The 129,301-nt window shown below is 39.8% G+C and overlaps 1 protein-coding gene across 5 annotated transcripts; it reads left to right on the forward strand.

Annotated features, from left to right (window-relative positions):
- Positions 1–33,474: 33,474 nt before the first annotated feature.
- On the forward strand, positions 33,475–121,420 carry LOC143037426 (E3 ubiquitin-protein ligase RNF123-like). Of its 5 annotated transcripts, none has more exons than XM_076205610.1 (25): positions 33,475–33,558; positions 46,345–46,469; positions 50,263–50,350; positions 50,845–50,926; positions 53,272–53,425; positions 53,975–54,070; positions 67,842–67,986; positions 68,161–68,404; positions 68,594–68,842; positions 68,998–69,179; positions 70,228–70,382; positions 75,014–75,150; positions 77,450–77,689; positions 77,946–78,030; positions 85,332–85,585; positions 85,796–85,963; positions 88,588–88,705; positions 93,573–93,735; positions 94,319–94,506; positions 100,980–101,119; positions 105,454–105,642; positions 110,737–110,896; positions 112,227–112,520; positions 113,362–113,548; positions 120,014–121,420. In XM_076205610.1, exons 2-25 carry the CDS (start codon positions 46,379–46,381, stop codon positions 120,153–120,155), a joined length of 3,951 nt encoding a protein of 1,316 aa, XP_076061725.1. In that variant the 5' UTR covers positions 33,475–33,558; positions 46,345–46,378; the 3' UTR covers positions 120,156–121,420. The 5 variants fall into 5 exon arrangements, with proteins under 5 accessions (XP_076061725.1, XP_076061724.1, XP_076061723.1 ...); XM_076205609.1 differs by having other exon boundaries at positions 33,481–33,521; XM_076205608.1 differs by having other exon boundaries at positions 33,486–33,698.
- The last annotated feature ends 7,881 nt before the right edge of the window (positions 121,421–129,301 follow it).

Here is a 129,301-nt window from a genome sequence, read left to right on the forward strand (position 1 = left end):
GCTGTGAACGTCGAGGCGTTTCACGCGTAGACTGTGAGCGATTTACACAGAACAATCAGCCATACCCGTTCGGCCCGGAGGCAGTGTGAGGCACGACTACGACTTTGGACCAGTGCTGCCACTCCTTGGGATCCCCCAGATCTTGGGATTCCCCCCAGATCTTGGGATTTCCCCCCAAGATCTTGGGATATTTGGATTTTTTTTCTAAAGGCTAGATATCTTGGGATTTTAAAGCCTTCCCATTGTATCTTTCATTATTTAGGTTTGCAAATAAATATTACATCTGAATGCAAAAGAGAACCACAATGGAAATAAATTTAAATGCATTTTTGAGTTATCCTCAGCAATTGTAATTGTTATTTCGAACTACAGTATGTGTTCTCTTCACTGTCTGCACTTCATGTATATTGATTCATTGCCAAATAAAATTATTATTATTATTATTATACTATCCAGGTACTTTGTTCTATTAAATCTAGCAACACTACACTTGGCCTGGCCTCTATAGCTTCACGGATCACAGCAGTAGTGACTCGAGTGAGCAGTGCTTGTATGATAACTGCGTAAACTTGTGTTGCTATTAACAATGAGTGACTCTGGAGATCCTGAGCTTGGGGTAAGGAAAAAAATGCAAAGGATGGTACCAGCAGTCGTTTAATCCGGAGTGGCTGCAAGACCCTGGACTGAAAGACTGGGTAAAACCAGACCCAAAGGACAAGAATGGTGCATTTTGTTGTGTGTGTGTGACTGGAAACTCAAAAATTGTAATAAGTCTGCCCTGCTGAAGTATAAAGCTTCCTTAAAACACATAAAGTGTTTTGAAGCAAAGAAACGCACTGTTAACATTCAGCAGTATTTTAGGAAGCCCACAGAATCATAAAAGCTTCAAGATAAGAGAGCAAAGGCAGAATTGCTTTTAGAAGGATATAGCAGAACATGGAATTCCTTTTGCACAAGTTGATCATTTATTCAAAGTTATAAAGAAAATGGCCCCTGATTGTGAAATTCTTCAAGGCATGAAAATGAAAAGAAACTAAGGCTTCTTACATATTACAAGACGGAGTTGCATGGGATAAAAGTACGTCAGTTGCGAAAATTTGCAAAGAAAATAAGTTTTCTTTATAGATGAATCTACAGATGTTTCTGTATCACAAGTTCTTGCAATGATGGTCCGGTTTTATGATGAACAAAAGTGTAAAGTTACTGACGCACTTTTAGATGTAGTAGAAGTTGATGATGCGAGTGCTGAAGGATTGTTTAAATCAGTAAAGGAGTTACTGAAAAGTAAGGGTATACCCCTACAAAACATAATAGGGTTTGCTAGTGACAACTGCTCCACAATGTTAGGAGCACATAAAGGATTTCAGGCTTACCTTAAACATGAAATTCCATCTGTTTTTATTTTAGGATGTGTGTGTCATTCATTTGCCTTGTACTAGTCAAGCCAGCAATACCCTGCCTTCATGGCTTGATTTTTATTTCTGAAGGATGCTTGCGGTTATTTTGCTCGTAGCAGCAAACGTCAACACCTTTTTCAGATGATCCAAGATGTTGCCCAGACTCCTAAGCCTAACATGTTAAAGTTGTCGATGGCTGTCTAGAAGTTCCGTTGTCTTTAGAATATTAGAACAATGGGATGCCCTACAGCTGTTTTTTCAGGGAGAATCCAGCACAGATAAAGTAGATGGAGCAGCCAAGATACACAAAACGATGACAACTCCAGGAACAAAGCACATATTGCTTTTCCTCAACTATATTCTTCGGAAAGTAGACAAAATGAACATTGAATTCCAGTCACAGTACTTTCGACTTTCAACTCTGTATTCTACAATATTTAATGAAAATAGAAACATTTTAGCAATATTCAATCACAAGGGCTTAGCAGCATTGACCCCCGTGATCATGCAACACACAAGAAAGTTGATGATATTGAACTTGGTGGCAGATGCAAGTCCATGCTTATTAATGAACCTCTAGGAGAAGCTGAACAATATTTCGTCTTGACTGCCACAAGTTTTTGGTGGAACTTTGTGCTCAAATGCGAAAGAGATTTGCTTTTGAGGAAGACAGTATTCTGGCCATCCTGCGAGTTGTTGACCCCAAAGAAGCACTCTCCGATGAGAGAAGCTTACACTCTATTGTGAAATTGGCGGTCAAATTTCCTATACTGATTAAAGAAGAAGACTTAGACAACCTACAGGATGAATTGAAATATTTGTTGTATTTCAAGGAATCACTGAAAAAATATATAGAATATAGATCGAAATTAATATAGATTAATATAGATAGATATTACTAACCAAAAAGTACATAGAAACTTTACGTTATCATTTGTTATTTATCATTTATTATTTCATTTATTTAAATTAAATAAATGAAATAATAAATGATAACAAATGATAACGTAAAGTTTCTATGTACTTTTTTGTTAGTAATATCTATCTATATTAATCTATATTAATTTCTATCTATATTCTATATATTTTTGTTTTTGATTGATGTACGAGTACATATACTGTATATCTTATGAATGTAATTTGTTTTATTAAGTTTATTTCATTTAATCATTTTATTTATTCATTTACTTATTTACATATTGTTTTATGTGTTTTAATTTTTATTAATTCCTTTATTTTGTCTTTATCAATTATATTTGTATTTTCATGGTTTTTATTATTATTATTATTATTTATATTCTCAAGGGACAAAAACACCTTTACGGGTTTTTGGGGGGAAAATATCGACTGTATTTAAGTCGATGTGAGGAAATTACTACAGTATTTCTTTCCCGTTAAAGGAACTCAATGTGGGATTTTTTTTTTTTTTATTATTATTATTTTTTTTTTATAAGACGCGAATAGAACAAAAAATTAACTATTTTTCTTCCAAATGTGAAGGAGAACATCGACATATAAACCAAAATCGACGGCATTTTGCCTAGTGTGAAGATGGAAATCGACAGCATTTTTGCCGTCGATTTACATGAAAATCGACGGTAATTTTGCTTAGTGTGTAGATGGAAATTAAAGGAGGAAAACGACGGCATTTTTGACGGCTTTTTGCCCTGTGTGAAGGAGGAAATCGACGGCATTTTTTACCTTGTGTGAAGATGGAAATCGACGGTATTTTGGCCTAGTATGAAGATGGAAATCGACGATGTTTTTGCCTAGTTTAAGACGACATGAAAGGTAAAGATGCCATGGCATCAGGGAGCGAAATTTTCAGGTCAGCACGTGGTCTTACGTAACACTGAACGAAACATTCTGAGAAAGCCGTGTAGAGAAAAATGTTTTAGGAAGAAAAGACGATGAATTTTGACAATTGTGTTCTTAATTAAACTGAGCTAAACATTCTGAGAAAATCCTTAGATACATGTAGAGAGAAACGTTTTAAAAATATAGAAGAGACGATGAATTTTGACAATTGTGTTGAACGAAACATTCTGAGAATTTTTTTAAACACGTGGAAAAAAAGATGATGGATTTTGATGCGACGTGACGTCATAACGTCGGCATCAGAACGCGGGAAGATTTTTCGGTCCTAGTGTATGGTCATGGCGAATAAAACAAAAAATAAATGTGAAGCAAGACGTCTATATAGAAAACCAAAATCGACAGCATTCTGCCTAATGTGAAGATAGAAATCGACGGCATTTTTGCCTAGTGTGTACATGAAAATCGACGGTAATTTTGCCCAGTATGAAGATGAAAATCGACGGCATTTTTGCCCTGTATGAAGGAGAAAATCGACGGCAGTTTTGCTTAGTGTGAACATGGAAATCAACGGTATTTTTGCCCAGTGTGTAGATGGAAATCGACGGCATTTCTGTTTAGTGTGAACATGAAAATCAACGGCAGTTTTGCCTAGTGTGAAGATGAAAATCAACGGTATTTTTGCTCAGTGTGAAGATGAAAATCAACGGCAGTTTTGCCTAGTGTGAAGATGAAAATCGACGGTATTTTTGCTTAGTGTGAAGATGAAAATCAACGGCAGTTTTGCCTAGTGTGAAGATGAAAATCAACGGCAGTTTTGCCTAGTGTGAAGCTGAAAATCGACGGCAGTTTTGCCTAGTGTGTACATGGAAATCAAAGGTATTTTTGCCTAGTGTGTAGATGGAAATCGACGTCAGTTTTGCCCTGTGTGAAGGAGGAAATCTACGGCATTTTTGTCTAGTGTGAAGATGGAAATCTACGGTATTTTTGCCTAGTGTGTACATGGAAATCAACGGTATTTTTGCCCTGTGTGAAGGAGGAAATCGACGGTATTTTCGCCTAGTGTGAAGATGGAAATCGACGGTGTTTTTGCCTAGTTTAAGACGACATGAACGGTAAAGATGTCATGGTATTAGGGAGCGAAATTTTCAGGTCAGCACGTGGTCTTACGTAACACTGAACGAAACATTCTGAGAAAGCCGTGTAGAGAAAAATGTTTTAAGAGGAAAAGACGATGAATTTTGACAATTGTGTTCTTAATTAAACTGAGCTAAACATTCTGAGAAAATTCTTAGATACATGTAGAGAGAAACGTTTTAAAAATATAGAAGAGACGATGAATTTTGACAATTGCGTTGAACGAAACATTCTGAGAATTTTTTTAAACACGTGGAAAAAAAGATGATGGATTTTGATGCGACGTGACGTCATAACGTCGGCATCAGAACGCGGGAAGATTTTTCGGTCCTAGTGTATGGTCATGGCGAATAAAACAAAAAATGAATGTGAAGCAAGACGTCGACATAGAAAACCAAAATCGACGGCATTCTGCCTAATGTGAAGATGGAAATCGACGGCATTTTTGCCTAGTGTGTACATAAAAATCGACGGTAATTTTACCTAGTGTGAAGATGAAAATCGACGGCATTTTTGCCCTGTGTGAAGGAGAAAATCGACGGCAGTTTTGCTTAGTGTGAACATGGAAATCAATGGTATTTTTGCCCAGTGTGTAGATGGAAATCGAAGGCATTTCTGTTTAGTGTAAACATGAAAATCAACGGCAGTTTTGCCTAGTGTGAAGATGAAAATCGACGGTATTTTTGCTCAGTGTGAAGATGAAAATCAACGGCAGTTTTGCCTAGTGTGAAGATGAAAATCAACGGTATTTTTGCTTAGTGTGAAGATGAAAATCAACGGCAGTTTTGCCTAGTGTGAAGCTGAAAATCGACGGCAGTTTTGCCTAGTGTGTACATGGAAATCAAAGGTATTTTTGCCTAGTGTGAAGCTGAAAATCGACGGCAGTTTTGCCTAGTGTGTACATGGAAATCAAAGGTATTTTTGCCTAGTGTGAAGCTGAAAATCGACGTCAGTTTTGCCTAGTGTGTACATGGAAATCAAAGGTATTTTTGCCTAGTGTGTAGATGGAAATCGACGTCAATTTTGCCCTGTGTAAAGGAGGAAATCTACGGCATTTTTGTCTAGTGTGAAGATGGAAATCTACGGTATTTTTGCCTGGTGTGTACATAGAAATCGACGGTATTTTTGCCCTGTGTGAAGGAGGAAATCGACGGTATTTTTGCCTAGTGTGAAGATGGAATTCGACGGTGTTTAAGACGACGTGAAAATGAAATCAAGATGTCATGGTATCAGGGAGCGAAATTTTCAGGTCAGCACATGGCCTTAAGTAACACTGAACGAAACATTCTGAGAAGGCCGTGTAGAGAAAAATGTTTAAAAATGTATAAAAAAGAATATAGAAAAGACGATGAATTTTGACAAGTGTGTTCTGAGCGAAACATTCTGAGAAAATCGTTAAATACATGTGGAGAGAAACCTTTTAAAAAAGACGATGAATTTTGACAATTGAGTTGAACGAAACATTCTGAGAAATTTTGAAACACGTGGAGAGAAAGATGATATAGAAAATATAATGGATTTTGATGCGACGTGACGTCATAATGTCGGCATCAGAGCGCGGGAAGATTTTTCGGTCCTTGTGTATGGTCATGGCGAATAAAACAAAAAATAAACGATTTTTCTGCCAAATGTGAAGGAAGACATCGACATAGAAAACCAAAATCGACGGCATTTTGCCTAGTGTGAAGATGGAAATCGACGGCATTTTTGCCTAGAGTGAAGGAGATCGACGGTATTTTGCCTTGTGTGTAGATGGAAATCGACGGCATTTTTGAACTGTGTGAAGGAGAAAATCGACGGTATTTTTGCCTAGTGTGAAGAAGGAAATCGACGGCCGTTTGCCTAGTGGATACATGAAATCCGACGGTATTTTTGCCTAGTGTGTAGATGGGAATCGACGGCATTTTTGCCCTGTGTGAAGAAGGAAATCGACGGCATTTTTGTCTATTGTGAAGATGCAAATCGACGGCAGTTTTGCCTTGTGTAAATATGGAAATCGACGGTATTTTTGCCTAGTGTGTAGATGGAAATCGACTGTATTTTTGCCCTGTGTGAAGGAGGAAATCCACGGCATTTTTGCCTTATGTGAAGAAGGCAATCGACGGTATTTTTGCCCTGTGTGAAGGAGGAAATCGACTGTATTTGTGCCTAGTGTGAAGATGGAAATCGACGGTGCTTTTGCCTAGTTTAAGACGACGTAATAGGGAAATCAAGATGTTGTCATGGTATCAGTGAGCGAATTTTTCAGGTCAGCACGTGGCCTTACGTAACACTGAACGAAACATTCTGAGAAAGCCGTGTAGAGAAAAATGTTTTAAGAATATAGAAAAGACGATAAATTTTGACAATTGTGTTCTTATCAAAACTGAGCGAAACTTTGAGAAAACCCTAAATACATGCAGAGAGAAACGTTTTAAAAGTACAAAAAGACGATGAATTTTGACAATTGTGTTGAACGAAACATTCTGAGAATTTTTTTAAACACGTGGAGAGAAAGATGTTTTAAAAATATATAGAAAATATGATGGATTTTGATGCGACGTGACGTCATAACGTCGGCATCAGAGCGCGGGAAGATTTTTCGGTCCTTGTGTATGGTCATTGCGCGTAGGCAACTTTTTCCTTGACTTTTGGCGATGAAGACATATTTCTGTATTTTGGGGACCAAAAACTCGATGGAGATAATCAGGAAACTTAATATATACATATATATACAAAAATAGCGTTTTCTATCGACGTCACGAAAATAATGACGGCAATGGAGCGCGGTGCGTTGTGTGATTAATGACGTCTTTCCCAATGTGAGAATCTAAAAATTAGTGTTTTTCTTTTTCTTTTTGTCATCTATGCATGAGCACAGTCGTATAATTAAGCAGTTGTTACACATAGATTATATTTCTGATAACAACATATTTCCACCAAAATGTAAATATTTCTTGTTCAAACTCACCCTTTTTAGGCGCATTCCGTGTACTGCAAAGTATATACATTAAATACAATGTCTTCATTTGATTTCTTCTTCCTTAAAGAACCTAATATTGCAAATTAATCGACAAAAGTAATTATAAAGATACCAAGTATCAAGATGATATAATGTTAATCATCAAAATTCGCAAACACAATAGCAAATGTACTTCCAACCTCTATTTGAATAACGACAATATGATTTCCGTTGCAGACATCTAGACGTCTCTAAGGACATATTCAACAGCATATGACGGAAAGATAATTTGTTGTTTGGAGCTTTGAAAAAATTGAAATTTGTAACCATATATCAAAACCCCACGAATCAAAATACCATAGTCAATATTATCCCATTGTTCATAATCACACACATAATATTCCAGGATGTTGATAGTATTAATAAACACTATATGTTAAAGTATAATTTCATTGGATAAATTTATTAATGAATATAGGCATAGGTTAATTGGCGTGGGATTTTTACCAATGGGATTATGACCTTCTGGGACTCTGTCATGAATTCGACACAGGCAAGGTCATCATATCAAGACAACAGGTCAGGACTCGCAGTAATGGATTTAAACTGGACAAATTTAGATTAAGTTGTTTTAAGAAACGGTTAGACAACTTTATGCACGGGGATAACAGGTGGTAATGGACATGGAACTGCCTAGTGTAGGCCACATGGTCTCTTGTAATCTCCTTCGTTCTTATGTTCTTAACCCACTGGGCGCCGACGACCGTTGAGAGTTTGTCCGAGTCAGAAACGACTTCGGTGCCAAAATTCAAAATTTCAAATATTCAAATATTTCCGTTACATCTAGCAAAGATGAAGGATGAACGAAGAGATTTTGTAAATCTAGATACGGATGTTAGACATACTGTTGAATTGTTCTTAGGAATCTCTAGATCTATGTAATAAGCGAAGTCATATTCTAGTTATATTCAAATGTTGGAGGTTGAAGGTAGGATGTCGGAGGAAAAATAGCCCAGTGTGATAACCTTCCTGGAGGTCAACCATATTGGATTTGCAAGTCTGCACCTAGATGCTACGCAAGTTTGACGACAATTATTAAAAGATCAAAATATTTGTAACGAAAATTCCCTTAACGATAAGAAATATAAAATAATGAAAATAATAATATATATTTTGGCATCCGGCGAATTCACCGACAACAATTCATCGACACGCTCAGTTCATCAATATACAGTACACAATTCATCGAAAGATAAAAATAAAAAAATTCTAATTTTAAATATATAACTAGGTCGTGTTTTCATCCTTGATTTAGCAAAATTTTACTTTTGATAATTAAATAATTACTTTCATAACCTTTATTTAGGATAAGAATTTCTTTTCGTAGTATCTATCAAGAATAGTTAAAATTCTTTAATGACAGAACTATTGAAAATGACAAATTAGTTTAAACTAAACTTATAAATTGGTTTGCTTAAAGTGATAAAGCTAGGTTATGGGCTATTGCCCGCAAATAATTAATCAACGACGTTGCTATATGAAGGATATCTCTCTACAATGTTTTTTTATCCGTTCAGAAGTCACGATATTTCTTTCTTTGTGGTTGAGGTGAGGTACCAGCCAAGTATTGATCGACTTTGACTTCATTATAGTTTTGTTCTTTCTTCAAGCAGTCGAAAAAATTCCAAATATTAGGGACGTGGTGTCCAGCAACATGTGTCTCAAATGTCCTATGCAATAGTTTGAAGTACTAATTTGTCATTTTCAAAAGTTCTGTCATTAAAGAATTTTAACTATTCTTAATAAATACGGAAAGAATTTCTACCTTGTTTTTGTAGTGTTCTAAATAAAGGCTATGAAAGTAACTATTTCATTATCAAAGGTAAAGTGTGCTAAATCAACGAACAAAACTATAATGAAGTCAAAGTCGATCAATACTTGGCTGGTACTTCATCTCGACCACAAAGAAAGAAATATCGTGACTCTTCTGAACGGAAAAAAAAAACATTGTAGAAAGATATCCTTCATATAGCAACGTCGTTGATTATTTGCGGGCAAACATGTTTGTCGAACGTGTATGAAGTGATGTTTGACCGTGTGAATGGTTGTCAAACGGTTTTTCAAACGTATTTGAAGTTATGCTTGACCATGGAAATGTTTGACAAACTGTTTGACCGTGTGAATGGTCCTTTATACGTGAATATCTCCCTTCGACATGTCGATTTGTACACAAACATTTCACGTCGATACGTTTAGTCGACACGTTCAGTCAAACGGTTTGTCAAACACGTTCGACAAACGTGTGTGAAGTGACGTTTGACCGTGTGAATGGTTGGCAAACGGTTTGTGCAACGTGTTTCAAGTGACGTTTGACCGTGAGAATGTTGGCAAACGGTTTGTGCAACGTGTTTCAAGTGAGGTTTAACCGTGGGAGTTTGACAAACATGTTTTTCAAACGTGTTTGAAGTGGTGTTTGGCCGTGGGAATGTTTGACAAACATGCTTGTCAAACGTACTTGAAGTGGTGTTTGACCGTGAGAATTTTTGATAAACCATTTGACAAACATTTCACGTCGACACTTTTGTCAAACATTCCCACGGTCAAACATAACTTCCAACAAGTTTGACAAACGTATTTGTCAAACGGTTTGTCAAACATGTTGGTCAAATGGTTTGTCAAACATTTCCACGGTCAAACATCACTTCAAATACGTTTGACAAACATGTTTGACAAACGGTTTGTCAAACATTCCCACGGTCAAACATCACTTCAAACACGTTTGACAAACCGTTTGACAACCATTCACACGGTCAAACGTCACTTCAAACACGTTTGTCAAATGTGTTTGACAAAACGTTTCGCAAACCGTTTGACTAAACGTGTCGACTAAACGTATCGACGTGAAATGTTTGTCTACAAATCGACATGTCGAAGGGAGATATTCATGTATAAAGGACCATTCACACTGCCAAACTGTTTGTCAAATGGTTTGTCAAACATTCCCACGGTCAAACATCACTTAAAACATGTTTGACAAACCGTTTGACAACCATTCACACGGACAATCATCACTTCATATACGTTTGACAAACAGTTTGACAACCATTCACTCGGTCAAACATCACTTCAAATACGTTTGACAAACCGTTTTACATGCGCGTTAGACAACCAAATACTCCATTCACACAGTCAAACATCGCTTCAAACACGTTTGACAAACGTGTGTTTGAGAGCCACTATTCACACCAGTGCTGCACTTGTACAGCATCTTAGGTGTTTATCTAAAGACACGGGAGCGCCATTATTCGTACCAAGTAATCAAGCCTGAACAAATCAGGTACGCGGCTATAGGACATCCATTGTGATCGTTTTCTTCCATGCCCTGAGGCACCCAAACTCCTGCATACATGGTATTCCTTGTCAATTAAATACTGACGCCGTAAGAACTCCTATTATCTTTTTTCGTCAGATATGCAATGCCGAACCTTGTGAGTGGATGTGTGATTCACTACCATTGTCTTGGATCACGTGCTGGACTCGTGATCGACAGCTGTTTCCCTCCCGGAATTGAGCTCAGAGCTCGTATGACCGATCTATGGGTAATGCACGCACACACACACACACACACACACACACACACACACACACACACACACACACACACACACACACACACACACACACACACACACACACACACACACACACACACACACACACACACACACACACACACACACACACAACTCCCTGCCCACGAGAGTTGGAGTAACGACTCGCGACGTAGCGATACTGAAATTATTTCAGCCCTGGGCGGGATTCGACCACCGGACCGCCATAGTGGCGGCTGGGAACTCTATCACTGCGCCACGAGTGTCCTATAGAATTAGTGTGTGTGTGTGTGTGTGTGTGTGTGTGTGTGTGTGTGTGTGTGTGTGTGTGTGTGTGTGTGTGTGTGTGTGTGTGTGTGTGTGTGTGTGTGTGTGTGTGTGTGTGTGTGTGTGTGTATCTACCTAGTTGTATTATATGAGAAGGGAGCTATGCTCGTAAGTGCCCCGTCTTTGTATCTTTCAGCATAATTTTTTTTTCTTAAAATCTTGAATGGTGTTTGCACACACTGCTTCTTTGTCTAATTTGTTCCAAGTATCTATCACTCTGCGTGGAAAGCTATTTTTTCAGATCTCTTCTGTAATTATCTTTTTTGAGTTTCTTTTCGTGTCCTCTTGTTTTTCCATTGTACCATTTCAATAAATCTTTCTTATCTAAGATTTCCATTCCTTTCATAATTCTATAGATAGTTAGTAGGTCTCCTCTTTCCCTTCTTTGTTCCAGAGCTGGTAATTCCAATTTTGACAGTCTTTGTTCATATGTCATTTTGGAAAGAGTTGGTGCCAGTTTTATTGTTCTTTGTGTTCTTTCTATTTTTTCTTTATATTCTTTTTTGGTACTAGGTGTCCACAGTGTTGCTACGTACTCGAGTTTTGGTCTTATTAGTGTAGTTATTATTATTATTATATTTTTTTTTTATCATTTCCTCATCCAAATAGACAGATGCCGCTTTTATTGACCTCAATAAATTGTAGGTTTCTCCGACTATTTTATTAATATGTTTGTCCGGTGTCATGTCTTTGCTGATCATCACTCCAAGGTCTTTTTCCGAGTTTACGTTTTTGACCTCTTCTTCACCAATTTTATAATCTCGATATTCTGTTTTTACTTTTTTCCAAATTCCATTATACTATATTTCTTGATATTGAATTTCATTTCCAACTTTTGAGTACATTTCTAGATCCTGTCCAAGTCTTTTTGTAATGAGTTGCAATCCTCCTCCGTTCTTACTTTCTTTAGTATTTCTGCGTCGTCTGCAAAGAAATTCAAATAACACTACTCCTTCATCCGGTCTCATGTCTTTGCTGATCATCACTCCAAGGTCTTTTTCCGAGTTTACGTTTTTGACCTCTTCTTCACCAATTTTATAATCTCGATATTCTGTTTTTACTTTTTCCAAATTCCATTATACTATATTTCTTGATATTGAATTTCACTTCCCACTTTTGAGTACATTTCTAGATCCCGTCCAAGTCTTTTTGTAATGAGTTGCACTCCTCCTCCGTTCTTACTTTCTTTAGTATCTCTGCGTCGTCTGCAAAGAAATTCAAATAACACTACTCCTTAATCCATGTCATTTATGTATATGGCAAACATGATCGGGGCCAGTAATGATCCCTGCGGGACACCACTTATCATTTCTTTCCAATTTGAGAATTTATCTCTAATTACTACTCTCACTTTCCTCACAGTCAGGAAGTCTTTCATCCATTCCAATAATTTTACTCTGATGCCATTGACTCTATTTTCCTTATTAGTTTCTTGTGTAGTACCTTATCAAATGGCTTTTGTAGGTCCAGAAAGGCACAGTCTGCCCAAACCATCTCTCTCTTGAATTATATCTATCAATATCGAGTAGAAGCAGATCAAGTTTGTTGTACATGATCTTCCTTGTCTGAATCTAAATTTATTTGGATTCAGTATAGTTTTTTCTTCCAAATGTTTAACCCATCTATTTTTAATGACCTTTTCACAAATTTTTGCTACTGTGCTTGTCAGGAGACCGGTCTGTAATTTGATGGATCTTCCTTGTTTCCTCCCTTATAAATCGGTACAATATTTGCATTCTTCCAGTCCGTGGGTTAGGCCTAGGTCTGTGTTTTGTTTTTAAATTCACCAATATCTTCAAATAAGTCTGTATGATACTAAAAGATTGAAAACAATGTAAAAACGTGTAAGCGTACTAAAGAATAAATGCAAAAAAACAAAATCAAACTAAAATGTCTGTAAACGGAAGAAAACAAAGTGATTGTCGTTTGCTAACTGTCCTGCCCACGTCTAAAAAAATGATAAATCGTTCATTTACAAGAATGTCTGTTTATTTATAGACTCCCATGTCGTTTTCTTGAATATATGTATTATAAAAGAAAATGTGGAGATATTACGCCACTCAGTGCTGATCGCACCCATCGTTGTTTACGAAACAAAACCGGTAGAAGATGACCGCAAAGACGTGGAATCTGTTTTGGGGTTCTTCTTTTGTCAAAGCTCCTTTTCAAAATGGTGTTGGTCGGTACGTTCAACAGTTGCAACGAATTGCTTTTAAATTTTGTAAAAACCATGGAGGAAGCAGAGGAATGAGGTAAGTTCACAGCCTATTCGTTTTTATTCTAATTCTTATGCAATTAATACAGGTCGTTTCGCTACATTGCCAGTTCGCTACCAACCAGTTCGATAGATTCTTTGGTCGTTTCGCTACATCCTTTCGGTCGTTTCGCTACATTTCTTCGGTCGTTTCGCTACATTCTTCGGTCATTTCGCTACATCCTTTCGGTCGTTTCGCTACATTCTTCGGTCGTTTCGCTACATTTCGCTACACTGTTTTTTTCGCATTTGAGATACGAATATGATAAAAAATACAATGTGTGTAGGTTTATAAAGTACCTGTAACCCATTGGACGTTTCGCTACATGGCCAGTTCGCTACTAACGATTTGCTACATTCTTCGGTCGTTTCGCTACATTTGGCTACGTTGTTCGGTCGTTTCGCTACATTCTTTCGGTCGTTTCGCTACATTCTTCGGTCGTTTCGCTACATTGCCAGTTCGCTACCAACCATTTCGCTACATTCTTTGGTCGTTTCGCTACATTTGGCTACGTTGTTCGGTCATTTCGCTACATTCTTTCGGTCGTTTCACTACATTCTTTGGTCGTTTCGCTACATTTCGCTACACTGTTTTTTAACGCATTTGAGATATTAATATGATAAAAAAAATACGATGTGTGCATATTCATAAAGTAATTTTGTAGGCTACGGAAGCATAATTTGCAAACTGGCCATGTAGCGAAACGACCTGTAACCGCTACAATCTTCGGTCGTTTCGCTACATTTGGCTACATTGTTCGGTCGTTTCGCTACATTCTTTCGGTCGTTTCGCTACATCATTTGATCGTTTCGCTACATTTCGCTACACTGCTTTTTCTATCGCATTTGAGATACGAATATGATATAAAATACGATGTGTGCAAATTTATAAAGTAATTTTGTAGGCTACGGAGGCAAAATTTGACTAATGAGGCGATTTGGCGATAGATAAAAAAAAATTATCTGCCCTTGTTTTATGGAATCGTCAGGGAGATTATCGGGCAGATAATTATAAAACAGTGACTTATCGTGCACATTACCAGAGCTGGGCGCGTTCCTCGGTGCGTTCCGCTTTAGTTTGGCCGCGGTTAGCGCTCCCAAAATATTAAAGCAATATAGGTGCCGGTATAGTATGTGGCCTACGAAAATTTTCTTTGGTATAGTATGAGGCATACTGGACTTAAATTTCGTTATGAACCTGTCTCTTAAGACGTTAATTGTTTGGGAGCGCTAACCGCGGCCAAACTAAAGCGGAACGCACCCAGCTCTGGTAATGTGCATGATAAGTCACTGTTTTATGATTATCTACCGGATAATCTGCCTGACGATTGCATAAAACAAGGGCCGATAAAAATAATTTTATCTATCGCCAAATCGCCACATTAGGCAAATTCTGCTTCCGTAGCCTACAAAATTACTTTATAAATTTGCACACTTTGCAATTTATATCGTATTCGTATCTCAAATGTGAAAAAACATTGTAGCGAAATGTAGCGAAACGACCAAAGAATGTAGCGAAACGACCGAAAGAATGTAGCGAAACGACCGAAGAATGTAGCCAAATGTAGCGGAACGACCGAAGAATGTAGCAAAACGACCGAAACAATGTAGTGAAACGACCAAAGAATGTAGCGAAACGACCGAAGTAATGTAGCGAAACGACCGAAGAATGTAGCGAACTGGCCATGTAGCGAAAAGGTTGGTAGCGAACTAGCCATGTAGCGAAACGTCCAAAAGGTTACATGTATTTTATAAACCTGCACACATCGTATCTTTTATCATATTCGTATCTCAAATGCGAAAAAAAAGAGTATAGCGAAAAGACTGAACAATGTAGCCAAATGTAGCGAAACGACCGAACAAAGTAGCCAAATGTAGCGAAACGACTGAATAATGTAGCGAACTGGTTATGTAGCAAAACGACCTAGCAATGTAGCGAAATCGTTGGTAGCGAGCTGGCCATGTAGCGAAACGTCCAAAGGGTTACAGGTACTTTATAAACCTGCACAAATCGTATTTTTTATCGTATTCATATCTCAAATGCGATGAAAAAAATGTATAGAGGAATGTAGTGAAATGAAAAACAATGTAGCGAACTGGCCATGTAGCGAAACGACTGAACAATGCAGCGAACTGGCCATGTAGCGAAACGACCGAACAATGTAGCGAAATGGTTGGGAGCGAACTGGTCATGTAGCGAAACGCCCATAGGGTTACAGGTACTTTACAAACCTGCACACAACTTATTTTTATAATATTCATACCTCAAAGGCGAAAAAAAAGTGTAGCGAAATGTACCGAAACGACAAAAAAATGTAGCGAAACGACCGAAGAATGTAGCGAAACGACCGAAGAATGTAGCGAACTGGCCATGTAGCGAAACGACCGAACAATGTAGCGAAATGGTTGGTAGCGAACTGGTCATGTAGCGAAACGCCCAAAGGGTTACAGGTACTTTATAAATCTGCACACATCGTATTTTTTTTATCATATTCGTATTTCAAATTCGAAAAAAGTGTAGCGAAACGACCGAACAAAGTAGCCAAATGTAGCGAAACGACCGAACATTGTAGCGAACTGGCCATGTATCGAAATGGTTGGTAGCGAACTGGCCATGTAGCGAACTGGCCATGTAGCGAAACGACCAGATACGCGGTCGTTTCGCTACATTGTTTCGGTCGTTTAGGCATATTGTTCGGTCGTTTCGCTACATTTCGCTACACTGTTTTATTCTCCTTTGAGATCCGAATATGATAAAAAATACGATGTGTGTAGGTTTATGAAGTAACTTTGTGGGAGACAAGAATTTGCCTTATGATACGATTTGGCGATAGATAAGGTTAACAAATTATCTTAGAAATGAAAGTTGATAGCTTACACTTCAAACGGGGATGAAACAACTTGCATTGCAAAGAAAAGAAATTGGTCTCTTGCAAAGAAAAGAAATTGGTCTGTTGCAAAGAAAAGAAATGTATTTGTCATCGCAAAGAAAAGAAATATTCATGCTTTAGTTTGGACGGACAAGCACCCGTTCAAGTTCAATATGCCTGTTTGGACACTACTACAAAGTTTTTAGGGCCTATACCGGTATGAAAACAAATCCTACGGAATAAAACTAAGATGGGCCTAAGCGAACATAGGCCTAGCGGGCGGACAGCTTGATTGGCCTACCGTGAGTTCAAGCAGGGAAATATGTCACATGTGTTTAATACTCTACGCAGGCACCTGCTGGCCTTTCTAGACAGGCTGAGGCATCTACTTCAGGCTCTCAGTCTCGTTGTCAGCAACGATATAGGAAGGGATGGGAAACAGACCCTGCTTTCAAGTCGTGGCTACAGCAAACACCTGAACAGTATAAAGCTGGGTGTAAAATGTGTAACGTTACTATGACTGCAGAGCTAACAGTGCTAAAAAGTCATGCCAAAGGCAAAAAAACACTCCATATTTCAAGGGTACAACAGACAAGCAGGTACCAGTATCAACCTTCTTTAAGAAAAAACAAACCACAAAAGATCCTGTGGATATGGCAGAAATAAATCTGGCAAGTATTCTAGCTGCACATAATGGGCCTTTTAAGGTAATGGATCACTTGTCAGAGGTCTTGAGAGATAGTTTGAGTGACTCCAAAATACCACAGGAATTTGTTATGAAAAGAACTAAAGCAACTGGAGTTGTAACTAATGTCATAGGAAAGTCCTACAAAGAACAACTTGCTCACAAACTAAAAGAAACAAAATTTAGCGTTCTTACGGACGAGTCTACTGACGTTGGTTCCATAAAAAAATCTTGTGTTGTAGTAAGATTCTTTTATCATGATCCTGAGTGTGTTGAAAGTAAATTCTGGGAGCTGTGTGAAGTTTACAGTACACCCAACCCTGAAAATGTCGGAAAAGGAGCCACTGCTAGTTATCTCTATAAGGGATTGATGAAAAAATTGAGAAACAAGAAATCTCAGTTACACAAATGATAGGTTTTGGGGGTGATGGTTGTAGTGTAATGATGGGAGCTCACAATTCAGTTGCAAGTCGCTTCCGTAATGAATGCATTGGTCTTTTTGTAATCAAATGTGTTTGCCATTCTGCTCACCTCTGTGCCAGCGAGGCTTGTAATGCTTTACCTAGAAGGCGTGAGGATTTAGCAAGAGAAGTGTACAATTTCTGTAAGTGTAGTAGCAAGCGCCAGAGTGAATTTGTACAATTTCAGTCTTTCATTCACTTGAAGCCCCACTTTTAATAAGTACTTTCAGTCAGATAAGCTAGTGATAACAGTGCTCCATGAAAAAATAAGTGTTCTTTTTAAGGATATTCTCCTTTCATTCAGGGAGAGAGAATATGTAATGAAAACAGAGCTTTGTTTGATAGATCCAAATAGAAACAATAAGTATCTCAGTGATCCAGAAATACATCTAGGTGTAAGTATTACGGGAAATTCAAGACTCCCGTGTAACAGCAAGAAAATCTGAGTTGCAGGATTTTTTCCAACGCTGCCGCAACTTTATATCTGTTGCTTGCTATGGAATTAAAAAGAGTTATGATTTCAGCGACAATGTCATCTCAAAACTGAATTGTTTAACTCCAACTAATGCTTTATCATTGAATTTTAGGAAGTCAGTTCCTTCTTTGGTACCCCTAGTAACTGCATTGCCCCTTCTTATACCTCCAGAAGACAATTCATTATTGCAAAGACTGGATGATCGATGGCGAATATTGCCACTGGAGTGTGACAGCTCAGCCTTGAATACAGAGGACAGTGATAAGTTTTGGACTGCATTATTAAAAGATAAACCAAACTTAACAGAACTTTTACAGTGTGCACTCTCTGTTCTTAGCCTACTCCATTCGAATGCAGAATGTGAGAGTTTTTAATAAAATTAACCTTTTCAAAATTAAGGCAAGAAATAGGTTGAAGACAGCAACTGCCGCATGGAGTATTTTTATGTCACCCATAAGAACGGACAACGATGTCGAGGGGTGGCATCATGCCATTAACCGTAGGGCAGGTGACAGGTGTGGCTTGCCTTTTTACCAACTCATTGAATTGCTTCATGACGAGGCAAGAATCGCCAGCCTTCAAGTCCGCCTCGTATCAGATGGTAAACTACGTAGGATTCAGAGGAAAAAATACGTTCAGTTGCAGAAGAAGATCTTCGATATTTGGCAGACCTATAGGGACGGTAGGAAAACGGCGGAACAGCTTCTGAATGCTTGTTCTCACTTGAACGGTCCCGTGATCAGTCACCAGTAGGCCCATCAAGCTGTCCGTCCACTAGGCCTATGTTCGCTTAGGTCCATCTTAGTTATATTCCGGATTTATTTTGATACCGGTATAGGCCCTAAAAACTTTGTAGTGGTGTCCAAACAGGCATATTGTACTTTAACGGGTGTTTGTCCGTCCAAACTAGAGCATGAATATATATATATATATATATATATATATATATATATATATATATATATATATATATATATATATATATATATATATTTTTTTTTGCGATATCAAACCAATTTCTTTTCTTTGCAACTGACCAATTTCTTTTCTTTGCAATGAAAGTTGTTTCATTCCCGTTTGAAGTGTAAGCTATTAATTTTCATTTCTAAGTTAATTTGTTAACCTTATCTTTCGCCAAATCGCCTGATTAGGCAAATACTTCTGTCTCCCACAAAGTTACTTTATAAACCTGCACACATCGTATTTTTTATCATATTCGGATCTCAAATGCGAAAAAATATAGTGTAGCGAAATATAGCGAAACGACCGAACAATATAGCTAAATGACCCAAACAATGTAGGGAAACGACCGTGTAACTGGTCGTTTTGCTACATGGCCAGTTCGCTACATTGTTCGGTCGTTTCGCTACATTGCTCGGTCGTTTCGCTACAATTTTTTTTTCGAATTTGAGATCCGAATATATGTATATATATATATATATATATATATATATATATATACATATATATATATATATCAGTATATAATGTATAATGTGTTATTACTATAGAATACTAGTAGTTACCAATCCGTTTGATGTTCAATTGTACTATATATATATATATATATATTTTTTTTTTTTTTTTTTTTTTTTTTAGGTCTACGGTCTTTTTAATGTGCCCCCACCAGGTGTTGGCTGCATTGCTACTGGTCAATAGCTTTGGTGGGGGAAACACTGATTAGGACCATCTAATGTGCTTACGGCATATACCTATATTTTCTTTGTAGGCCTACACTTTTTTCTGTTTTTCAATCGTGCTACTTTTACGCATAGGCCTATGGTCCTTTTAATGTGACCCACCAACTGTTGGCTGGATTGCTACTGGTCTATATCTTTGGTGGGGAAACATTGATTAGGACCATCCGATATGCTCACGGTATGACATTTTTTTTTCTTACTGGTATGCGTCATTTTCCATAATTACCAATTCTGTGTTTCAAAACAATGAAAATACTGTTCTACTCCATACTAGGGATATGAAAATCCAGCTTATTTGACCTATTTTTGGCCTAGCTTTTGAGAAACAATTTAGGGGGGGGGTGATCAAAAGCTGAACAATCCAACTCCATTTTCTTCTTTTTGTAAAAATAAATAAATAAATTAATAGATAAATAAGTAAATAGATAGGAGGGGGTGTTGATCAAAAGCTGAACAATATAATTCCATTTTATTTATTCATTTGTTTTTTGTGAAAAAAAAAAAATGCACTGCGCTTCCCAGCTGATGAGGCCCTGAGCACAGTTTATATATATATATATATATATATATATATATATATATATATATATATATATATATATATATATATATATATATATATATATATATATATATATATGAAAAAAAGACCGAAACTGATGAACGGTATCTTCCGGCCTTTTTAGGCAATCGAAGATACGCACACAGATACGACCGACCAATATCACAAATATTTTTTATAGGTCTGAAAATGCCTAAACCATGGAGGTAGTGTTACCTGGTCATGGGGCATCAACCTCATAAGAACATAAGAATGAAGGAGACTGCATGAGGCCATAAAGCCTACACTAGGCAGCTCCGTATCCATCACCACCTGTCATCCCCATCCATAAAGTTGTCTAATAGTTTCTTAAAACAATTGATAGTTTCAGTGCTTACTACATGGTTACTAAGTTTATTCCATTCGTCGACCACCCTATTAATAAACCAATGCTTGCCTATTTCCTTAAATCTAAATTTGTCCAGTTTATAACCATTACTGCGAGTCCTGCCCTGTTGTTTTGATATGATGACCTTGTTTGCATTACCCTTGATAAAGCCTTTGATCCACTTGAACACCTCTATTAGGTCACCCCGCACTCTGCGTCTTTCCAGAGAGTGTAAGTTAAGGTACCTAAGCCTTTCTTTGTAAGACAAATTTCTGAGTACATGTATCATTTTGGTCATTCTTCTCTGTACTGATTCTAATGAATTGATGTCCATTCTGTAGGACAGAGACCAAAACTGTACCGCATAGTCAAGGATGGGTCTAACTATCGCTAGATAGTTTAATAATTACCTCTGCACTTCTATTTGTTACCGTCCTAGCAATGAAACCTAATTCTCTGTACCCAGGGTCTTCCTCCAATCTCGGGTCGCGTCGTCAGACCCTGGAGACACAATCGGTTGAACTGCAAGATTCTTGCAATATAAACTTTAGAAAATATTCCGTTTAAATCTCGAACCAATCAGGTTGCAGGATTCGACTTATGTTGCCAGGGCTAACATTTAGCGCAAACAGTAAGCCTATGGCATAGTCGCGGCCTATCAAATTACAATTACGTTTATTGAAACTGAACAAAACACATTATTTTGTAAGAAGCACATTTCGAATAAAAGAAAGAGAAATTAATTTAAGAATAAGAATCATTTATCCCAGTTTTAAATAATTTAGGTCCCCCCAAATTCCAACTGAATTTTAGAACGCCCGTTCATTTCACGCACATGACATATATAGTAGTATGTCATGTGCGTAATAGTAATTTGCAGAACTGGGCGCGTTCTTCGGTGCGTTCCGAGATAAAAGTCCGGTGGGCCACATAATATACCAAAGAAAATTTTCGTAGGTCACATACTATACCGACACCTACATTGCTTTAATAGCTTAGGAGCGCTAACCGCAGCCAAACTAAAGCGGAACGCACCGAGGAACGCGCCCAGCTCTGGTAATGTGCATGATAAGTCATTGTTTTATAATTATCTGCCCGATAATCTGCCTGACGATTGCATAAAACAAGGCCTGATAAAAACAACTTTATCTGTCGCCCATTAGGTAAATTCTACTTCCGTAGCCTACAAAATTACTTTATAAATTTGTACACGTCGTATTTTTATCATATTCGTATCTCAAATGCGATAAAAAAAAAAAAAAAACAATGTAGCGAAACGACCAAAGAATGTAGCGAAAACGACCGAAGAAATGTAGCGAAACGGCCGAGCAATGTAGCGAAACGACCGAGACAATGTAGCGAAAACGACCGAAAGAATGTAGCAAAACGACCGAAGAATGTAGCGAAACGACCGAACAATACAGCGAAACGACCGAAACAGTGTAGCGAAACGACCGAAGAATGTAGCGAAACGACCGAGAGGATGTAGCGAATCAACCGAGCAATGTAGCGAAATGGTTGGTAGTCGACTGGCCATGTAGTGAAACGAAAATGACTTTATAAACCTCCACACATTGTATTCCTTATCATATTCGTATCTCAAATGCGAAAAAACAACAACAATGTAACGAAACGACCGAAGAAATGTAGCAAAACGACTGACAAACGATCCCAGCTCTGGTAATGTGCATGATAAGTCATTGTTTTATAATTATCTGCCCGATAATCTGCCCAACGATTGCATAAAACAAGGCCTAATGAAAACAACTTTATCTATCGCCCATTAGGTAAATTCTACTTCCGTAGCCTACAAAATTACTTTATAAATTTGTACACGTCGTATTTTTATCATATTCGTATCTCAAATGCGATAAAAAAAAAAGTGTAGCGAATTGTAGCGATACGACCAAAGAATATAGCAAAACGACCGAAAGAATGTAGCGAAACGACCGAACAATGTAGCCAAATGTAGCGAAACGACAGAAAGAATGTAGTGAAACGACCGAAGAATGTAGCGAAACGACCAAAGAATGTAGCGGAAAGACCGAAAGGATGTAGCGAAACGACCAAGCAATGTATCGAAATGGTTGGTAGCGAACTGGCCATTTAGAGAAATGAAAATGACTTTATAAACCTACACACATTGTATTTTTTATCATATTCGTATCTGAAATGCACACATCGTATTTTTTATTATATTCGTATCTCAGATGCGATGAAAAAAAACTGCGTACCGAAATGTAGCGAAACAACCAAAGAATGTAGCGAAACGACGGAAAGAATGTAGCGAAACGACCGAACAATGTAGCTAAATGTAGCGAAACGACCGAAGAATGTAGCGAAACGACCGAAGAATGTAGCGAAACGACCGAAGAATGTAGCGAAACGACCGAGAGGAAGTAGCGAAACGGCCAAGCAATGTATCGAGATAGTTGGTAGTGAACTGGCCATGTAGTGAAAAGAAAATTACTTTATAAAACTGCACACATTGTATTTTCTATCATATTCGTATCTCAAATGCGAAAAAAAACAATGTAGCGAAACGACCGAAGAATGTAGCGAAACTACCGAAGAAATGTAGCGAAACGACCGAAGAATGTAGCGAAACGACCGAAGAAATGTAGCGAAACGACCAAGCAATGTAGCGAAATGGTTGGTAGCGAACTGGCCATGTAGCGAAACGACCAGATACCATCACACCTATCATCATGCCCTGAAGTAATTTTGAATCATCCTTTTGCGTTATTTATAATAAAGCAGTATTTTTTGCACACACATTTGATTGCATATTAGAAGAAACTTGAATTACACATTAGTATTACAAATTCTGTAATCAAATAGATGCTAATTCATTAATTATAATACATCAGGTTGTAAGACCTCTTCTTGAATTCAATCGGGCAAAAATTCGCGCTTGTAACTCTTTCTCTTGTAAGTCTTCCCTGGCTGATCTCTTCTAATCGTCTAGCAGTTGTCCGCCATCATGTGTCTATCCCAGTGACCTTGGTAACACTCTTCCATCGTCATCAAATCCTGATGTTCGTCACTCACGGTTCCCAGTTTCTCTGGGAATCTGTCGAATGACTATTTAGGAAATGCAGCTTCACACTCATGTTGCATCCCAGATCACATGCTAAAACCATATTAGTAACCAGATCCTTGTAGTTATGCACTTTTGTTTTCCAATAGGTTACAAACAACGGCAGAAAATGAGAGCCAGGCTGTCTTCTCTTTTTCATGCATGGCGTTGACGAATCTAGAATCACTCAAAAGTCTTCGGATTCGTGAACCATCAAATACTCCTGCTTTTATTTTTCCATATGACAAAACAGGAAACGACGATACTATGTGCTGGAAACAATGATTGTCAGAGCCCAACGCTTTGACATACTGCTTCATCAACCCCAGTCTGAGATGAATTGGAGGGAAAACGATCTTCTCTCGACTTACGATTGGCTCATTAACGATGTTTGGCGGATCTCGGAAAAAAAGAAAATACCCCACGGAAAAAAAGCCCCGGAAGAAAAACCCTGGCGGAAAAATGCCGCGGTGGAAAAAAAAAACCGGATTTTTTTTTTTTTTTTTATAAAAAAGCTCCAATTTACAAAAAATACCCAATTAAGAAAATAAGAAGACTATCTTTAATAAAACTATATGTTTATTGAGTAAGAGATAAGTTTACATAGTACAAAAATTATGTTATAAAATCGTACATTTAATTAACCCTAAGTTCAAAGGTTTAAATGAGTGAGTTGGTTTCAAAGAGAAGTTTTAAAATCTAAAATAGCTTCACGCTCTTTGAAAGCAACTCATATCACGTGAGTTGCATTCATAGGGTAGGCCCAATTATCTTAGGGGTGAGGTGGAGATTGAATAGTATGAGTTTCAATCAATCAATCAATCAATCAATCAATCAAATCAGTCATCCTGAGTCCACTGCAGAACAAAGGCCTCTTTCATAGCATTTCATGATTCATATGACCGCGCCAAATTGTGCCACGTCACTCTTGCAAAGTTCTCTATATCGTCTCTCCATCTTGTGTCTGGTCTCCCTCTCCCACGCTTCCCATCTCGCGGAGTCCATTCAGTAACACTTGTTCCATCACTCATCTATAGTTCGTACTTTCGCACTAACTTACCTGCCCAATTCCACTTCCTCTATTTTACCGCCTCCACAATATCTTTCACTCAAGTCTGTTCTCTCACCCAACTTGCTCTCTTTCGGTCTCTCAGCATTATCCCCATCATAGATCTCTCCTTTCTCCTCTGTGCAGTCCTTAGCTTTGTTTCCATCGCCTTCGTCAGTTTCCAAGTCTCACGCCTGTAGATTATTGCTGGTAAAATGCATTGATTGTAAACTTTACGTTTCAAACATAAATGTAGAGAGCCTCTTAGGATTTTATTATACTTACCAAACACTTTCCAACCAAATATAATACGTCTTTTTATTTCATTATCATGATCTTTCGTCAGTTTCACTATCTGGTCTAAATAATTATACTCTTCAACTTTTTCAAGACTTTCACCATCGATTATAATATTTTTTTCTTTGAACTTTCGTGTTGAATATTACTTTGGTTTTACTCTTATTCATTTTTAAACCAACTTTGAGACTTTCCTTGTTCAGATCACTCAGCATATCTTACAAGTCTTTTGCTCTTTCTGAAATAAAAGTAATGTTATCCGCAAATCTTAGATGGTTCAAATATTCGCTATTTATTTATCTTCAAACCTTTCTCTTCCCAACTCAACCTTCTGAAAATCTCTTCCAAACAGGTGTAAATAATTTGGGTGAAATGGTATCGCTCTCCCGTACTCCTCTCGTGATCTTGATATTTTCTGTATCTATGTGATACCTTTCGCATATATCTTTTCTAAAACCCTTACGATATGTTCCTTTGTACACTGTTTGCGTAGCGAGTTTAGTATTGTTAATTGCTCTACCGAGTCAAAGGCCTTCTCGTAATCTACAAAAGCTAAACAGAGAGGTATATTGTATTTTGTCGTTTTCTTGGTTATTTGGTTCATCGCCTGCAAATGGTCTCGAGTTGAATATCCGCTCCCAAAGCCTGCTTGTTCTCTCGTTTGGTTTCCATCTAAAACTTGATTTAGTTTATTTGTAAAGATCTTGGAGAATACTTTATATAAATTTGATAGCATGCTAATCAGTCGATAGTTACTAATGTCATACTGGTCTCCTTTTTTATGAAGCAAAATCACTATACATTGGACTACGATTCAGGTACGCTTTCTTGCCGTAAGCACTGGGTGTACAACTTAGTTAACTGGATATGAACTTCTTTCCCTGCGTCTTTCAAGAGATCTATCAATGTAAGAGGCTGGTAAATAAAGGTAGGCAAGGGGCCGTATTCATAAAAAAAAAAGGATATGCTTATACTTGCAAAATATGAAGGAAATCCTTCTACTTGTATTCATAAAAAAATCAAGCAAAACCTTTTATTTGTCGAGCAAAAGCATAACCTTATAATCGCATAAAAGTAAATGGTTATACATAAACAAGACCCTTTACTTCAAATAAAAAGCATATGCTTCAAGAAGGCTGAGTCTGGTCAGTAGCAGACTACAGTTAGAAGTGAAAGGTTGTTTTGTCCAACTCTCAGCACGATGGCAGAGTTTGTAGATGTGAGGCATGTTAAACATTACATGCCCCATTTACCTACACCTGATCGTGATTTTAAGATGTTATTCCGTTTTGAAGAACAAAATGTACAGTGGCTTGCGGACAGATTTTTAGGTACCAATGAAGAAACTCGGGGAGGCGCCTTGTCATCTATCCATAGAATGAAGATATGTTTGCGTTATCTCAGTGATCCTGGCTATCAGAAAGGTATCGGTCAAGACTTTGGTGTTAGTCAAGCTACGGTATCACGGACTGTGAATGCAGTAGTTGATAGCATAATTGCTCATGCGAATGAATGGATAAATGTTGAGACATTGTGACAAGTTGAAAAAGGTGGAAAAAGAAAGTCACGAGTCTCGTTCCGAGTTTATTCCTGACCGAAGAAACTACAAGCGAAACCGGTCAGGAATAAACTCGGAACGAGAATGGATAAAGTTTTTTTTTCTTATTATTTATATTGTATTTAGTAATTTTGCCATGCTTATAATGTTACCTGAAATAATGTAGGAGAGCAATCACCACATCCCTCCACTCAGCAACCACCAACGCAATAGTAAACTCGTGTACATCAGAAATCTTACGAGTTACGAGAAGTTCAAACACGTAACTATGTAACCCGGCGCTCCCGAAACACGAGTCATTCTTTTACTTCTGCGTGGAGGATATCCTCCCAAGTATAAGGTAATCATTATGAATATGGAAAGAAGGATATGCTTATACTTCTACCTTTTGCTTGAGAGCATTACCTTATACTTCTACCTTATGCTTGCAAGGATATCCTTCATTTTTATGAATACGGCCCAAGGTAGATAGAGGGGTAGGTGGCAAGAATTTAATTTTCATGAGTTGGATGTTTGATAAACAACAGTCGTAGGCGAAGAAGTTGCATAATCTTGTTCCTCGCTGTATTATGCTGATGTAACAGTATGTAAACTAAGCCAATGATGCGTTGTTTCAAGATTGCTTGAGCAGTGGCGGCGCCAGGGGGTGGGGGGGCTTGGAGGGGCTTTAGCCCCCTAAAAAAGTGGCCAGCCCCCCCATTAGCCCCCCCCAACTGAAATGAGCAAATTGAAAATTTAAAACACTCATTGAAATAATTTTATTAAGTGGAATTTTTAATTGCCAGGGCTAAAGATTTGTCAGCCATCAGTGCTAGCCCAACCATTAACCCCCTCCCCTTCTGAAATGAGGATAATATATGTGTATTATCATATTACTATTAGCCCCCCAAAAAATTTGCTCAGCCCCCCCCTTAGCCTCCCCAACTAAAAATTCCTGGCGCCGCCGCTGTGCTTGAGCAAGCAGTATTTCTTAAGATGTTTGTAACAGCCTTTTTAATTGGAGAAAGGGTGGAGGAGGAGAAAATTAAACTAGTTCATGTGAGTAAAGTCACGCCCTTAGGGGAGGTATCTAGATGTAAAAGTAAAAAGCATTGGACTAAAGAAATCATGACGTCAATGCGAACGGAGCTAGTAATCAAATTGAGGATTTCAGTTGGGAGTCCCTTGGTGTAATTCGGGAAGAAAAGAAGGAAAATTTAATCAGTTTAATTCCCCTTTTGGACAGAGTAAGACTATTGAAAACAGAAAGTGAATAATTATTACTAACAAGACAGTGTTGAAAGTTGAAAGTGAAAGTAGAAATACAAAACTACAGAAGGAAACAGTTAACAGTGTTAGTAACGACGGAGGTAACTGGTGAGCACCTAGGGACGAAGCGAGTGAAAAGAAAACGCCTCCGAAGAGACGGGACGGGTGTATCAAACTACATAACTTAGTGGAAGATACGGCTACGAGTGTACAGGTACACCAATCTACAGTGCATAACCACTCCGGGTACTCAAGCAATCACAACCACGCAGTGCACGCAACCACAACCACGCAGTGCACGCATCCACAGCCAAGCAGTGCACGCAATCACAAACACGCAGTGAACGTAACCACAAACACGCAGCCATGCACATGCTGAGTACGAGGGGACGAGCTATTACTACGAGTGAATAAGGGGACGAGCTACTACTACGAGTAAACAAGGGGACGAGCTGTTACTACGTATGAACAAGGGGATGAGCTATTACTACGAGTGAATGAGGGACGGCGAGGTAGTGAACCAAGGAAGACGAGGTTGACGTACGTGGAGACAGTCGATTCAAATCGACTTTTGAAATTTAAAGGTATGACTATATACAATTTTGATAAAATAACGGCAGAAAAGCTGTATACAGATCTTAAACATTGGACTTAGAGGAGATAGATTACCTTCTTCAAGATTATAGTGAATCCAAAGCAGTTAATCCATATGTGGGAGTGCAACAACAGAAAGAAACTAGAAACTCTAGAAGTGATTATAGAAACAGAGGTTCTGAATATAAAGTTAAAAGCACACCAAGGAATGCTAGAATTGAATGTTACAATTGTAATACCTGGAGGCATAAAGCACAAGAGTGTTATTATGAAACTATTTGTAGAAATTACAAATATGAGGGTCATTATGAATATCATTGTAGAAACCCATCTTTCTGTTTGTATCATCAGAGGATTGGACATAAAGCACAGGAGTGTAGAACAAAACCAAATTTTCGTATTCACCCAGAAACAAGAGGAAAAATCCCAGACACAAAATAAAACAACACACCAAAGCTACCTATAGAAATACACATAGAGAGTATTGTGTTAGGGACAAGAGTGGTAGAAGGGTGAAAGAAAACCCCAACATCAAAGATAGTTGTAAACTGACTATAACAATTGAAAGGACTTCTGTAGGACCTCTCATTGCGGATAGGGTGTTCAATAAACCGGATCACATGAAGAATCGTCACCCCAGACTTTGACAGGGTGATAATTCTTCATGTGAGCTACTCTAGGGTGACAATTGTTCATGTGGACCATCCTGGGTTTACGATTCTTCGGTTGTATAAGTTGATGACAATATGCATAACCCTCATTCAACCTAACCTACCCTAACCTAACTAACCTACCCTAATATCGCTTGTTTGCGAAAACGTCGTCATAACTCAAAATATCGAATTTTTCAGGAGAGGCATTTTAAAGTTTCAAAACGCTCTCAATATTATAAAAAGTCCTCAAACACCATAGGTGGAAAAAAAATTTGGAGCATCAAATACGCCTCTAAAGTTTATAGAAGTTGAAACGATCATAATCTTTACTAAGTCTAAAATATTTGTTGGAACAAGTTGGAACATGTAAGGTTATGTCGTTGGGACATTTAGCACTCCCTAGCGGTCAATTTTTGAGCTACAGATATGAAACTGTTACCCAAAAAATCCGTGTTTGAAGATGAATATGTCTGTATAGATAACTCAAAAATTCAGTTTTTTGAGTTATGACGACGTTTTCGCAAACCAGCGATATGTATTCCACTGTTGATATTCGGCGTACTGGGGTGACAATTCTTCAGGTGGGATCTCATGGGGTGACGGTTCTTTGTGTGGGCGTTCTGGGATGACAATTCTTCATGTGTCTCAATAAACCTATTCAAATATTCATTGATACAGGATCTGTAGTTAATGATATAACTAGTAGAGCTTTAACCAATTGGAACCAGGAGTGACAATCTTGGAACCAATCCATTACTCATTGCATGGAGTAACTGGAAGTCAGTTAAAAACATTGGGTAAGGTTGAATTAGAGGTCATCATATATAAACATGAGCATTTGCACATTCCAGTGATAGTTTTAGAAGAATCTGTTTTCCCAGGAGATTTACTGATAGATGCTTGAGTTCTTGATCAGTAGCTGAGGTTTCAATGGTGTGAGATACTGGATTAGTAGGAGTGTTCTTGATGCGGTAGATATCTTAGTGATGTCAAGGTGTGGTGTCGTAGGCCAAGAGAGTATTTTCTTTTAGCATTTGGAGAGCCCGAGGTGTAGCACAGTAGACTGTAGATAAATTTGTTCTGTACGAGAGCTTGGTGTAAGTTCCATATTGATTGTTTCAGATCACAGTTTAGTGGAATGATACTTTTAGCTATTCGATATGAAGGGTACGGTTATGTTGTCGAAAATGTAGCCTAGAAATCTGTTGTATCACTGGGAAGGGAGCATTTCCTAGTTGTAATGATGGCGTTTCTTTGTAGCAACGTCGTCTACAGAAATGCAACATTACAACTAGGAAATACATAATTACAACTAGGAAATGCTACCTTTCCACTGATACAACAGATTTCTAGGCTACATTTTAGACAACATACTCGTACCCTTCACATCGAATAGCTAAAAGTATCATTCCACTGAGCTGTGATCTGAAACAATCAATATGGAACTTACACCAAGCTCTCGTACAGAACAAATTTATCTACTTTCTACTGTGCTACACCTTGGGCTGTCCAAATGCTAAAAGAAAATACTCTCTTGGCCTACGACACCACATCTTGACATCACTAAGATATCTCTACCTCATCAAGAACACTCCTACTAATCCACTACCCCACACCATTGAAACCTCAGCTACTGATCAAGAACTCAACAAGCATCTATATAATGCTCATCTATATGACAAAAGAATGGCAGACATACTATCTACATTGGAAACTGAAAAAACTATTACACTTAACCAAGCCTCATTTTTTTTCTAATACACCCCTGTCTCACCTTAGCCACCTTAACAAAATATAAAATGCCAGTTTATGTGCTAGAAAATTCTCTCGCACCAATCTACTCATTCAACAAATATGAACATTCACACCGAAGGTTTCGAAACATGGAGCGGGTTTTGTAGATCTTGACTACCTTCGCCCTTTTTCACCTCAACCTCCACTACTGGACTCTTCACCATCCTCACTACTTTACATATATTATCCACAGCTCATTCACCTTGCATTCTACGCAGTCGTATCAGATTCACAAAGTACTGTACATTCTCATCTTTTACTTCTTTTAACTGTCTTTTTAATTCTGCTATTTCTTTAGTTAGGTTTTGATTCTCCTTCTTTAGTTCCTCCAGTTTATCAACTCTTTGGGTAACTAGTATTAAATGGTTAAACCTAACCTCCCATGCTTCGTTAATTTTTTTAGTTTCTCCTCTATATTTACTAGTCGGAGGAGGTTGTCACCTCCTCCCTCATTAGATCCATAAAAGCAATTATCTTCTCTAACCATTGAGCTGCTATTATCTATATTTCTGCTTTTGACACCTCTGCTTCCTTGTTCTTCCTCGTCTGTGTGTTCTGCACCCCTTTTGTTTACACTCCTTCTAACATCCGGGGCCCGTTCGTCCCCTTCCACATTTCCTTCCATTTTCCTCGGTAATCCCTCTCATTCTCCTTTTTCGTCATCTTCCCACTACACCACGAGTTTTCCCCTTCCCTACTAATACAACAAAGGTACTCCCTCGTTGAGATCGATGAAACTTAAAGTTTTCCTGGAGTTCCAAACTTCGTTGTCACTTCGACCGACGTGTATTCAGCTTGGTCTTTGGATCACGTATTGGACTCGTGATCGACAGCTATTATCCTCCCGGAAGAGAGCTCAGAGCTCATATGACCGATCTATGGGTAACGCTATGACCTTTCACACACACACACACACAGCCAACTCCCCGCCCACGAGAGTCAGAGTAACGACCCGAAGCGCAGCGATACCGAAATAATTTCGGCCCTGGGGAGGATTCGAACCAGGTACTGCGAGCACCCCCGTACTTCGCAGTCCAGTGCTCTACCAACCGCGCCACCGAGTGATAGTGTGTGTGTGTGTGTGTGTGTGTGTGTGTGTGTGTGTGTGTGTGTGTGTGTGTGTGTGTGATACACCGTGGACTTGGATCACGTGTTGGACTCGTGATCGTCAGCTCTTGCCTTTCCATCTAAACTCAGAGCTCACATATGCCTGATCTATGGGTAATGATGTGACTTTTCACACACCCACACACATTCAACTTTCCGCCCACGAGAATGAGTGTCAGCTCGCAGTGCGGCTATACTGACATCATTTCAGCTTTGGGCGGGATTTAAATTCGGACTGCTAGGAAAGAGGTAGCGAAGGCTCACTGCGCCGTCGAACATAGTATGAGATGTTTGTGTGTTTTATTTATTCTTTTATACTATAGTACTTATCCATTCTATTTTACATTACTGCAGTATTCCAGAGATTAAAAGTAGAATAGCATACTAAAATGTACCGACTATAGTACTGATCATCAACACTGTTATAGATCCATTCTTTATTACCTGAAAATTTCAGGTTGAAAGTGGAAACATTAAAATTAGAGGGCTTTTCTTTGCTCTAACTCAACCGGAAAAAAAAAATCCAACGTAATTGTACATTTCACGTACCTAATAAATTCAGTATTTAGAATTAATCGATACGCATATCCATACATACATACATATACCAAGGCTTTTTCCCCCTTCCAAGGGAGGTAGCCAAAAAGGGAAAGGCATAAAACACTCCCACCCATTTCATCCCTAAATACCCTCCACACCCCTCCCACCCTTCCTCTCATCTGAGCACCTCCTGGATGACGGGTCATCCCTGCACCCTGCCCACCGCCCTGGGTCAGAAGCAGTGTCGCAAGACACAGCACATCCACAGCAAGGCCGCTTCATTTAATCGGCGACCCCCCCTCTCCGTCCCCCTTTGCATATAAGGCGAGGACGGGGAGAAATCCCTTCGGGCTGCGTCAAAATTTACTCACACATACTACCCCCCCCCCGCCCATTCCTCCTCATGCAGTCACAACATCATCCATATACAACCATTCTCCACTCACCTCTGTCTTCCGTCCTCTCCCTTCCTTCCTCAACAGACATTCCCCTCTTCCCCAAAGCATATCCAAGACGCATATAATTAATCGAGTCCTTACTACAGCACTTATCATTAGACATATATTTGCTGTATTTTCAAGGAGTCACAAGTTTTTATATCTACCAAGAAATTACTGTAGCAATGACAGTGAATGTTTCAGATATATCCATCCACTCGCAAAACGGGAAATTGTTAAAACGTTCATTTAAATCAAGCGCCTGTGTCCTTTCGTTGAAGCCAATAGGTGGCCTGGCCAGCTGATGGCTGTGAGTGAATGTTCGTCCGACAACCTTAGTCAATGGCTTAATTCAACTTCCTAAGTTGGATTCAATATATCACATTAAGAAAAAAGTACTGTAATTATGTACTGGGAACTTAAAATCTTACATATTCTTAATCTATGTTGGCTTTGCATCTCGAATAAGCGTATGAAATCCTACCCTCTTATGAATTTATTGATAGTACATTGTATCGAACAAGTAGGATGTCAAAGAATCAAAACAACCACACTATCACAGAGGTACATAACGTTACTTAAATTAGCGTCGTTCTGGCAGGTATTACAGTTCTGCAATTGGTTTCACTATATAAGGGATGTTCTTGAACACTGATGTGGCTAGATCGTAGAAGTTATTGTATTTCCCTATGGCCACGAAATGAGAGACTATTAGAGAAGCAAACGTTTCGGCAGCTAAAAGTAAGAACAAGTATACTAGTCGTATTACGTCACTCTAGCATTTAGTATTTGCATTATAGTGTTCCTAACTCAGTGTATAATAATCGGGGAGTAACTTATAAGAGAATTTAATGAGAATGGGAATGACAAATTTTGAAATGGGTGGATATTCTCAAGGTCATTCTCGGAGGTAATTGAAGTCGAGAAAAACGATTTGTTATAATGTTTCATCATTATAATGAAATATGACGAAAAAATGAAATGTGATATATATAGGGGTCAAGTGAGAAAACTTTTCCATTAATTAAACCACCATCAGAGAAGGTAGGGTTACAGCACATCTATTTTTGGTATATTTGTGTTCTTGTTATATTATTAAATTGTGTTGATTCATGTGCTTGATAAACCTGTACAATTTACACCAATGATATATCTGAATTACTGGAATAACATTTATGCACATATTCTATGTATGCCAGATCATGATTGTTATATGGGAGGTTGTATGGAACAGCATATAGCTTTTCTGCCTTGGATGCAGAAGTTCCAAGTTCATTCTGTAGTAAGTGTGAGGCATTTGTACAGGATGCTCTCTCATGGACTCCAAACCCCTTCTCTACAGTGGTGGACATGAGGAGGACAATAGGCCAGTGTCTAATTTCATTGATTATATTGATTTTAGACTACATCCACTACCATAACCATTCCAGTGATTTGCAAGCACATTTTTTAATTTTTTCTTTTTTAAATTGGAAAGATTTATTTTTTCTATGGAATGGTAAGGTCAGGTTAAGTTAGGTTAGGAGCTGTTGGACAATGTAAGTGTCATTCATGTTTGTGTGCTTCTGGAATTTTACCCATTCCAGTACGTCTAATGCACCTCAAGCACTCTGTGCTATACATACCATCATACCAAGCTATATTTACCTACCAAGGTATGATATATAAGCTATATTATCCTCCGGGGGTTAGACAAGTCCTGTATTGAACCATTAAGACTGAAATCTAACAATTATCTTAGTATTATAACTTGGAATTGCTATTCTTATCATGATAATAATGACAATCATAGATGATAATAATAATCATAGAAAAAGTATAATGGTTATCCACAAAACTGATTCCAAATATAAAAAATAAATCATATGAAAATTAAATATTTGAATATATTTTCCCTAAAAATGTGTTGACTCAAAGGGGTATTATTTTAGTTATGCACGCCTGTGCAATATAGCATTAGAAAATTAAATATTAGTTTTGCAAATTATAATACATGAATGTAGTATGTGATTTTCTTAATGGAATAAAAAAAAAAACTTGCTACAAGCAAATCTACTAACGAATGAAGCCGCTTGGATATGGTCCAGATGCCAAGATGTCATCAGTCCAGTCCAATCACTGTCAATTCGACAGTGGCTTTCACATTGTGGACTGGGTGTTGTCAAACTCCAGGTGAGGTTAATAAGTGCTGTTACAAAGACAATAGGGCTTCCTTGGACTTTATGAAAGAATGCAGCATTCTGCTGTTGTCTGTTAACTGCCCGAGGTACAATAATAATCGGGCCGTCAGGATCTGTGATGACGACTCGGATGATCTTTAGAATTTGAGGTACTGAATTACTAAATATAGCTTAGGTTAAGTAGGTTAGTTAGATTAGAATAGAAATTAGAATCCTTTCATTTCTTTGACCTCAGCATCTATAAAAACAAACATGGCTTATCCTTCAACCACCGCGACTTTATTCGTTAGTAAATAGGTTTTAGCAACTTTTTTGTTATTGATTTCCACTAAGAAAATCACATATTACATTGATGTATTATAATTTACAAAATTAATAATTAATTTTCTATTGCTATATTGTGTAGGTGTGCACAACTAAAAATTTACTCTCAGATATGACGATACAGTTTTTTTTTTAAATTTCTAAAGGGAATGGACAACAGCAAAAGTGATCAATTTTTCACACTGAACGTTAGTCAGACAAGAAATAATGGTGTCAAACTGTCAGGAAATTAATTTGGAAGTGGGTAGAAATAACTCCGCCAACCTTGTAGTTAATGAATGTAATAAACTTCGTGCAGAAGTAGTGCAATGTAGCTAAATTTGAAGCTTTAGGGATTCGTTTAGATAAACACCTAAGTAAGATGCTGTAATGCCTGCCATTTATTTTATATTATTTATTTGTTTGTTATTATTTGTCTGTTTGTTTATTATTATTTATTTGATTATTATTTATTATTATTTATCTGTCCATTTATTATTATTTACTATTTACCTGTTTATTATTTAACTTTACCTATTTATTTATTTATTTATTGTATTCATTATCATTTATATTATTATAATTTTTATTCATTTAACATTATTATTATTTTTTTGCATCCAACCTAGTTATGGACCAAAAAGTATCCTGTTGGCATGCTCCTCCTTTGTAAATGAAACACGTGATGATAGATAATAATTGGTTAATTGGTATTTTAGAAAGCTGCAACAGAAGGTTAATGTGTATCTTTTTATGATACACAGCAATTGCAAAGAATATAAGAGCAACCGGTGAATAAGATACATAAGGTTTTTTGTGTGTTCACTAAAAGAAGGGTAATTGTCAGATGATTGGGAAGTGGCTAATATGGTGCCAATTTATTAAGGAGGTATCAGAGAGATACCTCTAGATTGTTGATGCATGTCTGACCAGCATGCTGGCTAAAATGTTAGAGAACTGTGAAATATTGGTAGATGAAGTAATGTACCTCAAGAGAGGTATGGTTGGGTAGGTTGTTTATTTAGATCTAGAGGAAACCTTTGATGAGGTGTCGCTAAAGATTATTATGGAAATTAGAACATATAAGTGGACTTGAAGTTTGTTTGAATGGATAAGGGACTTTCTGAGTAATAGATTAATAAAGGACAGGATATCTGGTTGGGGTAGGCATACTAGTGGGGTTAGTGTTAAAATCAGTAATGATCTGGATATATGTTATGGTGGTTAGAACAAGCATAGTTCTATATGTCAGCAATAATCAACATTTATGTCTTTGGAGACAGTGTAATTCCAAATGGTAAAAAAGAGATTTAAGGATGGTAGTACTTGAATCATAGCCACCCCAGGCTTTATACCCCAACACCACAACTGTATTCACATAAATGTAATACTGCACTTCCCTGTTTGATTATAAGAAATATGCCTCAGGCCCATGTAACATACACAATATAATGCCACCTACACCTACAGTGATCACAATATTTTTTTCATATGGACTGAAAGTACCATCTCAACTGCCTGGAAAGAAGCTATCATCAAACCAGGAGACAAAATCCCTTCAAACAACAATCGCCCAATTGCACTTAACCATTTCAGTACGACTCAAATTCTCACGTGCAACATCAACTGCCATATGTAATTTGCATCACACTACTTGCATTATAAGATATAAAGTCACTGCTGTATCACTTGTTCTCCTTTACTCAGAGTAATAATGAACACAGAAAATGTGATCAAACCAGTTCACAGAATTCAGGGGTAACTCATATACAACTAAAAAAATATATATATATACACTCAGTATCCGAGTTACGACCTAGATCGGTTCCAACCAACCGGTCGTAAGTCGAAACGGTCGTAACTCGGACCGTATACATTCGAGGTGTATACTCAAGGACATATGATGCAGAGCGTAAAGCCAGCTCAAATGTCTCGTTTGTGGCCTCATTGTAGAACATTCTCAGTGCAAAATGTCCAATACTCTGATTGTTATACTAAATAATAAATTAATAATAGATTAATAGGATAGGGTGAAGAAAGAAAATATATTACACAGAATTCTTATTAGAGACCGAAAATACAAATTAACACAAAGATACAAAATATAAAAAATATAAAATAGGCATGTAAAAAACAAAAAAATTAAAATCCACTTTTTGGTTGCACGTCATCTACACTTTCTTTTTGCGTACGGTCGAGGGAAAGATCAGGCAGTAGGTCTGGTGAGGCACCATGGGGGATCCGTTGGTATCCGCTGGTCGAGGCATAATTAATAAAAAGAGGTTGAAGTAATAAAGGCTTAATAACATTTAAAATAATTCCCTCAAATATACATGAAAACAAGTACAAGATTCGCTTCTATGCACTGGGCTCAATCGTCGCCTCCCATGCGAAAACGTTTGGTCTCTCTTCATAAGAAAAGAATGATAATCATAGCATAACGTTATTTCATCAAATAAATATTTTATGCATGGAATAGTACAGTGAGATATATTGTCTTATTGAATATAAGATATTATACTTCAGAACTCCAGGAATATCATAGACTTGGGTTAAAGCTATTTGTATCCATGTTCGTACACTACAGCTTTCAACTTTCGACCAATAGAGAACTTGAATCAGAATGAAAAATACGAATGCAGGACTACTGTAAACCGACTCTCTGTCTTGCCTTTCGGGGAAGCGTGTATCACCGATCTGGCAAAACTGCTCTTTCTGACCATTCCCACCTGCCCTGATTATCGGTGGAAACTGGGAATCAAAATACGGTATAATATCAATTCCAGTAAAATTATGGTATATGGTAGACATCGTATGGTAGATGGTAGACACACACTAAATTATGGTAGAAATACCATAATTATGGCAGACAGCGCAACCTTGGTGAGATGCTGTGCTGCCGTAACTGTCGTACGGGATGTTGGACGCCACGTGCAAACATACAGTAAACCAGTAAACTCATAATATGTGCATGTAGGCATCTGCTGAATGTGGTCGTAAGTACGGGTGGACATAAGTCGCACAGGTCGTAACTCGGATAGTGAGTGTATATATAATATACATACACGCTGATGCCTGCATCCTCGTGTATCCACTTGCCCCTCATGATGTTTATGTAGGTGTCATCATACCAAAGTGGTTAATAACTATGTAAATTCTTAGGAAAAAATGTCTTATTCCAACTCTCATGGGAACTGGTACACTGTTTTTTGTGCCACCCTTTCAAATAGGTTTTTAAAGTGACCACAGCATTACAGACAACTTAGTGCAGGCTGGATGACTGTATTGTGAACAGCTGCCCAGGATGTAACACTTCACCCCATACCATACAACACATAATGGAAGACTGTATACACAGTCATGCACGCAAACAACACAACATACACTCTATAAAGGATTTGTGGGAAAACCCAGTTTCGGCTGTGGCATTCCTTGGGGAGATGGGACTGCTCGGACAGACAGTCTAGGGAACGACAACAACAAGAACTTAGTGCAAATGAAACAATAATCCACACTGCATTTGCCAATAAATAACGTGCTTGTAGTACTTGACAAAACCACTGGTGAGAAATGTAGCAACATGTTTGTAAATCATAACTAACACCACAGTCAGACAAAAGAAAGAGCTGAGTAAGCAAAACTATATATTTCGATTGCTAACTGCAATCCTCTTCAGTAGTGAAGAGGATTGCAGTTAGCACTCGAAATACAAAGTTTCACTTACTCAACTCTTTCTTTCGTCTGACTGTGGTGTTATTTGGTACTTGACAAAAGTTTGGACCAGGGGACTTAGGGTGGAACAAATTTATATAAAAAGATTAATGATAATGGGGAGGTTTGATTTTTGCCATAAATTTGGGCAGACTACTTGACATCACAGCATCCCTCTGTTTCTTGCCATTGGGAACACAATGCTCAGTTCTTGGTTGGATATGGTAGTGACAGGTTGTGCATATGCTTACTCAAGAACTGCACCATAATTTCCTTCGTGTTTTTCATACACTTGTGTTTGTAACATTACTGTGGTAAAGTGCACTTATCGTCAGAAACTATTGCCCAGGTTATTGCGCCAAAGGAGATTGGGGAGCAAACTAAGGAAATTGCTGATCAAATTAAAGTTAGTGGCTTTGATATGAGATGCTATGCTGCAAAATGGTGGGAGGGAAGGTGTGACATCACACCATACTTGAAAAAGCAGTCAATACTCAATAGACCTTGTAAGACCTCTAGGTGTTGTTAGCAACATTATTAAGAAAGAAATAGAAATTTTTATTTGTATAAGCCTGTAAAATTAAAGAAAGCAATAGTGCTGTGTTTAATGAAGTGTCTGTACATACTGTTAGTTGATATGTATGTTAACTTGGGTACTCTATCCATGGCCTTTTGTGAAGAAACAGATTCTTACCTGTGTGTAGAGGGGTCATAGAGCTTATTGTTGTGGAATGAGACTGACTGGCTAGATGTAAAGCCCTCACAATGACTGAGGGGAAAAGTTGCCTTGTTTACCAGAGGCAAGGTAGTGAAAAAATGGACCCATGCAATGTGATAATTTTTTAGGTTGAGTTCTGGGGAAGCTAGTTGTGTTGCTTGCCAACATTAAAGTGGATAAGTGTGTGTATTACAAGCTGCTGAATGATCATCTCCTGAGTCATTCGAGTTCACAGGTGCACGTGTATTTCAATAAAATAATTCCCACTGCCACACTGCCCAATTTCTTATAAATTGGCTCAAGGATTGTGAATTGTCTCATAAAGTATTGGCCTGATAATGGATCAGATTCAAATCCCATAGAGAACCTCTGGGAGGTGGTTAAATACAGTTTACAGGGAAGGATTTCAGCTGTGCTGAAGCTCGGGAAGGAAGTCAAGGATTCTTGGAGTAGAATATCCACAGAAAAATGACATCTGGCTATTTCCTCAAATACCCCAGCTTCACCTTAACAAAAGATCAAATGCCAACTTATCTGACAGGAGTCTCTCTCCCTCGTATCTGCTCATTTAACAAATATCAGCATATACACTGATGCCTCACAGACCATGGAGTGGGTTATGCAGAAATCTCCCCAACTAAAACAAGATCGCAATCTCTACACCCCATTACCTCAGGTTGTACTGCAAAAATCTTTGCTATTCTCTCTATTTTGTATATTATCCACAACTCCCTTCTCTCTTCTGCATCCTATATAACCATATCAGATTCATGATATGCCCTGCAAGCAATCTCTAGCTTCAAGTCCTCCCATCACCCACTAATATTCATGGATCATCCAGATATATATATATCATATATATATATATATATACATATATACACATACATATATATATATACATATATACACACACATATATATATATACACACACACACACACACACTTTCAACGAATGGACGGCTTGAAGAACGTTCTGAAGAAAAGTGCAGATTGTGGATCCCAACGCAAAGAGAAGTGCCTTTTTGTATTTGCAGGGTGGGGGGAAATTGCTCGTGGGGTAGTGGGAAAGTAAGGAAAGAGGAGAGGGGGAGGGATTGCTGGGGAAATGGAAGGTAATGAGGAGGTGGAGGAATTGGCCCTGACGGGCCGCCGAAAGGTGGACAAACGACCGCAAGACGAGCTGGATGATGACGACATGTCTAATAGGAATGTGAAGATTAGAGGTATAGATAGGAGCAATATAGTAGAAAGTGATGAGAATATTTTCAAGGGATTTAAAGAGGGTGGGGGGGACACAACCCCCCCCCCGACTGACAAGACTAGAAGAGAAGGTCGATAAGATGAACGAGGACTTGGAGCGTAGGTTCGGTAATGTTGACAGTATAATACGAAGAATTGAAAAATTGGAAGAACTAGAGAGGGCGAACAAAAACTTAACTAAGGAAATTGAAGAATTAAAACAACAGTTAAAAGAAGTAAAAGATGAGAATAAAGTCTTAAAGGAGAATAATATGGAGAACAAGGAGGGTTGGAAAAAAATTCAAGAAAATAGCAAGGTTGCATTCACTGACATAATCAGACAGCAAATGAATGAACAAACTGAAAACTCAGTTATTAAAGTGATGAGACAGAAGGAGAATATAGTAAGAGACTTAGCAGACAAAAAGAAATGTATAATTATATTAGGAATGGAAGAGAAACATAACCCAGATAGAACCACAAGAATCAAAGAGGAAAATGAAAAAGTAAGCCAATTACTAGAATCAGTTCAGGAAGATGAACCAGAAATTATGAAACAAATCGAAGAGAAATTTAGACTCGGAAAGTATAGCACAGACAAGACCAGACCAATTAAGATTAAATTCAAGTCACAAACAACGGCAGAGAATATCTTATCCAAAACAGGGAAACTAGCAACAAGTGAACAATACAAAAAGATATGGATAAAAAGAGAAATGAATAAAGAGGAAAGAGAGGAAGAAAAGCAGAAAAGACTGGAAGCTAAGGCAAAAAACGAGAACAGAACGGAGTCAGAGAAAGAGAGATTCTATTGGAGAGTAGTGAACATGAAACTAAGGAAGTTCGACATACAAAAGAAAAACATAAGGGAAACAGAGAACACAATGGAAGTGGCAGAAAACTAAGAGTGTCTTACACAAATATAGATGGATTAATAACAGGATTGAATGAACTGAATGATTATTTGAAAGAAAAAGAACCAGACATAATGGGAATTGTAGAAACAAAATTAAAAGGCCCACTACCACCCAACAGTGTAGGACATGATACATACAATTATTGGATTAGAAACAGAGAGAAAAAACAAGGGGGTGGAGTTATGTTCCTGACTAAGAAGGATATAAACGTGAAAGGTGTCATATATGGAAAGAATACAGTAGAGATGATTATGATAGAAGTGGAAGACAGAGATAAGAAGAGCAGAAAATTTGTGATAAATTATGTGCCTCCAAAAACAGCCTCATGGGAGGAGAGTGAACATAAAAGTATGTTAGAGGACACAAAGATAACATTAAATAAAATAATGGAAGATGGAGGAAGAATAGTTATGATGGGCGACTTTAATTGCAAAGAAATCTGCTGGGAAGAAATGACAGTAAAGGGTGGAGATGACTCATGGGGAAACGCTCTACTTGAGATGATTATTGACCACACAATGACACAATGGATACAGGAGAACACTAGGTATAGAAATGAAGAAGAACCATCGAAACTAGACTTATTAATTACATCTGAACCTAGAATAGTGGACAAGATTGAATATAAAACACCAATAGGTAAAAGTGACCACATATTGATTGAACTGGAACTTAATGAAGAAAAATATATCAAAAGAAATGAACAATATAGAAAAGGAAGAATGATGTATGAAAAAACAAACTTTGATAAAATAAGAGAATTCTTTCAACAAGAAAACTGGGAAGAAATATACAAAGAAGAAACATCAGTGGAAAAGAAATGGAATATTTTGACAAAAATTTACAAAAAAGGAGTGGAAAAGTATGTCCCAAGACAAAAACAAGAAAATGAATATGTAAAATGCTGGTACAACAAAAGTTGTAGGGAGTTAAAAGACAAAAGAGACAAAGCCTGGACCAGATGGAAAAAAGACAGAAAACCTGAAAAATGGAAAATATATACCAGTTATAGAAATGAATATGTACAAACATGCAGAGAGGAAAAGAGAAAATATGAAAAAGATGTCATAGAAAAATGTAAAGATCAACCAAAACTATTCTACAGATTTGTAAACAATAAACTGAAAAACAAACAGGACTTGGAGAAATTAAGACAAGGGGGAGTTGAATACACTGAGGAAATGGAAATGGCGGAAATTATGAACAAACATTTTAAATCAGTGTTTACAAGGGAGAACATACAACCTGAAGAGATTGAATGGAAAGAGAAAGTCCCCCCTATAGAAAAAATAGAAGTATCAAAGAATGAAATATTGATACAATTGAGTAATCTTGATGTCAGAAAATCACATGGACCAGATGAAATAGCAAACTGGATTCTGAAAGAATGCAGGAATGAACTGGCAGACAAAATACATAGCATAATAAGCAGTTCCTTGAAAGAAGGAAAAGTTCCAGAAGATTGGAAAAAAGCAAATATAGTACCTATATATAAAGGAGGAAATAAAGAAGAACCTACCAACTATAGACCAGTCTCTCTAACAAGTACAATAGCAAAAATTTGTGAAAGAATGATCAAAAATAGATGGGTAAAATACTTGGAAAAAAACAACGTACTAAATCCAAGGCAATTTGGATTCAGACAAGGACGATCATGCGTCACCAATTTAATATGTTTCTATTCAAGGCTAATAGATATAATACAAGAAAGAGATGGATGGGCTGATTGTGCATTTCTAGACCTAAAAAAAGCTTTTGACAAAGTACCACATAAGAAGTTGCTTAAGAAACTAGAATCTGAAGGAGGAATACAAGGTAAATTACTAAATTGGATGGAAGACTTTTTGCAAGAAAGAAAAATGAGAGTAGTGATAAGAAACCAGCACTCAAAATGGAATGAAGTAATAAGCGGTGTCCCGCAGGGAACAGTCCTGGCCCCAATAATGTTTGCTATATATATTAATGATATGGATGAAGGAATTGAAAGCTATATGAGCTTCTTTGCAGACGATGCAAAACTACTGAAAAGAGTGAAAACTGAAGAAGATTGTGAATCACTACAGAGAGATCTAAATAAAGTACAGGAATGGAGTAAGAAGTGGGAGATGGAGTTCAATACAAAAAAGTGCAGTATAATGGAATTTGGGAGAAGAGGGAATAAAAAAAGTAGAAAATGAAAAGGACCTGGGAGTCATTGTTATGAATAATATGTCACCTGAAAAACATATAAATAAGATTTTTGGAGAAACTTATAATTTAATAAGAACAATCAAAGTGGCATTTACATACCTGGATGAAGAAATGGTGAGGAAAATCCTAATCACCCTGATAAGACCAAGATTAGAATATGCAGCAACAATATGGTCACCAAGTACAAAAAAATGTATAAAAAAACTTGAAAGAATACAAAGAGCAATTACAAAACTGGCACCAACACTCTCAAAACTATCATATGAAGAGAGACTACAAAAACTTAAACTACAGACACTAGAGCAAAGAAGAGAGAGAGGAGATTTGATAGCTATTTACAGAATCATGAAAGGCATAGAAATTACTGATAGAGAGAATCTGATAAAATGGGATGACAGAAATACAAGAGGACACGGAAAGAAAATAAAAAAAGACAGCTATAGAAGAGATTTGAAAAAGAACAGCTTTCCTCACAGAGTAATAGACAGTTGGAACAAGTTAGATGAGAAAGTGGTGTGTGCAAAAACAATACATGAATTTAAAAATTGTTTAGATAAAATGAGAAATGAAGACGGGACCCCACGAGCATAGCTCCCCTTCCCGTAAAATACAACTAGGTAAATACACACACTTTCGTCGGATGGACGGCGAGAATTGGAATTCCAAAGAAAAAGGAAAATCTACGTGGATCTCAACGTCAAGGAAGTACCTTATTGTATTTATAGGGAAGGGGAAAGCTCGTGGTGTAGTGGGAAAGTGATAAAAAAAAAAAAAAGGAGAAGGGGAAGGAAATGAGGAAGAGGGGGACATGGTCCAGGAGGCCACGCGTCTTGTAAACAAAAGACGGACCGATGACGATGATTTCGGTGATGACGGGATCAACAAAAATGTAAAGATTAGAAATATAAGAGCAGCACAGTGGAAGGTGATGATAATAGTTTCCAGGGATTTAAAGAGGGTGGGGGGGATATCAACCTCCCCCGATTAGCAAGACTAGGGGAAAAACTTGATAAAATGACCGAGCATTGGGAAAATAAGTTTGGTAACATAGCCAAGATTGCGCAGAGTTGAAAGATAAGAAGAACTAGAGAAGGCGAACAAAAACTTAACTTTAGAAATAGAATAAAAAGCTTTCCTCACAGAGTAATAGACATTTGGAACAAGTTAGATGAGAAAGTAGTGTGTGCAAAAACAATACATGAATTTAAAAATAGTTTAGATAAAATGAGATATAAAGACGGGACACCACGAGCATAGCTCCCCTTCCTGTAAAATACAACTAGGTAAATACACACACACCAAGAGCTTTTTCTCCCTCATATTGTAAAAGAGGTAGCAAAGTCAAAGCCATGTACCCACTCTCACCCATTCCACTCCCCTCCACCACCCCCTCCTCTCTCTCATATTTGGTCCTCATGGATAATGAGTCATTCCTGTATCCAGCCCACTGCCCTTGGTCAGAAGCAATGTAGCAAGACACAGTACATCCCCAGCAAGGCCACTTCACTTAATTGGCAACCTCCCCCTCAGTGCCCTCATGTAAAACAAAAGATACCTAGATATCTACTGTCTTTAAATCTATGTCCTCTATAGCAGGGGTGACCAAACTATGGGCTGCAGGCTGGATCTGACCCACAAGGTCAGTTCATCTAGCCCAGCTGCACTGTACTTTTTTTTTCCAAAAACTTTTTTATAGAATATTTAATGTATAAAAAACAGTTATGTGGCCCACATCTCAGTTTGGGCACTGTGAAAAAAGTTTGGTGACCTTTGCACTATAGGGTGCCATCTCATTTATGCACCCCTGAATATAGTATATCACTTTAAATTGGTGGTAGAATAATCCTTGAGGATCTAAGCAGGGATTGGGGGCTAAGGGGAGAGACAAGAGTAGTGCTGATCTTGGACTTGAAGAAAGGATGTCAGGGAGTGTAAATGGTTTTCCTATTACCCAGGGTACAGGATAATATGATATTGATGAGTTAAATTAAAGATACTGTTTGCATTCCAGGCCTGAGCTTGGGACCAGTCATGCACAATTTGCATGTTGCAATGTCAGTTGTTTGGCCAAATTGCTGTACTGATGCAGGAATTTGTATTTATGTAATTTTGTGTTTCTTCCAGATTGGTAATCCGGATGAAAAGGTAGCCTTGGTGAATGTTGACAATGTCTGGTGCAGGTGGTAGTGAGGCAAGCAGCTCATTTGCTGCTCAAACGTATGCCCAGTACAGCACAGCAAGCTCAAAAGGTACTTTTGATATGTAAATATTTGCTATTCTCTAGGATTTATTTATTGTTACATTTGGTAAAAGCACAGGATAGTTTTGCCATAAATGACCTGTACATGTGTAAGTTGTACATATTTTTATCAATTCCTGACAGACAGTGAAAGCAAGAGTATTACAGAACAGTCTCATCTCAAAGAACACAATGATATATATGTTGGTGTCCCATAATGTGAAATAAAATCACCAACACTAGCTGAACCCATCACATCTTTTGAATAAGATAGTATTTTGAACCTATATCTTTTGAGTACAAATAGTAAATACATGTTCATGTTGGCAGTAATGAGTGCTTCTAATCTTGGGGACAATATTGCACTGAAGAGGTAATCATAGATTAAAGGAGGGTAGTACTGTAGCAGAACAGGGAAGTGTGTGTGGGAGAGGGTGGGGGAATATCAGATCATTTTTTGGTGGAAGGTAAGTTGAGAGTGGAGGGTAGATGGAGAAGGAGGAAAGGGACAAAAGGTAGGGAGGTTCTTAGAGTGAACTCCTTGAATGAAAAGGAAAAGGAGAAGGAGTACGAAAAGAAGCTGAAGGAGGAGTGGGAGGGAGTTAAGGATAGAGCAGAGATGGGTGTGGAGGAGGAATGGGGATGGTTCAAGGAGGGAGTCTTAAAGTGTGCAAGGATGGTGTGTGGAACAAGAAGGACAGGGGGAAATAGAAGAAAGGGTAGTGAATGGTGGGATGAGGAAACAAAGAAGGTTGTAGAAGAGAAGAAGCGAGCATTCACAGATTGGTTACAAAAGAGGACAGGGGAGTCATATGAGACGTACAAAGAAAAGAAAAGAGAAGTAAAGCAAAAGGTAAAGGAGGCAAAGAGGAGAGCAGATGTGAAATGGGGTAGGAGTATGACAGAAAACTTTGAAAGTAATAAAAAGATGTTTTGGAAAGAAATTAAGAGAGGAAGAGGAGGCGAATCAAGTAGGGAAGAAAAGGTAAAAGGTACAGATGGAGAGTTGATAATGGAAGAGACGGCAGTGAGGGGAAGATGGGCAGAATATTTTAGGGAGTTGCTGAATGTGAAGGAGGATAGGGAGGGAAAGATAGCTGCAGTGGGAAATACGAAGAAAATGAGAGTGATGAGTGAGGAGAATGGAGGAGAAATAAGGAAGGATGAGGTGAAGGCAGTTGTAAAGATGATGAAAGCAGGTAAGGCACCTGGTCTGGATGGATGTCATGCAGAATGTCTGAAAAAGGGAGGTTCAGTGATGGTGGACTGGTTGGTGAGATTATTTAATGTTTGCTGGAGAGAGGGTAGAGTACCGGAGGACTGGAGTAGTGCCTGTATAGTTCCTCTGTACAAGGGAAAAGGGGACAAGTGTGAATGTAGTAATTTCATAGGGATTAGCCTGTTGAGTGTAGTAGGGAAGGCTTATGGGAGAATCTTAATTGAGAGGATTAGGAGAGGAACAGAAGGAGTAATTGGTGAGGAACAGTGTGGATTTAGGACGGGTAGAGGTTGTGTAGATCAGATCTTTGTGGTAAGACAGATATGTGAGAAAGCTATAGGAAAGGGGAAGGATGTTTTTTGGGCTTTTATGGATCTGGAAAAGGCTTATGATAGGGTAGACAGAAAGGCACTGTGGGAGGTTATGCAGATTTATGGGATAGGAGGAAAGCTTTTGGGAGCTGTCAAGAGTTTTTATGTGAGTAGTAGAGCATGTGTTAGGATTGGAAATGGAGAGAGTGAGTGGTTTGAAGTAAAGGTGGGACTTCGTCAAGGATGCGTTATGTCGCCCTGGCTGTTCAACTTATACATGGATGGGGTGGTGCGAGAGGTGAATGCTAGGGTAGTGAGTCAGGGATTGGAGATGGTTAAAGAAAATGGAGAAAAGTGGGAGGTGAGCCAGCTGTTGTTTGCAGACGACACTGCGCTTGTGGCAGGGTCAGAGGAGGGATTGAGGAAGCTGGTGGCAGAGTTTGGGAGAGTATGTGATAGAAGAAAGCTAAAGATAAATGTGGGTAAAAGTAAGGTGATGAGATGTACAAGGGGTGAAAGTGGCAGTAGACTGGAAGTGAACATTAAGGGAGAGCGACTGGAGGAAGTGGATAGTTTTAGATACTTGGGTGCAAGTGTAGCAGGAAAAGGTGGAGTGAAGGTGGAGGTAGAATGTAGATTGAGAGAAGCGAGTAAATGCCTTGGTGGTTTGAAGAGTGTAATGAGGAATAGACATTTGGGAATGGATGCGAAGAGGAGACTGTATGAAGGAGTGATTGTGCCAACAGCACTGTATGGGGCAGAAACGTGGAACATAAGAGAAGAAGAGAGAAGGAGTTTGAATGTGTTTGAGATGAGGTGTCTGAGAAGTATGGTGGGGGTTACTAGGCTAGATAGAGTGAGAAATGAGGAAGTGAGGAGGAGAACAGGGGTGAAAAAGGATTTGGGAGATAGGGTTGATGAAAGAATATTAGGATGGTTTGGACACATGGAAAGAATGAGTGAAGAAAGACTAGTAAAAGAGGTATGGAAGGCAGATGTGGAGGGAGTGAACATGAGGGGACGTCCTAGGATGAGGTGGATGGATGGGGTGAAGGGGGCTTTGGGGAAGAGGGGAATGTCTGTTGAGGAAGGAAGGGAGAGGACGGAAGACAGAGGTGAGTGGAGAATGGTTGTATATGGATGATGTTGTGACTGCATGAGGAGGAATGGGCGGGGGGGTGGGGGGTGGGGTAGTATGTGTGAGTAATTTTTTACGCAGCCCGAAGGGATTTCTCCCCGTCCTCTCCTTATATGCAAAGGGGGATGGAGAGGGGGGGTCGCCGATTAAATGAAGCGGCCTTGCTGTGGATGTACTGTGTCTTGCGACACTGCTTCTGACCCAGGGCGGTGGACAGGGTGCAGGGATGACCCGTCATCCAGGAGGTGCTCAGATGAGAGGAAGGGTGGGAGGGGTGTGGAGTGTATTTAGGGATGAAATGGGTGGGAGTGTTTTTATGCCTTTCCCTTTTTGGCTACCTCCCTTGGAAGGGGGAAAAAGCCTTGGTATATGTATGTATATATATATATATATATATATATATATATATATATATATATATATATATATGAATATGCACACACACACATCTGTATTCACTTGTATGCCAAGAAAGTTCTTTTCATGACCTCTTTAATACAAGTCAAATACTTGCGCACAGTGTTTGGCTACTTGATGTACAATGATTCGATGATGCATCACAATGTGCATATTATAAAATATAAAGTTACAGCTGTAATACTTATTCTTTTTCACCCTGAATGTTGATAATTAAGAAAACATGATCAAGCCTATTCACAGAATACAGGGTCTCTCAGCTACAACTACAAAATAAATATAATCAGGACGCTGATGCTGTCATCCTTGTATAACCACTCATGACTCCAATGTTGGCATCATCATGTGCTAAGGGTTAAAGCCATCCTGTCACTAATCAAATGGTCTCTTCTGTCAATATAATGTACTCCCTTTATAGACCTGAATGCTATAATGAAGTCATCTCTTTCTTATATTTCTTTCACTGTCTCTCCTTGTATGACTTGTGTGACAAGCTAGGATATTGTTTGGTTGATGTGCCTCATATCCTCTCCTGTGTGTATATATCTAGTTGAATTGCTTGTTGGTAGAGTGGGTTAGTGTGTCACTACTTGAACAGAGACCAAGAGTGGAGGCAGTTTGAATCCTGCCAACAGAAAGCAAGTTTGTAGTAAGGGCATACTGTATAGATGTGTCATTGAATGCTGTTTGTATTTCAATGAATATTATTTAATTACAGATAAGTTGTTGGATGCCATGATTCGGTATATCTTTGGAGATGATATATGTGTCATTCAGGCTCAAGATCGGCGAGGAATGTGCCTTGAGTAAGTCATAAAATATACTTTGAAGTAATTAACAGTAAGGAATAGGTGGTGTCATAGAAGTGTCAGGCATCAGATAATATACAACCACAATCTTATAATCACAATATAAGTTAGATGAGTTTTTAAGGTAGTTATTAAATATCAGTTAGTTTGGTCTTTGATTATGACTATAGTTACATTTACAATTACAAAACTAGAGTTGATACTAAATATTGACATTTTTATAAGTGAGTATATGTTCTTGATTTCCATGATGGAAGGAATGATTAGCTATACTAAGTTGTTTGTAGACAGGGCAAAGGGTCTGAGACAAAAAAAATCTAGACAGACTATGAGCATAGCCAAATGTAGAGAAAAATGCAAAGTATTGGATGATGATAATTATTGCCTTAAGTTTTACTGGTTGGAAATCTATTACAGTCAATTAAACATTAGATTCTGTGCAAGTTTATACATTTCAGAGAATGAATGATGCATTATTTTATTCATTTTAGTGGGCAGTGGAATGAACTATTGAATGGTAATAGCATACAGTACATAATTCGTCAAAGACTGGACCATTTGTGTTCTACCCAGGTAAGTTCTTTAATGTGTGTGTGCTGAGATAAGCAAGTTGCAGATTAGTTGTTATATTGAAAATACATTCCATTTTGATAATGAATATTTTCTGTTGTACATTTTATCTATATCTAAATACCAAGGGCTTCTTCCCTCTAATAAAGGAGGTAGCCAAGTCAAAGATACGCACCCACTCCTACCCATTCCACTCCCATCCATCATGCCTTGTTTTTCTCTCATCTTAGCTTCTCATGGATGACAAGTCATCCCTGTCTCCTGTCCACTGCCTGGGTCAGAAGCAATGCAGCAAGGCACAGCACAGCATTGTTGTACATACACATACCAGAAGGCCTATATTCATCCTATACTCACAAAAAAAAAAAAAAAAAATCATTGTTCCTTTCATATTAGAACCTTATGGATAAATGGGCATCCCTGACATCAATCACACTGGTCTTTATCAACTTCACCATTCAACATGGCCTTGGATCATGTGTTGGATTTGTGATTGACAGTTATTAACCTCCGGGATGAGAGTTCAGAGCTCATATGACCGATCTATGGGTAATACTGTGACCTTACATGCATACACACCCCCAACTCCCTGCCCACGAAAGTCGGAGTAACACCCTGCAGCACAGCAATACTGAAATTATTTCAGCTCTGGGCGGGAGTTGAACCCAGACTGGCGTAGTGGCAGGCAAGAACTCGAACCACAGTGCCACGAGTGTGTGTAGTTGTATTCCTTATGCCTCATCACACATGGAGTGCTGATAGCTGGTAACAGCTCCCTTCTACTATTTTCAGCCTATGACAGAAACAGTCCTAACTGTACTTTGGAGATAGTCCCTTCCTCTTTAGATATAATATATACATACATACATATACCAAGGCTTTTTCCCCCTTACAAGGGAGGTAGCCAAAAAGGAAAAGGCATAAAATCATTCCCACCCATTCCATCCCTGAATACACTCCACACCCCTCCACCCTCCCTCTTATCTTAGCATCTCCTGGATGACGGGTCATCCCTGCACCTTGTCCACTGCCCTGGGTCAGAAGCAGTGTCGCAAGACACAGCACATCCACAGCAAGGCCGCTTCATTAAATCGGCAACCCCCCCTCTGTCCTCCCATGCATAAAAGGAGAAGACGGGGAGAAATCCCTTCGGGCTGCATTAGATTTTGCTCACACATACTACCTCACCCCCATCCCCCCACCCATTCCACCTCATGCATCACAACATCATCCATATACAGTACAACTATTCTCCATTCACCCCTGTCTTCTGTCCTCTCCCGTCCTTCTTCAACAGACATTCCCCTCTTCCCCAAAGCCCCCTTCACCCCATCCATCCACCTCATCTCCCAACTCCCTTTCCACCCCCATTCTTCTCCTCACCTCCTCATTTCTCACTCTATCTAGCCTAGTAACCCCCATCATACTTCTCAGACACCTCATCTCAAACACATTCAAACTCCTTCTCTCTTCCTCTCTTATGTTCCATGTTTCTGCCCCATACAGTGCTGTTGGCACAATCACTCCTTCATACAGTCTCCTCTTAGCATCCATTCCCAAATGTCTATTCCTCATTACACTCTTCAATCCACCAAGGCATTTACTCGCTTCTCTCAATCTACATTCTACCTCCACCTTCACTCCACCTTTTCCTGCCACATTTGCACCCAAGTATCTAAAACTATCCACTTCCTCCAGTCGCTCTCCCTTAATGCTCACTTCCAGTCTACTGCCACTTTCACCCCTTGTACATCTCATCACCTTACTTTTACCCACATTTATCTTTAGCTTTCTTCTATCACATACTCTCCAAAAGAACATCTACACTCAGAAACCAAGATCATTCCCAGTGAAAATGAAAGGCATACAGTTCAATGCAAGAGCCCTCAAACCTAGCTATCCTTCCCACTTGACTTGTAGCTACCTTGTCTTGCTACTGTCAAATGACCGTTTGGTTGAGAGAAAGCATTCACATAGTCAAAAGATTGGCTTTATTTGTTACCACCTGAAAAAGTTCTTGCCAATATTCTTATATAGCTAATTTTCTTTTTCTTGGCTTTCTCTTTTTTCAATTATCTATTATTTTATTTGTTTATTCATTGGGTGAAATGCAGGGATGACCCATCATCCAGGAGGAGCCAAGAAAAAAGAGAAGGATGGAGGGGTGGTGAGTAGGAGTGGAGTGAGAGTGGGGATGAAATGTGTGGTAGTGGAATTATGCCTTTTGACTTTGGCTACCTCCCTAATAGGAAGGAAAAGCCCTTGGTATATGTTCACTTCCATTCTCTGTATTTTATTATTATTATTGTTATTATTATTATTTACTTATTTCTTTTTTTGTCTTCCAGATGCCACCTGCAGGCCCATTACGTGGTCGGTTAGGTCCTCCAAAGGTTCAGTTTGATGAATTTTGTAAAGTAGGAAAATTTAAATTTGATGTTCTCATACTTACTTCAGAAGACAACTTTGCTACAATTAAATCCAACACATGTGTTTTTAAAGGTAAAATAATTATCTCTTTCTCTCTTCCCTTTCTCTTGTTTATTTTTCTTTTTTCTCCTCTTCCCCCCTCTCTCTCTCTCTCTCTCTCTCTCTCTCTCTCTCTCTCTCTCTCTCTCTCTCCCTCCCCCCCTCTCCCTCCCCCTTTTCCCTCTCCCCTCTCCCTCCCCCTCTCCCCTCTCCCTCCCCCTCTCCCCTCTCCCTCCCCTCTTCCCTCTCCCCTCTCCCCTCTCTCCTCCCCACTCCCCTCACTCCCTTATCCCCCTCTACCCTCTCCCTCCCTCTCTCCCCTCTCTCTCCCCTCTCTCTCTCTCCTCTCTCTCTCTCTCTCTCTCTCTCTCTCTCTCCTCTCTCTCTCCTCTCTCTCTCTCTCTCTCTCTCTCTCTCTCTCTCTCTCTCTCTCTGTCTCTCTCTCTCCCTGTCTTTTTCTCTCTCTCTTTTAAAATATACTGTTAAAATGGTTATGATTTGTCTTATGTCAGATGAAATATTTTGATGATTTTAAACCAGTAAGACCAATTATTTATTATTTATTTTTTATTTTTGTTACAGGCAAATGGCAGTATGAATTAATGCTTGGTACCAAAGGTGTTATGCAGGTTGGATGGGCAACACTGGGTTGTCAGTTCTCAGCAGAAAAGGGAGTTGGTGAGTATGCTCCCTCTACCCATTTTAAGGCAAATGACACTTCACATGAAGTGTAAAGTGTATGGTCAGATGAAACTGGTAGCATTTCCACACCCTCTGGTGATGAAATTAAGTTATTTATTAGAAGTAGAATCATCTATTAGCATGGATTTCCATGCATACCAGTGGTTGTGGGTACTCACTGTCCACTCCTGGATAGATGTGTTAGTAATAGTGCAAGCTTACCTACTCATGCATACATATACCAAAGGCTTTTTCACCCACAAAAGGGAGGTAGCCAAAGTCAAAAGGCACAAATCCACTCCCATTTCATCCCCAAATACTTCACTTCCATTCACCACCCCTCCCTCCCTCTTTTTTTGGCTCCTCATGGATGCTGGGTCATCCCTGGATCTTGCTCATCACCCTGGATCAGAAACAGTGCAGCAAGATACAGCACATCCTTAGCAAGGCTGCTTCATTTAATCAGGGGCCCCCCTCTCTGTCTCTTCATGTATAAAAAAGAGAAGATGGGGAGAAATTCCTATGGGCTGCATCAAAATACCAATCACTTGTACTCCCTAAACCCTCCACCTCCACCCCAGACTGACTCCCTTCCATGCATCACAGCATCACCCATACACAACCATTCTCCACTCACTCCTATCTTCTGTCTTATACCTTACCTCCTCAACAGACATTGGGTGAGGAGTTTAAAAGATATTTTCTCTCATGTTTACTAATTTTCTCTGGGTGTTTTGAAAGTAATAAAAAAATGTTTTGGTAAGAAATGAAAAGAGGAAGAGGAGGCAAATCAAGTAGAGAAGGTAAAAGGTGCAGATGGAGAGATGATAATGGAAGAAAAGGCAGTGAGAGGAAGGTGGGCAGAGTATTTTAGGGAGTTGCTAATTGTGAAGGAGGATAGGGAGGGAAAGGTTGGTGCAGTGGAAAGCGCTAAGAAAATGAGAGTGATGAGTGAGGAAAATGAAGGAGAAATAGGAAAAGGTGAAGTGAAAGAGCTGTTAAGATGATGAGAGCAGGTAAGGCACCTGGGTTGGATGGATGCCATGTAGAATGTCTGAAGAAAGGAGGTACAGTTATGGTGGACTGGCTGGTGAGGTTATTTAATGTTTGTTTAAGAGAGAGTAGAGTGCTGAAGGACTGGAGGAGTGCCTGTATAGTTAAACTTTACAAGGGAAAAGGGGACAAGTATGAGTATAGTAGTTTCAGAGGGATCAGCTTGTTGAGTGTAGTTGGGAAGGCTTATGGGAAGGTCTTGATTGAGAGGATTAGGAGAGGAAAAGAGGGAGTAATTGGTGAGGAACAGTGTGGTTTTAGGACAGGGTTGTGTAGATCAGATTTTGTGGTAAGACAGATATGTGAGAAAGCTATAGGAAAAGGTAAGAATGTTTTTTGGGCTTTTATGGATCTGGAAAAGGCTGGTGTTAAGAGCAGTCAAGAGTTTTACGAGAGTAGTAGAGCTTGTGTTAGGATTAGAAATGGAGAGAGTGAATGGTTTGAGGTAAAGGTGGGACTTCATCATGGATGTGTTATGTCACCCCGGCTGTTCAATCTATACATGGATGGGTTGGTGTGAGAGGTGAATGCAAGGGTAGTGAGTCAGGGATTGGAGATGGTTAGAGAAAATAGAGAAAAGTGGGAGGTGAGCCAGTTGTTGTTTGCTGACGACACCGTGCTTGTAGCAGGATCAGAGGAAGGATTGGGGAAGTTAGTGACTGAGTTTGAGAAGGTGTGTGACAGAAGGAAGCTGAAGATAAATGTGGGCAAAAGTAAGGTGATAAGATGTACAAGGGGAGAGAGTGACAGCAGGCTGGAAGTGAGCACTAAGGGAGAGAGACTGGAGGAAGTGAATAGTTTTAGATACTTGGGTGTGAATGTGGCAGGAAAGGGAGGAGTGATGGTGGAGGTAGAATGTAGATTGAGAGAAGCGAGTAAATGCTTTGGTGGATTAAAAAGTGTAATGAGAAATAGACATCTGGAGTCGGGGTGGAGGTAGAATGTAGATTGAAAGAAGTAAGTGCCTCGGTGGATTAAAAAGTGTAATGTTTATACAGGTAAACGTTGACTTACGATGGCTGCGACTTACGATTTTTCGACTTTACGATGACGACGACGACGATATCATATATTTAACCCCTTCCATACGGTGCGCACACGTAGGCGTCATGAGGAGCAAGTGGATTCGCGACGCTGCCATATCGGCGTCTTGATTATATTTATTGTAGTCGCCCCAGTGTTTTTACATTCTCTCAAATGTGCCCTGAATCCCATTCTCTGTGGTTTTTCAAAATTCGCGGGTGAAAGAGAGAACGATCGATATAAGCGGTGACTATATTTTATGATGCGAGTATTATTACGTCACGTCGTACGGCTGGCATTGGCTGCTGCCCGCGAGATTTAAGTTCCGTACTGAAAATACATACTATAGTGATTGAATAGGGTAAAAATGATAAGAATAATTAAATAAACTACTGTACATGTTTAATATGATATATTCAGTATCTCTGGTGGTTAATATACAGGTAGGCTAGGTACAGTGACCACGGAACAGAGTGATACACAAATTGGGGATCGACTTACGATGAAATCGTCTTACGATGGCTCTATCGAAACCTAATGCCATCGTAAGTCGACGTTTACCTGTATCTGGGAATGGATGCTAAGAGGAGGTTATATATTTACCTAGTTGTATTATACAGGAAGAGAGCTATGCTTGTGGTGATCCGTCTTTGTATCTCTCAGCATCAAGTTTTTTCTTAAAATCTTGTATAGTGTTTGCATACACTGTTTCATTGTCTAATTTATTGTGGGAAGCTGTTCCTTTTTAAATTTCTTCTGTAACTATCTTTTTTTAGTTTCTTTTTGTGTCCTCTCGTTTTACTGTTGTCCCATATTAACAAGTCATCCCTATCTAAAACTTCCATTCCTTTCATTATTCTATAGATAGTCAGCAGGTCACCTCTTTCTCTTCTCTGTTCCAAAGTTGGTAGTTCTAATTTGGACAGTCTTTGCTCATATGTTAGTTCGGAAAGAGTTGGTGCTAGTTTGGTTGTTGCTCTATGTAACCTTTCTAGTTTTTAATGTTCTTTTTGGCACTGGGTGTCCAGAGTGCTGCTGCTTACTCAAGTTTTGGTCTTATTAGTGTAGTTAGGATTTTCTTTATCATTTCTTTGTCCAAATAGGCAAACACCACTTTGATTGATCTCAATATATTGTAGGTTTCTCTGAATATTTTGTTAATATGCTTATCTGGTGTCATGTCCTTGCCAATCATCACTACAAGATCTTTCTCTGAGTTTACTTTTTTCACCTTTTCTTCACCAATTTTGTAATCTTTTGATATTCTGTTTTTACTCTTTCCAAACTCCATTATACTACATTTCTTTATATTGAATTTTACTTCCCACTTTTGGGTCCAATTCCAGATCTTGTCATAATCTTGTTGCAATGAGTTGCATTCTTCCTCTGTTTTTACCTTTAGTATCTTTGCATCATCTGCAAAGAAATTCATATAACACTCTACACCTTCATGTCATTAATGTATATGGCAAACATACATACATATACCAAGGCTTTTTTCCCCCTTACCAGGGGGGTAGCCAAAAAGGACAAGGCACAAAAACATTCCCACCCGTTTCATCCCCGAAAACACTCCACACCCCTCCACCCTCCCTCCCATCTTAGCACCTCCTAGATGATGGGTCATCCCTGCACCCTGTCCACTGCCCTGGGTCAGAAGCAGTGTCGCAGGACACAGCACATCCACAGCAAGGCCGCTTCATTAAATTGGCGACCCCCCCTCTCCGTCCCCCCATATAAAGGAGAGGACAGGGAGAAATCCCTTCGGGCTGCGTCAAAAATTTTTGCTCACACACACTACCTCACCCCCATTCCCCGTCCAATCCACCTCATGCATCACAACATTTTCCATATACAACCATTCTCCATTCACCCCTGTCTTCTGTCCTCTCCCGTCCTTCCTCAACCGACATTCCCCTCTTCCCCAAAGCCCCCTTCACCCCATCCATCCATCTCATCCTAGGACGTCCCCTCATGTTCACTCCCTCCACATCTGCCTTCCATACCTCCTTTACTAGTCTTTCTTCACTCATTCTTTCCATGTGTCCAAACCATCCTAATACTCTTTCATCCACCCTATCTCCCAGCTCCCTTTCCACCCCTGTTCTCCTCACCTCCTCATTTCTCACTCTATCTAGCCTAGTAACCCCCATCATACTTCTCAGACACTTCATCTCAAACACATTCAAGTTCCTTCTCTCTTCCTCTCTCATGTTCCATGTTTCTGCTCCATACAGTGCTGTTGGCACAATCACTCCTTCATACAGTCTCCTCTTAGCATCCATTCCCAGCTTCCTATTCCTCATTACACTTTTTAAACCACCAAGGCATTTACTCGCTTCTCTCAATCTACATTCTACCTCCACCTTCACTCCACCCTTTCCTGCCACATTTGCACCCAAATATCTAAAACTATCCACTTCCTCCAGTTGCTCTCCCTTAATGCTCACTTCCAGATTACTGCCACTTTCACCTCTTGTACATCTCATCACCTTACTTTTACCCACATTTATCTTCAGCTTTCTTCTATCACACACTCTCCCAAACTCTGTCACCAGCTTCCTCAATCCCTCCTCCGATCCTGCCACAAGTGCAGTGTCGTCCGCAAACAACAGCTGGCTCACCTCCCTTTTTTCTCCATTTCCCTTAACCATCTCCAATCCCTGACCCACTACCCTTGCATTCACCTCTCGCACCACCCCATCCATGTATAAGTTGAACAGCCAGGGTGACATAACGCATCCCTGACGAAGTCCCACCTTTACCTCAAACCACTCACTCTCTCCATTTCTAATCCTGACACAAGCTCTACTACTCTCATAAAAACTCTTGACAGCTCCCAGAAGCTTTCCTCCTATCCCGTATATCCGCATAACCTCCCACAATGCCTTTCTGTCTACCCTGTCGTAAGCCTTTTCCAGATCCATAAAGGCCCAGAAAATATCCTTCCCCTTACCTATAGCTTTCTCACATATCTGTCTTACCACAAAAATCTGATCTACACAACCTCTACCTGTCCTAAACCCACACTGTTCCTCACCAATTACTCCCTCTGTTCCTCTCCTAATCCTCTCAATCAATATCCTCCCATAAGCCTTCCCAACTACACTTAACAAGCTAATCCCTCTGAAACTACTACATTCACACTTGTCCCCCTTTCCCTTGTAAAGTGGAACTATACACGCACTCCTCCAGTCCTCTGGCACTCTACCTTCTCTCCAGCAAACATTAAATAACCTCACCAACCAGTCCACCATCACTATACCTCCTTTTTTAAGACATTCTGCATGGCATCCATCCAGACCAGGTGCCTTACCTGCTTTCATCATCTTAACTGCTGCCTTCACTTTATCCTTCCTTATTTCTCCTCCATTTTCCTCACTCATCACGGTCATTTTCTTAGCATTTCCCACTGCAGCTATCTTTCCCTCCCTATCCTCCTTCACATTAAGCAACTCCCTAAAATATTCTGCCCATCTTCCCCTTACTGCCTTCTCCTCCATTATCATCTCTCCATCTGCACCTCTTACCCTTTCTTCCCCACTTGATTTGCCTCCTCTTCCTCTCTTAATTTCTTTCCAAAATATCTTTTTATTACTTTCAAAATTTTCTGTCATACTCTTACCCCATTTCACATCTGCTCTCCTCTTTGCCTCCTTTACCTTTTTCTTTACTTCTCTTTTCTTTTCCCTGTACGTCTCATATGACTCCCTCGTCCTACTTTGTAACCAATCTGTGAAAGCTCGCTTCTTCTCTTCTACAACCTTCTTCATTTCCTCATCCCACCATTTACTACCCTTCCTTCTATTTCCTCCTGACCTTCTTGTTCCACACACCATCCTTGCACACTTTGTGACTCCCTCCTTGAACCATCCCCATTCCTCCTCCACACCTACCTCCACTCTATCCTTCACTCCCTCCCACTCCTCCTTCAGCTTCCTCTTGTACTCCTTCTCCTTTTCCTCTTCGTTTAGAGAGTTCACTCTAAGCACCTCCCTACCTTTTGTCCCTTTCCTCTTCCTCCATCTGTCCTCCACTCTCAACTTACCTTCCAGAAAATGATCTGATATTTCCCCACCCTCTCCCAACCCTCTCCCCTTAGCACATGTACATCCCTAACTCTTCCTATCATAATCCTATTTACCACTACATAGTCCATTAAAGCTCTATCTACCACCTTTCCCTCCACCACCCTGTCCCATGTGTACTTATGCTTGACTTTCTTCCAAAACACTGTATTTGCTATCATCAACTCTCTAGACACATTTCCACCATCAACTCTCCACTACGATTCTTTCCTGGAACTCCACATTTCCCAACCACTCCATCAATTGGCTCCTTTCCTACCCTAGCATTAAGGTCTCCCAGTACTATTACATTTACACTTCTCCTTAAACCCTCTATGCACTCATTTAAATCTATCCATAAGGCCTCCCTATCTTCTACATTCTTCTCACTGCCAGGCCCATATGCACTTACAAAAACCCACATCTCCTTTCCCAGTTTCACCTTCATCCACATTATCCTAGAGGAAACCTCCTTCCACTCCACTACACGTTTACCTATCTCTTCACTTACTAGTATAGCCACCCCTTCCCTCCCTCGCCCTCTCTTCACTCCTGATAACCTCCCACTTACACTCCCAAACTTACAATCGCCCTTCCCTTTCAGCTTAGTTTCACTCAAAGCCAACACATCCATCTTTCTTCTCACAAACATACTACCTATCTCTTCCCTTTTACACCTCGTCTGTACCACATCCACGCACATTAAAAGACCCAAACCTTAGGGTGCTGGACCGAGGCCCTCCAGCCCCTCTTATGCCTCTGCCTTTTTTTCTAGGAATGTGCCCTGTAGGGCTACAAGGAGAGGGATGTCTAGTCCCAATCCCCGTCCCTTTTTTTTCTCGCAGTCTTTCAGTATTTCAGTTAATTCGTATTTAGTATCCTCTAATAATTTGGAATGATCATTTTCTGACCAGGCCTGTGTTTTGGGGGGCATGTACACCACTGCAAATTTTCTGCTCTTCATATGTTTACTTTCTACTTGTATCATTATTTTTTCCTTCAGTTATTTTGTTCACATTCAAATCTTTCTTGGTCAAAATTAGAACTCCTCTACCCAGTTTGTCCCTTCTATTCTTTGTTCAACAGTTGTATAAACAGTTTCCCACAGTATAGGGAGTTAGGTTACGCTTTAATTTAGTTTCCACTATTCCCATTATGTCTGGTTTTTCTAAGGCCAGGTAATCATTTAATTTGTTCATTCCTGAGATTATTCCATCTATATTAGTATAACTTATTTTTAATTTCCTTTCTCCTCTTCTCTTTCTGTCTTCTTTGTTTCCATTTTCTTTATATACCATTTTCTCAGTCTCGGATCTATCACTCTCCACCGTTTCAGTTCTTTTTTAATTCTTTTCGTTCGCTTCATTCTTAAGTTCTTTTTCTTTCTCTTTTTCTTCCTCAGTCATTTCTTTTTTTGTCCAGATATTTTTGTAATTTTCACTATTTGCTAACTTCATTGTTCTGGATAGTATATCTTCTGCGCTTGTTTGAGATTTAAGTTTAACTTTCAGTGGCCTGTATTTTTTTTCTTTAAAATATATCTTCCCATCCTATGGGTTTCCTCAATTTCTCCGATCCCAGCTTTGTTCATCTGTTTGTAATTCTTTTAGAATTTCCTTGGCAAGCTCTTTCTCTTCCTTTGCCCTCTGATATCTAGGTATATCGTGTTTTTCTTTGATGCCATAGATTATACATCTTTTTCTATCCACTGTGTCCCTAACTAGGTTCCCTTTCTCTTTGATCACCTGAATCACTGTTTCCTTGGTATTATCTTTGACTTGTTGTTCCATTATTTTCTTTAGGGATATTTCTTGACTTTCCTGTTCAATTTTCTACTGTTTCTTTATTTCTTGTATGTCATTTTCTTTGATTTTTTCTTCCACCTTTTCAGTCATTTCTTTCATTTGGCTTTTAATTTCTTGTTTCAAATTCTCATTCCTTTTTGTGTCCTCATTTTTTAGTCTTTCATTTTCTCCCTTAAGTTGCTTTAATTCCTTTTTTAATTCATCGGTCTCCCTATTGTTCTCTTCATTGGCTTTCCTTAGCATCGATATTTCTCGGTACATTATCTTGTACTCACTTTAAGTTCTAATAATTCATCTACAATGTCTTTAGTATCTGTTTCTCATTGTATTGTATATGAAGGAGTGATTGTGCTGACAGCACTTTACGGGGCAGAAACATGGAACATAAGAGAGGAAGAGAGAAGGAGTTTGAATGTGTTTGAAATGAAATGTCTGAGAAGTATGATAGGGATTACTAGGCTAGATAGTGTGAGAAATGAGGAGGTGAGGAGGAGAACAGGGGTGGAAAGGGAGTTGGGAGATAGGGTTGATGAAAGAGTATTAGGATGGTTTGGACACATGGAAAGAATGAGTGAAGAAAAATTAGTAAAAGAGGTGTGGAAGCCAGTAGTGGAAGGAGTGAATATGAGGGGGTGTCCTAGGATGAGATGGATGGATGGGGTAAAAGGGGCATTATGAAAGAGAGGAATGTCTGTTGAGGAAGGATGGGAGAGGACAGAAGATAGGGGTGATCTATGAGGGGGAGTGGGTGGGGGATGGGGGATGAGGAAGTATGTATGAGAAATATTTTGACGCAGCCCGAAGGGATTTCTCCCAGTCTTCTCCTTTTTTTTATGAGGGGACGGAGAGGGGGGGTCATTGATTTAATGAAGTAGCTTTGCTGTGGATGTGCTGTGTCTTGCGACACTGCTTCTGACCCAGGGCAGTGGACAGGATGCAGGGATGACCCATCATCCAGGAGGTGCCAAGATGAGAGGGAGGGTGGAGGGGAGTGGAGTATATAGGGGATGGAATGAGTGGGAGTGGTATCTATGCCTTTTTCTTTTTGGCTACCTCCTGTGTAAGGGGAAAAAAGCCTTTGGTATATGTATGATGTATATGTTTACTAATGAAAGGTTAGATAAGGTACCTGAGTGCAATCTGATTTTCAGTGGGGATGAGGAAAGTAGACTATCTAATATCAGCATTAGTAAAGAAGAAATAGTCAAATGGATTGAAAGACTTAAAGCTACAAGATCCCTGGGTCCAGAAGGAATTTTTCCAAGAGTGCTTAGGGAGTGTAAATTTGAAATTGCGACCAGTTAACTGAAATATTTAATAGATTGGTAGACACTGGTTTTGTACCTACTGCTTGGGGGCAGGCAAACATTGTTCCTGTTTTTAAGGAGATAAATTGTCTATATGCAACTACAAGCCAATCAGTTTGACATTGGTTATAGGTAAAATGCTTGAATCAATAATAATAAATAGACAGAACATATCAAGAGACATAATTTGATTCATGACACACAGCATGGTTTCTCCAAGGATAAGTCATGTGTGACTAATCTTCTATCTTTTTACTTTAAAGTATACAAGGCATCAGATAACAATGATAGTTATGATGTTATTTACCTTGGCTTAGCAAAGCATTCGACAAGGTGCCACACCAGAGACTACTAAATAAAATCAAAGCCCATGGCATAGGAGGAAAAGTGTTAGAATGGATTAGAGCTTGGATCAGTAACAGAAAACAGTGGGTCACCATAAATGGAGTAAAATCCAGGTGGGGCAGTGTTACTAGTGGGGTTCCCCAGGGCTCGGTTTTGGGTCCCTTGTTGTTCATTATGTACATAAACGACTTAGATGATGGGATGAATAGTGATGCTAGTAAGTTTGCAGATGACACTAAAATAGGACGCCTAATTAGGTCAGGAGATGACACAGAGGTTCTGCAGGATGATCTTATCAAATTGTTCACATGGTCAGTGAAATGGCAAATGACCTTCAATATCTCTAAGTGTAGCATGTTAAACATAGGGCTACACAATCCCAAAAATAGATACGGCTTAGATATGACATTTTTAGAGAAAACTGAGTGCAAGAGGGACTTGGGAGTTCTAGTGAGTCCAGACCTTAAAACCAGGAAAGTGTATTGGCGCCATAAATAGAGCTAACAGAGCATTAGGTTTTATTGCTAGGATCGTTATTAATATAAGTGCAGAAGTAGTTATCAAACTCTATCTGGCGTTATTCAGACCCATCCTTCACTATATGGTATAGTTTTGGTTTCCGTCCAAAAAAATGGACATAAGTTCACTAGAATCAGTACAGACGAGAATGGTCAAACTGATACCTGGGCTCAGAAATTTGCCTTACGAAGAGAGGCTTAGGCACCTTAACTTACACTCTCTGGAAAGACACAGAGTGCAGGGTGATCTAATAGAGGTGTTCAAGTGGATCAAAGGCCTTAACAAGGGTGATACAAACAAGGTCATCATATTAAAACAACAGGGCAGGACTCACAGTAATGGATTTAAACTGGAGAAATTTAGATTTAAGAAGGAAATAGGCAAGAATTGGTTTACTAATAGGGTGGTCAATGAATGGAATAGACTTAGTAACCATGTAGTGAGCACTGAAACTATAAGTTGTTTTAAGAAATGGTTAGACAACTTTATGGATGGGGATGACAGGTGGTAATGGATATGGAGCTACCTAGTGTAGGCCTTATGGTCTCTTGCAGTCTCCTTCATTCTTATGTTATGGTCTTATGTTCTCTTTCCCAATGCCTCTTTCACCTCACCCATCCATCTCATCCTTGGTCATCCCCTCATGATCACTCCATTCACCTTTGCTTTCCACACTTGAGAGAGGAAGAGAGAAGGAACTTGAATGTGTTTGAGATGAAGTGTCTGAGAAGTATGATGGGGGTTACTAGGCTAGATAGAGTGAGAAATGAGGAAGTGAGGAGGAGAACAGGGGTGGAAAGGGAGCTGGGAGATAGGGTGGATGAAAGAGTATTAGGATGGTTTGGACACATGGAAAGAATGAGTGAAGAAAGACTAGTAAAGGAGGTATGGAAGGCAGATGTGGAGGGAGTGAACATGAGGGGACGTCCTAGGATGAGATGGATGGATGGGGTGAAAGGGGCTTTGGGGAAGAGGGGAATGTTGGTTGAGGAAGGACGGGAGAGGACAGAAGACAGGGGTGAATGGAGAATGGTTGTATATGGAAAATGTTGTGATGCATGAGGTGGATTGGACGGGGGAATGGGGGTGAGGTAGTGTGTGTGAGCAAAAATTTTTGACGCAGCCCGAAGGGATTTCTCCCCGTCCTCTCCTTTATATGGGGGGACGTAGAGGGGGGGGTCGCCGATTTAATGAAGCAGCCTTGCTGTGGATGTGCTGTGTCCTGCAACACTGCTTCTGACCCAGGCAGTGGACAGGGTGGAGGGATGACCCGTCATCTAGGAGGTGCTAAGATGGGATGGAGGGTGGAAGGGGTGTGGAGTGTTTTCGGGGATGAAATGGGTGGGAATGTTTTTGTGCCTTGCCCTTTTTTGCTACCCCCCTGGTAAGGGGGAAAAAAGCCTTGGTATATGTATGTATATGTTTTTTTCTTTCTTCACTCATTCTTTCCATGTGTCCGAACCATCCCAATACTCTTTCATCAACCCTATCTCCCAACTCCTTTTCCACCCCCACTATCCCCCTCACCTCAGTTTTCACGCTATCCAGCCTAGTAACCCCTATCATACATCTTGGAGATTTCACCTCAAGTACATTTAAACTCTTCCTTTCTTCTTTTCTTCCTTATATTCCATGTTTCTGCTCCATACACTGTTAGCACAATCACCCCTTCATAAAATCTCCTCTAACCATCCATTCCCCAATGTCTATTTCTTGTTACACTTTTTAATCCCCCTGGGCATTTCTCTCAATCTACATTCTACCTCCACATCCACTCCTCCCTTCCCCACCACATTCACACCCAGGTATCTAAAACTATCCACATCCTCTTGTCTCTCTTCCTAATACTCACATCCAATTTGCTGCCATTCTCTCCCCTTGTACATTTCATCACCTTACTTTGACCACATTTATTTTCAACTTACTTCTTTTCCATACCTTCCCAAACTTCATCACTAACTTCCTTAATCCCTCCTCTGATCCTGCTACCAGCACAGTGTTATCAGCAAACAACAACTGCCATATCTTTCACTTTTCTCCATGTTCTTTAACCATTTCCAATCCCCAACCCATTACCCTTGCATTACCTCACTCACCACCCCATTCTTCTATACATTGAACAGCCATGGTGACATGACACATCTGTAGTGAAGTCCCACCTTTACCTCTCCATTTCTAATTCTAACACAAGCTCTACTACTCTCGTAAAAACTCTTGACTGCTCTTTATAGCTTTCCTCCTATTCCATATATGCAGTACCTCCCACAGTGCCTTCCTGTCTACCCTGTCATAAGCTTTTTCCAAATCTGTGAAGACCCGTTACATTTTCCTAAAGCTCCTCACATATCAGCTTTATCACAAAAATCTTATCTATTCAACCCCTACCTTTCCTAAACCCACACTTTTTCTCACCTTTTCCTCACCTCTGTTCCTCTCCTAATCATCTCAATTAAAACCCTCCCATAATTGTCCCCTTTTCCCTTGTAAAGTGGAGCAATACAAGCACTCCACCAGTCCTCCAGTACTCTACTCTCTTTTAGACAAACAGAAAACAACCTCACCAGCCAATACATCACTCTACCTCCCTTTTTTAGACACTGCATGACACCCATCTAACCCAGTTGCTGTACCTGCTCTTATGATTTTAATAACTCCTTTCACCTCATCTTCTCTTATTTCTCCTCCATTTTTCTTATTCACTGTCATTTTCATAGCACCTCCCACTACAACTACCTTTCCCTCCCTATCCTCCTTCACATTTAGCATACATACATACATACATATACCAAGGCTTTTTCCCCCTTTCAAGGGAGGTAGCCAAAAAGGGAAAGGCATAAAAACACTCCCACCCATTTCATCCCTAAATACACTTCACACCCCTCCCACCCTCCCTCTCATCTGAGCACCTCCTGGATGACGGGTCATCCCTGCACCTTGCCCACCGCCCTGGGTCAGAAGCAGTGTCGCAAGACACAGCACATCCACAGCAAGGCCGCTGTGGATGTGCTGTGTCACTAAAACACTGCCCATCTTCCTCTTACTGTCTCTTCCATTATCATCTCTCCATCTGCACTTTTTACTTTTTCTTCTCTACTTGATTCACCTCCCCTTCTCTTAATTTCCTTCCAAAACATCTTTTTGGCATCTTTTTATTACTTTCAAAATTTTCTGTCATCCACTTTCTCATTTCACATCTGCATTCCTTTTTGTCTCCTTTATCTTCTTCTTTACTTCTCTTCTTTTTTCTTTGTATCTCTCACATGATTCTCTCGTCGTACTCATAGCTGAAGTAAAAGCTCTGAAAATTTAAGTATATACAGTATTTTCATTCTCCAGTGTATACGAAGTAGTTTTATTATATGATGGCGGTTTGAACCCTGCCACCACTGAAGTTGAACCAAAGGCATGGTTCATTAAATTCCATGCTACAAAGTCCTCTGTAATGGGGCACCATCCTAGCCTCCCGACAGGGGAAAGTTTGTGACATTAAACTAAGTCACTATAAGAATGAACCTGGCATATTATTATTATTATTATTTTATTTATTTTATTTTTTCCCTCTCTCTCTGTGACAAGATATATGTTCACCAAGATCATTAGTCAGTTAAGTTTATCTGCAGTACTATATAGAGAACATTTGGTATTTCAGGGGATACTCAAGACTCTTATAGCTATGATGGCAACAGGCAGAGGAAATGGAATGTTGCAACCTACAAATATGGAGAGATGTGGCAATGTGGAGACATCATATCATGTACGATAGACTTAGATGAAGGCATAGTACAATTCTACAGGTAATTATTCTTATTTTGTAAAATATTAGGTGTTGAAGATCCAGGAATGATTATGTTGGCAGGTTGAATGTGAGTGTGAAGGGCAAAAAGCGTGTTGTAGAGTGTTATTGCATGTTAACTTGAATACTTCACAAGTGCCAAACATCCATTTCATTGGTTATAATTTGTTTACAGAAATGGACGATCGTTGGGTCCTGCTTTCACCAATGTTAAGACAGGACCAGAAATTGCCTATTTTCCTGCAGTATCCCTAGCACTTGGGGAAAATTTAGTTGCAAATTTTGGGGCCACACCATTCAGATATCCACAGGAAGGCTTCTCTCCATTAGAGGATCCTCCCACAAAAGATTTCATGCAGGCGCAACGGTGCTTTGATTGGCTAAAATGTCTTGAATACCTTGACAGGAACTGGTTTTCTGTAAGAACAGAGCAAGGTTTCATTGCTTTGAGATATGATTAATTAGATTACTAATTGTTATTGTTTAGGAATTCATTTTATTCATGTTATATTTGTTTCATATTATGTGATGAGTATTGGATATTTTCTTGTTGAAGTGATATACAAGGAATTACATTTTAAGTGAAACTAACTGATGACACTCAACAGTTTATGGAGATGGTGCGTCTTGAAAAGACTTGTAGAGGTGGGCATAGTGCAAGGATTCTACAAGTGGCATGTAATATTGTCAGCTATTTGGGTCCCTTGCTCACCACACCTTATGTGGTTGAAGCGTGCCTTGTGCCCACTCTGGCTCAACTAGCCAATATCAGTCATAGTAGTTATGCAAAAGGCATTATTGGCATAAATCTAACCTCGGCACATCGCTTAATAGACTTCCTTCTTGCATCCTTAGAGGTAAGTGAGCATAATATTAATATATATCCTGTCTGTTGGAACTTTTTAGTTGAAAAGATAATGATGTTGCATAATGGAAAAAAAAAATACATTGCTCAATTTTTGCATAGCTTGAAATTGCTATTTAGTAATAATGATATTCTTTTAATTTTCAGACCCATGAACAGCTTAAATGTATAGAAAACCTCATCATATGCCTCCTGACAGGTCTCAAGCAAACATCAGAGAGCATAGAATTTAAATCACAAAAGTTCAACTTAAGGTTACTATATGTCATGCTGTCACATGGGCGCCTCAGGAAATACTGCCTCAATAATATCCTCTTTGATAAAGTAAAGTAAGTTGCTGGTGAATTAATTCTATCTATATACCAAGAAGCCTTTTGGATACAGATAAATAAACAAGTTGTAGAGAGAGCAGATGTATTAGTGGAAGATACTGCTTATCTTTAATTTTGATTGCATTGACTTAGAAGAACTAGATGAAAAATAAGAAATAGTGCTGCTAGTCATCATCAAATGCCCTGTACTTTATAAGTATTATTTAGATTAAGAATGAATGGGTTATGCAGTGGTGCCCAGGAGGAGGATTGAAAGAGTTCTAGATGTGGATGTGTACAGAGGAGTGCAATTAATTGTTTGATCATAATGTAGTAGAAGACTGGTTTTCAGCAAGATAGACCAGGGGTAATGGATTAATTGATATCTAGTAGAAGGGAAATTGAGGCCAAAGGCGAAGTAGGTGAAGTAAGAAAAGGGAAGGTGACAGAGATGCTTATAATGAGTAAGTTGAATGAGAAAAGGAGAAATAGAACTAGAGGAGGAAGGTGCATGGTTCAAGGAGCAAGTTCTAAAGTGCACAGAGACAGTATGTGGAATAAGGATGGGTGTGTGTGTCTATGGGTTCATTCATTCATTCTTTTCTTTTTCCATCTAGCCTGGATTCAGCTTTAAAATGTCTAACTTTGTTGTAAATTGTTTGAAGTTTTGAAAACTATCGAGTACACCCAAATACTAATATATTTTTTTCTTACCCTATGAACATTGACTATATTTCTTAAAAAAAATTGCTTTATTTCTGTAATATATTGTCACCCTTATAAATTTTCTAAGTAATTTTTTGTTAATGTCTGGATTTTTTGCTAAATCAATTCTTCATTGTGTGGTGCTCCTGGTGGTACAATTGCCAATATCATATCTAGTGTCTGAGTAAGTTAAAACTATGTAAGGTGTAAAGTTATATACATTTATAAAACAGAAAAATGAGGATTTTTTTTCAATTTCTCAAAAATTTGGAAAAATGACTTGGGCACTTTCTTTATAAGGTTGGCAATATCTTTCAGAAGATGTATTGCATTACTAAATTGATCTTTATTATTGGCACAGATTTCCCAGCTTTGTCAACATGAAAGTTGTAGATGAAAAGGGATTGAATGCTGTAGTGCCACATGTTTGGTGGAGTTCCAAGGACTCCAATCTGACAAATGGAGTATGTGAAGCTTACCAAGCATCATGTGACACCATTCAACAGGCAGTTCAAGGTATTCTTTCGCACAAATATACATATATATACCAACATCTTTTTCCCCCTTACAAGGGAAATATAATCATAGATATATTCCGAGATTTGCCAACAGAACTCTAAAGTAAATTAGAATTTTGTTATTATAGTATAAGGTATTCTTATCCACAAATATACCGTATTTTTCGGACCATAAGGGGCAGGCAAAATCCTTAAAGTCGGCCAAAATCGGGTGGTGCGCCTTATCGTGAGGTGCACCTTATGTGTGGCCTCAATGCAAAAAAATGCCTCTGACATTGATGTACTATTTAGACACATTTCGTAGCTAGTTGGCTGACGGCGACAGTGCATAGGCCTAGCAAAAGTTACAACCAAGATATAACCAAGATGCATGTATCTTGACAGGAAAATTGCGAAAACTTCGACAGTTTTCGAGTCCATTCCACCGCATTCATTCACACTATCATGGCTATGACATGATAGTGTTCACAACACAAACAGCTATTTTGCATTGGTCTAGTCTCGCTCCACTCAGACTGTAGCCATATGTTAATATATCTTGTGTTTTTAAGTGAATCGAGAATTCTGGGAATAAAACTGCTAATGTTGGTTTTATTCCCCACAATTCCTATAACGTGTTCGTGTTGTTTTTTAGGGGTATTGGCAGGACAGGCCGTCCATGGAGGTGGTCTGATTTCACTGACCAAAATAAAAAAAATATATCATTTATTTTTGTAATTTTGCTAAATCCCAACTGATTTTTCTTATTCAACAACGAAAATGTTTAGTTCTGAATGCACTCACATATGGAATATAAGTTTTGATGACATGATGAATAGTTTTTGAGATATCGGATATTATACATTTTTCATGAAAATAGGCACCTTTCCAAGTGTATGCAAATGAGCATAGGTTAATTACCACCAATATTAAGAAGTCTACCAACCGTAGTGCAGATATTCGGGAGCCAATTAAAACAATGGACCCAGCTTGGAATCTCAGGGAAGTCTGCCAATGGTAATGCATATATTCAGGGGCCAATCAAAACAAAAGGCCCAGCCTATGGGGTATTATATAAGGGGCAGAGGGATCATCACTACTGAAACAAACATAAGGTGGTTACCGTAATCTATTATTGAAAGATACAATATCATCACTCTATTGCCATCCCCAAAAACGAAACGGCCCATGTGGAATCGCAAACGACGACGACAACGGATGCTGTGCATCATACATGTCATACATGCTGTAAATATGGTAAACCGTATGAGATGCATGATGCAGTCAGTGTGGATGGGGGGACATGATGGATGAAAAGTTTTAAGTAAGGCTATGCAATACTAAGTGCTAAATAATTGTTGGGATAGCCTAAAATCTAGAGTACTTTATTGTGCCGTTTGGTCATGCCAGGCAGACAGCTCCGTCGTCCGCGGCCTGCCTCATGTGGACGCGGGATCGATCGACCTTGTGTCGTCGGTTGTCATGCATGATTATCCGATGACAAGACCAGGCACGCCTTATGTAAGGATGGGGAATGGCAAATTACAGGTGCACCTTATGGTACAAAGCGCCTTATGGTCCAAAAAATATGGTAATCATGAATATATTCTTTGAGATTTACCAACAGAAGTCTTAAGTAAATTAGAATTGTGTAATTATGTTACTTGACATAGCCTTTGTATGCTCTCCCTATTTTTAAGTTAATTTGTAAAAAGCCTTATTTATGTTTGGTGCCACCATTGATGACAAAACAGCAGTAGTGGCAGTAGACATAAACAAGGCTTTTGATAGTCCCCAGACACCTTCCCCTAAAAATATAATGGAAACTTGTACACAACAAGGACAAGAAATAGTATCCTGGTTGGCAGAGTGTAGCAAGTTACAGAACATTCATCTATCAGGCTTCAATAGATTGTACAGTGGCATTTCTCAGGGAGAAATACAATTAGCAATGATACAACAGACAATAGTCCGGTGTTTCTATACAGATGTATGGGAGGGTTGGAGGACCATTGCTAGCAACTAGGCTGTGGGTTTCCGGTTAATGAAAATCAAGGCAACAGTTGTTATTGATAATACAGTACAGTTCTGATTATCTGGCTATAATGGGATTTTTCCATTGCTGCTAAATCAAATATGCTGTTGTTTTGGGTCTTACCCTTTAAAATAAGCATAAAACCCCCTAAATCTAATTAGTTTCCTACCTAAACCTTGCAAATAATATAAATAAGCATGATAACAAACTACATTTGTATAAGATAGTGTTAATCAAGAAATGAACCTAACTTGGAACCTATCTTATTTTTCCAAATGAGCCCACAAACAAATAAACACACTTCTAACAAAAAAAAAAAAAAAAAAAAAAAATCTTTCACACACAACTTATATATATATATATATATATGTGTGTGTGTGTGTGTGTGTGCATTTTTATTTTTAACATACCCTACAAACAAATGAAAACAATGAAAGAGAAATCACTCGCACAACTTTTTATTTTACATTTTATGTTTTATAATATTTTGCATTTTCTTTATTTCTCTTATCCTAAACTGAACATACTTATTCTGAGTCAGAAGAGTAAAGCAAGGGCCTGCCTCAACAGCTGATCTAAGCTGTTCTAAGCTACCAGAAGAGGCTGGATGACCACATTGTGAACAGCTGCCCAGGATGTAACGCTTCACCCCATACCATACAACACATAATGGAAGACTGCATTATACACAATCATGCATGCAAACAACACAACATACACTCTATAAAGGATTTGTGGGAAAACCCAGTTTCAGCAGTAGCATTCCTTGGGGAGACGGGACTGCTCGGACAGACAGTCTAGGGAACGACAGCAACAACAGCTGATCTTGAAGTGCTGGTTCCAGGGGCATTGTCGTCTTCCATTGCTTGTTGGGGGGCAAGGGGCAGGGGTAGGAGCCAAGCTCTTCTTGTGTGCTGTGCACTCAAACAACTTCCTGGTATCTATCTGTCTGCAGGATTTGGCCTTTTTTGGTAAGAAAAGTGTTCATCAAAATGTGAACAGCCATCACATCAGAGGCATTGTAGTGATCACTGCTCTCCACAAAGGAAACAAATTTAGCTAGACCTTCATGATCCTCCTTCCATGTCTCTCCATTTCCTTCTCCTCTATGTCAGACTCGTGCTCAGGTGGGGTGTTGTGGATAGGGGTACAAAGACTGTTGAGTATGGCCTCATCTCTCATCTCTTCCACAATAATCTCATAGATGATTGCTTGTAACCACTCTTCAGTTTCCTCTGTCCATACTTGGCTAATAGGATGCAATGCAGGGGCATGATGAGCCAGCTGTCTCAGTTGTTCTGCTGGAAGCCCTGAAGCTGTAGCTGTATCAAATCCTAAAAAGGCCTCTTCATCATCATCGTCTTCTTCCTTGAATACCATTTCTGGCCAAAGCTTATGCCAACACCCTGAATGGTAGACTGCTTCACATTCTTCCAAGCAAGTGCAGCAGCAAATACAGCATCCTTGATGTTGAAGTCCTTCTGAAGCTGGGGTACATCAACATCAATATTCACAAGCTTGTGAATAAAGTTGCCCCTGTAGAAATGCTTACAAGGTAAGCTTGTGGGTTCTAGTCACATTAGGACATGGAAGAATAGTAATCTGGTTCTTGTTGTGCTTGAATCTGATGGCCTCCCCTTCCCTTGAATCCAACTAGAGTTGAGCTAAGCAAACACTGCCAAAAAAGTGCTGTTTCATCAGCATTATGAACCTGGTCTGGGTTCACATTATGCTCATGTATGAGGTTAGAGAAAATTTCAGCATAATTTTCAGCTGTCTCATGATCTGCTGAATGATGTTCACCACTGATTTCCAGTTTCCTAATGCCATGATGATTCTTAAAGTCGCACAACCATCTGATGGAGAAGTTACACTCTGTTTCAATCTCCAAATCTGCTCGTAGCTTCTTGGACTTCTCAATGAGCAGAGACCCAATGACAGGTTTACCTTTAGAATATTGAGTGGTAAACCGAATGTAGAGAGCCTGATCCAATTTGTCAAGCTTATGTAGTGGCTTCTGGGTTAGTCTTTCAGTTTCTTGAGGTCATACAGTATTGATGAACTCACACTAAATTCTGCCATCAACTTGTTGAAAACTCTCTCTCCCTTCTTCATCTGTTTTACAAGCTCAATCTTCTTTGGGAGCATCAGAACAAAGTGCTTCCTCTTCTCCATGGTCTTTTTCTGTGGTGGGGCCATGGTGAGATACAGTAGTTAGCACAAACACACCAGTATAAACAGATGAAGAGGATACTGTAATGCGGTAGATGCAACGGGTAATATGGCGGCAAAGCAGAAGGCTGTTCCCAGTAGTTCGGACAACTGCTGCTAGAGCATTGTTGCTCTACCCACGTAGTTGGGCTGCCAAGAGTGTGCACAAAATTCGAATGTTGTCATTGCTGTGTATTAATATTTATATTTAATTTTGTTAATAGAGTTTGTCAAAAGGTGCTTTTATATCGGGATTACCATTATATTGGACACTGGATAATCGGAACTTCACTGTACATATGTTGTGTTGAGAGAGTTTGAATTTTTTCTTGTTGCTGATATTGTTAATTGTTACAGCTATTTCTTGGTTACAAATTTGTTTAATACAAAACTAAATTTTACAGAGGTAGAAGATATACAGCTTGCCATATTGAACTTGTTACTAAAAGCGGATGATAGTGTGAAATATGAAGACTCGAGCCGGGCATTATTTCTTTCCAAGTTTAGAATATTCCTCAAGGAACATTCTTCAGGATCAAGGGTAAGCATATTTTCCTACATACATATACCAAAGGCTTTTTTCCTCCTTACAAGGGAGGTAGCCAAAAAACAAAGGCATAAAAGCTACTCCCACCCATTCCATCCCCACATACTACACTCCCATCCACCCCCTTCCCTCCCTCTTATCTTGGCTCCTCCAGAATGATGGGTTATCCCTGCATCTTGCCCACTACCCTGGGTCAGAAGCAGTATTGCAAGACCCAGCATATCCACAGCAAGGCTGCTTCATTAAATCAGTGACCCCCCCTCTCTGTCCCCTCATGCAGAAATGGAAAGGACGGGGAGAAATCCCTTTGGGCTGTGTCAATTTATTTTCACACATACTCCCTCACCCCCATCCCCCACCCAGTCCCTTTCATATATCACAGCATCATCCATACACAACCATTCTCCATTCACTCTTATCATCTGTCTTCTCCTGTCCTTCCTCACAGACATTCCCTTCTTTCCCACTACCCCTTTTACCCTATCCATCCATCTCATTCTTGGTCATCCCCTTATGTTCACTCTCTCTACCTCTGCCTTCCACACCTCTTTTACTAATCTTTCTTCACTCATTCTTTCCATGTGTCCAAACCATCCTAATACTCTTTCGTCAACCCTATCTCCCAATTCCTTTTCCACCCCCGTTCTCCTCCTCACCTCCTTGTTTCTCACTCTATCTAACCTAGTAACCCCTATCATACTTCTCAGGCACCTCATCTCAAACACATTCAAACTTCTCTCTTCCTATCTTATGTTCCTTGTTTCTGCCCCATACAGTGCTGTTGGCACAATCGCTCTTTCATACAATCTCCTTTTAGCATTCATTTACAGATGTCTATTTCTCATTACAATCTTTAATCCCCCAAGGCATATTTTCCTATTAATTTTGATATGTGTGTGGGTCTATTTACCCAAGTGTAATAAAACAGGAAATAAGGTACAGTTATAGGGTCCCGTCTCTTTCTTCATCTATTGTACATTCATGCATACATATATACACATGCCAAAAAGCCCTTTCCCCCATATAAGTCAGGTGGCTAAGTCAAAGCATACACCTACTCTACACCCATCATACACCCATTCAAACAGACATTTATTGTCATGGACCTACCCAAAGGCCATTGCCAGGAATCTGGGGTCTACAAGTCTCCAGGTCTCCTGCAACAGAGACCAGGGCCTTTGGACTGACTGACTCTCAGCTCCAGACATGCTTGCATTCAGGTCACCATCCAGCACTAAGACAGTACCAACACAGAATAGGCCTAACTACAAAATGAAACTACCCTAGATACAACCACCACACAGAAGACACTGAGCACCTCATTCTACACTGCCCCACACTAACAAACCTTGGTTAAATATTTATGTATGCAATTAGAAATTGCTGATTTGTTTTGTTAAAAACACAATATTCTTCCCTGAGTAACTTCTAGGCCCACCAAAAGGCTTCTTCTTCTATATAAGGGAGGTAGCCAGCATAGACATGCATCCATCCCACACCTATGCGACAACCACCAGCCCCCTCCCCCCAATCTCAGCTCCCTGTGGATGAAGGGCCACCCCTGACCACACCCACTGTATGGGAAACAATGCAGCAAGTGTGAAGACATCCTGACAGGTTGTAAGAGAGGTAGAGGGAAAACATACAGAAGAAGCACCATTGTGCAAAACTAGTCAAAGAATAAACTTGTTCTACTTGTATTTATGTGTTTCCCTCTGCCTCTCTTACAATGCAGCAAGACACAGCACCTCTACAGCAGGGCCTGACAGCCAAAGCTGATTAACCCCCACCACCCCACCACATAGTGAAACATTCCCCCACCCCCATCTTCACCCACCCATAAGCAACTAGGGAAGACAAGAAGAGACCTTGGGGTGTTTTAGCACCTCCCTTCCAGTCTTCAGTCTTTCCCTCCCCAATTGAACCCCCCACTCCATCCTTCACACTCCCTCGCCAGTCCCTGTCACCCACTTCCCTCCACATGCCCAAATCATCCCAGTACTTTCTGATCAACTACATCTGCCACTTCTCACCCCCATCCTTGCTCTCTGCCCCACCTCCCCACATTTATTTGATTCAGTTTAACATCTCAAACTCTCTTTATCAGGAGGTTGGATGGTGCCCCTTACAGAGAACTCTGTAGTGTGGAATTTAATGAGCCATGTTCTTGATCCAACTTGCTTGCAGCAGGGTTCAAACTGCCGTAAACCTTGACCTCCATCGAAAGTAGTGGTGCCCTAACCTGCTCATCCAGCGAGCATCCTATTTGTAACATTTTCATTTTCTTTAACAGATCTCTGTGATGACATTCACACCCCATCCTGTCATCTTGTGCCTCTTCCATCGCCTTTTGTCCATATTCCAAAGATTATGGAAAGTTGAAATTGGAACAAACTTTACTTCCATACCGTCAAGAATGTTTTATGATGGATCTGTTAATTACTTTGACACCCGCCTTGGGGGTCTTGAGTCCCATCTCATGAAGACTCTCAGAGAAGAGATTGCAAAAGCCAAGCTAACGGAGTCTCCAACGGTTAGAAACAATGTCACTTTTTCCGTTAGTGTTAAGTCATTTCACTGTAGTAGGTGATCAGTTGTAGCTGCTTATTGAATGTGTGAAGTTTGTATGAATACTAAAAACTTCATTTATATATATGTATATATATATATATATATATATATATATATATATATATATATATATATATATATATATATATATATATATATATATATATATATAAATATATAATCGGAATGTTGATCACTTGTAATTTTGTTTATGCTAGGTAATCAACAGTATTGACTCTGCAGCAGCAGGCCCAAGCACAGGAGTAGAGGATTTGTACAAACACAGTGAGCCTTCAACTTCAGGTAATTATATTACAGTCTAGAAAAAAATGTCAGTTATGATTAGAGATCCTACTCTCTGTAGCCCCAAATGGGACATCCCTTAAAAAAAAAAAAAAAAGCATAAGAGAGTCTGGGAGTTTCCCAATCAAGAGCCCTAAGGTTTGGGTCTTCTAATGTCCTTGGATGTGGTACAGATGAGAGTAAAAGGGAAGAGATAGACATTATGTTTGTGAGAAGAAAGTTGGATGTGTTGGCATTGAGTGAAGCTTAACCCCTTCCATACGGTGCCGCACACGTAGGCGTCATGGGGAGCGAGTGTATTCGCGAGGCTGCCAAATCGGCGTCTTGATTATATTTATTGTAGTCGCCCCTCCATAATGACATTCTTTCTAATTCTTATGTAATCGCATTTTCTATGGTTATCAAAATTCACGGGTGAAGAGAGAACGATCGATATAAGCGGTGACTATATTTTATGATGCGAGTATTATTACGACACGTCGTACGGCTGGCATTGGCTGCTGCCACTGAGATCTAAGTCCATGACGCCTACGTGTGCGGCACCGTATGGAAGGGGTTAAGTTGAAAGTGAGGGGCGAGTTTGATTTTGGAAATTTAGTTGGGAGGGTGTCAGGAGTGAAGAGAGGATGAGGGAGAGAAGGGGTGGCTATACTAGTAAGTGAAGAGATAGGTAAGCATGTGGCGGAGTGGAAGGACGTTTCTTCAAGGTTAATGTGGATGAAGGTGAAACTGGGAAGGGAGATGTGGGTTTTTGTAAGTGCATATGGGCCTGGTTGTGAGAAGGGTAGAGGAAAGGGAGGCTTTTTGGATAGATTTAAATGAGTGCATAGAGGGTTTAGGGATAAATGTCAGAGTAGTGGTATTTGGAGATCTTAATGCTAGGGTAGATGAACCAATAGATGGAGTGATTGGGAAGTGTGGAGTCCCAAGAAAATATCATAGTGGAGAGTTGATGGTGAAGATGCATCTAGAAAGGTGATGATAGCAAGTACAGTGTTTAGGAAGAAAGTTGAGCATAAGTACACATGGGAGAGGGTGGTGGATGGAAGGGTGGTAGATAAGGCTTTAGTGGACTACATAGTAGTAACCAGGAGAAGAATAGGAAGAGTTTTGGATGTAGAAGTTCTAAGGGGAGAGAGTAGGGGAATATAAGATAATTTTTTGGTGGAAGGTAAGTTGAGAGTGGAGGATAGATGGAGAAAGAGGAAAAAGACAGAAGGTAGGGAGGTGCATAGAGTAAACTGCTTAAATGAGAAAGAAAAGGAGAAGGAGCACAAGAAGCTGAGAGAGGAGTGGGAGGGAGTGAAGGATAGAGTAGAACTTGGAGTGGAGGAGGAATGGGGATGTTTCAAGGAGGGAGTCACAAGGTGTGCAATGTTGGTGTGTGGTACAAGGAGGATAGGAGGAAATAGATGGAAGGGTAGTGAGTGGTGGGATGAGGTAACAAAGAAGGTTGTAGAAAAGAAGTGAGCATTCACAGATTGGTTACAAAATAGGATGAGAGAATCATACGAGAGGTACAAAGAAAAGAGAAAAGAAGTAAAGCATTAGATAAAGGAGGCAAAGAGGAGAGCAGATGTGAAATGGGGTAAGAGTATGACAGAATTTTTTTAAAGTAATAAAAGATATTTTAGAAGGAAATTAAGAGAGGGAGAGGAGGCGAATCAAGTATAAAAGGTAAAAGGTGCAGATGGAGAGATGATAATGGAAGAGAAGGCAGAAAGACGAAGATGGGCAGAGTATTTTAAGGAGTTGCTAAATGTGAAGGAGGATAGGGAGGGAAAGGTAGTTGAATTGGGAAGTGCTAAGAAAATGATTTATGAATGAGGAAAATGGAGGAGAGCAGGTAAGGCACCTGGGTTTGGTGAGTGTCATACACTGTCTAAAAAAGGAATGTATAGTGATGGTGGACTGGCTGGTGAAGTTGTCTGATGTTTGTCTAAAAGAGGGTAGAGTGCTGGAGGACTAGAGGAGTACCTGTATAGTTCCACTGTACAGTGGAAAAAGGGACAAGTGTGAGTGTAGTAGTTTCAGAGGGATCAGTTTGTGGAGTGTAGTTGGGAAGGCTTATGAGAGGGTTTTGATTGAGAGGATTAGGAGAAGAACAGAGGTAGTAATTGGTGAGGAATAGTGTGGGTTTAGGACAGGTAGGGGTTGCATGGATCAGATTTTTGTAGTAAGGCAGGTATGTGAGAAAGCTTTAGCAAAAGTTAAGGATTTTTTGGGGGCCTTTATGGATATGGAAAAGGGTTATGGCAGGGTAGACAGGAAGGCACTGTGGAAGGTATTGCAGATATATGGGATAGGAGGAAAGCTGTTAAAAACAGTCAAGAGTTTTTGTGAGAGTAGTAGAGCCTGTATTAGAATTAGAAATAGAGAGAGTGAGTGGTTTGAGGTAAAGGTGGGACTTTGCCAGGGATGCATTTTGTCGCCTTGGTTGTTCAATTTATACATGGATAGGATGGTGTGAGAGGTAAATGCAAGGGTAATGGGCTGGGGATTGGGGATGATTAAAGAAAATGGAGAAAAATGGGAGATAAGCCAGTTGTCACTGCGCTTGTAGCAGGATCAGAGGAGGGTTTATGGAGGTTAGTGACAGAGTTTGGGAAGGTGTGTGAAAGAAGGAATTTGAAGACAAATGTGGGTAAAAGTAAGGTGATGAGATGTACAAGGGGAGAATGTGAAAGCAAATTGGAAGTGAGTATTAAGGGAGAGAGATTGGAGGAAATGGATAGCTTTAGACACTTGGGTGCGAATGTGGAGAGAAAGAGAGGAGTGGAGATGGAGGTAGAATGTAGATTGAGGGAAGCAAGTAAATGCCTTAGGGGATTAAAAAGTATAATGAGAAATAGACCTTTGGGAATGGATGCTAAGAGATTGTATAAAGGAATGATTGTGCCGGTAGCACTGTATGGGGCAGAAACATGGAACATAAGAGAGGAGGAGTTTGAATGTGTTTGAGATGAAATGCCTGAGAAGTATAGTTGGGGTTACTAGGTTAGGTAGAGTGAGAAATGAAGAGGTGAGAAGGAGAGCAGGGGTGGAAAAGGAGTTGGGAGATAGGGTTGATGAAAGAGTATTGGGATGGTTTGAACACATGGAAAGAATGAGTGAAGAAAGATTAGTAAATGAAGTGTGAAAGGTAGAGGTGGAAGGAGTGAACATGAGGGTGTGATCAAGGATGAGATGGATGGATGTGGTAAAAGGGGCATAAAGAAGGGAATGTCTGTTGAGGAAGGAAGGGATAAGACAAGATAGGGGTGAGTAGAAAATGGTTGTGTATAGATGATGCTGTGATGCATAGGAGGGAGTGGGTGGGGGATAGGGGGGATAAGGGAGTATGTGTGAGTGATATTTTGATGCAGCCTGAAGGGATTTCTCCCCGTCTTTTCTTTTTCTGCATGAGGGGACAGAGAGGAGGGGTTGCCAATTAAATGAAGTGGCCTTGCTGTGAATGTGCTGTGTCTTGCTACATTGCTTCTGACCCAGTGCAGTGGACAAGATGCAGGGATAACCTGTCATCCAGGAGGAGCTAAGAAAAGAGGGAGGGCGGGAGGAAGGGAGGTGGTGGTGAATTGGAATGGAGTATGTGTGGATGGAGTGGGTGGGAGTGGATTTTATGCATCTGTGTTTTGACTATCTCCCTTGTAAGGGGAAAAACCATTGCTATATGTATGTATGATTGAGATGAATTCATTTTACAAAGGATTACAAAGGCGGAGCATGCCGACAAGAGACCTTTTGTAGTATTGAATATATGGATATATTGACTATGTATTGATTATATTTGCTGCATTGCTTCTGACTTGGGTAGTAGATAGGGAACAGGGATGACCCTTTATCCCTAAGGAGCTAAGATAAAAGGGAAATTGGTGAAGGGAGAGAGTAGGATGGGTGGGGATAAGTGAATGACTTGGCTGGCTATCTCCCTTCTAAAAGGGAAGAAGCCTATTGGTATATTGATACATTTATCTATATACTCCTTATAACAGAAGTTGTCAGTCACGGCATACACCCACTCCCAATCTGGGTCATTAAATGTACATAGATACAGACAGTATGTGAAAAGGAAATACATTTACCTAGGGACCTCTTCCTCTTATAGGGGCTGGCCATGTAAAAGTATGCCCATTTTATATACCAATATAATCACATGGAAGGCAGAGGTGGAGGGAGTGAACTTGAGGGGGCAACTGAGGATGAGATGGATGGATGAGGTGAAAGGGGCATTGAGTAAGAGGGGAAAGTCTATTGAGCAAGGAAGTGAGAAGACAGGAGGTAGGAATAAGTGGAGAGTGTGTATAAATGATACTGTTATGCAAGGAAGGGAGGGGCAGGGGATGGCATGTAGGGGGTACTTAAATGGAATAATGTTTTGATGCAGCCCAAAGGGATTTCTTCCCATCTTCTCTTTTTCTGTATGAGAGGACAGAGAGGGGGAGTTCACCAATTAAGGAAACAGCCTTGCTGTGGATGTACTGTGTCTTGCTACATTGCTTCCAACCCAGGGCATTGGGTGGGATACAGGGATGACCCATCATCCATGAGGAGCTAAGATTAGAAGGGGGAGAGGATGGTGGAATGGGTGGGAGTGGATCTTTGCTTTTGACTTGGCTACCTCCTTTATAAGAGGTATATAGATAATCAATGTAACACCATCTTGGATGAAGGGTCATCCCTAGCTCCTGCCACACTGCTTATGTGAAGGGCAATGCAGCAAGGCACAGCTTTTCCACAGCAGGGCTTGACAGCTGCTGTTTAGTCTTGCTGCTCTATTTTATAGTTACCTCCTCCTCCTTCACTATCCTTTCACCCTATTACAATCTTTACATTCACTACCTTTTGCACTCTCTTTCCTGCTTCACAGACAGAAACTGGGAATTAAAGGAAGGCAGAAATGAGGAATTTAATTGTGTTTGAGATAAACTGTATAAGAAATATGATAGGATGTTACAAAGCTGGATAGAGTGAGAAATGAGATGATGAGGTGGGGTGTGAGGATGAAATGAGTGTTGGCAGATAGTTAATGCTTTAGGTACATGGAAAGAGTGATGAAGAAAGGCTAGCTAAAAGAATGTGGAAGGCAGAGATGGATAGAAAGAACTTGAGGGGAAGACTAAGAATGGGATGGATGGATGGGGTGAAGGGGCCCTTAGGTAAATGTGAAATGTCTGTTAAGGATGTCAGGTTGACTGATGTATGATGATACCTCACAATATTATTGCTGTTGTACTCATTCTTGTTCACTGTGAATGAATATAATGTCACAGAAAAAGTGGGTGCTGTTTTGGTATGTAATCTCATTTATGGCGTGATCTCAAAAATTAGGATTTTGCTTTGGTATGCGATCCTAACCTAACCAACCTAAACCTAAACCTAACCTAACCTAACCTTACCTACCTAACCTAACCTAACCTAACACAACATGCATTTCTTGCTTATTTGTTAGGTTAGGTTTAGGTTAGGTTACGTTACAGTAGGTTATTTTTTTTATTTATTTATTTATTTATTTATTTTTTATTTATTTCTACCTATTTTAAAGGAGTGATTGGAGTGAAGGAGTGATTGTGTCAACTGCACTGTATGGGGCAGAAACGTGGAACAAAAGAGAAGAAGAGAGAAGGAGTTTGAATGTGTTTGAGATGAGGTGTCTGAGAAGTATGATGGGGGTTACTAGGCTGGATAGAGTGAGAAATGAGGAGGTGAGGAGGAGAACAGGGTGGAAAGGGGGTTGGGAGATAGGGTTGATGAAAGAGTATTAGGATGGTTTGGACACATGGAAAGAATGAGTGAGGAAAGACTAGTAAAAGAGGTATGGAAGGCAGATGTGGAGGGAGTGAACATGAAGGGACGTCCCAGGATGAGGTGGATGGATGGGGTGAAGGGGGCTTTGGGGAAGAGAGGAATATCTGTTGAGGAAGGACGGGAGAGGACAGAAGACAGGGGTGAATACAGAATGGTTGTATATGGATGATGTTGTGATGCATGAGGTGGAATGGGTGGGGGGATGGGGGTGAGGTAGTGTGTGTGAGCAAATTTTGACACAGCCCGAAGGGATTTCTCCCCGTCTTCTCCTTTATGCATGGGGGGACGGAGAGGGGGGTCGCCGATTTAATGAAGCAGGCTTGCTGTGGATGTGCTGTGTCTTGCGACACTGGTTCTGACCCAGGGCAGTGGACAAGGTGCAGGGATGACCCATCATCCAGGAGGTGCAAAGATGAGAGGGAGGATGGAGGGGTGTGGAGTGTATTCAGGGATGGAATGGGTGGGAATGATTTTATGCCTTTTCCTTTTTGGCTACCTCCTTTGTAAAGGGGAAAAAGCCTTGGTATATGTATGTATGTGTGTACCTATTTTAAAAATATTGAGAGCGCATACCTAAGTAAAATCCTAATTTTTGAGATCAAGCCATAAATGAGATCACATACCAAAACATCAAAAAAGATATGATGAACATAGATTGCTACTATCAGGTGAGATCGCATACCAAAACAAAAGCAAGACTTTGAGATCGCATACCAAAACAGCACCGAAAAGTGATTAAGCCTGTTCACAGAATATGGGGGTCACTCAGCTACAGCTACAAAATAAATATAATCAGGAAGCTGATGCTGGCATCTTCATATAGCCCACTCATGGCTCATGATGCATACATGGGCGTCATCGTATTCAAGAGGTTAAATAAGGACATCACCTGCTCTAGATACTTTTTTAAGAAATTAATTGCATAAATACGTATACCATGGGCTTTTTTCCCTTTACAAGTGAAGCTAAAAATAGTAAATTATGCCTTATGTCACTTCACCAGTATGTTATGCATGCTTCAAATCATTTTCCACAAGTTTTTGCAAAATTGTTAAAAAATTAAATTTTTAGTGTACCAATGTCCTTAAGCAGGGAAGCAGAGATAAGTGTGAGTGGAGAATGGTTGTGAAGGGATGATAAGTTCACACTCTCCAAAGGGTGCTTGTCTTTTTTGTATTTCTCATGAGTGGAAGAGGGGGAGGGAGGTCAGCATATAAAGAAGCAGTGGAGGTAAGCCAGCTTTAGCTGTTTGGCCCTGTTCTGGAGGTGCTGTGTCTTGCTACAGTGCTTCTGCCCCAGGCAGTGGGCAGGGGACAGGGATAGCCCTTCCACAAGAAGCTAAGATGAAAAGGGTAACAAATGGGTGTGGGATGGGTAAGGGTGAGTGCATGTCTTAAGTGGCCACCTCCCTTACAAGGGGGAAATGGCATTTTGGTGTATGAATGCATGTTTATATATATATATGTATATAATCTTTTTCATATTTTTCTTCACAGGGGCATTATTAGGCAATGCACAGTGTGAAGGTGAAGAAGTGCAGCGGGTAAATGTCACCATGTGTGACAACAGTGGTACCAAAGACAGTGAACATTATGATTCCCTGTTGCAACTCCTCGATGGTGTCATTCTGTTATACCACATAGGTGCACATAAGCAACTGGGTAAAGTAGCTGCACAGAGAGACTCCATGAATGAGTACATTAGTCATGTTCAGGAAATTCATAAGAAACGTGACTATTGTAAGGAGAAGGTAATCTAATCAAATAGTGGAAAGCTCCTGGACTGGAACATATAATGCAATGATTCACAGTATCTTATTTTTGTTTGAATATTGATTACAAAGTGGTTAAATGGTACTTGGAATCAACTTCACTTTTATATTTATTGTATTCATTCTATAAAATTCATTCTATGAAATGCCACTTAACTGTTGGTAAGGTGTAAAAAATTTATATTGCAGGAGTTACAGGGGAATGTTATGGAAGAACTTAATAGTTCTGAAAAAGTGTTTTTAGCCAAACTTGAAGAACAGGCTCGACAGCAAGCCTGGGTGTTGGCTGCTGTGCACTCAAAGCAAAAACAAAAACAGCTTGTTTGGCTGTTAAGAGTTGTGCTCAATACATTAAAGGTAAATAAGATATTGAATTTTATACGTGCTGTGTATTAGTTTGTATTAAGTAGTTGCTAAATGTGAAGGAGGGTAGGGAGAGAAAGGTAGTTGCAGTGGGAAGTGATAAGAAAATGATTGATGAATGAGAAAAATGGAAGAGAAATAAGGAAAGATGAGGTGAAAGCAATTATTAAAATGATGAGAGCAGGTAAGGCACCTTGGGTTAGATAAATATTATGTGGAGTGTGTAAAAAAGGGAGGCAAAGTGATGGTGGACTGACTGGTGAGGTTTAATGTTTGTCTAAATGAGGGTAGAGTGCCAGAGGACTGGAGGAGTGCCTGTATAGTTCTGCTTTACAAGGGAAAAGGGGGAAAAGTGTAAATGTAGTAGTTTCAGAGGGATCAGTTTGCTGAGTGTAGTTGGGAAGGCTTATAGGAGGCTTTTGTTTGAGAGGATTAGGAGAGGAACAGAGGTAGTAATTGGTGAGGAACAGTGTGGGTTTAGGATAGGTAAGGGTTGCATGGATCAGATTTTTGTAGTAAGGCAGATATGTGAGAAAGCTTTAGGAAAATGTAAGGATGTTTTTTGGGCTTTTATGGATATGGAAAAGGCTTATGACAGGGTAGACAGGAAGGTACTGTGGGAGATATGTAGATATATGAGATAGGAGGAAAGCTGTTAAGAGTATTCAAGAGTTTTTGTGAGAGTAGTAGAGCTCATGTTAGAATTAGAAATGGAGAGAGTGAGTGGTTTGAGGTAAAGGTGGGACTTTGCCAGGGATATGTTATGTCATCTTGGCTGTTCAATTTATACACAGATGGAGTGGTGTGAGAGGTAAATGTGAGGGTTATGGGTTGGGGATTGGAGATGGTTAAGGAAAATGGAGAAAAGTGGGAGATAAGCCAGTTGTTTTTTGCTGATGACACTGTACATGCAGCAGGATCAGAGGAGGGATTAATGAAGTTAGTGATTGAGTTTTGGAAGTTGTGTGCAGAAGAAGGAAGTTGAAGATAAATGTGGGTAAAAGTAAGGTGATGAGATGTACAAGGGGAGAGGATGGCCGCAATTTGGAAGTGAGTATTAAGGGAGACAGACTGGAGGAAGTGGATAGTTTTAGATACTTGGGGCAAATGTGGCAGGAAAGGGAGAAGTATAGGTAGAATGTAGATTGAGAGAAGAAAGTAAATGCCTTGGGGGATTAAAAAGTGTAATGAGAAATAGACATTTGGGAATGGATGCTAAGAGGAGATTGTATGAAGGAATGATTGTACAGACAGCACTGTATGTGGCAGAAACATGAAACATAAGAGAGGAAGAGTTTAAATGTGTTTGAAATGAAAAGCCTGAGAAGAATAATAAGGTTTACTAGGTTGGATAGAGTGAGAAACAAGGAGGTAAGGAGGAGAGCGAGGGTGGAAAGGGAGTTGAGAAATAGGGTTGATTAAAGAGTATTAGGATGGTTTGGAAACATGGAAAGAATGAGTGAAGAAAGATTAGTAAAAGAGGTGTGGAAGGCAGAGGTAGAGGGAGTGAACATGAGGGGTTGACCAAGGATGAGATGGATGGATGGGGTAAAAGGGGTATTGGGAAAGAGGGGAATGTCTGTTGAGGAAGGAAGGGAGAAGACAAGATAGAGGTGAGTGGAGAAGGGTTGTGTATGGATGTAGCTGTGATGCATGGAAGGGAATGGGTGGAGGATAGGGGGTGAGAGAGTATGTGTGAATAATATTTTGATGCAGCCTGAAGGGATTTCTTCCTGTCTTTTCTTTTTCTGCATGAGGAGATAGAGAGGGGTGGTTGCAGATTCAATGAAGTGGCCTTGCTGTGAATGTGCTATGTCTTGCTGCATTGCTTCTGATCCAGGGCAGTGGGTGTGATGCAGGGATGACCTGTCATCCTGGAGGAGCCAAGAAAAGAGGAGGGAGGGGTGGTGAATGGGAGTGGAGTATGTGGGGATGAAATGGATGGGAATGGATTTATGCCTTTGACTTTTGCTACCTCCCTTGTAAAGTGGGAAATATCATTGGTAGTGTATGCATGTAAGTAGTTTGTATAATTAGTTTGTATAATTTAAATTAATTTAATCTAGAAATTATTACAGGACCAATGGCAGGTAACTGCTGCTTGTGTGGTCTAACAATATGACAGACCAAAAAAAAAAAAAAATAAAAAATAAATAAATAAATAAATAATAATAATAATAATAGTAATAATAATAATAATAAAAATAATCCATCAGGAGGTGTAGCCTTGAAGGGCTAACATTCAGTCTCCAGACTGCACCCAGGATCTTACTCTGTCAACTTCACCCATATTTGTTATTATTTAACATATGGAGAGCAGACAACCGATGATTGCTCCCCTCCTACCACTTTCGGCCTGCGACATAGAAACAATCCCACATTACAACACAGACAACAATCAAAACAGTTTTCCCAGAGAGATCTATGGGAGGGCCTGAGGACTGTTGCCAGCCAGTGTAGGGCTGTGGATTTTCTACTTTAGGCAACTAATGATTGATTAAAAAAGTGATTACTAGAAACTGTTGGGTGTACTCATGATGCTCAGTATAAATTTTTGTGTAGTTCAGTTTGTAAATTTGCAAGAAATAATTTTTTAATCTATATTTATTTTTCCAAAGGATGCTTCCAAGCAAGAAGGACTTTTTGCCTTTGTACCTGATTTTTATGTGGACAGCCTGACAGAAATGTGTACTGCCCTCCGCCTCTACTTCACCTATCCAACAGAGGATATCCCAGGTCAGTCATCTCATATGTTGCCCCCATGGAAAAATTTAATACAAATAAAGGACACACACATAAACCAGCTCCTCCAATGGTTTTCTGCCACTGAAAAGGGTATGTTAAACACCCCGATAGATAGAAAACTATCCAAAGGTTGGATGGCCTTACAAGTTGGTGGCCGTCCACAAATGGCATCCCAGCAGGGCTTGGAGATGGGAGTCTTGGAGGCTGAGGAACCAGTGCTGTACTTGTACTAAGACACCTCCCTAGGGCTAGTAACACACATTTTTATCCTTTATTCAGGCCAGGGTAGGCACCCCCTCCTGGCTTGAAGAGGCAAATGAGGAGAGTTGCCTAACTTGAATGTTTGAGTCAAGCATGCTCTGAGCCAGGTAGCTACTACCTGGGACAACACTGCACAATCTGTAGATGTCTTTCCTCACTACCGAGTTGTGGGTGTGTATACTTTCTCATGATTTCTGGGTGGGACTGACTGAGTACAAATATAAAGTGGGCCTGCAAGAAAGGATGTCAGAGAGAGTCATCTCCCTGCTGCCCATCTTCAAATCCAACAAACCCATCAACTTCTTCACTCCCATTTAGAGTTGCACCTGTGAAGGGCTGAGGCTTGGTCTTTGGTCTGGACTCAAAGTCTCTTTGTAATAACTTAGTCCGTATTTCCTCCACCTTTAAATGGAGAGCTGAGAATAGTAAGTGCTCCCCTCCTTTTACTACTTTAAGCCAGTAATGTAAAAAAAAAAAAAAAAAATCCCACATTGATTCAGTGTAGACATCAGTCCAAGTGGTCCCCTGGGGGGGCCCAGGGACTATTGCTAACTGCTGTGAAACTGCAGGTTTCCAGTTAGCAAAACTTAGACAACAATTAATTGATGCCCGTGACAATTGGGTTAAATTAGCATTTCTCAGATAAGGGTATCCCAGAACCCTTGAAGTTCATATGAGAAGGGTTGGTGTTCCATGAGAAATAGTGATATGTAAGGTAATTATAGGAAAATTAATTTTTTGATGATACTTATGCAAGAAAGGGAGGGGCAGGGGATGGGGGTAAGGGGGTGCTAATGTGTGAATGATTTGGATGCAGCCTGAAGGATTTCTCCTCCTCTTCTCTTGTTCTGCATGAGGGGACAGAGAGGGGGGGGGTTACCAATTAAGTGAAGTGGCCTTGCTGTGGATTTACTGTATTACTACATTGTTTCTGAGCCAGGGCAGTTGTTGTTGTTGTTGTTGTCATTCCCTAGACTGTCTGTCCGAGCAGTCCCGTCTCCCCAAGGAATGCCACAGCTGAAACTGGGTTTTCCCACAAATCCTTAAAGAGTGCATGTTGTGTTGTTTGTGTGCATGATTGTGTATAATGCAGTCTTCCATTATGTGTTGAATGGTATGGGGTTAAGTGTTACATCCTGGGCAGCTGTTCACAATGCAGTCATCCAGCCTCTTCTGGTAGCTTAGAAGTGCTGGGTGGTGGCCGCACTGCAGTCTGGCCAGGTGGACTCTGTCCTTTCGTGGGAGAGAGGATTCAGAAGGGTGGATGCAGTTGGGGGTGGGGGTGGGATACAGGAATGATCCGTCATCCATGATGAGCTGAGAGGGAGGGGAGTGGTGAATATGAATGCAATGGGTCAAAGCGGGTATATGCCTTTAACTTGGCCACCTCTCTTAGAAGGGGGAAAAAGCTTTTGCTGTATAGATAGATTCAATTTGTGTTAAGTTCTTTAGTCATAATTTTTGTGTCAATATTCAGTTTGAGAAATACCTTAATTTTTTCTTAAACCAATGATCAGGAAAATGTGTTTGGCTTAAAAGATTTAAATTTATGAAAGAGGAATAAAGGTTAATAATGATATTTGATTATTTTTATGTAGGGATTTACAGAGACGTGAAAATTACCAATTGGGCTCTGTAAGGAGGAAAAGGTTTAGTATTGCTGGGTTAAAGATATATACCTTACACCTAGTCTCCCTTTGTTGGGCTTCCTGGTGGATGTTGCATGGAAGAGCAAATCTTTAATGTTTATATACATGGTAAAGAAAAATAAGGGGACAGAGAGGGGAAAGTTGCCAATTAAGTGAATCAGTCTTGTTATGGATGTGCAGTCTTCTTGCTGTATTGCTTTTAACCCACGGCAGTGGGTTGGATGCAAGGATGACCCGTCATCCATGAGGAGTTAAGATGAGGGGGAGGGAAGGGTGGTGGGTGGAAGTGGAATGAGTGGGAATGAAATTGGTGGGAGTGGGTAAATACCTTTTGACTTTGGCTACTTCCTTGGTAAGGGGGAAAAAGCCCTTAGTATATAGATAGATTGCATGGTAGTCACAAAGTGTGCAAGGATGGTGTGTGGAACAAGAAGGTCAGGAGGAAATAGAAGGAAGGGTAGTGAATGGTGGGATGAGGAAATGAAGAAGGTTGTAGAAGAGAAGAAGCGAGCTTTCACAGATTGGTTACAAAGTAGGACGAGGGAGTCATATGAGACGTACAGGGAAAAGAAAAGAGAAGTAAAGAAAAAAGGTAAAGGAGGCAAAGAGGAGAGCAGATGTAAAATGGGGTAAGAGTATGACAGAAAATTTTGAAAGTAATAAAAAGATGTTTTGGAAAGAAATTAAGAGAGGAAGAGGAGGCGAATCAAGTAGAGAAGAAAAGGTAAAAGGTGCAGATGGAGAGATGATAATGGAGGAGAAGGCAGTAAGGGGAAGATGGGCAGAATATTTTAGGGAGTTGCTTAATGTGAAGGAGGATAGGGAGGGAAAGATAGCTGCAGTGGGAAATGCTAAGAAAATGAGAGTGATGAGTGAGGAAAATGGAGGAGAAATAAGGAAGGATGAAGTGAAGGCAGCAGTTAAGATGATGAAAGCAGGTAAGGCACCTGGTCTGGATGGATGCCATGCAGAATGTCTTAAAGGGGGAGGTGTAGTGATGGTGGACTGGTTGGTGAGGTTATTTAATGTTTGCTGGAGAGAAGGTAGAGTGCCAGAGGACTGGAGGAGTGCGTGTATAGTTCCACTTTACAAGGGAAAAGGGGACAAGTGTGAATGTAGTAGTTTCAGAGGGATTAGCTTGTTAAGTGTAGTTGGGAAGGCTTATGGGAGGATCTTGATTGAGAGGATTAGGAGAGGAACAGAGGGAGTAATTGGTGAGGAACAGTGTGGGTTTAGGACAGGTAGAGGTTGTGTAGATCAGATTTTTGTGGTAAGACAGATATGTGAGAAAGCTATAGGAAAGGGGAAGGATGTTTTCTGGGCCTTTATGGATCTGAAAAAGGCTTACGACAGGGTAGACAGAAAGGCACTGTAGGAGGTTATGCGGATATACGGGATAGGAGGAAAGCTTCTAGGGGCTGTCAGGAGTTTTTATGAGAGTAGTAGAGCTTGTGTCAGGATTAGAAATGGAGAGAGTGAGTGGTTTGAGGTAAAGGTGGGACTTCGTCAGGGATGCGTTATGTCACCCTGGCTGTTCAACTTATACATGGATGGGGTAGTGCGAGAGGTGAATGCAAGGGTAGTGGGTCAGGGATTGGAGATGGTTAAGGAAAATGGAGAAAAGTGGGAGGTGAGCCAGCTGTTGTTTGCTGACGACACTGCGCTTGTGGCAGGATCGGAGGAGGGATTGAGGAAGCTGGTGACAGAGTTTGGGAGAGTGTGTGATAGAAGAAAGCTGAAGATAAATGTGGGTAAAAGTAAGGTGATGAGATGTACAAGAGGTGAAAGTGGCAGTAATCTGGAAGTGAGCATTAAGGGAGAGCAACTGGAGGAAGTGGATAGTTTTAGATATTTGGGTGCAAATGTGGCAGGAAAGGGTGGAGTGAAGGTGGAGGTAGAATGTAGATTGAGAGAAGCGAGTAAATGCCTTGGTGGTTTAAAAAGTGTAATGAGGAATAGGAATCTGGGAATGGATGCTTAGAGGAGACTGTATGAAGGAGTGATTGTGCCAACAGCACTGTATGGAGCAGAAACATGGAACATGAGAGAGGAAGAGAGAAGGAACTTGAATGTGTTTAAGATGAAGTGTCTGAGAAGTATGATGGGGGTTACTAGGCTAGATAGAGTGAGAAATGAGGAAGTGAGGAGGAGAACAGGGGTGGAAAGGGAGCTGGGAGATAGGGTTGATGAAAGAATATTAGGATGGTTTGGACACATGGAAAGAATGAGTGAAGAAAGACTAGTAAAGGAGGTATGGAAGGCAGATGTGGAGGGAGTGAACATGAGGGGACGTCCTAGGATGAGATGGATGGATGGGGTGAAGGGGGCTTTGGGGAAGAGGGGAATGTCTGTTGAGGAAGGACGGGAGAGGACAGAAGACAGGGGTGAATGGAGAATGGTTGTATATGGAAAATGTTGTGATGCATGAGGTGGATTGGACAGGGGAATGGGGGTGAGGTAGTGTGTGTGAGCAAAAATTTTTGACGCAGCCCGAAGGGATTTCTCCCCGTCCTCTCCTTTATATGGGGGGACGGAGAGGGGGGGTCGCCAATTTAATGAAGCGGCCTTGCTGTGGATGTGCTGTGTCCTGCGACACTGCTTCTGACCCAGGGCAGTGGACAGGGTGCAGGGATGACCCGTCATCAAGGAGGTGCTAAGATGGGAGGGAGGGTGGAGGGGTGTGGAGTGTTTTCGGGGATGAAATTGGTGGGAATGTTTTTGTGCCTTGTCCTTTTTGGCTACCCCCCTGGTAAGGGGGAAAAAAGCCTTGGTATATGTATGTATGTATGCATGGTAAAGAGGTATGGTGTATCTGTTGGGGGTTGGAATATAAAATAGATTTCAGTCTGTTTTGCACCAGTGAGAAATTCAAACAAATTTTTATGTTATGGAACAAATCACTCATTACAGCAGGGTTTGATTATGTAAGTTTTTATATCTTTACACAGGATATACAGAGTTGCTGATTGAAGTTGGTGAGTTCCTGGCCTTAAACTTCTGTGATTCTCGCATAGTGAATGCAGACAGTAAAGATGCACTTATTCAAGCCTTAGCTGGCTTTGTCTGCCACCAGAGTTCTTTGAAGGCCCTTGAAAGTATGCCTGAAGAAAGGTTAGTTCCTTAGTTATCTTAATAGTCTTAATAGTCTTAAATGGTAATAACTCTTGCTTTAGGTTCCTATCAATATACCAAAGGCTTCTTCCCTCTTTTAAGGGAGGTAGCCAGCCAAGGTATGCTCTCATCCCTTGCCCATCCCACTTCCATCTGTCAGCCATTCCCTTTTATCTTGGCTTCTTGTGGATGAAGGTTTAAGATGAAAGGGAAACAAATGGGAGTGGGATGGGCGTATGCCTTGCCTGACTACATCCCTTATACAGGGAAATTTGGTATATGGATAGATGGGTTCTGTTGACTATAAACCCAAAGTCATCCCCCAAGACTCTCTTGCAGAAGACCTGTAGGCAACAGATAACAAGCCATGGCCACCAGTTGGGACCACAAGACACTCATTGAAGTGATTTTGTGTTATATGAATAGGATAAGAGTAGGATAGTGTTGATCAAGAAGGGAGTCCGGTGGTCAGTCTTTTTTCTCACAAACATACCACCAATATCTTCATGTTTGCTCTCATCTTGTTTGCTTTCATTCATACCACTTGCAAATTGTAAAAGATTTTTACCATTTTCAATAACAGCAAAATCACAATGGTGAAGAACTTGCTTCGACCATATGATAATCGTGCTTGGGCACAGAACAATTGGATTCTTGTTCGTTTCTGGAAAGGCTGTGGATTTGGCTTCCGATACACCAAAAGTCCACACTTTACAAATAAACTACGGCCAAAGCCTTTCATGCCAGACAGCACAAATTTCCAGGCAACAGGTAGGTGGTTTTACTCTTATGTATCATAATGACAGAGTTGGCTTGTACTCAATCTTGTGTAACCTCTTTCAGGTATAAGAATTGATAATGTCCTATATAGATTCTTCAAAGTTATGTCTTTGAACTTTGAATTTTAAAGATGAATGGGATCAGCTAAGTGTCTTTTGTCTTGGCTACCTCCTGAATAAGGGGAAAAAGCCCATGGTATGAGGGGTGTTCTCTCAAGAACATATGTTTTTGATGTAATCCTCTAGGGACAAATAAGGTGCATAATGTACAGATTTACCATAGATTTGGGTTGTTAGAATTGTTACCATCCAGAACTAAGAAGAAACTTAAGAGGCAGCCTGTTCATTTCTTCTACCTTCCACACATCAATTATTTTGTTCATAAATACTAGACTGCTTCTGACCCAGGGCAGTGGACAGGGTGCAGGGATGACCCGTCATCTAGGAGGTGCTAAGGAGGGGTGTGGAGTGTTTTCGGGGATGAAATGGGTGGGAATGTTTTTGTGCCTTGTCCTTTTTGGCTAACCCCCTGGTAAGGGGGAAAAAAGCCTTGGTATCTACTAACTAATAAAAAATTAATTTCAAAATGTGATCGACCACCGGCAGTACATGGTAATTCTGTGACACTTTTTAAAAATGTTACATGCCATGGACTCCTAGACCTTCGAAGACTCCTAGACCTTCGAGAACTCCTAGACCTTCGAGAACTCCTAGACCTTCGAGGACTCCTAGACCTTCGAGGACCCCTAGACCTTCGAGGATTCCTAGACCTTCGAGGACTCCTAGACCTTCGAGGATTCCTAGACCTTCGAGGACTCCTAGACCTTCGAGAACTCCTAGACCTTCGAGGACTCCTAGACCTTCGAGGACTCCTAGACCTTCGAGGACTCCTAGACCTTCGAGGACCCCTAGACCTTCGAGGACTCCTAGACCTTCGAGGACTCCTAGACCTTCGAGGATTCCTAGACCTTCGAGGACCCCTAGACCTTCGAGGACCCCTAGACCTTCGAGGACCCCTAGACCTTCGAGGACCCCTAGACCTTCGAGGAATCCTTGACCTTCGAGGACCCCTAGACCTTCAAGGACTCCTAGACCTTCGAGGATCCCTAGACCTTCGAGGACCCGTAGACCTTCGAGGACCCCTAGACCTTCGATGACCCCTAGACCTTCTGATTAAATACATTCATACATATATACATACATACATATATACATACATATACCAAGGCTTTTTCCCCCTTACAAGGGAGGTAGCCAAAAAGGAAAAGGCATAAAATCATTCCCACCCATTCCATCCCTGAATACACTCCACACCCCTCCACCCTCCCTCTTATCTTAGCACCTCCTGGATGACGGGTCATCCCTGCACCTTGTCCACTGCCCTGGGTCAGAAGCAGTGTCGCAAGACATAGCACATCCACAGCAAGGCCGCTTCATTAAATCGGCGACCCCCCCTCTCCCTCCCCCTATGCATAAAAGGAGAAGACGGGGAGAAATCCCTTCGGGCTGCATCAAATTTTGCTCACACATACTACTTCACTCACCACCCATTCCACCTCATGCATCACAACATCATCCATATACAACCATTTTCTATTCACCCGTCTTCTGTCCTCTCCCGTCCTTCCTCAACAGACATTCCCCTCTTCCCCAAAGTCCCCTTCACCCCATCCATCCACCTCATCCTAGGACCTCCCCTCATGTTCACTCCCTCCACATCTGCCTTCCATACCTCTTTTACTAGTCTTTCCTCACTCATTCTTTCTATGTGTCCAAACCATCCTAATACTCTTTCATCAACCCTATCTCCCAACTCCCTTTCCACCCCCGTTCTTCTCCTCACCTCCTCATTCCTCATTCTATCTAGCCTAGTAACCCCCATCATACTTCTCAGACACCTCATCTCAAACACATTCAAACTCCTTCTCTCTTCCTCACTTATGTTCCATGTTTCTGCTCCATACAGTGCTGTTGGTACAATCGCTCCTTCATACAGTCTCCTCTTAGCCTCCATTCCCAAATGTCTATTCCTCATTACACTCTTCAATCCACCAAGGCATTTACTCGCTTCTCTCAATCTACATTCTACCTCCACCTTCACTCCACCTTTTCCTGCCACATTTGCACCCAAGTATCTAAAACTATCCACTTCCTCCAGTCGCTCTCCCTTAATGCTCACTTCCAGTCTACTGCCACTTTCACCCCTTGTATATCTCATCACCTTACTTTTACCCACATTTATCTTTAGCTTTCTTCTATCACATACTCTCCCAAACTCTGTCACCAACTTCCTCCATCCTTCTTCTGATCCTGCCACAAGCGCAGTGTCGTCAGCAAACAACAGCTAGCTCACCTCCCACTTTTCTCCATTTTCTTTAACCATCTCCAATCCCTGACCCACTACCCTTGCATTTACCTCTCGCACTACCCCATCCATGTATAAGTTGAACAGCCAGGGTGACATAACGCATCCTTGACGAAGTCCCACCTTTACCTCGTACCACTCACTCTCTCCATTTCTAATCCTGACATAAGCTCTACTACTCTCATAAAAACTCTTGACAGCTCCTAGAAGCTTTCCTCCTATCCTATATATCTGCATAACCTCCCACAGTGCCTTTCTGTCTACCCTATCGTAAGCCTTTTCCAGATCCATAAAAGCCCAAAAAACATCCTTCCCCTTTCCTATAGCTTTCTCATATATCTGTCTTATCACAAAGATCTGATCTACACAACCTCTATCCGTCCTAAATCCACACTGTTCCTCTCCAATTACTCCCTCAGTTCCTCTCCTAATCCTCTTAATCAAGATCCTCCCATAAGCCTTCCCAACTACACTTAACAAGCTAATCCCTCTGAAACTACTACATTCACACTTGTCCCCTTTTCCCTTGTAAAGTGGAAGTATGCAGGCACTCCTCCAGTCCTCTGGCACTCTACCCTCTCTCCAGCAAACATTAAATAACCTCACCAGCCAGTCCACCATCACTGTACCTCCCTTTTTCAGACATTCTGCATGGCATCCATCCAGACCAGGTGCCTTACCTGCTTTCATCATCTTAACACCTGCCTTCACTTCATCCTTCCTTATTTCTCCTCCGTTTTCCCCACTCATCACTCTCATTTTCTTATCATTTCCCACTGCAACTATCTTTCCCTCCCTATCCTCCTTCACATTTAGCGACTCCCTAAAATATTCTGCCCATCTTCCCCTTACTGCCTTCTCTTCCATTATCATCTCTCCATCTGCACCTTTTACCTTTTCTTCTCTACTTGATTCGCCTCCTCTTCCTCTCTTAATTTCTTTCCAAAACATCTTTTTATTCCTTTCAAAATTTTCTGTCATACTCTTACCCCACTTCACATCTGCTCTCCTCTCCTCTTTGCCTCCTTTACCTTTTTCTTTACTTCTCTTTTCTTTTCCCTGTACGTCTCATATGACTCCCTCGTCCTACTTTGTAACCAATCTGTGAAAGCTCGCTTCTTCTCTTCTACAACCTTCTTCATTTCCTCATCCCACCATTCACTACCCTTCCTTTTATTTCCTCCTGTCCTTCTTGTTCCACAAACCATCCTTGCACACTTTGTGACTCCCTCCTTGAACCATCCCCATTCCTCCTCCACACCCAGCTCTACTCTATCCTTCACTCCCTCCCACTCCTCCTTCAGCTTCTTCTTGTACTCCCTCTCCTTTTCCTTTTCATTTAGAGTTCACTCTAAGCACCTCCCTACCTTTTGTCCCTTTCCTCTTCCTCCATCTGTCCTCCACTCTCAACTTACCTTCCACCAGAAAATGATCTGATATTCCCCCACCCTCTCCCCTTAGCACATGTACATCCCTAACTCTTCCTATCATAGTCCTATTTACCACTACATAATCCATCAACGCTGTATCTACCACCCTTCCATCCACCACCCTCTCCCATGTGTACTTATGCTTGACTTTCTTCCAAAACACTGTATTTGCTATCATCAACTCTCTTTCTAGACACATTTCCACCATCAACTCTCCACTATGATTCTTTCCTGGAACTCCATATTTCCCAACCACTCCATCAGTTGGACCATTAAGGTCTCCCAGTACTATTACATTGACATTCCTCCCTAAATCCTCTATGCACTCATTTAAATCTATCCAAAAGGCCTCCCTTTCTTCTACACTCTTCTCACTGCCAGGCCCATATGCACTTACAAAGACCCACATCTCCTTTCCCAGTTTCACCTTCATCCACATTATCCTTGAGGAAACCTCCTTCCACTCCACTACACATTTACCTATCTCTTCACTTACTAGAATAGCCACCCCTTCCCTCCCTCGCCCTCTCTTCACTCCTGATAACCTCCCACTTACACTCCCAAACTTACACTCACCCTTCCCTTTCAACTTAGTTTCACTCAAAGCCAACACATCCATCTTTCATCTCACGAACATACTACCTATCTCTTCCCTTTTACTCCCATCTGTACCACATCCACGCACATTAAAAGACCCAAACCTTAGGGTGCTGGTCGGAAAACTCCCAGACCCTCTTATGCCTTTACTTTTTCGTTTAGGAATGTCCCCTATGGGGCTACAAGGAGAAGGATGCCTAGTCCCACTCCCCGTCCCTTTCTTCTTGCCTCTTATGATCCAAGTGGAAATACTTGGTGGCAGTATTCTTTTCCCCCACCACAGGGAATTCCCCCACAGCAGAAAATGAATACTCAGAGAAATGGTACAGGACAGCAGCAAGGGGTTGGGGGACAGAATAACAGAGGGACAGTCGTAGTATGAAAGTGTCATTATTTCTCTATGAAGAGTTTTCCTCTATCATAGACAAAATGATGTGTGGCTCTGGTCCATAGGGGTGCCCCATATAGACCCTAAAGTATCAACTGCATGCTACTTTGCCACAATAACAAACAGCCAATACCCCAGACGGGGTACATACATAAATACATACATATAACAAAGACTTTCTTCCCCTGTACACAGGAGGTAGCCAAAAAATAAATATATATATATATATATATATATATATATATATCAAGCTGAATTCATATACTACCAATATTAACATTATATAGTAAGAAAAAAAAAAAATCAACTAACAGGATCTGTATGGCTAAGTCATGATTATGAGCCCAGGAATCATAAAACCTATTTCTTTTTCCACCATGAAGAAAGATTAGTAAAAGAGGTATGGAAGGCAGAGGTGGAAGGGGATGGGGATGACCAACGATGGGGATGACCAACGATGAGATGGATGGGTGGGGGTAAAAGGGGCATTGGGAAAGAGGGGAATGTCTGTTGAGGAAGGGAGAAGACAGAAGATAGGGGTGAATGGAGAATGGTTGTGTATGGATGATGCTGTGTTGCATGGAAAGGAATGGGTGGGGGATGGGGGTGAGGGAGCATGTGTGAATGATATTTTGACACAGTCCGAAGGGATTTCTCCCAGTCTTCTATTTTTCTGCATGAGGGGATGGAGAGGGGGGTCGCCAGTTAAATGAAGCGGCCTTGCCATGAATATACTGCATATTACTACATTGCTGACCCAGGGCAGTGGGCAAGATGCAGGGATGACCCGTCATCCAGGAGAAGTCAAGATAAGAGGGAGGGAAGGGGATGAATGGGAGTGGAGTATGTGTGGATGGAATGGGTGGGAGTGGATTTTATGCCTTTGTTTTTTGGGTACCTCCCTTGTAAGGGGAAAAATCCATTGATATATGTATTTAATTGGTCATTAATTCATTTTCATAATATATTAACAAAATAGTGTAAACATGGCATTGGGGAAATCCATCATCCATTCATATACCAAGGGCTTTTTCCCCATTACCAGGGAGGTAACCAAAATCAAAAGGTATACACCCACCCCCACCCCCACCCATTTCATCCCCACCCATTCCACTTCCATCCACCACCCTTTCCTCCTGCTCATCTTAGCTTCTTATGGATGACAGTTCATCTCTATCCTGCCTTCTGCCCTGAGTCAAAAGCAATGCAACAAGACACAGCACATCCACAGCAAGGCCGCTTCACTTAACCAGTGAACCTCCCCCCTCTCTGTCTTCTCATGCAGAAAAATAGGGGGATATGATGAGTTATGATGTTTACTACCTAGTGCTAAGGTGGAATACTTCCAGTTCAGTATCATCGTATGACACACAGGGCGTATTTTTTAGATATTTCTTAGGGAACAAAATTGTGCATTATACCCCAAAAAATACTGTAGTTGTTGTGAAAACACTTGTCAGTTGCAGCTTTGTTTAAATATCAGCACAGGGACCAATGATAGGTCCTGCATGTGGTGGTTCTGCAAGATAGACAGCAAAGTTGCCAAGATCTTTATCAGAAAACTGACAACCAACAACTACTGTCCTCTCGCTACCACTTTGAGCTGGGGGCAACAGATTGATTGATTTATTGTTTTCATATTATGTCATTCCACAATGTACTTAAATAAAATTCTTTGTCTGCAGCACCAACACCATCTGAAGTGTTCCAACAGTTGGTGGTTAAAGTTCTGGAGGAATCAGAAGATGTGGCCACACCTTTCCTCAATTCACTTCTCAATCAACTAAACTGGGCATTTTCAGAATTTATTGGCATGTTGCAGGAGGTAAGGAATTTAGAGTGTCATGTTTGATAAATTTGAGTTTGAAATTCTTATACTGTACTACAAAAATGTACACACACGCACACACACAATAGTATGTGCAAACCCCATACAAGAATTTAAGAACAAACTAGATGTTGCAAGATACAAAGACAGGTCACTATGAGCATAGCTCCCCTTTCTGTATAATACAACTAGGTAAATACACATTTGTTGTTCGTCATAGTGACAACACGCATGAATTGGAGCTCCTGAAATACTTTAAAAACAAAACATCTTAACAGTGATACAATTACAGAATACCTAGGGTGTGATATATAGGAAGGGGAGTGCTCGTGGATACCCCAAATGAATTTACAATGTAAGTAGTGCGTAATTGAAGTAAAATGGAAGAAAACAATGACGGACTAGAGAAACCCCAAGATGGCCATCCATTGCATTACAGTACAAACATGTACCCAGAGCCATCTACCAGCACAAGGGCGAAGCAAAATGTAAACATAGGTTTCAGATCACCGAGAGGCATGAAAAGGTTTCTATTTAATAATAGCAATGAGGGTCATTTCTCTGTATTTAGTGAGTATGAAAGAAGACTCTTTGGTAGATTTATGGATATAGAGAGGGACATGAGAAATATGAAAGAATCATGGAAGCAGGAAGCTATTGATCTATGGAAGGCAAATAGACCTAAACAAGGAAGTGAGTGACTTAAAAAAGTGAACATGGAAATAAAAGAAGAGACAAGTGCACAAAAAAAAGAACTGGCTGAGTTAAAATGTAAAAATGAGAGGTTGAAAAATAATGAAAACACAACAAGACCATATGGAAAGAGGATAAACAAATAAAAGCAATGATCATGAAAATGGGGAAAAAGCATAGAAGACAATTTGCAACAGCTAAGGAATGATTAGAAAAAAGACAAAGAAGATAAGATAATTTTTAAGGAAATAGTTCATCAGCAAATGCAGGAGAAGGTGAAGATGCTGTCATTAAGGTAATTAAAGAAAAAGAAAATCGAGGAAGAGATACAATAGACAAAAATAAGTGTAGTGATATATGGCCTAAAGGAAAAACATAACCCAAATTGGTTCCTGAGAGACAAGATAAAGAACAGGAAAAAAGGAAATAGAGGAAGTGCACAGAATGGGTAAATATGCAGAAGGAAAAGGAAAAAGTTGACCACTAAAGATCAAATTAAGGTCACAATGGCAGCAGAAGAAATCTTAGCAAAAACAGTAAAATTAGCAAGAAATGAACACTATAAAAATATATGGATAAAAAGAGACACGAATGATGAGGAAAGAAAAAAGCAAGAAAAGAATAGAGACCGAGACAGTGCATTTCTAATGGAGAGTGTTAGATATGAGACTGAAAAAATTATATATTCAAGAAAGAAAAAAAAAAAAAAAAGCTCAGAATGAGATGGAGGGAATAGAAAATTAAAATTAGCTTATACCAACATAGATGTATTAATCTCAGGATTAAAAGAACTAAATGATTACCTGTCAGAAGCAAAACCAGATGTAATGGGAATTGTGGAGACAAAATTAAGGGGTCCACTAGTACCAGTGTTGGTCATGGATTATAATCACTGGCTTAGAAATAGGGAGGAGAAACAAAGTGGAGGAGTCCTGTTCCTGGTTAAGAAAAACTTGAATGTGATGAAAGTTACACATGGAGAGAACAGGGTAGAGATGATCTCAATGAAAGTTGAAGATAGCAACATGAAAAGCAGAAAGTTTGCAATGATTTATGTGCTCCCAAAAATGAAGTCTTGGAGAAAGATTATTCCAAAATACTAGAGGATACAAGAACTTTGTTAAATGAGATGCTAAAGGATGGAAATAAAGCGGTACTTAAGGGAGACTTTAATTGCAAAGAAATATGTTGGGAAGAGATGACATTGAAAGATGGAGAGGATCAATGGGGAAATGTATTACTCGACATGACTATAGAATATACAATGACAGAAATGGTAAGAGAAAACACTAGATTTAGAAATAATGAAAAACCATCAAGACTGGATTTATTATTTATGTCAGAACCTCAAATAGTAGACAAAATTGAATACAAGACACCAGTTGTGAAGAGTGGCCTCATACTACTTGAATCAGAACTAAGGGAGGAAATATAAAGAGAAATGAGAAACACAGAAAAGGAAGACTGATGTATAGTAAAACGGCCTTTGAGAAACTTAGGAAATTCTTTCTTAAAGTGAACTGGGAAAAATTCTACAAGAAGTAACACAAATGGAAGAAAAATGGATGATTCTTATGAAAATCTACAAAGAAGGAGTGGATAAATATGTCCCAAAGCAAAAACAGGAAAAGGTGTATATTAAGTGCTGGTTTGATAGAAGGTGGAGTGAAGCAAAAGACAGAAGAGATAAAGCTCGAGAAAATACTAGTTACACTGCGATAAGACCAAAATTGGAGTACGCTGCAACACTATGGACACCCAGTACTAACAAAAAGAATATAAAGAAATTAGAAAGAATACAAAGAGCAATGACAAAGATGGCATCAACACTCTCCAAATTGACATATGAACAAAGACTGTCCAAATTGGAACTACCAACTCTGGAACAAGAAGAGAAAAAGGAGATCTACAGACTATTTATTGAGTCATGAAAGGAAAGGAAATTGTAGATAGAGACGATTTATTAAAGTGGGACAACAGAAAAACAAAAGGACATAAAAAGAAACTCCAAAAGGATAATTATAGAAGAGATCTAAAAAAGAATAGCTTCCCACACAGAGTGGTGGATACCTGGAATAAATTAGAAAAGGGAACAGTGTGTGCAAACACTATTCAAGAATTTAAGAACAAACTTGATGCTGAAAGATACAAAGATGAGCATAGTTCCCTTCCCATATAATACAACTAGGTAAAACGGAGGAAGACTGCAACTCATTACAACAAGACTTGGACAAGATCTGGAAATGGACTCAAAAATAGGAAGCAAAATTCAATATTAAGAAATGTAGTATAATGGAATTTGGAAAAAAGTAAAAACAGAATATCGAAAGATTACAAAATTTGTGAAGAGGAGGTTAAAAAAGTAAACTCGGAGAAAGATTTTGGAGTGATAATCAAGGAAGGACATGACACTGGATAAGCATATTGATAAAATAGTCGGAGAAACCTACAATTTATTGAGGTAAATAAATGTGGCATTTGTTTTTTGGACAAGGAAATGATAAAAAAATTCTAACCACTAATAAGACCAAAACTTGAGTACGCAGCAACACTATGGACACCCAGTACCAAAAAGAATCTAGAAAAATTAGAGAGAATACAAAGAGCAACACCAAAACTATCACCAACTCTTTCCGAAATGACATATGAGCAAAGACTGTCCAAATTAGAATTACCAACTCTGGAACAAAGAAGGGAAAGAGGAGACTATAGAATAATGAAAGGAATGGAAATCTTAGATAAGAATGACTTTTTATTGAAATGGGACAAACAATGGGAAAACGAGAGGACACGAAGAGAAACTAAAAAAAGATCATCACAGAAAAGATCTGAAGAAAAAAACAGTTTCCCATACAGAGTGATAGATACTTGGAACAAATTAGACAAAGAAACAGTGTGTGTAAACACTATTCAAGATTTTAACCCCTTCAATACGGGCCAAAATCTTGCGGGCAGCATTAGCTGCCAGATGTGTGATGCTGCGTCATAATACTCGCATTATAAAAAACAAAGTTACCGCTGTATTGCTCGTTCTCTTTCACCCTTGAATTTTGATAACCATAGAAAATATGATGAAGCGAGTTTACAGAGTATGGGGGTCATGCAGGTACAACTACAATATATATAATCAAGACGCCGACATCGGCATCCTTGTGTACCCACTTGCTCCTCATGACGCCTACGTAGGCGTCATCGTATCGAAGGGGTTAAGAAAAAACTTGATGCTGAGAGATACAAAGACGGGTCACCACGAGCATAGCTCCCTTCCCGTATAATACAACTAGGTAAATACACACATTCTCTCTATCTCTCTCTCTCTGTCTCTCATTCTTTCTCTCTGGAGAAAATCTCAACTCTGCTAATAAGATTACCTCACATTTTTCCTTCTTTATCTCCCTCTCCCCTTCCTATCCCTCCCTTTTGCCCAATTGACCACTAACCAACCATATTACTTTTGTCAGTCTTATAAATCCTTCACAATGATTATTCCAAGGACAGAAGGTGATGTTTTTCCTGTATAATTTTAAAGGTCTTATATATTAAGTAACTAGAGGTTAAAAAATAGAGATGAAATAGTGGAGATAGCTGTAGGCTGTATGTGTCTTCATATACTATTAATTTTAATTCATCCCCAACAGATACAGAATGCTTCCAACCGTCCAGAAAGAGTATTTATCGATTCCCGCCAGTTGCGTATATGTGCCACTTGCTTTGACCTTGCCTTAGCACTATTACGAGTTATAGAGATGATTGTCAACTTGGCTCCACAGCTGTTTGTTGATCGCTCCCGGCCAAACTCAGAAATACTACTGTCAAGGTTGTGCAAAGTAAGTTCATCTCTGTATGTATGGAATTTGTAACTTTTGAACTTTTAAGGTATCTTGAGATATGTCTTTCTTATTTGCATTGTTCAAGTAAACTTTTACATCCCTGGGACCCCCACAATATAACAGGGAGGAGGGATGATCCTTCATCCATGATGTACTGAAATTGAAGGGATATTAATTGGGTTTTAGTGTGTGTGAGATGGGTGTCTGCTTTGATTTGGCCACCCACCTTGTTAAAGGGAAAGAGCCTTTGGTATACAGTAAAAGTACATTCTTTTGGAATCCAGTGTTTTGAAAATCTGATTTTATGGCACTCTTAAGAAATATATAATCCCATTCCAAAAATGTTCTGGTCTGTAGGCACATTATCCAAAAGGTAGAAGTACTTAACAATTTTGAAAAGTGTCCCATGGTTGTCAGCTGTTATTTGTAGTCTCACTGGCTAGGTGCCCAAGTATAGCTGGTGGGGTTCATGTGAAAACCCATGTCCAGGTTAATTTAACAAAATGGTGGGGCAGTAGCCCATAGCTGCAAAATTTGTAAATGTGCCCTCCCAGTCACGGAATTCATTTTTGGTTTCTTGCTTGTTGTGCTCATAAAATATTACATTAATTCCTTAGTATATTTCTCAATAGAGCTGGTGAGGTGACTTCAAAACCCTTGTCCACTTTTACTTGATAAAATGCAGTGGCAGCAGCCCATTGCTGTAAATTTGTTAACATGTAAACATGCCCACCCATCCACTCTTAATTGTTTTAGTTTGTAGCTGCCTGAGTGGGTTAGGGTGTCACTACTTGTGATGGAGGTTGAGGTGATGGGGATTTGAAACCTGCCACTGGCAAGTTGAACCAAGGACATGGTTAATTAAATTTCATGCTACAAATGCCTCTTTAACCACTTCAGTACAACTCAAATTTTCACAGGCAGTATCGGCTGCCATATATAATTTGCATCACACTACTTGCATTATAAAACAGAGTCACTGCTGTAATACTTGGTCTCTTTTACTCTGAGTAATAATAAACACAGAAAACGTGATCAAACCAGTTCATAGAATCCGGGGGTAACTCATGTATAACTACAAAAAATATAATCAAGATGCCAACACCAGCATCCTCATATACCTACATGCACCTGATGACGCCTACGTAGGCATCGTCATACCGAAGTGGTTAAGGGGTACCGTCCTAGCCTCCTGACAGGGGTGTGTGGGGGAGTTTCACAACAATAAACCAAATCATTTTCATGAATCACATTATGCTCATAGACCAGTGACAGGTACTTGCATGTGGTGGTCCTGCAAGATGGACAGCACAGCTGCTCATTTCCAAAACCCATCAACTTCAAATGCATGTATTACACTTTTTCACACATAGAGAGCTGATGACCAGCAACTCCCTTCCCTCTACCACTTTCACCCAAGGACACCCCCCCTCACCTACATCAGGAGGTGCACCCCTGAGGGGCTGACACAGGATCTTTGGACTGGACCCAAGATATCTCTTTATAACTTCAGCTGTATTTCTTACACTTTTTCACACATGGAGAGCTGATGACCAGCAACTGCTGTCCTCTCCCTACCACTTTTAGCCAGTGAAATAGCAATCATCCCACATTGATAAAGCTCAGACAATAGCCCATTGTTTCTTCCCAAAGAGATCTGTTGCCAGCCACTGTAGGGCTGCAGGTTTTCCAGTAAGTGAAACTTGAGGCAATAGTTGACATATATCAAAGGCCCTTTCCTCCTTATAAGGGAGGTGGCTGAATTCTACCACTCCCATCCAAAAGCCATTTCTTGTCCCTGTCACGGTGTGGCGATGGAGGAGGGAAGATTTTAAGATGAGAATGGCAAAAAGCACGCCTCTCGTTAAGAGTCGATTTATAATCCCCAAACCCCTGTCCACTCGTGTCCAGGTTCTTTAAAAGAGAGGTAAGTTTTTACAATTTATTTACAACAAGAAGTAAATCAAATAAACAAACCCCAACCTTATACACATCTGACTTAAAACGATCACTGTATGAAATATCACACTTTTTGGTCATAACATTAAGATTACAGTAGTATTAAAAATTAAAAATTAAAAATGAAATTCACGTGAGATATAACCCGAATAGAATTGATTGAATTCAAAACTATGCAAAAACTGTTATTAACACAAAGGTACAATTTACATCACTTAATGAAAAAAATGAAACTAGAATAGGACTCATATGGGTAAGAAAAGGACAAGCCAGAAAGACCCTCCTACATTCTAATTTCCCCAAAATGTGACCGAAGGAAAAATTATAAAACCCCGTAATAATAATGGCGCTTAAGTAAGATGAACCAAAAGTCTAATCGACAAGTTCAACTCAAAACCTATCCCAAAAATAGGAAACAAAGTAGGTCGCCCACGAGAGATTTATAAGACAAAGCCTAAAAATTGACACGTCTAAAAATTTAATCTAACCCAAAAAGGGAAAGGAAAATTCCAACAGGGTTAATAAAAAGGAACACTGGCAAAAGCCTACCGACACACCAGGTCCACAATTGATATCTCCAAAAGGGGATCCTACACCTCACACACAAAATAAATACTTACGGTACTACCACGGACGACACTGCGCTTGTGGCAGGGTCAGAGGAGGGATTGAGGAAGCTGGTGGCAGAGTTTGGGAGAGTATGTGATAGAAGAAAGCTAAAGATAAATGTGGGTAAAAGTAAGGTGATGAGATGTACAAGGGGTGAAAGTGGCAGTAGACTGGAAGTGAACATTAAGGGAGAGCGACTGGAGGAAGTGGATAGTTTTAGATACTTGGGTGCAAGTGTAGCAGGAAAAGGTGGAGTGAAGGTGGAGGTAGAATGTAGATTGAGAGAAGCGAGTAAATGCCTTGGTGGATTAAAGAGTGTAATGAGGAATAGACATTTAGGAATAGATGCGAAGAGGAGACTGTATGAAAGAGTGATTGTGCCAACAGCACTGTATGGGGCAGAATCGTGGAACATAAGTGAAGAAGAGAGTAGGAGTTTGAATGTGTTTGAGATGTGGTGTCTGAGAAGTATGGTGGGGGTTACTAGGCTGGATAGAGTGAGAAATGAGGAGGTGAGGAGGAGAACAGGGGTGAAAAAGGAGCTGGGAGATAGGGTTGATGAAAGAATATTAGGATGGTTTGGACACATGGAAAGAATGAGTGAAGAAAGACTAGTAAACGAGGTATGGAAGGCAGATGTGGAGGGAGTGAAAATGAAGGGCGGTCCTAGGAGGAGATGGATGGATGGGGTGAAGGGGTCTTTGGGGCAGAGGGGAAATGTCTGTTGAGGAAGGAAGGGAGAGGACGGAAGACAGAGGTGAGTGGAGAATGGTTGTATATGGATGATGTTGTGATTGCATGAGGAGGAATGGGCGGGGGGATGGGGGGTGAGGTAGTATGTGTAAGTAAATTTTGACGCAGCCCAAAGGGATTTCTCCCCGTCCTCTCCTTATATGCAAGGGGGGACGGAGAGGGGGGGTCGCCGATTAAATGAAGCGGCCTTGCTGTGGATGTGCTGTGTCTTGTGACACTGCTTCTGACCCAGGGTGGTGGGCAAGGTGCAGGGATGACCCGTCATCCAGGAGGTGCTCAGATGAGAGGGAGGGTGGGAGGGGTGTGGAGTGTATTTAGGGATGAAATGGGTGGGAGTGTTTTTATGGCTTTCCCTTTTTGGCTACCTCCCTTGAAAGGGGAAAAAAGCCTTGATATATGTATGTATGTATGTACTACCTAGGTGCCTTGCACACCTTAGGTGACAGGGGGGAAATGTCTCCCTCAAGGAGACGAGAGCGATCTGCCTCATTGCAGAGAAGACGAAAAAAAAAAAACTAGAAGCAAAGGGGGTTCCTACTTTTAAAGGCGCCATGACCTGAGGTGGTCATGACTGCCATTAAAGACAGAGAGGAATATTTTCCATATTTTGCTTAGATACAGCATAGAAAGATACGGCCTAGAACCCTAATCCCATATAAGCTTTTCAAAGGAACCTACACAAAACATATATGCAAATCCATACATACAAAATAAATCTTAATTCTAACATAATAAAAATGTATATAATATACAATTGTATGGCAACATCAACGACATATCTGACCCAAACCAGTCAGTCGGGAGATTGAATGTTGCCATATGATGGTAAAATTAAGATTACAAAAATTCAAGGTGTCCAGGATTGTGCGACACAGCGCACGTCTGGACACAGAAATACAACATAAATACAAAAAGGAATGCACAAATGACCAGTTAAAAGTAATCTGGTCACACACAGAAGGAAAGAACATTCCACATTAAAAATATAGAAAAACAAAACACAACCTGGCAATGTGCCCCGACGCTAATGGCTACGGCCCGTCTTGACCCAAGGTAATTAGCCAAGACCTGACCTGCTCTGACCCTGGCTGGGTCAACTTGGCCAGGTGTGTGAGGGGGGGGGTGAAAGTACGTGCACCACACCATGAAAGAAATCACGTGATACTTTGGAATACGTGACATCCCTTCCATTTTAGTCTTCAGATAAATGGTCACCCTTGTCCTATGCCAATGTTTGGGTGAGAAGCAATCCAGCAAGACACAGCACCTTCATAACAGGGTGGAACAACCACAGCTGGTTTACCTCCACTGCTCCATCACATGGTGACCCTCCCCACACATCTACCCAAAAAATTACAGAGCAGACCCCCCCCCCCCCATCATTATCATCCATTAATTGATGTGTATAGTTTGTTGAACATGTTGCATCCTTGGAAAAACTGCCATTTGTGACAGAACATATCTTCATGCATATTTATGATTTGCACGCAGTGTCTGCATATAGGATATGTATTTTAATTGTTTGTTAAGAGAACTGCCATGTGAGGACAGAGCCTTTATTAGTATGATGTTTCACTTGCTAAAGCTTTATCAAGTACATGATGTACATGATAAAGCTCTAAGAAGTGAAATGTTGTACAAATAAAGGCTCAATCCTTATGTGGTGTTTCTTTTGATAGATTCATTGGCAACTACCAATTGCATACACATCTTATTTGTCATTGAACATTAGCATTAAACAAGTATTTATGTGTATTTTTTCTGAAACAGCTGTTGTGGCAAATGCTTAATCGTGTTAGTGGCTGGTCAGGGTGCTTCAGTCATGTAGTTAGTCTGGAAATTCCTGGTCTGGAGTCTATCCACCATTATCCTATCCTGACAGCAGTGACTGGACTTTTGACTTCACTCATCAAGCAGGATTTAAAGCAGTGTAAGTAGCAATGCAAAGTTCTTCATGAGTAATTTTATCTATCAGTGATGCATTATTATCTCCAATTCAGGTCATTAACTTGGTATATCCATATATTCTGACCCAGGGGAGCTAAGATGATAAGGAGTAAAGGGTAATGGATGGGAATGGAATGGGTAGGAGTGGATAAGTGCCTTTTGACTTGGCTACCTACCTTATATTTTCATATAAGGTAGGTAGTTGTGTCTTGCTACATTGCTTCTGACCCAGGGCAGTGTGGAAGATACAAGGATGATCCATCATCCAGGGGGAGCCAAGAAAAGAGGGAAGGAAGGGTGGTGAATGGGAGTGGAGTATGTGGGGGTGAAATGGGTGGAAGTGGATTTATACCTTTGACTTTGGCTACCTCCCTTGTAAAGGGGGAAAAGCCATTGGTATATGTATGTACCTACCATAGAAGGGGGACGAAGCCCTTGGTATATAGATATAGATAGTATATCCATGATGATTAAGAAATGTGGAAATGAGGCAAAGATGGAGATGGAAAGAGATGTGATCTAAGCGTACTGAGATGATTTGAACATACAGAAAGGCTGAATGAGGAATAACTAGCTGAAAGAGGGTGGGAAGTAGAAGTGGATAGTAGATGGAGTTTACTTGATAGGAAAAACAAGAATGTGGTAAATGGATTGGGTGAAGGGAGACATGAGTAGTGTGGTAGGAGACAGATGATTTCATCCATAAATTAAATACTAAGATGTTAAGGAATGCTGAGATGCTAAGATGGGAAGAGCAATGAATGGGATTTGGATGGTTGGGATGAGTGTATAATTTGACTTTGACACACGCGCACAAACAAACACACACATAAACAATGTTCAGGGCCCTTCATCCATGAGATTCATGGGAGGGACAGTAAGATAGGTGTGGTGTGGGTGTTTGGTTTGATTTGGCCACCCCTGTTATAAGGTGGAAAAGCCTGTCGATATATGTATGAGTATGTATACCATTGTTGGAAAAGAGAGGGATGGTATCAGTGTCAGGTGTTTTGCATATCTTTATGGTTATCTTTGTATTTTCTGAAGCTTTTGCCCTGAAAGTAGTTTTGGAGAAGTCCTTGATGATGATGTTGCTCTGCTGTTTTGGTGGTATGATTTTTCTTTCCTCTCCCAACTGCTTCATGGGTAGGGTTTCAATAAGATTTTAAGCTTAAAGTAAGAACTCTACTTTGTGAAATCAGCTATTATGAAATTGTTTTGAATTTCGGGGTCCACTGATATGACTGCATGCATTCATATAAAACACAGGTGAAGCTTGTATGGGAAGTACATTAATGATCATTCTTTTTCAGGTGATAGTAAACATGTTGCTACCAGAACATTGCTAAATGAATCCAGCTTTGAGTTAACGTCAGTCTACCAGCTCTTGGGTGGCCAGGATGCTGTAAAAGGAGACCCCTCCTCACCATTTTCCTCCTCTTCCTCCTCTTCCTCCTCCTCCTCCTCCTCTTCTTCCTCCTCCTCTTCCTCATCCTCGTCCTCATCTTCCACTTCATTTTCCACACACCCCTCCAATTCCAGCAGTACGCCATCCTCATCCAACTCATCCAATTCAACATCAGGAACAAGATTTTCACTTCAGCAGTGTAAGTTCAATGCATATTACCCAGTATATTATAGTATTGTATTCTGTGCTTTTGTGCAAGATATATTTTCATTCAATATTCAGATATAACAATAGTAATTTGCTGCCTTGAATTTGATTAAGTGGAAAAAGTGCAGTCCCACAGTGGCTGGCAACAGTCTTCAGGCCCTCCTACAGATCTTTCTGAGAAGAGACTATGAACTGTTGTCTGTACTGTATTATAGGGGGGGGAAAACCCTTGGTATATAGATAGATAGATAAGGACTGGTCCTTTGTAACTGGGTGTAAAAAATACAGTTGAAATTGAAAAGAAAAAAAGGGCACATTCCCTCTCTTAAGCTAGAGGAACATTTGTTGAGCAAGGAGGGGTGTGGAAAATGTACGAGTGAACAGAGAATGGTTATAAATTGATAAAGATAGGACACAGCTCATGAATTATTACATCTCTTCTCTTAAGTGAATTATGGTCCTGATCAGAGGTTGTTGCTGGTTTTCTGGAGGCTGTGGGTCTTCTGCAAAAGAGACCAGAGGCAACAGATTTATTATTTCAAGTGAATGAAGAGGGCGTCACTATATAAAGAAATGGTGTGGGTAAATAGGCTTAAGCTGTTGGGACTTGCTATGGAACCATTGTTGCTACATTAACCTGAGAAGTGTGGTGGGGGACAGGGATGATCCTTCATTCATATTTTTGTTAGGATGGAAGGGTATGTATAAGTATTGTTTAGGGTGTGTGAGTAGTTTGACTCAACCCTCCTTGCAAGGGTAAAAAGGCTTTTGGTGCATATATATCATGCTTTCCATGCCCAGTTAAAATGAACATTTACTTATATTTTGTATAGACCCAGGTCATGTGTCAGAAGAGGAGATTCAGTTGGTAGAAGAGGTGGTAAGACACTTGGAACAAAGCTATGTAAAAACCAAACAAGAGTCCAGCATTGCTGAAGAGGATGATGACTCCCTCTGCACCATCTGCTATGCCAAAGCTGCCACCACCCTTTTTATTCCTTGTGGGCATACCTCATGCAGGTAAGAACCTTTACTTCACTCATCTTGGGAATGGTAACATTGTAAATCAGAGGCAGTCTATTTTTTCTGATCATTCTATGCTTTTTCTCTTTTTCTTTATCCTTATAGCTTTTCTTTCTGTCTGTCTCTCTCCCTCCCTTCCTTCCTCCCTCCCTCCTTCCATCTCTTCCATTTTCACTCTCACTCTTCTCTTTCTCTCTTTTTTCTTGTTTTCTTTCTCTTTGTTTTCTGTTTCTCTCTCTCTCACTCTCTCTCTCTCTCTCTCTCTCTCTCTCTCTCTCTCTCTCTCTCTCTCTCTCTCTCTGTCTCCTCTCTCTCTCTGTCTCCTCTCTCTCTCTGTCTCCTCTCTCTCTCTGTCTCCTCTCTCTCTCTCTCTGTCTCCTCTCTCTCTCTCTCTCTGTCTCCTCTCTCTCTCTCTCTTCTCTCTCTCTCTATATATATATATATATATATATATATATATATATATTGTCTCTTTCTCTCTCTCTCTTCTCTCTCTCTCTCTTCTCTCTCCTCCCCTCTTGCCTCTTGTCTCCTCATATCTCCTCTCTCCTTTCATCTCCTCTCTCCTCTCTCTCATCACTATGAGATTGCTTGCTACCAAGCAAGCATCACATTATGATTTTTTATTGTAGTTGATATTAAGGGGAGCATGGTGACCTCATGACATCTGGAGGTGAGAAGCTTGATGACAGTTAAAGTGTGATGGTGGTAAGGGCATACAATCTTGACTCTAAGTTCCAACAAAGGCATTCATGCTCATCCAAGAGTGAAAATATTTCATAGTTGTTACTTGACTTGTAATTAGCGTGGGTATCTTGTGTGAAAGACATTTTGACGCAGCCTAAAAGGATTTCTCCCCATCTTCTCTTTTTCTGCATGAGGGGGCAGAGAGGAGGGTTGTTGAGTAAATGAAGTAGCCTTGCTGTGGGTGTTCTCTGTCTTGCTGCATTGCTTCTGACCACATTGGGCAAGAGACAGGGATGACTTCTCATCCAGGAGGAGCCAAGAAAAGGGGGAGGGAGGGGTGGTGAATGTGTGTGGAGTGGGTGGGGATGAAATGGGCAGGAGTGGAATTATGCCTTTTGACTTTGAGTACCTCCTTTATAAGGAAGTGGATAGTTTTAGATACTTGGGTGCAAATGTGGCAGGAAAAGGTGGAGTGAAGGTGGAGGTAGAATGTAGATTGAGAGAAGCAAGTAAATGCCTTGGTGGATTGAAGAGTGTAATGAGGAATAGACATTTGGGAATGGGTGCTAAGAGGAGACTGTATGAAGGAGTGATTGTGCCAACAGCACTGTATGGAGCAGAAACATGGAACATAAAAGAGGAAGAGAGGAGTTTGAATGTGCTTGAGATGAGGTGTCTGAGAAGTATGATGGGGGTTACTAAATATTGTGAGCTGCTTCGGGCCTATTTTTACGAGCACTAAGAATTTGCAGCTCACAATATTTAGATACAGAAATATCAACCATAAGAAAACAACTTACAAGATTAGGATACCCGGATTGGTTTTTACAAAAAGCCCTTAGCAAGGCTAAAATAAGTTTCCACAAATCTACTCCCCACTCTACTAACAAACACAAATGGGATAATAAATGTATAAAATTACCCTATAATGATTCCATAAATGAAATGTCCCAATCATTACCTAAAGAAAACATCAATGTCATCTTCAATTATCCTAATACACTGTTTAGGAAAATAGTTAATGTACACCGTAGACCATCAAGTGACATTAACCCAGGTGTATATAAGTTGCCGTGCTTAGATTGTGATTATGTCTATTGGGGACAAACTGGAAGAGATTTGGCAACCAGAATTAAAGAACATAAAAATTCTGTTAGATATGGTCAATTAAATTCCGCGGTATTTCAGCATATTGCCAATAAAGATCACCGCATGAATTGGGAAGATGCTGAAATAATCTATAGATCAACATGTAGCTTCAAAAGGAAAATAATTGAGTCTTCCCTAATCAAATTTTTACCTAATTTTAATATATCAAATGGCCAGTGGTCACCTGACTGCATCACTACCTCAGCAGTCAGCCATGTGCTACCTCATGTACTCCAAGGTCACAAAACCCCACGCGACCTGCGGAGCATCGGTCACGTAACCTGAGCTTGTTCCTTTTCTCACCTCACATTTTTGTATATAAGCATATGCCTTCCACTATGTATTCATTCTGCTGAAGAGGGTCACAGTTAGTGATCGAAATATACAGAACGTTCGACATTAGTGTCTTCTTTTCTCCGACTGTGGCATAAAAAGCTTATATATATATATATATATATATATATATATATATATATATATATATATATATATATATATATATATATATATATACATACATACATATACCAAGGCTTTTTCCCCCTTCCAAGGGAGGTAGCCAAAAAGGGAAAGGCATAAAAACACTCCCACCCATTTCATCCCTAAATACACTCCACACCCCTCCCACCCTTCCTCTCATCTGAGCACCCTGCCCACCGCCCTGGGTCAGAAGCAGTGTCGCAAGACACAGTACATCCACAGCAAGGCCGCTTCATTTAATCGGCGACCCCCCCTCTCCGTCCCCCTTTGTATATAAGGCGAGGACGGGGAGAAATCCCTTCGGGCTGCATCAAAATTTACTCACACATACTACCCCACCCCCCACCCCCCCGCCCATTCCTCCTCATGCAGTCACAACATCATCCATATACAACCATTCTCCACTCACCTCTGTCTTCCGTCCTCTCCCTTCCTTCCTCAACAGACATTCCCCTCTTCCCCAAAGCCCCCTTCACCCCATCCATCCACCTCATCCTAGGACGTCCCCTCATGTTCACTCCCTCCACATCTGCCTTCCATACCTCTTTTACTAGTCTTTCTTCACTCATTCTTTCCATGTGTCCAAACCATCCTAATATTCTTTCATCAACCCTATCTCCCAAATCCTTTTTCACCCCTGTTCTCCTCCTCACCTCCTCATTTCTCACTCTATCCAGCCTAGTAACCCCCACCATACTTCTCAGACACCTCATCTCAAACACATTTAAACTCCTTCTCTCTTCTTTTCTTATGTTCCACGTTTCTGCCCCATACAGTGCTGTTGGCACAATCACTCCTTCATACAGTCTCCTCTTCGCATCCATTCCCAAATGTCTATTCCTCATTACACTCTTTAAACCACCAAGGCATTTACTCGCTTCTCTCAATCTACATTCTACCTCCACCTTCACTCCACCTTTTCCTGCTACACTTGCACCCAAGTATCTAAAACTATCCACTTCCTCCAGTCGCTCTCCCTTAATGTTCACTTCCAGTCTACTGCCACTTTCACCCCTTGTACATCTCATCACCTTACTTTTACCCACATTTATCTTTAGCTTTCTTCTATCACATACTCTCCCAAACTCTGCCACCAGCTTCCTCAATCCCTCCTCTGACCCTGCCACAAGCGCAGTGTCGTCCGCAAACAACAGCTGGCTCACCTCCCACTTTTCTCCATTTTCTTTAACCATCTCCAATCCCTGACTCACTACCCTAGCATTCACCTCTCGCACCACCCCATCCATGTATAAGTTGAACAGCCAGGGCGACATAACGCATCCTTGACAAAGTCCCACCTTTACTTCAAACCACTCACTCTCTCCATTTCCAATCCTGACACATGATCTACTACTATCATAAAAACTCTTAACAGCTCCCAAAAGCTTTCCTCCTATCCCATAAATCTGCATAACCTCCCACAGTGCCTTTCTGTCTACCCTATCATAAGCCTTTTCCAGATCCATAAAATCCCAAAAAACATCCTTCCCCTTTCCTATAGCTTTCTCACATATCTGTCTTACCACAAAGATCTGATCTACACAACCTCTACCTGTCCTAAATCCACACTGTTCCTCACCAATTACTCCTTCTGTTCCTCTCCTAATCCTCTCAATTAAGATCCTCCCATAAGCCTTCCCTACTACACTCAACAGGCTAATCCCTCTGAAACTACTACATTCACACTTGTCCCCTTTTCCCTTGTAAAGAGGAACTATACAGGCACTACTCCAGTCCTCCGGTACTCTACCCTCTCTCCAGCAAACATTAAATAACCTCACCAACCAGTCCACCATCACTGAACCTCCCTTTTTCAGACATTCTGCATGACATCCATCCAGACCAGGTGCCTTACCTGCTTTCATTATCTTTACAACTGCCTTCACCTCATCCATCCTTATTTCTCCTCCATTCTCCTCGAAAAGAAGCTGAAGGAGGAGTGGGAAGGAGTAAAGGATAGAGCAGAGATGGGTGTGGAGGAGGAATGGGGATGGTTCAAGGAGGGAGTCTTAAAGTGTGCAAGGATGGTGTGTGGAACAAGAAGGACAGGGGGAAATAGAAGAAAGGGTAGTGAATGGTGGGATGAGGAAACAAAGAAGGTTGTAGAAGAGAAGAAGCGAGCATTCACAGATTGGTTACAAAAGAGGACAGGGGAGTCATATGAGACGTACAAAGAAAAGAAAAGAGAAGTAAAGCAAAAGGTAAAGGAGGCAAAGAGGAGAGCAGATGTGAAATGGGGTAGGAGTATGACAGAAAATTTTGAAAGTAATAAAAAGATGTTTTGGAAAGAAATTAAGAGAGGAAGAGGAGCCGAATCAAGTAGGGAAGAAAAGGTAAAAGGTACAGATGGAGAGTTGATAATGGAAGAGATGGCAGTGAGGGGAAGATGGGCAGAATATTTTAGGGAGTTGCTGAATGTGAAGGAGGATAGGGAAGGAAAGATAGCTGCAGTGGGAAATGCGAAGAAAAAAAAAATATATATATATATATATATATATATATATATATATATATATATATATATATATATATATATATATATATATATATATATATATATATATACTCTGACCCCATTTCACATCTCTCCTTTTTGCCTTCTTTATTCCACACTACAAAGCCCTCTGTGAGGGGCACCATCCTAGCCTCCCAATAGAGGAGGAATGTGTGACGTTAAACCATATCATCATCATCATCTTATACTTTGCTTCTCTTCTCTTTTCTTTGTACCTGTCATATGATTCTCTTGTCCTATTTTGCAACTGGTCTGTGAATACTTGATTTTTCTCTTCTGCAACCTTTGCTTCATCCCACCACTCGCTACCCTTCCTTCTATTTTCTCCTGTCTTCCTTGTTCTACACTATCTTTGCACACCTTGTGACTCCCTCCTTGAAACATCCCCATTCCTCCTCACCTAGTTCTACTATATACTTCACTCCTTCCCTCTTCTCTCAGCTTCTGGTTGTACTTCTCCCTTTCTCATTTAAGCAGTTTACTTAAGCACCTCCCTACCCTCTGTCATTTTCCTCTTTCTCCATATATCCTCCACTCTCAGCTTACCTTCTACCAAAAAATTATCTGATATTTACCCACTCTCTCCCCTAAGAACATGTACATCCAAAACTCTTCCTACTCTTCTGGTTACCATTATATCGTCCATTAAAGCCCTGTCTACCATCCTTCCATCCACCACCCTATCTCATGTGTACTTATGCTTGACTTTCTTCCTAAATGCTGTGTTTGCTATCATCATTTCTCTTTCTAGACACATCTCCACCATCAAATCTCCACTACAACTTCTTCCTGGAACTCCACACTTCCCAACCACTCAGTCTATTGGTTCATCTACCCTAACATTGAGATCTCCCAATACCACTACATTGACATTTCTCTGTAAATCCTCTATGCACTCATTTAAATCTATCCAGAAAGCCTCCCTTTCCTTTACACTCCTCTCACTACCAGGCCCATATACACTTACAAAAGACCCACATCTCTCTTCCGAGTTTGACCTTCATCCACATTAACCTTGAGGAAACCTCCTTCCACTCCACCACACGTTTACCTCTTCTCTTACTAGTATAGCCACCCCTTCTCTCCCTCATCCTCTCTTCACTCCTGACACCCTCCCAACTACACTCCCAAACTGAAACTTGCACCTCCCTTTCAACTTATTTTCACCCAGTGCCAACACATCCATCTGTCTTCTCACAAACATACTACCTATCTGATCCCTTTTACTCTCATCCGTACTATATCCACACAAAAAAAAGAAATGTATATTCAGAGAAGTGGTACATACAGTATTAAGAGTGGGGGTACAGCATAACGGAGGGACAGTTGCAGTATAATAAAGCAGCGGTATTTTTCTATGAATAGGTATTTCTTCTACTACCGACAAAATGATGTGTGGCACTGGTCCATAGGGGTGCCCCATATAGACCCTAAAGTATCAGCTACATGCTACTGAACAATTTTAACCTCACAACAACATGCAGCCAATACCTGAGATGGGGCTGTAATACTCATGTAAAAAAAATTTACTGCACTCAACAGCTTTTCCCTTATTCCATATATCTGCAATACCTCCCACAATGCCTTACACTTTTCATGGGAATTAATATTTGTGTTGATTGTCATTGCAGGGCTTGCATTACTCAGCACTTGATGAATCACATAGACTGCTTCTTCTGCAAGGCAACAATTACTTCGGTAAAAGAACAGCCTTCAGGTAATGTGGTTTATCCCTTAGAAGGACAAGAGAGGTCCCAGAGAAGAAACAAGTAATACTGAACCTGCTTGCCTTTTCGACCAGTAGTGTAATTGGTATCAACAAGGCAAATAGGAATGTATAATCTTTTTGCCCATTTGTATTCCAAGTGTGGACAATGCCTTCCTACATTTTCAATGATGACTTTTTGTAATCAAATTGTACATGAAAGATGAAACATTTGCAATGAGTCTGTAAGGCATTGCATTAGAGGTTTATGTGCAAAACAGCAGAGTAAGGGCTGCATGGACTTCAAGCATCTCAAATAGTGAAGTACTCGACAGGATAGGATCTCAAATGTGTTGACTTTATTCTTTTATGCACAAATTAATGTTGCACATTTGTAGTCAGTGGATATGAACAGGTTGTGTATGTATAGTACAATAGGTTGTGTTTGGGTTTCCACAAGACATACCTTCGTAATGTAATGTGAGAAGAGCTGGTGTGGTGTAGTGTGCACAAGTGAGAAAACCATGTTTGCATCCAAGTGTTGCTTGATGATCTTAATGAAGCACCCATTCTTGATGCTCATCATGTAGAGGCCAAGCTGCTACTTCTGCTGCATTTCTGCACAACAAGGTGAGCCATTTGAATTCAGGCATAGCCCTGCCAGCTGCCTTCGTACTTAGTCACTACTGGTTACTCCATCAGTCAACTGTGTAAGGATATTTATGATATATAGGTACACCATCAATTTTTTGGTCACTGATAGTCCCACACCTCTTTTATCCCGGCATTTGAATGGACATTTGAATTTCCTACACCCTGACAGACAAGGTCATGGGGTCATTACGTGTGGTGCTGTGTGCCTGCCCCATAAATTGAGCATCTAATGGCTACCACAACCAATGATTTTGGGAAATTCTTAGCATACTTTGCTAACATTCATCTCAAATTATAGCTTCTAAGAACACTGTAAGTGTCAGGTATGGTGTTAAGCAAAAACACAAGTCAGTATCGATGGAGAAAGAAGCAGATTGTTAAGAAAATCATGTTTCATTAAAAATATATGAAATAGGAAACAATAGTAAAGGGAAAAGAGGAAAAGGATTCATAGGTTTTATTCAGGGATGACCTGTCATCAGAAAGTCACATAAAGAAAAGAATTATAGGAGAGACTTGGAATTTGCTGAAAAATATAGTGCTATTTCATTATAGGGAAAAGGATACAATGAAGAAAATCATTGAATGTCTGATTTGTCTCAGACTGGTGTGTATATATATATATATGTATATGTATATATATATAGCAGTGGTGTGGTCACCATTCTTAAAGAAAGATGCAAGGAAAATAGAATATAAAGGGCGGCAACCAAGATGAACCCAAATCTAAGCAACAAGACATATCAGGAAAGATTGAAAAAGATAGGACTTCTTGCACTGGGAGAGTGAAAGGAGAGAGAGGCATCATGATAATGATATTTAGATCAGAGAAAGGTACAGAAAAATAAATAGAGAGGATTTGCTGATATGTGATAAAAATCAACAAGAATTCATAATTAAAAAGAAAAGTTGTTTGAAAGGTGTTAGGAAGCAGATGTGTAGACTTACGTAACAAAGTGGATTAAGTTATAATCCAGACCAAAAACATAAACAAATCTAAGGCAAAGTTAGATGAATGTAGGCACAGATAGGACCCCATGAGCACAGCTCCAACCCCATATACTACAACTAGGTAAATATAAAAGTATTCCACCAAACACAACATAAAACACAGCTCCAAAAGTGTTAAACAGAGACATCTGCTATAACCTATCCCTTGTAAACCACATTATGGCCAAATGACTTCAACAAATACATAAACACAGTATAAAAAAAAAAAAAAAAAAACACTCCACAATAGATTGTTAAATTCTATACACTATCAAACTCCCCAGAAATTAACCCAGCAAGGAAAACACTCTCAAGACAAACAAGATTTGCAGTGGCACACCTATGCTTAGGTCACCACCCTACACTAACACAGAATCTTTTGGCACCAGACATCAGTTGCTACAGATGCAACTACCACACAAAACATTCAGAGCATGTTATACTAATCCTACTCCCTCTCCAAACAGCAATGCAAAATCTCTTCACCAGGTGGCTTTGGACTGAACCAATATATGTGGTGTCCTTGGGGCTGATCTACTTATTATGTTATAGAAATGTGGGAGTTGCATAATTAGTGTCAAGTGTACTGTAATACATATTTGTTTAATACACAATACTTATTTCATTTACACAAATGAAATATACCACATATAATTTGATAATTCAAATTTAATAGCTGTTTAAGTTTCTCTCAATCCGCAATGCTTTAAAGATATATCAGGTGCATATTTAGGAAGCTATTATTGTTATTATTATTTGAACACAGAATCGTTAGTTTGTGGAATTGAGGGAGGTGGAAAATTGGTGGTGTACCTGTATTTTAACATAAAAAACCCTTTGAATCCCTTAGTGCCAGGTTTATTTGGGCAGTATTCTATGTTTGCATTTAGTGATGCTTTGTTTTAATGGCCAGTGTTCTAAAACTCAATTTTAGATTTGGCTGAAATTTGTTATGTTACATAGATTAAGAACAAAAAAGTAAAAGTTCAGAGAGTAATACACAATTTTATATAAAATATATGGTTATGATAAAGCATATTCTTAATTAGGATACTGTTTTCTTCAATATAAAGTCAATGTGATTGTAGGCCAATGTCTCTTCGACTTTTTAAGATTTTGCATCAGACTTTTGCACTTCCACTTGTTATATTGTTTAGTTAACCAATCTTTTCATCCTCTATACTAACCAAGTTACTGTAGAAAGACGTAGGCACAGTATGAAAGCAGTTAAGTGGTTTATCTGATGTAGTAAACTTGCAGATGTGATGAACTGGTTTTCTTTCAGTATTCTTGTATCTGTGCCTCTTCAATCTTCAGAGTGGGTTCAGCAGGTTTCCCAGTGTTATTACTGTTTGTAGAAACTCATGCAATTCCTCTGTCTTCACTTTACAACTTTCCAAAGTGCCATTATGTTACTTGAAATGACTTGCAATTGCCATCTCTAGTCTTGGAACCTCTTTTTAAGCAGGAAGAAGTTGTGCAATTCCCACTTGGGAGAGTGTAGGATGGTATTGACTGAAATAGGCTTTAGACAGAAATAGGTTACAAATGAGTATCTCCTTTTATCTAAGAAAAGACTGGCTGTCTTTTAACAGCCCTATGAACTTGTTTCCCCTGATCAGAGTTTAGATGTGAATTACAGTTTTTTAACATGTTCTGCAATAGTAATAGTATTTAGAATTCAGTGTAAAATGGTTGAATATGTTTCCTACATATGTTTTTACTATAGAATATCTTGAGTCTGGAAACTCGAGGTAAGTTCTTCTTTGGAAATTATGTACATTTGAGAGTGAAATAATTCAAGACAAATTTTATATCCTGAGGTACATAGAGAGCCAGTATTGAAATACTGTTTTGACACATTTGAAGCTTGTAGGCATCCTTTTGAGTTGTTCAACTTACTATCATTATCATTTATTTTTTTCTTTTTCTTTGGCTGTAGATAATTTTCATAAAAGCTTTTATTTGGCTGAAAAATGTTATGTTTTATTCCCCAGTAGTATTGCACATGAAATGAATATCATTCTTCCAGTTTTATTTTATTTTTTTTCTCAAATTGCATGATTTGGAATTGTTACACTGTACTTATGTTGAACTATAAAAAAGCAAATTGGGAACAATACACAGACTAAGTAGAAAAGAGCTGTAGAGATTTTCAACAATTACCAGTTTCCAGCCACTGACAACAGTGGAAGAGATAGTAATATCTAATCAGAAGGCAAACAAGAGACACATTACGAGAGGCTAACAGAAAAAAAACATAACCATAAATACACCCTAGAGATTGCCACCCTAATATAGAAATAAAAGAGAAAGTAAATGGAAAAAAAATACTACAAAAATATTAATCAGTTAATTAATCTTTTGCCCCAGGTCTTCCTTGCAGGAAACCCACAGTTCCCAGGTAATTGGTAGCAGGTTGAGAGAGTGTAGATATGAGTTTTCTTGTTGATTTTCATTGTCAGATATTTGATATGTGAACTGAAGGTGATGCGAGTATCAAAAGTAAAGCCTAGAATTTGTAGGTTCTTTTGAAAGGTTTGGAAATTAAGTTTTACTATTGGTCCCTATTATAGTGTATGTATGTGTGTGTATGTATATATTATATATATATATATATATATATATATATATATATATATATATATATATATATATATATATATATATATATATATATATTCAACCACATTGATTGACAGTTTAATTCCATGCCATCACTGTCGAGACTGACAAGAAGGTCAATGGAAGCATATACAGAAACTGATATGTAGTCAAGCTATGGACTCAAACCAAGCTGGGATGTAACAAGTACACAGTGACTTCAAATGTTGCACTATCAAGATGGATAGCGCAGTGGTTTAAGTCACTGTGTACTTGTTACATCTCAGCTTGGTTTGAGTCCATAGCTTGACAATGTATCAGTTTCTGTATATACTTCCATTGAGCTCCTTGTCAGTCTCAACCATGATGGCATGGAATTAAAGTGTAAATTGATGTGGTTGAAAAAATGAATATCCATGTACTGGGAACCATTCAGTGTGTGTGTATATTGGGATGGTTTGGACAAATGGAAAGAATGAGTGAAGAAAGATTAGTAAAAGAGGTGTGGAAGGAGTGAATATGAGGGGGCATCCTAGGAGGAGATGGATGGATGGGGTAAAAGGGGCATTACAAAAGAGAGGAATGTCTGTTGAGGAAGGATGGGAGAGGACAGAAGATAGGGGTGAATGAAGAAGGGTTGTGTGTGGATGATGCTGTGATGCATTAGGGGGAGTGGGTGGGGGATGAGGAAATATGTATGAGAAATAATTTGATGCAGCCCAAAGGGATTTCTCCCCGTCTTCTCCTTTTCTGCATGAGGGGACGGAGAGGGGGAGTCACTGAATTAATGAAGCGGCCTTGCTGTGGATGTGCTGTCTTGCGACACTGCTTCTGACCCAGGGCAGTGGACAAGATGCAGGGATGACCTGTCATCCAGGAGGTGCCAAGATGAGATGGAGGGAGGAGGGTGGAGGGGAGCGAAATATGTAGGGGATGGAATGGGTGGGAGTGGTTTCTATGCCTTTGTCTTTTTGGCTACCCCCTGTTTAAGGGGGGGAAAAGCCTTTGGTATATGTATGTATGTACATATATATATATATTATATACCTATATATATATATATTATATACCTATATATATATATTATATACCTATATATATACTATATATATATATTATATTATATACCTATATATATATATATTATATACCTATATATATATATATATTATATACCTATATATATACTATATATATATTATATTATATACCTATATATATATATATTATATTCCTATATATATATATATTATATACCTATATATATATATATTATATACCTATATATATATATATATTATTTAATTATTTACTATATAATTGTATATACAAGTTTGACTGAGCAACTGTAGTGAGGTATAGAAGCTGTATCATAATCCAGGGGTTAGGCTGGTGGTTCTGCAGTAGGCCCTCAGTGCTGAGTACTTTAGATACTTTATATAATTATTTACAAAGGAAAATGGGGCAAATGTGAGTGTAGTAGTTTTACTCATCAGGGATAAGTTTGTTGAGTGTAGTTGGGAAGGTATATGGAAGGGTTTTGATTGAGAGGATTTGGAGAGAAACAGAGGGAGTAATAGGTGAGGAACAGTGTGGGTTTAGGAAAGGTAGATATATGGATCAAATTCTTGTGGTAAGACATAAATGTGAGAAATCTTTAGCAAAGGGTAAGGATTTTTTTTTTTTTTTTTTTTTTTTTTTTTTTTCTGGAAAAGGCTTATGACAGGGTAGACAGGAAGGCCCTGTTGGAGGTATTGCAGATCTGTGGTATCAGAGAAATGCTGTTAAGGGCAGTCAAAAGTTTTTACAAGAGTAGTAGAGCATGTGTTGGAATTAGAAATGGAGAGAGCAAGTGGTTTGAGGTAAAGGTGAGATTCACCAGGGGTGTATCATGTCACCATGGCTGTTGGATATGTACATGGATGGGACGGTGTGAGAAGTAAATGCAAGGGTAATGGGCAGGGGATTGGAGATGGTGAAAGAAAGTGGAGAAAAGTGGAAGATAAGCCAGTTGTTGTTTCCTGACAAGACTGTGCTTGTGGAAGGATCAGAAGGTTAAGATAGTTAGTGATGGAGTTTGGAAAGGTGTGTGAGAGGAGAAAGTTGAAGGGAAATATGGGTAAAAGTAAGGTAATGAGATGTACAAGGGGAGAGGATGGCAGCAATTTGGAAGTGAGCATTGAAGGAGAAAGGCTGGAGGAGGTGAATAGCTTTAGATACTTGGGGTCGCATGTGGAGGGAAAGGGAGGAGTGGAGGTGGTGGTAGATTGTAGATTGATAGAAACAAGTAAATGCCTTGGGGGATCAAAAAGTGTAATGAGAAATGACATTTGGGAATGGATACTAAGAGGAGATTGTATGAAGGAGTGATTGTGAGACATGAAACATAATAGAGGAAGAGCTAAAATGTGTAAGAGAGTCTGAGAAGTATGGTAGGGATTACAAGGTTAGAGTGAGAAACAAGGAGGTGAGGAGGAGAGCAGGGGTGGAAAAGGAGATGGGAGATAGAGTTGATGAAAGAGTAATGATAGCTTGGACACATGGAAAGAATGAGTAAAGAAACATTAGTAAAAGAAACGTGGAAGGCAGAGGTGGATGGAGTGAACATGACAGTACAACCAAGGATGAGATGGATGGATGGGGTAAAATGGGGTTTGAGCAAGAAGGGTGTCTGTTGAAGAAGGAAGGGAGAAAGTGGAAGATAGGGGTGAGTGGAGAATGACTGTGTATTGATGACACTGATGCATGGAAGGAAGTGGATGGGGGATAAGGGTGATTAGGGTTGGGAGTTGTTTTGTGTGAATGATAATTTGATGGAGTCCAAAGAGATTTCTCCCCATCTTATATGTTTCTGCATGAGAGGATGGAGAGGTGGGGTTGCTGATTAAATGCTTTTATGCTTACTTCTATTCTGAATATCCTTTATATGGGAAGCAATACTAATTTTGTATTCAGTTATTGATTATTAAGTAATCCAATACTCTTTTCTCCATCCATAACCTTTGTAAACACATAAATAGACACATTTTATTATGGTTTATTACCACTACACTGTACAGTGATTAAGGGTTTCTTTGAAGCTAATGTGTGTAACCAGTCATTGAGCTGTTCTGCAGAGAAATGAGAACGGGGATCTGTAATCAAATGGTTATGTAACAATTCTTCTAATCAGAAGTCAAAGCACATCAATAACAATAGTGAAACTAATGATTTGTGCAGAAATTAGTTTTGGTATCAGTATGGGAAAGGGGTGGGAAGCAGAGGTGGGTGGAGTGGACTTAAGTGGACAATCAAGGATGAGATGGTTGGATGGGATGAAAGGGGCTTTGAGCAAGAGGGGTATATGTGTTGAGAAAGGAAAGAAGATGGCAGGAGATAGGGGTGAGTGGAGTATGGTTTTATATGGATATTTTGACACAGCTCAAAGGGATTTCTTCCTGTCTTCTCTATGTACTGCATGAGGGGACAGGGAGTGGAGGTTGCTATGCAAGTGAAACAACTCTGCTGTGGATGTGCTGTGTCTTGCTGCATTACTTCTGACCCAGGCAATGGGCAGGAGACAGGGATGACCCTTCATCTAGGAGCCAAGATAATAGGGAAATAAGGATGGTAAATGGGAATGGGTGCATGCCTTTGACTTGGCTAGCTCCCCTATAAGGGGGAAAAGGCCCATGGTATATAGATTGATAGAGAGTTTTGATATGATTGTCTTGTGATAAATTTTCATTATAACACACTATCATTCACCTTTACAATACTCAAAGTTACATTATAACCTTTTGTTCTTGGTAATGCCAAGTTAATTTATTAAACCAAAAGGAGGGGGATTTTGATTTGAATAGAATCATAATAAATTAAAGCAACTGGAAGTGCCTGCATGTGGTGCCACTGTTGTCCAAAAAGCAGACATCCACTGTTCCTTACTCTTACAGGAGCTTGGAATTTCAATTAGAAATCTAGTTGGGGGAAAAGATTTGAAAGAATTTGTTTGGTATGAAGTCTGACCAGATTGTCTCGTGCCTTTGGTATTTGTTCCTTCAGTAGGAATAGCAGCCAACAGATTAGGTTACAGGTTGCACTTCAAGGTCAGTATAGTTGCAACACCTTGGTCCAGCCAACAGAATTTACCAAGAATTACAAACCCTCAGCATAGCCGTAAAATAAATTGTATTCCTACTCATTACTCATAAACTGGAGTAAGAATTGAAAGACAATTGATATACTTTTCTATAAAATTCTAGGAACTTGTTTGCAAACTCCAACACAACAGAATTCATGTAATAGCTTTTATTTTCCAATATTATTTTCTGTTCTTTTTTTTCTTTTTTTTCTCATTATTATTTTGTTATTTTCTTTTTTCTTTTGAAGTTAATTTATTTAAGTACTGCTCATGTGTAGTTCAACTAAGGGATTTTAGTCAACAAGCTGTTAATTTTAAACTGTTAAAACAAACATGGGTAGAAGGTTTGTGTATTTGCATTTGTGAATATGATAAAAGCCTAATGCATGTGCTCTTCAGCAGTGTTTAATAACTAAGGTGTCAAATGTCTCCTGTACCTCCCACATTACCTGTATTGTCTTGATATTAGGTACTGATTAACTGTCTACTGACTTGTAATGCTATTACTGTTGCACATACTACAATTACTCATGTACTAATATAGCATTTATTGTGGATAGCATTCTTACTGTACTATGTCTCGCCACTGCTACTACTGCTACTTCTTCATGTAAAATATGTACTCTTTTACTTTTGCCACTTCTTCAACTACAACTTTAATTGAAGTTGGTATTAACCCACTTGTCATATATATATGTGTATATTTATGCATGTGTGTCTATATATACATATATATATATATGTATGTATATACTGTATATATATATATATATATATATATATGTATATATATATATATATATATGTATTTATATATATATGTATTTATATATATATGTATGTATT

Source organism: Oratosquilla oratoria, chromosome 22 (assembly GCF_046742065.1).
Source record: "Oratosquilla oratoria isolate Oo_2021 chromosome 22, ASM4674206v1, whole genome shotgun sequence".
NCBI lineage: Eukaryota > Metazoa > Arthropoda > Malacostraca > Stomatopoda > Squillidae > Oratosquilla > Oratosquilla oratoria.

What these genes read in the sequence shown, in the direction of transcription:
- LOC143037426 (XM_076205610.1), top strand. Translation starts at nt 46,379, where the DNA reads ATGTTGACAATGTCTGGTGCAGGTGGTAGTGAGGCAAGCAGCTCATTT. An exon ending in GAAAGTATGCCTGAAGAAAG is followed by an intron (nt 93,736 to 94,318) that starts GTTAGTTCCTTA and finishes TTTCAATAACAG; the next exon opens with CAAAATCACAATGGTGAAGA. An exon ending in CACAAATTTCCAGGCAACAG is followed by an intron (nt 94,507 to 100,979) that starts GTAGGTGGTTTT and finishes CTTTGTCTGCAG; the next exon opens with CACCAACACCATCTGAAGTG.